This window comes from Bos indicus, chromosome 15 (genome assembly GCF_029378745.1).
Source record: "Bos indicus isolate NIAB-ARS_2022 breed Sahiwal x Tharparkar chromosome 15, NIAB-ARS_B.indTharparkar_mat_pri_1.0, whole genome shotgun sequence".
NCBI classification, from domain to species: domain Eukaryota; kingdom Metazoa; phylum Chordata; class Mammalia; order Artiodactyla; family Bovidae; genus Bos; species Bos indicus.
Window position 1 is genome coordinate 38,550,309 of NC_091774.1, and position 144,179 is coordinate 38,694,487.

Genomic DNA, 144,179 nt, shown 5'->3' on the forward strand with positions numbered 1-144,179 from the left:
GAATAATTTCTCCTACCCACCTATTTGGGCACAGCAGTCAGAGCACCCTCATGCTCAGTATAAGGCACTTTGGATCACTTTATATAAAAGTGAAGGGGAGGACTGGAGGGTCTCCAGTCAGGCTAGAGACCAGCACCTTAGTATGGGATTCATGAATCCCAGCACAAAGAGGATGGCTCAGGCCTGGCATCCAAGGGAGCTTACTCATTCTAGAATCAGAGAGCAGGGCACAGTGAGTAATGGCTGCTGAAAGCAGAATGATGGCCCCCAAAGACATCCACATGCTGTCTCTGGAACCTATGGATATGTAATATGACATGGCAAGTGGGAATTCTGGAATTAAGGCAAGGTTGCAAATGGAATTAAGGTTGCTAATTGGCTGACCTCAAAATAAGGAGAGTATCCTGTATTACTCAGGTGGGCCCAATGTAATCATAGGGTCTTGAGTGTGGAAGAGGAAGAATCAGAAGAACATGTGTTGATGGAAGCAGATGTGAAGACTCAACCTGCCATTGCTGGCTTTAAAGATGGAAGGGGGCCATAAACCAAGAACTGCAGGTGGTCTTTAGAAGCTGGAAAAGGTAAGGAAACATTGCCCCCTCTAAGGCCTCTACAAAGGAAGAAAACCCTGATGACACCTTGATTTTAGCCCAGTGAGATCCATTTTGGTTTTCTAAACTGCAGAACTCTAAGGTAATGAATTTGTGTTGTTTAAGCCACCAAGGTTGTAATAATTTGACACAGAAGCAGTTGAAAACTAATACAATGGGTGATGGGCAAACGCTGGGAGATTCCACAAGGCAGTGGTAGGAGGGATGCATCTGTGAGCCCAGCTGTGGGAAACAAGTATCACAGAAGCCGGGGAGGTGAAGCCCAGCGTGTCAAGGCTTACAAGAGCTTCATAGCCATCGCTCTGGGCCATTGGTTCATTTCTTGGGTAAGTTGGAGATGGCCACTCCTTACCCCTTCAAGCCTGCTGAAGTAGGGCAAGAGGAAATACGGGCATACTTTTCCAAAGTGAGCCTTCAGTGCCTTTTTTAATCAGTCACCAAATGATCTCAGGAATGAATGATCTCCAGAGGCCCCACTCTGGTTCCTGCTGGGCAATCCTGCGGGTGTCCTGACACTTCCACAGTCAGGATTGCTTCTCAGACTCAGGCTCACGTGTCCCTGTGAGTACCTGTCTTGCTCTTACAGATTCTTCAAAATTCTGTACATTTTGCTTTCATTCTCAGAGCTGAGAAGAAAAGGAAATATCTCACCAGGTGTAAGAAAATACCACAAGATGGTAGTATTATGAATAATAGCAATAGATAACATTTGAGTTTCCTAAGCACGCTTCACAAAAACATCACAGACCTCACTTCTTTTAATGATTGTGAGAATCATAATCCAATAGAGTGCATACCATTAATATCTGCATCTTATACATAAAAGAACTAAAATCCAGAGAGATTAAGGAGCCTGCCCCAAACCACAGACCTAGAACATGGTAACTCAGTTCAGTCTTATTCCAAAGCCCATGCCTTTAGGTACTTTATCACAGTCCCCCAAGGCCTTGAGTACCACACTGCTCCAGAACCCACTGCAGAGTGGGAAGCCCCAGCTTCCTGTGGTCCTCCCAATACCACGGCAGAGATTTTGACTGAAAACCACTTCCAATAATAAAATAATAAACCTGGTTCAGATATCTAATGTACTTTCAACTCTCCCATTCCACACTGGTGCACTGAGTGACTTTCCCTTCCTAGGCTCCCGGTCAAATATACCTATGTCTCCCCGGGCTAACTTCCTTTTCCCTATCTCCTCACAAACCACATCTGCTATGTGTAAGAGAAAGGAAACAGGAGCTGGGGAGAGGAAGATGAATTGGGCAGGTAGAGGGCTAAGAGTCCTGAGCCCTGTGTAAGAATGGGCAACACTGGTGCCCACAGACTAGAAGCTGAAGGCTGGAGTCCTTTCAGTTCAGTTCAGTTCAGTCACTCAGTCGTGTCCGACTCTTTGCAACCCCATGAACCACAGCGTGCTAGGCCTCCCTGTCCATCACCAACTCCCGGAGTTCACCCAAACCCATGTCCATCGAGTCGGTGATGCCATCAAGCCATCTCATCCTCTGTCGTCCCCTTCTCCTCCAGCCCCCAATCCCTCCCAGCATCAGGGTCTTTTCCAATGAGTCAACTCTTCGCATGAGGTGGCCAAAGTACTGGAGTTTCAGCTTTAGCATCATTCCTTCCAAAGAACACCCAGGGCTGATCTCCTTTAGAATGGACTGGTTGGATCTCCTTGCAGTCCAAGGGACTCTCAAGAGTCTTCTCCAACACTAGTTCAGAGTTAAGACGAGCTCCCAGGCAGCATACCCCATGCCTCCTCTTCCCTGTACGCCTTGACCCCATTCCTGCCTGGGTTTCTCAAATCCATCTTACCAGAGGTAAAGAGGTAATCCATAGGAGAGAACATGAAGAGAAATGAAGAAAAGAGGCAGAGAGATTCAGTCAAATGCTTCTCTATTCAGTTTCATGTACAGTTTCTTGACTGCTTACCCCCAAAACCTCCTCCTCAGCTGAAAAGCTCCACTCCTGCTATATTGGCCCCTGCTTCGTGCCAGTAAGGATTCCATTCTGTCACTGGCCCATGTCAGAGCTCATTCTCCCTAGGAAAAATAGATGGCAATCTAAGAGGCCAGGCATTCACTGAACAAAATCATGAGGAACATTTAGCCAAAAGTGTTCTAGGCACAGGTGATAGAAAGATGAACAAGAAGGCTGTTTCCATCAAAATGAATCTTTCAGGAACAGTCTTAACTATGTAAAGGAATCCAGAAAGCCTTTCCAAAGCAGAGTCAGCCAGACACTCAGAGCTACCTTAAGGGTCTAGGCTTTGAAACAGAGTGAAACTCAGTATAAACTCTAAAATTCCTTAAGCCTGGAGGCTTGGACCCTCTAAGTGTATGCTTTTTTTTTTTTGAGTATAATTGCTTTAAATGGTGTGGTAGTTTATGTATACATATATCCCCTCCCTCTTGAGCCTCCCTCCTACCTCCCTCATCGCACCCGTCTAGGTCATCGCAGAAGAGCAAGCTGAGCTCCCTGTGCTATACAGCAGCTTCCCACCAGCTATTCTACACATGGTAGTGTATACATATATGTCAGTCTTACTCTGTCAACTCATCCCACCCTCCCCTTCAAACCCCCATGTTCACAAATGTGTTCTCTATGTCTGCATCTCTATTCCTGCCCTGAAAATAGGTGATCAATACCATATTCCAGATTCCATATATATGTATTAATATATGATATTTGTTTTTCTCTTTCAGACTTAACTCTGTATGATGGATAGACTCTAGGTTCATTCACAACACTACAAGTGTATGCTTGATCTTATAAGAACACAGGTCATCATACAAGGAAGATAAAAGTTTCATCATAGATGCCAACTCTGATGGACTGGTAGTGATTGCCTGGAGTCTTGTGTTAAAAATCAGGAAACTCCATTTGGGCTCCAGCAGGAAAACGGGTTGTGATAGAGCAGCCATGTCAGCCACATATATTTAAGGAATGGTGATGGTAAATGTGCTATGATTATGATGTGTTTTTCACAGTTGTTTCATACCTGTTCATTTCCCACCTAGGCAACAAGGTGTAGGGAAAGCAATGTCATAGAGTAGAAGGAGCACCGGAAGCTGAGCAGAAGAGCTTTTCTTTCTCTTCTGAAAGGGTGGGATGAAATGAGCACAGGTGTCTAGAATCAGAGAAGCAAGACTTTGCAGCTGGGCTCTCCACGCTCCTGTAAGTTGTCGGATCCTACACATATCACAGTTGATTCTTGTTTTTCACGGTAGTTATGTTCTGTAAATCTCTGCAAACACTGAATTAGTAATATGAAACTATTACTCATAGGGGAAATATAGGGTTAGGTTCTCGCAAGTCTCCAGTGAAACATTTTCACAACCAATCAATATATAACTGTATAACTTTATTTTATGTACGCTTCTGCTTGCGTGTGTGAGAGCTCAGTTGCTCAGTCGTGTCTGAGTCTTTGCAACCCCACAGACTGCAGCCTGCCAAGCTCCTCTGTCGATGGAATTTTCCAGGCAAGAATACTGGAGTGAGCTGCCATGGCCTCCTCCAGGGGATCTTCACAACCCAGGGATTGCACCTGTGTCTTCTGTGTCTCCTGCATTGGCAGGTGGATTCTTTACTACTAGCACGTGGAAAGCCCTTGGAAAGCCCACGGGAAGCCCATGCTTCTGCTTAAAGGCACCTTATTAAACATGTATTATTGACTCATTAACATTGACCCCACAGCCAACAGCACTGTAATTCGTGCCTGAACAAAGCTCATCTAAAACGTTTCCTCTGTAAGGCATATCACAGCTGCTTGTACTTATGAACACTAGGTAGCACTTTAACAATATGATTAGAGGCCATTTTAAACAGTAAAATCACAAATAAACAGCACAAAAAAGTGAAAAATGTGGTGCTAACTAAATTACAAAAGGGAAACTTATTTACAGCATACGAGCTGACACAAGAAGGGAGAGCGTCGCCTTGCTTGCCTCAGCTGGGAATGTGCAAGTTGGAGAAATCAGTTTTTTCACTGCCCTGCGCTGTCTGGGAATGACTAAAGTGCCAAGAGGATTGATTTGGGCTTACAAATAAATTTTAGTGAGTAAGAAAATTTGCAAATATGGAACCCACAAATAATGAAGACAGACTGTACTTATCCTCTGTGAACCTCAGTGATGATAGTACCTCCTTCACACTGCAGATTAAATAAGAGAAGGTACATAAAGTGCTTCGCATGATTCCAGTTAGCTCTTCTTTATTCAAAATAGTCACATTCACCTTTTGTACCTTGTCTGCCATGCTCAATCTGCAGAGAATAGTAGATACTATGTGATTTCCTGACAATATGCCATCTTTATCCCTGGAGCATAAATCAAAAATTACTCGGTGTCTGTCAACAAATGAATGATAAGAAGATGTGGAATATGTATATACAATGTAATATGTCAGTCATTAAAAAGAATGAAAAGTTGCCATTTGCAATAATGTAGATGGACCTAGCGGAGAAGGCAATGGCACCCCACTCCAGCACTCTTGCCTGGAAAATCCCATGGATGGAGGAGCCTGGAAGGCTGCAGTCCATGGGGTCGCTGAGGGTCAGACACGACTGAGCGACTTCACTTTCACTTTTCACTTTCGTGAATTGGGGAAGGAAATGGCAACCCACTCCAGTGTTCTTGCCTGGAGAATCCCAGGGACGGGGGACCCTGATGGGCTGCCATCTATGGGGCCGCACAGAGTCGGACATGACTGAATCGACTTAGCAGCAGCAACAGCAGCAGATGGACCTAGAGGGTACTATGCTTAGTGATACGTCAAACACAAACTCTTTGTTGTCACTTATATGTAGAATCTAAAAAAAAATAAAAGAATGAATATAACAAAACAAAAACAAACTCACAGATATAGAAAATAAACTAGTGGTTACAAATGGGGAGGAGGGGGGGTTTAAGACAACGGTATGTGGTTAAGAGATACAAACTACTGTGTATAAAATAGATAAATAAGGATATACTGTACAGCACAAGGAATTACAGCCATTATTTTATAATAACTTTAAATAGAGTATAATGTATAAAAATACTGAATCACTAAGCTGTACACCTGTAACTAATGTAATATTGTAAATCAACTATACTTCAACTTAAAAAAAAAAAGAAAAGAGGATATTTTGAACATCTAAAGGAGGTATTCTGGGGACACTAAAATGCAGGGGTCAGCCTAGCCAGGACACCTGGGGATGGGACTGAAAAAGGAAAATTACATATAGTCCCAGCTCGAACACAGTGGCACCATCTGCCATCATCTGCTCCTCTCTGATCGTCTGCTATACTTCTCAGCTTCTCTCAGCAGACAGGTTTCCTCTGCTTTTTCTGGCTTCCTAACACCTTCATAGTTTTGGCTCATGTGTGGTTCTGGCTCCCATGAGTCGGTTCCTGCCTGACTTCATGTGGCTGGTGCACACACCTGTAGTCTTTGCCTGTCTAGCACCATCCTCCCACTTCTGGTAACAGAGTAGCTGACTGTACATGAGGTTCCAGGATTCGCATGTGACCCAGGCCTGGTCATTGACTCTGTCTCTCCTGAGAATTTGGTGCTTCCTCGGTTATCTTCTATTACGTCTGTCATTAGTCTGTGTATCTTTTGGCTGCCTCCTGGTTTTTGTTTGCTCAGAGCATTTGTTTATTCATGGTTTCTGCTTACTCATGAGGTCTGGATACTGCCTTCTCTCCATGTCTGCTCTCACTGAGGATGATGGTAATGATTATTTTTGTCTCCCCAATTCTGATTCCTGGAAGAAAAAAATCACTGGCACAGTTAATTGTCATTTATTTGGACAAAACTTTCATGCCAGGACACCCTAAAGGCTAATGCCCAGCTTACTGCTCAGCTGCTCCCAGGTAAGGCGCCTGTCATTGTCCAACAAGCTTGACAGTACTGTAGAGGTAAGAAGGGTGTATATGGTATTAAAAGTGGTCACCTATGTTTAAAAATTTATATCAAGCCGGTTATCCAGATACCTATCCTTTTCTGTCACCCCAAATCCAATCTATGAAGAAATTTTATTATCTGTACTTTCAAAATATGTTTAGAATCTGAACCCTTCTCACCTTTCCCACTTCAATCGCTTTGCTCCAAACTACACTGCCTCTCACTTGCATTGTTTCAGTAGTTACTTGCTTCTGTACATAACCCATTCCCAACATAGCAGCCAGAGTGATTCTTTTTTTTTTTTTTTTTGGCTGCGCTGGGCCTGAGTTGCAGCATGTGGGAGCTTTAGCTGTGGCACACAAACTCTTAGTTGCAGCATGAAGGATTGAGTTCCCTGATCAGGGATTGAACCTGGGCCCCCTGCATTGGGAGCATGGAGTCTTAGCTACTGGACCACCAGGGAAGTCGCCCAGGGTGATTCTTTTAAACCTAAATCAGTTCATGTCATTCCTTTGCTTCATATACGGCAACAGCCCCCCATCTAACCAGAGCAAGAGCTAAAGACCTAGCCCTCATTATACGCTGACCTCATTGCTACCACTTTCCCCCTTGCTCGTTCTGCTTCAGCCACACTTGCTTTTCCTCTTGCTTTTTTTCCTTTTTCCTGCTTGCTTTTCCTCTAATATTCCAAACATGCTCCCACCATAGGGCCTTTGCTCTAGCTGCCCCATCTGTCTGAGGCACACTTCCTACATTTACTGACTTGACTAACCCCTTTTGGTCTTTACTCAATCTCACTTTCTCCACAAGGCCTGTCTGACCAATCTATTCAATACTCTAACTATAGTATTAAATGCATTATGGTAAGTTCTGCAGTAGTAAATACTATGCGTGTTTGAGTGTGTACTCAGTCACTTCAGTCGTGTTCGACTCTTTGCAACCCCACGGACCATAGCCCACCAGGCTCCTCTGTCCATGGGGATTCTCCAGGCAAGAATACTACAGTGGGTTGCCATGCTTTCCTCCAGGGGATCTTCCTGATCCGGGGATCGAATACGTATCTCCTGCATCTCCTTCATGGCAGGCAGATTCTTTACCACTGAGCCACTGGGGAAGCCCGTAGTAAATATTATATATGAAAGTGAAAGTTGCTCAGTCATGTCGGACTCTTTGCGACCCCATGGACTATACAGTATATGTGTATATACCATATATAGTTCCCCACGTATCCATTCCCTCTTACTCGGCTGTACTTTTTGTTTCTGCACTTATCACTTTCTTAATGCGGGAGATGGAGAAGGCAATGGCACCCCACTCCAGTACTCTTGCCTAGAAAATCCCATGGACGGAGGAGCCTGGTAGGCTGCATTCCATGGGGTTGCTAAGAGTTGGACACGACTGAGCGACTTCACTTTCACGCATTGGAGAAGGAAATGGCAACCCACTCCAGTGTTCTTGCCTGGAGAATCCCAGGGACGGGGGAGCCTGGTGGGCTGCCGTCTCTGGGGTGGCACAGAGTCGGACACAACTGAAATGTAGTAGTAATAATGTGTGAGAACTGGGTTCAATCCCTGGGTTGGGAAGATCCCCTGGAGAAGGGATAGGCTACCCACTCCAGTATTCTAGTCTGGAGAATTCCATGGACTATATAGTCCATGGGGTCACAAAGAGTCGGGCACGACTGAGTGACTTTCACTTCACATATAAATTACACTCATTATTTATTAGCTGTCTCCTCCTGCTAAAATGTAAGCTCCACAAAAACAGAACTCTTTGTCTATTTTGTTCCCTTATGTACTAAGAATTTAGAACAGTGCCTGGCCCAAGCACTCCAAAAATATTTGCTGAATTGAATTGAATTCCTCAGGAGGGAGCTATAAATATGGTAGGCACACTAAGGCTTTTCTATGCAATATAAAATATCTCTTTCAGTGAAATTTATACATACATGTGTACATATCAGTAAAGAGAAATGTCTGTGTTCAATAATCTAAGCTCCCATTCAAGAATCTAGAAAAAGTGCAAAATAAACCCAAAGCAAAAAAGAAGGGAATAACAAAGAGAAGAAATCAATGAATTTGAAAGAAATACTATGAACAGCTCTATGCACATAACTTTGACAACTTAGATGAAATGAACCAGTTCCTTGAAAAACACAAACTAACACAACTCACCCCATATGAAGTAGGTCATTTGAATAGCACTATTAAAGAAAATAATACTATTAATGAAATTCATTACTTGCCTATCAGAATGGGTAAAATAAAAAGTAAGGATGCACAGAAACCAGACCACTCATACATCATGGGTGGGACTACAAAATGGAAAGGCCACTTTGGAAAACAGTTTTGAGAACTAAATATGCAACCACCTTACAATCAAGCAACTGCCCGCCTGGGTGTAAATGCCAGAGAAATTTTATATTCCCACAAAAATTTGTACATTAATGTTTATAGCAGCTTTATTTGAGTAGGCAAAGGCTGGAAACCCTGATGTACTTCAAGGGGTGAATGTTTAAACAAATTGGGTGTATCCATTCATGGAATATTCAACGATAACGAAAGAATGCATTATTGATACATGTAAAATCTGGATCAATCTCCAGAGAATTATGCTAAGTAAGAAAAGCAAAAATTACATAGTGTATGATTCCATTTGCAGAACATTCTTGAAATGATAGAATCATAGAGATGGAGAACAAACTGATGGCTGCCAGAGGTAATAGCCTGGGCTGGAGTGAGGAGAGTGACAGAAAGGTGAGTATGGTTATAACAGGGCAACATAGAGATCCACCTGGTGATGAAAATGTTCCATATCAATACAAATCTCCTAGTTGTGACACTGAACTATACTTTTGCATGATGTTAACAGTAGGGGAAAATGGGTGTTATTAGTCAGGGTTCTCTTGAAAAACAGAGCCAGTAAGATATATAGATATAGATTATAGATACAGATATAGAAATAGACACAGACATAGAAGCAGACATAGACACAGACAAAGATATATAGATATATAAGAAGAGATTTATTGTAGGAACTGGTTCACACGGTTGTGGAAACTGAAAGTCCCATGATCTGCTGTCAGCAAGACAGAGAACCAGGAAACCCAGTGGTATAATTCAGGCCAAGTACTAAGGCCTGAGAACCAGGAAGGTCAATAGTGCAAGTACAAGTTCAAAGGCCTGAGAATCAGGAGACCAATAGTGTAAGCCTCAATGTTAGTCCCAAGTGCCAAGAACCAGGAGCACCAAGGTCCGAGGGCAGGAGAAGACGCATGTCCCAGCTCAAGTAAACTAATTTACCCTTCCTCACCCTTCTTTCACCTTCTTTTTCTATTCAGGCTCTCAATGGATTGGATGATGCCCACCTGCATTGGTAAGGATGATCTTTTTTACTTAGTCAAATGATTCAAATGCTAATAGTTTCTGGAAATACACTCCTAGACACACCTAGAAATAATACCTTACCAACTATCGGGCATCCCTTAGCCCCATCAAGTTGATATATAAAATTAACTACACACTGGGTAAAAGATAAAAGGGATCATTCTGTATTATTTCTTACAACTGCATGTGAATTTATAATTATCTGAAATAAAAGATGAAATTTAAAAATATATTTTAAGATACCATGGACTGCATTTAATAATAGCTATTTGCGGGGTAAGGGAGAAAGAGAAATACTTTATTAAATTTAATCACTTATTGTAAAACTGTATCTCATTTTAGAAATGTCATAATGTGGAAAAAGATACATCTTAGAAACTAGGAAATATATTAAACGTGCATGTTTATTTGTATAATTAATTATATACTTCAGACATAGGAAACCACTTGGAAGTAAAAATAACCAAAATAACAGCAACCAACTGTAAATGGTAAGATTTTAGACATTCTCTCTCTTTTTTTAAGCTTATCTGCATTGTCTCATTTTTCTACAATGAACATGTATTACTTGTATAATTTTCAAAGCACAGTGTATTTTTTTCACAGCATATTTTTAGGACATGACTTAGCTCAGCCCTTAATCCATTGCTCAAAAACTTACAACCAATCCCCAAATAGTTTTTCAGTCTATTCACATCATAAAAATCAGTATCTCCCAAAGCTGCCCAGACAACTGTAATCATTGGAAATGGGTGCTGTTGAAAGCAAAGGTCTGTACTGCCTGTGCCTTCAGAGGGCTTAAGGACATGGATTTGGTTCCAGTACAGATCAATTAACCTGGCTTATTCATAGAGGAGAACGTAAAGGTACACCGCCCACATGATTCACAAGGGCCAGGCACTACTCAAACATCATCCACAAGAGACACAAACATGTGAAAGCAAACAGGCGATGCAAATCCATCTCTGCTAAGCAGCCCTTCTCACACTGGGCAATTCCTCATTTCCTCAAATGGCCAGCAGAAAACATAAGCAGATTTAAAAATAGTTGTCACAATCAACAGCCAGAAACTAAGGTGTAAAAAAGCAGTCACATTTGCAACCAAACACCAAATCCCCATTATTTACCTACAATACTCACACACACACAGACACCAAGAGCTGTAAAGAAAACTACACAATCCTAATAACACATTGAAAGAAAACCAGGCTAGATGGAGAGCTATTTCTGCTCATAATTGGAAAGACTAGACAAATGATATGGTCATACTTCCCATTCACAAATTTGATGCAATGCTAATTAATGAGGCATCTTCTGTGGTGGCTCAGTGGTAAAGAATCCACCTGCCAATTCAGGAGACGTGGGTTCAATCGCTGGGTCGGGAAGATCCCCTGGAGAAGGAAATGGCAACCCACTCCAGTATTCTTGCCTGGGAAATCCCATGGACAGAGAAACCTGGCAGGCTACAGTCCATGGGGTCACAAAGAGTTGGACACAATTGAGTGACTGAGCATGCAAATCACAAGTTGTTTCTCGCATGAGCAAGTATCCACCTCTGGTCCAAAAAACCATGTCCAGGGCATGGCTGTTATCAGCAGATGGTCTGTCACCCCAGACTTTCTGTTGCAGCTGAGACTAGAAAAACTCAGAAGCTGGTGGGCAGTTTGGGGGTCGAGAGGATTGACAGTTGAGGAAGGACTACAAAGAGATTTGAGCAGAGTCAACCCAAACACACAAAGAGCAAGAGCTGAAATCAGAAGTCCAGAAAGAAATCAGTGACAGGTAGTCAGCCGTGGGAACCAATGGCGTTGAAAGCCAAAGACAGTTGCAGTCACAGCGAGTAGATTCCAGAAACAGAACTGAGACAGACTGGGACAAAAGTGGGCATTTCAGAAATGTCAAGGGGTAGCTATGCAGAGATGTGCTTACAAAGAGGGCCGAACACTGTTATTACAGTCACATTAAAGGGCTTCCCAAGTGGTGCTAGTGGTAAAGGACCTGTCTGCCAATGCAGGAGATATAAAAGACTCATGTTCGATTTCTGGGTCGGGAAGATCCTCTGGAGGAGGGCATGGCAACCCTCTCCAGTATTCTTGCCTGGAGAATCCCATGGACAGAGAAGCTTGGCAGGCTATGGTCTAAGAGTCGGACATGACTGAAGCAACTTAGCACACACAAAGGACTGAGAGCAGTCGTTTATCTGAGTTTGCCCCTAATCTGCTCCTTTTTATTTTCTTAATAATTATCTTTTATCTTATGATTAATATTTTTCTTAATTTTATCTGCAGAGCTTCTCTTTTTTTTTAAGCATTGAAGTGATGTGTCCTTTGTAATATAACATATATTAGAATTTATTGATAAAAGGCAAGAAAAATATAAAGCTCATCTGTAATTCAATCATCCAAGGCTAACCATCCAGACCTTTTTTTAATGCCTCTGTATTCATATGCACATATCTATGTTCATATGCACATTTTAAAATTTTAATTGGAGGATAATTGCTGTATAATGTTGTATTAATTTCTGCTGTACAACAATATGAACCAGGTCTATGTATACATATATCTCTTCCCTCTAAAGCCTCCCTCCCACCTACCCACCATATGCACATATTTTAAAGCCAAAATTACTTCAGTTCTTAAAGGGATGTAAGAGGGAAGAATCTGATAATACTATATTTTTTTAAAAAGTAGACCTATTGATAAAATTGGAAATTTCAGAAATAAATTTGAACCTACCTACACAGCAAGTTAAAACATGAAAAATATGGTGAAATAAGTGACAAATAAATGAATCTCTGTTAAACAATACAGGAGAAACTAGATAACATTTAAAAGACTCTAATTACACTTGATTTCAGCTAAAAGGCCAAAAAACAATTATCATAATTTCTACTATGCCACAATAGATTTGGAGGTATTAAATAACTTAACAGAAATCTATTGTCATTTGAAGATAAAAAGTTTACAGATTATGATAACATACCTTTCCTAACAGAAATAATATATCAATTTTAAAATATCAGAACATTTAAAGAAATTATTAATGGGTTTTGTGCTATAAAACACAAAGCAAACTATTTAATTAAAAAGTGAATTTAAGATAAAGAGCAATGGAATGAGAAACTGCTGAAAATAAATGTCAAATAAAGTTTGCTGTCTATAATACATAAGGGACTGATAAAAATATGAAAGACCAGTCTCCTTTTTTAGAGAGATAAATAGCCAAAAGATATAAATAACAAAAAATACAAAAGGTAAAAAACATTTGAGAAAACTCTTTGCCTCACTAAATAATTAAGGAAACTGAATTTAAAACAATGATGAGGTAAAAATTCTTTCTACTACCAAAAGTAAGAAAAAAACAGTGTTAAGAGTTTAAGAATTGGTAAGCAGACACTTGAACATTGCTGCAGTATTGAAAATTAGGAAAATCTTTCTTAAAAGCAACCTTGGTAATAGAGCTTTTAATCCCATTATGGGAGTAAAAAAGGGAGATTTTTTAAGATATTTTTTATACTTGTACTACTTATTATTGTGAAAAACCAGATATAAGTCATATGCTCCAAACAGAGACATTAACTCATTATAACATTGATAAATTAATATGGTAGAATATTGAATTACTAATAAAAATAATAAATCTATGAACAAACTATATTAATGGAGATAAACATATATTTAAATAGAATGAAAATAACTTCTTGATATGAATATGTAAACATTATGTCTATACAACAATGAAGGTTTTTAAAGTAATCAGAATCTTATAAATGGTGGATATTTTAGAATAAAGGCATTCTTTGTACTTTTTGTTGATCCATTTAGAATTTTTTTGCTTGGATCAACTCAAAGTTTGGTTAGATATACATGAAACCACAATATATGCACTTTTCAATGAATTTTCCCAGATAAGCAACTACAACATCTGGCAAATGATATATCACAATTTTCTGCCCTCCTCCAACCTATCCCCATTCTAGAACACCTTGGAAAAGCTGAGATTTAGAATGGAAATGCCTACCAGTTAGTCAGTTATTCCTAGCTCTCTCTTCTGGGATGCCGGGGTCCTGCCCCGGCTGATCCAGGGTATTCGAAGCGGGGACAGCGTCGGCGAGGGTCAGGATACAATAGCTTCAATTAGATATTAATTAAAGATATAAAGAGTAATAGAATAAGGATAGCTCAGTAGGAAAATTCAGTGGAGAAAAGAGGCTGAGTAACTTGGTTTACGCGGGAGACCAATAAAACTTCAAGACAAGAAGTTTGCACTACTTACGTAGGCCGCAGGCGTCCTTCCGTTCTCCCGAAGGAGAGGAGACACTGAGGCCTCCCCGGTCGGATCTTAGAAGCCCAGGCATAATTAGTAAGCATGGTGGGTTCCGCGCTCCAGATGGAGACTCAGCCAGAGTGAAAGAGAGAGAGACATGGGGAGACCAGTATTTCAAGAAACTGATCCCAATTCTTTATTTTCCAGAGTCTGTATTTATACACTGAGATGTTATACAAAAGTCACGTGGGGACAGCAGTCCTGACTTTTATCAAAGTCAGGTGCTTCACACAAATGTATACAGAGGTCTTAGGGGTGTTACATCATCTTCTGGCCAGGGGGCGCCTGCTGACAATTTACGACCCTCTCCTTGTGACAACGGTCAGTCAACCAGGACACTTATTTCTCCAGGGGTGATTATTCTTAAAACAGACACCACCCAAATAAAGTTACATTCCTATAGGGTGACGGTGTAGTGGGTTTTAGTTAAGGAAAGAATTTACTTAGCCTAAGGTCTAACGTGATTAATATCAAAGGTTAATACTTATTTCTTCTATATATTCATTAATGTGGGTAAGGGCAGGGGATGTGGAGACTTAGCAACAAACATTGGCTCAACAAATGAAAAACCCTTCACCAATACAATTTCTAATCAGCCCATTATACTTATACTAATAGTTTTCTAACTTTTCTAAGGAACCTGTTTTTAGAAGGTTTAAAGCATCTCGTGCCTCTCACGGTTGGGAGGCTGTGAGCAATCACATGTGGCCGGACAAGCCTGTCAGGCAGGCTAGAGAACCTTCAGAGGAGTTTGTAGGTTAAAACACTCTTATCACGCCCAGGAATTATTATTAACTGGAGCTCTAGGTTAACTCCTTCTCCGAAAGAGGTGGTGGGGGACAGCCCCTCGTAAAGTCAGAGATGTAGGTGAGAGCACAAAGTAGTAAAGTAGGCAGGCTCTGGTTATGGGGGTAGATGCTCGAGGAGTTCCAGGGGGACTCCTGAGGCTCGATCCCGCCTTTGCGTATGTCGAGCCTCCTTCCTCATGACCTTTGTCACGGGCGGAGTACCTCACTCTGGCCCCCAACACCGGGACTCAGATACTCATTCTCCTACCTGCTGTGAGAGTTCATTGACAGCTCTCAGATGAATGTCTCTCTAGGTATTGCTCTCCCTCAACTGAAGAAAGCTACCTTGCCCAAGGTCATGCTCCTTTCTTTGGGTGCAGCCACTAATAATTACTGGCCAATGATGGAGGGGTGGATATTTATTTGGCCACACTCACTTGCCTCACAGATCGGCACCCTATGGGCTCCTATGGAAGCCTTTGATGCAACTGTATCTCTCTTATTTCTTCCTCTGTTCAACCCATTACTAAGAGAGACCAACACCGAGTTCTCGATATGGCGCCATTCTTCCAGGAGACCAACCAACAACTTGATGGCAAGTTGACTATACTGGAAGGGGCCATGATTAATTTTGACTGGAATGAATATATATTTAGGGTATAGGTATGCCTTTCCCATCCTCAGGGCCTCAGTCAGCACCACTATTTGAAGGCATAGGGATGGAGTGCTTGATCTACCAACACAGAATCCTGTAATATTTTGATTGAACCCAGGAACCCATTTCAAACAGAGAAGGTGCAACATGACCCATGACCTTGGAATCCATTCTTTCTGTTTCATACCACACTATACAGAAGTTGTCAACTTGACAGTGACAAAATGGCCTTTTAAAGGTGCAGCTGCAGTACCACTTTGGAGGTGATACCTTCCAATGATGGAGTGATATCTTCCAAGATGCAGCATATACCATAAATCAACAACTATTATATTAATATCTGACTGTATTCTCAATAGATATAATACATGGCTCTGAAATCCAAGGGAAGGAAATAGGAGAGGTTCTGGCTTCTGCTTATCACTCACAGTGACTAATTGTGGCATTTACACTTCCTGTCCCAGCAACACTGGAGTCTGTTGTTTGGAGGCCCTGGTGATTGACTGAGTAATTTTTTGCACAATTTTTATGGTAAATGGAGTAGCCACAGCCCGAGAAGGACATGGTAACCAGGGGCCACCACATAAGATGCTTATATGACAGTGCTGAAGGTGAGGGAAATGAAAATGGTTTGTATAGCAGGGAGACAATGAGTATAAATTGCAACCTTCAGATGAGATCGCGTGCATTCAGGGTGGTATGGCTGTAGACAAATTGCAACCTTCAGACCAGAAGCAGCACCAGGGGCTCCAGTTTATCCACTAACCTTCCTCTTGTAGATCTCCCCACGAACACAGACCAAGCAGAATCCTGGAGGAGCTGTTCCCACTGTTATCATAGTGAAAGTGAGTGGACACAGTGCAAATGGTTGGCTGTAATGGATGCTGTGGTATGTTACTCAGATCCTTCTTCCTGAATTGAGGCAATCATTCCCTCAGCTGCTAGTAATATTGGCAGCCGATGGCTCTCAGATGGGTCTCTCTTCCGGATACTGTCCTCAGTTGAAGAGAGTCACGTTGTCCAAGCTCATAGGCAGCCTACAACTAATGACTGGTCCATGCCCAAGTATGAATGCCAGTCCTCTTTGAGCCAAGGCAGGACAGAGTTCCTCAGAGGATTGGTGGGCTGACCTTTGTGGTGACCACTCTGCCATCCTTCTATGCAGTCCTACTTCCTGCACTCCTTTGCTGGTATTGAATCCCTGGGAACTCTCCAGAAAGCTTCCTGCATGTGAATATCTACCTCAGAGTCAGTTTCTAGGGGACCCAGTGTGCAACAGTTCATTGTTTTTTTGTTTTGTTTTGTTTTGTTTTAACAGAAAAGATTATCTATCCACAAGTCTTTGCGTGACCATCATATAGACGTTAAGAATCCCTGGGTGATCTGTATCTGGAAAGCACATTTGCCTCACCAGCAACACTGACACTATTTCCTCTCCTTTTGAGACTGTTTTCCTGGGGCTCCTTTGTATGTGCAGAATGCTAGACGCAATCAGGAAGACTTACAGTTCCGCTTCTATCTAAAGGTCATTTCCTTTCTTCTTCTGCTCTCTGGTTGTGTCAGTCTCTGAGCTTCTCTATCCCATCTTTCCAGGAAGCCACTGGTTCCACTATCTGGCACTTTCTCACTCCACTCACAGTCAAATAAGTTCTAGATGCTGACAGAGTTGTGGGAATCTCCACAGGGTCACCAGGAGGAGGGGAACTTAAGTTCTTCTAGCTGGCAGTCACCATCTTGATTTTCTGTTTCTTTCCTTTGCTCCCATAGCTTTTCTCTCTTGATCAGAGAGTTAAATCACTTACTTACTCCACTGTATCTTTTTTTTTTGTTAGGAATGATGTTTTATTTATTCCTTTAGCCTCCCCGAGTAACATGTGGGATATTAGTCCCTTGATCAGGGATCAAACCTTGCCCCCTGCATTGCAAGCACAGTCTAAACAGGACTGACAGGGAAGTCCCTTACTCCACTATATCTTCAAATCCCTCTGTCTGCTATGATTCAATACCTTTTTGTTGTAAATCTCTGCATCACACTTTAAAATTTTATTATTATTATTATTGTAGTATTACACCTTAAGGGCTTCCCCAGTGGCTCAGCAGGTGAAGAATCCACCTGCAATGCAGGAGACTCAAGAGACATGGGTTCCATCCCTGGGTCAGGAAGATCCCCTGGAGTAGGAAATGGCAACCCATTCCAGTATTCTTGCCTGGGAAATCCCATGGACAGAAGAGCTTGGGGTTGCAAAGTTGGACACGACTGAGCCACACATATATATACATATTACACTTTAAAAGTTCTGAAAGACAAAGCTACAAATGAAAATGAAGCTTTTTACTTCTTCGTTCTTTCTTTCTTTCCTTCTTCCTTTCAGGATATTTCAGCTTGTGTACCAACTCTGAGTCATCTCTTAAGGGAAGCTAGGCTATATATACTTAAACTTACTTAATGTTATTAATGTGACTGTAATCTAAAAAAAGATGCACAACATGAAAGTTGTGAATTATGTTTTATTTGGGGCAAAATGAGGACTGCTGCCTGGAAAATAGCACTTCAGATAGCTCTGAGTGCATGTGTGTGCGTGCTAAATCACTTCAGTCATGTCCAATTCTTTGTGACCCCTGGACTATAGCCACCAGGTTCCTCTGCCCATGGGATTCTCCAGGTAAGATACTGGAGTGGGTTGCTATACCCTCCTCCAAGGGATCTTCCCAACCCAGGGATCAAACCCGCATCTCCTAAGTCTCCCGCATTGGCTGGTGGGTTCTTTACCACTAGCACCACCTAGGAAGCCTGATAGCTCTGAGAGACTACTCCAAAGAGGTAGTAGAGGAAGGCCAATATGTAAGATTTTGGTGAAGAGGGGAGTTCAGTGCAATCAAGCACTTACTTTATCAGAGGTTTTCTGCTAGTCACAAAGAGCTGATGTCATCATGAAGGGATTTAGAGCTTTTCTAGATAGGGGGAGATGCAAAGACTGGGATCATGAACACAGTTCCTGAAACTATCTAACTATCTAAAGACCTGTTCCATGAGTTTCCCTGGAACACAGAGTGCCTCAGTCTCCACTCTGAACTCCCTTCAGGGTATATCTAAGGTCAACAACTGCAGTAGCACAGGGCTCAATCTCCACAGAGGCAGATGGCAAATGCCCTTGGCAAGTGCCAGTTTGTAGATGACACAACATTAGGGACACAACCATTTCTTCTTGAGAAGGCCCTAGGGGCCAAACTTGGCAGCAAATTACAGGTCTATCTGTAGTACATCCCACTGGGACAACAACCCAGAGCTCTTGCCCTGAGATGGAAAGTATATTAACAGCCTTCTCCTTGTGTAGGAAGGTCTCTAAGTTTTGTAAAGGCCCACTATGTTTACTTTAGTAAAGTGAAATGTCCCTAAACAGTAGATTTCTATCAACCAATCAGTCCTCAAAGGATGACTGGACAGGGAAGCTGGAAATCATAACTCAGCCCCCTTCCCAGTGACTCCTTTAAGACATCAGGGTGCACTTCTAAATTAAGAGTCACATAAAATTGAAACTTCTCCATCCTCACATTGCTGTTGACCTTAGTCCTAAAGCCTGGACACACTTCTTAACTTTTCTACAACCTCCAGATCTCTGACCTTGAAATCATTCTTCATATATAGCCTTGATTCTCCCTCAGGACATAGGTTGAGATCAACAGAGGGAACTACTGCTCCTCTTCATCATATTATTTCAAAGCACTGTCTTTTTAAGTGGAGAACCATGTAGAAAGTAGACAAAGATTGTGACTTTGGATATGATTATTCCCCTGGTTGCAGAGACTGTCTTGCTTTTGTTCATCTTCTGTATTCTACCATGGGCACCATCTCTCTGACTTTGCCTTCAAACTTTTGTTTTGGTCCTGAGTCAAAATTCAGGCTCCCTCATATGGGACAAATCAAATAAAGCTGAAAAAAGGAAGATAAATTGCACCACAGAACCCTGGAAACTTCTGAAATTGAAGGCACCAAGTGACTCTGAAGATGGGAATGTGGCGTGTGAATGGAAAGAAAAGACTATTTGAATGTCTTTATAACCATCCGTTAGATCCCTGAGTGAGTGAGTGAGTGAAGTCGATCAGTCGTGTCCGACTCTTTGTGACCCCATGGACTGTAGCCCGCCAGGCTCCTCTGTCCATGAGATCTTCCAGGCAAGGATACTGGAGTGGGTTGCCATTTCCTCCTCCAGGGGATCTATATAACTCAGGGATCAAACCCACACCTGCTGTGTCTTCTGCATTGCAGGTGGATTCTTCTCCACTGGGCCACCAGGAAAGCCCTTACAAAGGTTACCTGGAAGAAGTCAGGCAGTTTCTCTTGAGAGGCTGGGTCAAAGGTTCTTTGCCTGGTGCATGAGACCTAGCTGAAGACAGGGGGATTAGATGGAGGTCTCTGTAAGGAATGATGAGCTCCCTGCAGCCCCACTCTCCAGCCTTTTTCCCCTAATATTCTCTAGAAGCCAGGTTCATAAACTCCCATGTAAAAAGATTTCTTTGACTGGCTGACTAACCAGCCTAAGAGAAAATATCTATAAATAAGGACATTTGAAGGTACCTTCCACTGCCCCACCCCCAAACGTGACACTACTGCAAAGCTCAACAGTCCAATACACTCCGCACATTCACAGAAGGGGCATTTAAGTGCCTCACTCTTAAATATGAATAGGCAGCCATTTATGAAAAATCGCAAATGTAAATACAAACAAAAAGAGTTCAGAGGGAGACAATAATGGTGGAAATAAAAGAAAATGTCAAGCACTAAAATGAGCGCCCTTAGAGAAGTATGGGAAAATGAAATAAGAACAGTATGCCATTTAAAAACAAAGCAAAACAAAAACAGGGACAGGAAGGAAGGGGCAATCGGGGAACTAGAAAGAGCTCCAGAAAGTAAAAATATGATGGGACTTCCCTGGCAACCCAGTGATTAAGGCCCCATGCTCCCATTCCAGGGGGTGCAGGTTCCATCCTTGGTCAGGAAACTAAGACCCCCTATGCTGTGTGGCATGCCACACAACCCTCCAATAAAAAAGAAAAGAAAAAAATATGATAGCAGATTTAAAAATTCAATTGAAGAGTTAGAAGACAAAGAAAATCTCCAAGGCGGGGGAAAAGGAAAGATAAGAAGAAAATCAGATCAGTTTAAATGATTCAACAACTGAATCAAAAGTTCTAGGGTGAACAGAAAAAAATGGAGAGGAGGAAATTCCTAAAATAAAAATATACATGATAATTTCTCAAAACTGAAGGAAACATATTTTCAGATCAAAAGGGCCCACAGTGTTAAAGTTCATTTTGTACAGTGGGCAAGAAAAGACCCTAATCTAAGGTGGATCATCATGGAACTACAGAATGTTAGGAAGAAAAGGAAGATCTCAAAACCTTCCAGAGAGGAGAAAAATAATCTTCCAGTCCCACAGGAGGTACCTAGTGTCAAACTCTCAATAGCAATATGGAAAGCTAGAAGACAGAGAAGCAATGTATTTAAAATTCTGAGGGAAAATTATTTCCAACCTAGAATTCTATACCCAGACTATCCATTTAAATGTGCTGCTAAAATAAAAGCATTTCAAACATGCGGGTCCTAAAAAACAATTTACCTTTCATGAACTTTTTCTCAGGAATCCATTGCAGGATGTGTTCCACCAAACAAAGTGAGCAAAACCAAGAGGAAAATATGAGTTCCAGGAAACAAGAGACCCAGTGAAAGAGAGATGTAGAGAGAATTCTCAAAATGATGAAAAAGGGAAGTCACAGAATGACAACTGGGCAGCCAGCCTGGAGAGCAACAAGCCCAGACTGAAGCTGGACGATGAAAAGCTCCAGGATGACATCCAGAAGAGATGTCTGTGAGAAAACAAGCAAAACGGATAGAGTGAGAGATTTATAATTCTGTCGGAGGGCTTAGGCAGAAATTAGTGACTGCTCTATGGAAACAGAAGTTAAAAAAAAGACAATTATTAACCTAAGGGAAAACAAAATGACTATATAAGACACAAAGTGGACAGCAAGCAGTTCACCTGTGAGCAATATTTCCATAGGCATAATAATGTAAACACTGAAAATGGGTTTAATCAAAATTGTGATATTATTACAATGGAAGGATAGTTATAGGTGAAGGGTGTGTGTTACAGAGAGTACTGTAAGAAAACAAAATTCTACTCTCCATAATAAGTAATCAGGAAATAGTGCTTAAAGTGAAAAGCCAAGTGAAAAAAAAACACGAGCGCCAGATGAAAGAGGTAAAAGATGTGACCTTAGCTGGTCCACAGAGTGGGAATCAGAAGTGGGGAGGAGGGGGCAAAGGGACTGTCGTTTTGTTTTGTTGCTTTTGGTAAAAGCCTTGTGTTTGACTTTTTATGCTCTCTGATTTTTTAAAAAGACTAAAGCAAAAAGAAATAAGTTAGGGAGGAAATGAGGGAGAAGAGAAAATAAGGGTAGAAAAATAAGATGAAGTCAGAAGTACAACAACATTAGATCCAGTGCACATCACTGCTAAAGATAGGCTGAAAATTGGGTTCTGAGCTTTTTAGCAGCCAGCACAAAGTGGGAAATGTAATCACTTATACAGTTTCACAATGTCCAAGAGATAAAAACAAACCACTTAGTCAGGAGAAATATATCTATTCCTGGTACTGAGATCTGAGAGGCGGTTTTCCCATCTGTCCTCCTAAAGAGGACACCATGTGACGCAGTGAACCACATCCTCATAACTTGCCTACAGTAGATACAATAGGTTTATAGAGCTATTTCTTATCATATCTTTCAACATGGTTTCATGGTAAAATGCCAATGCAAAGTTCAGTAAAATCAACTCTGTGAGGAGATAAAAACTGGTTCACTTCAGAGAGACAATAAAGCACATTGGCTAGTGTGTGGGCCTGGGTTCCAAATGCATCTCTTAAAAAAGTTACTCAACTACTCTGTCAGTTTTCTCATCTATAAAATGGGGCATAAATCATCTCCCAGGAGTTTGTGAGGTTTAAATAAGTGTATCCTTGTGAAGTACTTAAAGCAATGCCTGGCATATATAAGCACTCAAAAAAAAAAAAAAAAAGAGCTATTATTCAGAGAGAAAAAATTTAATGGATCTTACATGTTAACACCATAGTAAAAAAAAAAGCAGTGTGGTATCGGTGAAGAGACAGATAGACAGAGCTTTTGGAGTAGTACAGGGAAATAGACTCACATAAGCAAGGCCAAGTGATCTTCAACAAAGCTGCAAAACAACTCGATGGGGGAAAGATAGCCTTTTCAACAAATGGTACTAGAGCAATTGGACATTCACAGGCAAAGAAATGAACTTCAACTGAAGTTCACCTTATCCAAAAATAACTCAAAATGAATCATCGATTTAAATGTAAAATGTCAAACTACAATACTATTAGATGAAAACAAAGCAGAAAGTTTTTGGAACCTAGGACTAGGTGAAGAGCTCTTCGACATGACACTGAAAGCATAAGCCATAAGAGAAAATTTGATAAGTTGGACTCATCAAACTTTAAAATGTTTTGCTCTGCAACACATCCTCCTAAGAGAATAAAAAGACAAGACACAGAATGGGAAAATGTGTTTGCAAACCAAAAAGCATTACAAAAGTATTGCAAACCAAATATCTTCAAAGGACCATGAAGTGAAGTCTCTCAGTCGTGTCCAACTCTGCGACCACACGGACTGCAGCCTGCCAGGCTCCTCCATCCTTAGGATTTTCCAGGCAAGAATACTAGAGTGTGTTGCCATTTCCTTCTCCAAAGGACCATAAAGAACTCTCAAAAATCAATAGTAAGAAAAAACAATCCAATTAGAAAAAGGGCAAAAGAGAAGAGGTATTTCTATAAAGGTGATATATAGGTAGTAAATAAAAATGTGTTCAATATTATTAGCCACTGCTGCTGCTGCTAAGTCGCTTCAGTCATGTCCGACTCTGTGCGACCCCATAGATGGCAGCCCACCAGACTCCCCAGTCCCTGGGATTCTCCAGGCAAGAACACTGGAGTGGGTTGCCATTTCCTTCTTCAATGCATGAGAGTGAAAAGTGAAAGTGAAGTCGCTCAGTCGTGTCTGACTCTTAGCGACCCCATGGACTGCAGCCTACTAGGCTCCTCCATTCATGGGATTTTCCAGGCAAGAGTACTGGAGTGGGGTGCCATCGCCTTCTCCAATTAGCCACTAGGGAAATGCAAAACTAAAATCACGATGAAACATCTTCATATATCTATAAAAATGGCTAAAATGAAAATAGTGACAAAACCAAATGCTGACAGAACTGGTTCTATTATATATCGCTGGTAGTAAAGCTAAATGGTTTAGCTAATCTGCAAAATAGTTCGGCAATTTCTTGAAAAACTAAACATATACTTACCACATGACCCAGCAATCACTCCCCTGGGCATTTATACAGAGAAGTGAGAATTTAAGTCCACGCAAAAACATACACAGAAATGTTTCCCGTATGTTTATTTGTAATAGGCTAAAATTGGAAACAACCCAAATATCCTTCAGTGGGTGACTAGTTAAGATAAATACCTCCAAATCATGGAATATTCCTCAGCAATAAGAAGAAACAAACTGTCGATACATGCAACAACCTGGATGGATCTTGAAAGAATTATACTGAGTAAAAAGAAGCCAGTCTCAAAAGGTTGCATAATGTATGATTCCATCTACATAGCATGCTAAAGATGATAAAATTATAGAGATGGAGGATAGATTAGTGGTTCTAGGAATTTGGATTGGGGGAGGGGAGGAGCATAGGAATGACAATAAAGGGAGTAGATGAGGGATCTCTGTGATGATAAAATAGTTCTATATCTTCATTGGTGATTGTGGTTACATTAATCTACTTTCTGAAATGTGAGGGGAAATATAGGGAGGACAAAATAACACTTACACTTTAGCAAATCACTCTGCCAAAACTACACTGAACGAGAAAAGCCACTTTATTAATTTGCAATGAACAATGAATGTCGCAACAACAGGTCACATCCATGTGGCTAGTCCTTTCTCCCCTCTTTAAAACAGACATTCAAGATTCTAATTAGACTGTTGTTTGGTGAACCTGGAAGCAGAACCAGAGGTATTAGAATAATTCAATGTTTAAAAGGGACATCCTGTCTTAGCCTGATGTAGCAATCCTACAACAGGGATACTCAGGTCATGCTAAGGGAGCTGGAAACACTGGAAATTCATTGGCTATAATTCCCTGGATACATGTTCACTTTGAGAATGTTCTTGCCAGTAGAACTGCAATAATCAGAGGCATTTGGCTGGGACCTTCTCTCCCAGGAGAGCACTTGCATGAACACCACCCCCATTTGTCCTAGAGACTGTCCTTTCTCTATGCTTCCACAACCTCTTCCATAAAATAACAAGTCAGTCCTCCTGGTGAATGACACATGTCTCCCCTGGATGATTTTGCATGGATTTGTTCCAATCAATTGTACTTAAGTGTGTGCTTAGTTGCTCAGTCATGTCGACTCTTTGGGACCCCATGAATTGTAGTCCACCAGTCTCCTCTGTCCATGGGGATTCTCCAGGCAAGAATATTGGAGAGGGTTGACATGTCTTTCTCCAGGGATCTTGCCAATCCAGGGATGGAACCCAGGTGTCTCACATTACAGGCAGATTTTTTACTGTCTAAGCCACCAAGGAAGCCCAAGAATACTAGAGAGGGTAGCCTATCCCTTCTCCAGGGGATCTTCCCAACCCAGGAATCGAACCGGGGTCTTCTGCATGACAGGTAGATTCTTTACCAGCTGAGCTATCAGGGAAGACCAATCAATTGCATAGGGGCTTTAAATTGAATTCTCAAAAAGTATTGGTTGCTCAGTCGTGTCTGACTCTTTGTGACCCCATGGACTGTAGCCTGCTAGGCTCCTCTGTCCATGGGATTCTCCAGGCAAGAATACTGGAGTGGGTTGCCGTTCCCTTCTTCAGGGGATCTTCCTGACCCAGGGATCGAACCTGGGTCTCCTGCACTGCAGGCAGATTCTTTGCTGTCTGAGCCACCCTCAGACGGTAATTTGAATTCTCAAAGAGTCATAAAATTTCTTTGTTCTTGGATTAACCTTCCTGTACCCATCACAGGAAGGTTCATCAGTGTCTGATGAACTATGGAATGAGGTTCGTGACATTGTACAAGAAACAGGGATCAAGACCATCCCCATGGAAAAGAAATGCAAAAAAAGCAAAATGGCTGTCTGGGGAGGCCTTACAAATAGCTGTGAAAAGAAAAGAAATGAAAAGCAAAGGAGAAAAAGAAAGATATAAGCATCTGAATGCAGAGTTCCAAAGAATAGCAAGAAGAGATAAGAAAGCCTTCTTCAGCCATCAATGCAAAGAAATAGAGGAAAACAACAGAATGGGAAAGACTAGAGATCTCTTCAAGAAAATTAGAGATACCAAGGGAACATTTCATGCAAAGATGGGCACAATAAAGGACAGAAATGGTATGGACCTAACAGAAGCAGAAGATATTAAGAAGAGATGGCAAGAATACACAGAAGAACTGTACAAAAAAGATCTTCACGACCCAGATAATCACGACGGTGTGATCACTGACCTAGAGCCAGACATCCCGGAATGTGAAGTCAAGTGGGCATTAGAAAGCATCACTATGAACAAAGCTAGTGGAGGTGATGGAATTCCAGTTGAGCTGTTTCAAATCCTAAAGGATGATGCTGTGAAAGTGCTTCACTCAGTATGCCAGCAAATTTGGAAAACTCAGCAGTGGCCACAGGACTGGAAAAGGTCAGTTTTCATTCCAACCCCAAAGAAAGGCAATGCCAAAGAATGCTCCAACTACTGCATAATTGCATTCATCTCACACGCTAGTAAAGTAATGCTCAAAATTCTCCAATCCAGGCTTCAGCAATATGTGAACCATGAACTTCCTGATGTTCAAGCTGGTTTTAGAAAAGGCAGAGGAACCAGAGATCAAATTGCCAACATCCGCTGGATCATGGAAAAAGCAAGAGAGTTCCAGAAAAACATCTATTTCTGCATTATTGACTATGCCAAAGCCTTTGACTGTGTGGATCACAATAAACTGTGGAAAATTCTGAAAGAGATGGGAATACCAGACCACCTGATCTGCCTCTTGAGAAATTTGTATGCAGGTCAGGAAGCAACAGTTAGAACTGGACATGGAACAACAGACTGGTTCCAAATAGGAAAAGGAGTACGTCAAGGCTGTATATTGTCACCCTGCTTATTTAACTTATATGCAGAGTACATCATGAGAAACACTGGACTGGAAGAAGCACAAGCTGGAATCAAGATTGCCGGGAGAAATATCAATAACCTCAGATATGCAGATGACACCACCCTTATGGCAGAAAGTGAAGAGGAACTAAAAAGCCTCTTGATGAAAGTGAAAGTGGAGAGTGAAAAAGTTGGCTTAAAGCTCAACATTCAGAAAACGAAGATCATGGGATCTGGTCCCATCGCTTCATGGGAAATAGATGGGGAAACAGTAGAAACAGTGTCAGACTTTAATTTTTGGGGCTCCAAAATCACTGCAGATGGTGACTGCAGCCATGAAATTAAAAGACGTTGACTCCTTGGAAGGAAAGTTATGACCAACCTAGATAGCATATTCAAAAGCAGAGACATGACTTTGCCAACAAAGATCCATCTAGTCAAGGCTATGGTTTTTCCTGTGGTCATGTATGGATGTGAGAGTTGGACTGTGAAGAAGGCTGAGTGCCGAAGAATTGATGCTTTTGAACTGTGGTGTTGGAGAAGACTCTTGAGAGTCCCTTGGACTGCAAGGAGATCCAACCAGTCCATTCTGAAGGAGATCAGCCCTGGGATTTCTTTGGAAGGAATGATGCTAAAGCTGAAACTCCAGTACTTTGGCCACCCCATGCGAAGACTTGACTCATTGGAAAATACTCTAATGCTGAGAGGGACTGGGGGCAGGAGGAGAAGGGGACGACAGAGGATGAGATGGTTGGATGGCATCACTGACTCAATGGACGTGAGTCTGAGTGAACTCCAGAAGTTGGTGATGGACAGGGAGGCCTGGTGTGCTGTGATTCATGGGGTGGAAAAGAGTCGGACATGACTGAGCGACTGAACTGAACTGAACCCATCACATCCCGATAGTGGTGTATATAAAACTAGTAAGACCTTCAATGTGAAATTCTAAATATCAGAAGCATCTAAGAACTTCCCTGGAAGTTCAGTGTAAGACTCTGCACTTCCAATACAGGGGGCACTGATTCAATACCTTGTCAGGGAATTAAGAACTCACAGGCTTTGGGTGTGGCAAAAAAAGTTAACATTGTATTCGATGAAAAAGAAATCTAAAAAAGAGAAATATCAGAAGCATCTAAACAAAGATATTATCTTAATGTAAAAATAAATATACATTTAAAATTACAAAATCATTGCCACTATTGAAGAATAGTTATTTGTTTCTCACAGCATGCTTGTTGATGGGTGAGATTTGCTGGATGCAAATGTTCCAATAATAATGTCACCGAAACCAGATTTTTAGGGTTGAGTGTACACTGTTCTGTATAGAGTGGTCTCACTCTAAAAGTTCCTTGAGTATTTATGTTTTGGTGGGTAATAATATCTTTCTGGATTATTGTATGTGTGCTGTGTTGAGATATGTAATCCTCAACATATCGTAATCTAGTTTGGGTTTCCCAGGTGGCAGTAGGGGTAGAGAACCCACCTGCCAATGCAGGAGACATAAGAGACTCAAGTTTGATCCCTAGGTTGGGAAGATCCCCTGGAAGAAGAAGTGTTAACTCACTCTAATATGCTCGTCTGGAGAATCCCATGGACAGAGGAGCTTGGTGGGCTATAGGCTATGGGGTTGAAAAAAGTCAGACATAACTGAAGCGACAGCGTGCACACAGGAAAAGACAGGCAAGTCCATGGCATTTCCTCCCACTCTGCAGAGAAATAATGGACATCCTAGTGAAAGTACTGTACTCTTAATTTGCAAAATGTTTAAAAGCAATTTTTCAGACTAATACAACACTGTAATGCAAATATACACCAATAAAAAAATTTTTTTAAGCAATCTTTTTGGTAATTCCTCACTTATATATCTATATTTACATCAAGAATTATTACAGTGTTACTATTTTAAAAGAGAATAAGAAAATATAATAATAATAATTAGATTTCAAGGTCATTTTTTTTCTATAAAAAGTTTAACAAATTACATAACCCATGGCAGCAAGAATAAAATTCAGACTGACTTGCTCCCTCAAACTTTGTTTGGTTACCTTGTATTCTCTAGTATCCTCTGCTTGTCTTATTTCTCTTTTCAATCTTTTTTTTCTTCTCTAGTTTTGTTTAAATGGTACAAGCAGGTTATTCATCATTACTAATAAGTTCTCCCCAGTCTTAATTCATTATGTTCGGGAAAGTCAGAGAAAACACTAGCCTCATGAATAATTTTGTAATATCTTTATCTATCAAGATAAATGCATATGCTTTAGTATCTTAGGACTTCCGGAGTAATTCCAGTATAATTTTAGGATTCCAAAGCAGTGTATGAGAAAATGAAATTAACAAAAAATTCACCTCAACTGGTTTGGAAATAAACTAGCATAATGTTTCTATCAAGTTGTGCTGTTTTATTTTTATTTGATTCCTTGACTATGTAGCACATGAATGTTTATGAAATACATGAATATATTTACTTTGAGTTTTGCTTTCCTCCAGCTTATGCATAACAACCCTTTTTTATTTATGTAAACTTGAAATAATAATAATAAGCTAGCTGTGTTCAGCTCTGTCCTTTAAGATGAACAGATGCAGTCACAGCCCCAGAGGGTGGTCATATGGTCTCCACTGCCTCTCAGCATTATAAAAAGTGAAGATTGTGCTCAGAATCTGTTCAGATGACCATTTCACCCAAGACACATATTTGTTAAAGACAGAATACCAGGCATTAGAGGACTGTGAGGCTTAGAATTAACATGTTTAGTTTTGCAAAGACAAAAAAAAAAAAAGATCCAGTCCCATGTATTATTGTCACCTACTGACTCCGTCCTCCTGCATGAGGACAGAATCTGTTCTTGTCTTCATGGCCAGACCTTCAGCCTTACACAACTCCATCACACTCATTTGGCAGGAAGGATCAAAGGACACGGATTATTGCCTACTCTTGCCTACATGTTGTATGAAGTGGCAAGAACACCTCTTTAGGTTTAGTTTTCACTTCTGGAAATGATCAGATCAGATTACTGCACATAATGGGGCTCATTCTAAGAAGCTCCAGTGAGATTTAGAAGCCTTTCAGTCCACTTATCCCAATGCTTACAGTTCCTGTTTCACTGTGGATGAAATAATAAATACTGAACAACGGAAGTTGATCCCCATTTGGAGGATTTTATTCAGTTAAACAAAAGTTGTGCAGATCCCAGGCAATGAATTTCATATTAAAATTCACAGCAACCCATAGGTACATTTCAATGAAAGCCATAGACATTATATCTTTTCCACTACTAATTCTGTGATGAGTCTAACTGAAAAACAGCAACCACAAACATCAACATTGGGGTTTTTTATAATCAGTATTTTTCTTTTAGCAACATAGTAGATCTAGGACTGATAGGGACCTATCACAGAGTAATACCGAAACATTTTTGGTATACTAAAATTTAACATTGTGTAGCAAATACCTTCTTTTTTTTTTTTTTTTAGCAAGTATCTTCTAAAGAAAACATTATATTTGATCTCTTAACCAATATAGGCTGTGTGAGGGGAAATAGTTCAACATAAGTTATTACAGTCTCTAACTTAGTATTTTTATACTTCATTTGATATTTGAGTATTTTTAACATATTTGTGGCTTATAATAGGCATTTGTTTATGTTTTTGGTTACTCATGTTATATATGCCTATCCATAAGATAATGTGTGTATCTATATGATACGTATACCCAGTGGTGCGGGGGTAAGTCAGCCCTTCAAATAAGACCTGGTTTATTGCCTTTGCCAATTTTCTTGCTGAAAATACTCCCACCATGGCCAATTTCAAGCTACCAATATGATGATATTGAATGTGGAGTTGGGAAGAGATGTGAACATTTGCTTCCAGCATACCACTGTATCTATATGTGTGTGTGCCTGTGTGTGTACACATGTAAATATACACATAGATATGTAAATATACACACTTGTGTGGATAAGTATGTATACACCACACAAACACATATACATCTACACACACAACTAACAGGGCTATGGAGTAGTAAGGAAGACTGAATCCAGGGCAATCCCACTTTTACCGCTCACTGGTTACTGGAACTTGGACAAATCACTTAACTTTCTGTGTCTGTTTTCTCTTTTTCATAAAGAACATAATAATAGGGAACCACTGACCAAAATTACCTGCCTTAGCCAGGCATGATAATAACAGCTAGTATGAGGGGATCCTGATAAGGAACACAGTGCTGCTGCCAGAAACTAACCAGGAGAATTACAGAGAGTCCAAAAGGAGGGAGAAGAGACCAGCCCATGATATGTCCGGCCAGCCTCTTAGAAACCTTGCCCTGGAAACCATCTTGACTGAGGAAGGACCTTGAATTGGACCATATATGGCCATGGGCAAGATGACTGACCAGAGACAGCCCAGAAAGCTAACCGCATTACTGGAAAACCTGAGACTGAGCCGCCCGGCAGTGCAGTTCTCCTGGGTTCCCTTACCCTGCTGGTCTCTGCCTACCTGGATGTCCCTTCCAATAAAGTCTTTTGCTTTGTCAGCAGATGTGTCTCCTCAGACAGTTCATTTCCAAATGTTAGACAAGAGCCCACCCACTCTGAGGCCCTGGCAGGAGTCCCCTCATGATGGTGGTGGTGGTTTAGTCACCAAGTCATGTCTGACTCTCGAGACACCGTGGACTGTAGCCCACCAGGCTCCTCTGTCCATGGGATTCCCCAAGCAAGAATACTGGAGTTGACATTTCCTTCTCCAGGGGATCTTCCAGACCCAGGGATCAAACGCTTCCTCTCCTGCATTGCATGTAGATTCTTTACCACTGAGCCAACTAGGGGGCAGCCCTTATTAGTGTCTTAAGCTGCATTAATTAATGTCTTTAGAGTGTATGCTGGTTAAATCACAACCTGAAAGTAGGCATGTTATAAAGGTTAAGTAAATTAACATATGTCAAGTGCTATTAACAGTAACACTTAAGTGCTCTATATCAGCTATAATTATGGTTGTTGCTATTTATATCTATAAATAACCATGTATACATATAGTGATGTTGCTGCTGCTAAGTCACTTCAGTCGTGTCCGACTCTGTGTGACCCCATAGATGTCAGCCCACCAGGCTCTGCCGTCCCTGGGATTCTCCAGGCAAGAACACTGGAGTGGGTTGCCATTTCCTTCTCCAATGAATGAAAGTGAAAAGTGAAAGTGAAGTCGCTCAGTCGTGTCCGACTCTTAGCGACCCCATGGACTGCAGCCTACCAGGCTCCTCCACCCATGGGATTTTCCGGGCAACAGTACTGGAGTGGGGTGCCATTGCCTTCTCCGTATAGTGATGTATAGTGATGTTAGGATTCACCAAAAGCAGCCGATACTCCACCTCCCTTTCCTTACTCCCCAACCTCTGCCCCATCTCCCCACACCTGCCAGTTGTAGGTTCAGGCTAGCCTTCCTTGTAGGAACTAAGTTCTGTCTCAATCAGAATCAGCATATCTTTAGACCTGAGGCAGGAGCTATTCTGTTACCAAGTCTCAAGTTGTCTGTCTTACCTACTTGTCCCTCTCTATCAGTCCCTGGAGAGCTCCGCTTAATGGACCATTACCCTGAGTATTTGGCTACCTACCTTTACTCCCCCGAGTCTTTGAGCTCATCGGGTTGCTTCTCTTCTATGGTTTCTGACTGGCAGCTTGCCCTGATTCTTGTTCTGGATGAGAATCTGAGTCTATGGACCTTGACTGCTGGTTCAAACCACATGACTTTGCTATGGAAAGTCATGGAATCCTGACCAGTGATCTTGTTCTGGACCTTCCCCAATCCCTATCCATTTTTACTGCACTTACGATTCACTTGATCTGGTGGCCATTCAACCTGGGTTTTCCAGATGGTGTCAGTTTTAGATATTCTGTTCCTCTGACTCTAGTGTTTTGGTATACAAAGTATATTGCCCAGAGAATTATTGATGCCAGAAAAAAAAAAAAAAAAAAAAACTATAAAACACCACAGTCAAAACATGTCCTTTTAAAAAATTCAGAAGATATGATTAGGGTTTGTCTAACTTTTTAATAAGTTCCAGTACTCAAGTGACCATCAGTCTTAATGCCCAATCCCAAACCATGGTCTAGGTTCTATGACTATTATCAGGCAGTGCTATATTGCATGGTGCAGGTGCTCTGGAAGGAAGATGCAGTTAAGAAGAGGGCCCAAAAACCTCCTTGTCCCCGGTTTCAAATAATAGCAGGCATGTCACATTCCTATTTTAAAAAATTATTTACTTGATCTGTGTGTAATCATCTGATATTTATTGTTGTTTGAATAGAATGAGGACAAACAACTTGTCTTTGTTTTCCTGCATTCTACCTCTTAGCAACCACATGTTCACCAGCAGCTATCTCTTAAGATGGCATGTCCTGGTAAGCATCCCTCTAAATTAAAAAGTGGCTAAATTTCTTTAAAATATAAAATTAGTGATTTTAGCTTAGTTACCTCACTCTACTTCCAGCAAATTCAATCTCTGCTGGCAGCTTTTCTGCCTCGCTAGGTTTTTAAAACCAAACTCTTAAAAATATTCCCTCTGAGAAAACGTCAAACTCCACTAAACAACAATTAGTTTTCTAAATCAATGTCTTCTATTGAAATATAATAATTACAATATCATTTGGTAGCAGTAGTGTATATAAGTTGTATGGACAGTGGTGGTGGTTGTGTGAGTGGGGCAGGAATGAAATGGGTAGGGAAGGGTTATAGTTAAAATCCTTTTTACTCTTTAGAAACTCCCATGCAAGCAACAATTGGGTCCCTCTCTTTTTAGAATTGACTCACTCTAGCAATTTAAGTCGGAGAAGGCAATGGCACCCCACTCCAGTACTCTTGCCTGGAAAATCCCATAGATGGAGGAGCCTGGTAGGCTGCAGTCCCTGGGGTCGCTAGGAGACGGACACAACTGAGCAACTTCACTTTCACTTTTCACTTTCATGCATTGGAGAAGGAAATGGCAACCCACTCCAGTGTTCTTGCCTGGAGAATCCCAGGGATCGGGGAGCTGGGTAGGCTGCCATCTATGGGGTCGCAGAGAGTCAGACACGACTGCAGCGACTTAGCAGCAGCAGCAGCAATTTAAGTAAAACTCATTCTTTTCTACTTAATCCTCTTCATTAAGGGGGTGGGGGATTGTAGCATTAGACAGAGAACTGGGCTAAGTCAGGAGAAACAGATTTTAAACCAGTTTTCTCACTAATTCTTTTGATGGATCCCCAGGAGGTCCATTCCATCCATAGACAGAATTCAGAGTGTCTGTGAATTTTAAAGGGGAAAAAATTACATCATTATTTTCATTGATGTCTAATTGAAATTCACCATTTCCTTCAAGAGTTCTCCCAATTCTGCCTACCATTCATATCCTACCATTTGTAGGCTTAAATTTGCCACATAGTCCTTTGATTATTAATGTAGACAAGAAACCACAGAGTATTAGCAGTACTTAAGGATTTTTGCCAAGAGAAGTCAGACATTTCTTACTGCTTTCACATTTGTTGCAGATATCTGAACCTACCATATCTATTCATCACTACATCAAAATTATGGTACTGAATAGATTTGCTGTTCCTCAGTGATCAGTGCAAAGAAATAGAGGGAAACAATAGAATTGGAAAGACTAGAGATCTCTTCAAGAAAATTAGAGATACCAAGGGAACATTTCATGCAAAGATGGGCACAATAAAGGACAGAAATGGTGTGGATCTAACAGAAGCAGAAGATATTAAGAAGAGGTGGCAAGAATACACAGAAGAACTATACAAAAAAGACCTTCATGACCTGGATAACCACAGTGGTGTGATCACTCACCTAGAGCCAGACATCCTGGAATGTGAAGTCAAGTGGACCTTAGGAAGCATCACTATGAACAAAGCTAGTGGAGGTGATGGAATTCCAGTTGAGCTATTTCAAATCCTAAAGGATGATGCTGTGAAAGTGCTTCACTCAATATGCCAGCAAATCTGGAAAACTCAGCAGTGGCCACAGGACTGGAAAAGGTCAGTTTTCATTCAATCCCAAAGAAGGGCAATGCCAAAGAATCAAACTATCGCACAATTGCATTCATCTCACACTTTAGTAAAGTAATGCTCAAAATTCTCCAAGCCAGACTTCAACAATATGTGAACTGTGAAATTCCAGATGTTCAAGCTGGTTTTAGAAAGGCAGAGGAACCAGAGATCAAATTGCCAACATCTGTTGGATCATCAAAAAAGCAAGAGAGTTCCAGAAAAGCATCTACTTCTGCTTTATTGACTATGCCAAAGCCTTTGACTGTGTGGATCACAACAAACTGGAAAATTCTGAAAGAGATGTGAATACCAGACCACCTGACCTACCTCTTGAGAAATCTGTATACAGGTCAAGAAGCAACAGTTAGAACTGGACATGGAACAACAGACTAGTTCCAAATTGGGGAAGGAGTGTGTCAAGCTGTATACTGTCACCCTGCTAATTTAACTTATATGCAGAGTACATCACACAAAATGCCAGGCTGGATGAAGCACAAGCTGGAATCAAGATTGAAGGAGAAATAGCAATAACCTGAGATATGCAGATGACACCACCCTTGTGGCAGAGAGTAAAGAAGAACTAAAGAGCCTTTGACGAAAGTGAAAGAGGAGAGTGAAAAAGTTGGCTTAAAGTTCAACATTCAGAAAACTAAGATCTGGCATCCAGTCCCATCACTTCATGGCAAATAAATGGGGAAAGTATGGAAACAGTGACAGACTTTATTTTTGGGGGCTCCAAAATCACTGCAGATGGTGACTGCAGCCATGAAATTAAAAGACGCTTGCTCCTTGGAAGAAAAGTTATGACCAACCTAGACAGCATATTAAAAAGCAGAGACATTACTTCATCAACAAAGGTCCGTCTAGTTAAGGCTATGGTTTTTCCAGTAGTCATGTATGGATGTGAGAGTTGGACTATAAAGAAAGCTAAGTGCAGAAGAATTGATGCTTTTGAGCTGTGGTGTTGGAGAAGACTCTTGAGAGTCCCTTGGACTGCAAGGAGATCCAACCAGTCCATCCTAAAGGAAATCAGTCCTGAATATTCACTGGAAGGACTGATGGTGAAGCTGAAACTCCAATACTTGGGCCACCTGATGGGAAGAACTGACACATTTGAAAAGACCCTGATGCTGGGAAAGATTGAAGGCGCGAGGAGAAGGGGACGACAGAGGATGAGATGGTTGGATGGCATCACTGATTCAATGGATATGAGTTTGAGTAAACTCCAGGAGTTGGTGATGGACCAGGAAGCCTGCGTGCTGCAGTCCATGGGGTCGCAAAGAGTCGGACATGACTGAGGCACTGAACCGACTGACTGACTCAACAGACTTGCTGTTAAACATCTTGTAATTTAGCATGTTAACAAAGAAGCACATATATTGCTACCATATCAGCTATTTATTTTTAATATTCTGATAACTGTATTTTGAAAGAATTGGCTTCCTTTGGATTCTTACATATATTATTTATTTTTAAAAATACTTGCTTTCTCTATCATCTCTCTCTCCTTTTATATAGGCAGGGGGCTGTACTGGTCTTCATTGCTGTGCACAGGCTTTTCTCTAGTTCTGGCTCGCGGGGATTTCTCTTGCTGTGCAGCACAGGCTCTAGGCAAATGGGCTTCAGCTTAGTTGTGGTACATGGGCTTGGTGGCTCCCTGGCATGTAGAATCTTCCCATACTAAGGATTGAACCTGTGTCCCTTACTGGCAGGTTCTTATCCACTGTACCACCAAGGAAATCACTGTATTTTATTTTTTTAGACATCTTTGTTGAGATAAAAATTATATAACATAAAATTCACCCATTTAAAGTGCATGTACAATTCAAAGGCTTTAATATAATCACAGACTTATGCAGCCATCACTATAATCTAAGTTTAGAATAGTTTCACCACAAGAAGAAACTCATACTCAGTAGCAGTCACCACCTACTCTTTTCCTCTCTGTTCCCCAGCCCTCGCAACCACCAATATACTTTGTCTTTATAAATTTCTCTATTCTGGACCTTTCATATAAATGGAATCATGCAATATGAGTCCTTTGTCACTGTTTTCTTTTACTTAGCATGTTTCTAAGGTTCACCTAAGTTGTATCATGTATCAGGACTCCAATTCCTTTTTATTGCCATCTAATATTTCACTGCATGGCTATACCATATTATGTTTATTCATATTGATGGACATTTAGGTTGTTTCTACTTTTCAATCAGCATGAATAATAGCTGAAATGCTATGAGCATTCACAAATGTTTGTGTAGATTATATGCTGTGTTTTCATTTTTAATGGGTTTATACCTGTGTTCTCAGTCACTAAGTTGTGTTCAATTCCTTGAGACCCCATAGACTGTAGCCCACCAGGCTCCTCTGTCTGTGGGATTTTCCAGGCAAGAATACTAGAGTATGTTGCCATTTCCTCTTCCAGGGGATCTTCCTGAACCCATGCCTGCACTGACAGGCAGATTCTTTACCACTTGAGCCACCTGGAAAGCCCAGGTTTATACCTAGGAGTGAAATTGCTTGGTCACATGTTCAGCCTTTTGAAGAATTGCCAAACTGTTTTCCAATGTGGTTGCACCATTCTAGCTCATCATTAGCAGTGTTTGAGGGTTCCAATTTCACAATATCCTCTCCAACTCATTATTGCATGCTTTTTGATTACAGCTATCCTAAGGGGTGTGAAGTGGTTTTGTTTTGAATTTCCCTAATAGTTAATGACGCTGAGCACTTTTTCACATGGTTAACAGGCCATGAGTCATAGTATGTCTTCTTTGGATAAATGCCCATTTATATCTTTTACCCATTCTTTAATTGGATTGTCTTTAATTATTGAGCTGCCAGAGTTCTTTATATATTCTGGCTATAAGTCCCTTATTAGATCTAATTTTTCTTAAGAGAAAAAAAAAGAAAAATGAGAGAATAAAAGAATAGACAGACTTAGAAAAATCTAGACCTTTGTGTCATTATTTGATAGTCTCTGTACATGAACCAATAAATCCTCCTTATTGTTTAAAAAATGAAACGTTATGTTCTAAAATTAGATTACAGTGATGGTTGTATAGTTCTGTAAATATGCCAAACCTGTGCATATCTTAAATAGACAAATTTTATGGGCTTCCCTGGTAGCTCAGATGGTAAAGAATCCGCCTGCCATGCAGGAGACCCACATTCTGTCCTTGGGTCAGGAAGATCCTCTGCTGGGGGAAATGGCAACCCACTCCAGTATTCTTGCCTGGAAAATCCCATGGACAGAGGAGCCTGAGAGGCTACAATCCATGGGGTTGTAAAGAGTCAGCAGACACATTGAGCAACTAACAAATACAAAAACAAAATGGCATGGGAATTAAATTTCAATAAAACTGCTAGTCCCTTGGACTGCAAGGAGATCCAACCAGGCCATCCTAAAGGAAATCAGTCCTGGGTGTTCATTGGGAGGACTGATGCTGAGACTGAAACTCCAATACTTTGGCCACCTCATGGGAAGAGTTGACTCATTGGCAAAGACCCTGATTGCTGGGAGGGATTGGGGGCAGGAGGAGAAGGGGATGACAGAGGATGAGATGGCTGGATGGCATCACCAACTCTATGCACATGAGTTTGGGCGAACTCCAGGAGTTGGTGATGGACAGGGAGGCCTGGCGTGCTGTGATTCATGGGGTTGCAAAGAGTTGGACACGACTGAGTGACTGAACTGAACTGAACTGAAAAAGACTAAAGAAACCGTTGCCCAATCTACATTCATAAGGTTTAATTTTATGTTTTCTTCTTAGAATTGCATTGTTTTAGCTCTTATGTTTATGTTTTTGATCCATTTTGAATTAATTTTTCTACATGATTTAAGAAAGGGGGTCCAACTTCATGTACATTATTTGACATGCTTAAAAAGATTCTGAAAGGGAATCACAGGCTTCACCAGACTGACAAGGTGGTCCATAGCACAGAAAAAGGGAGGCATCTTTGCTCTAAAATGGACTATACCCTTGTTTCTCTGGGTCTCAGTTTCTTCCCCTGTAAAACTCATGGATGGGGTTGAATTGGGAAGTCCCTTTCAGTTCTGTGGTGCTCTTAACTATGTACACCTTATGGAGATCAATGATTCTTTTCTCAAGAAAATACCTGTATATGACACCAGCTGCTTCTAAGTTTATTTAAAAGGAAGCCATTGTCTGGCAATCCAGGGAGGGCTCAGTCAGAGCTCTGGAAAGTGTTTTAAGGGGTAGAGGTGACACAATAGGGGAAGGAAATGTTTTCTATTGAAAAGCAGTCAATTGCCTTCAACAAGTTGCCAACAAACTGGGAAAAGGCTTTTTCTTTTTTTTTTTTTTGCTCTGGTTTCAGTTGAATGCCAACTTTCGGAAGGTAAAGGGGCTAGATTAAAGGGTCACAAACACGACCAAATGAGGGAGGAAGTTTTTTTCTAGGAAGTTAGCAGGAGAGATGCCATACATGCAAATAAGATGCCATAACTGAAGTCATTAAAGGAAAATCAGGAAAATACATTCAAATCTTTGCTTTCACAATTGTAAAGGGACTTCTACAGTTTTACAATCGTTCTTCCATATTCCTTACCTTAAAAAAAATGTTTTAAACATGGTATGAAGGGTCTTAAGTATATATTGGTTGGGGCTTTTTCAAAATTAGTTAATTAATTAATTGATTATGAGATAAATTATTGGAATTTTTTAAAGCTTTAACATCAGTTTTTTAAGCTCTTTGATCATTGTCTATACGCATTGCAGTTTTTCCTGGAATCTATGTCCACGCAATGGAACTACAGATCATAATAATTACAAAAAGTAAGAAAATGTTTTTAAAAATCCATTAAATATGGAATTTTAAAAAGATTATAGGACATTTGCAGAACAACTAGCATAGTCTCCTGAGATTTGTATGTTACCTACCCCAATGCATGCTGCTGCTGCTGCTAAGTCGCTTCAGTCGTGTCCGACTCTGTGCGACCCCATAGACGGCAGCCCACCAGGCTCCCCTGTCCCTGGGATTCTCCAGGCAAGAACACTGGAGTGGGTTGCCATTTCCTTCTCCAATGCATGAAAGTGAAAGTGAAATCGCTCAGTCGTGTCCGACTCTTAACGACCCCATGGACTTCAGCCTACCAGGCTCCTCCATCCATGGGATTTTCCAGGCAAGAGTACTGGAGTGGGGTGCCATCGCCTTCTCCGACCCCAATGCATAGAGCACACTAAATTCTCTATGTTTCCACTAATTTGCAAATCTTTTGTTGACATCCATTTAAATGAACAGTAACATTTATCAAGGATGGGGAAAATATCCTTAGGAGCTTGAATGTCAGGACTTACACTTTCCCTCTCCCCAGCACCTTTTCCTCAGGCTCTTCCCACTTCCAAGAAGGACCAACAATGTGGGGAAGAAGAGTGTGGCCAGAGAGGAAGTAGGGTCAGAGCTCCAGAGCCCTGCCAATTAGTCAAAGGTCAGCACAGAAGGGACTGTCTGTGAGAGGACAAGGAAGCTGGCGTCTCTCAAGCCAGCTGAACTGGTCGGCAGCCAGTCTCGGTCTCTTCGGCCAGAGTGGAGTCCCCACGGTTTTATGTGGCACCATAAGGAAAAAATGCTCTGTAGAATAGGGTCTAGCTTCACCTTTTTAGGTGAATAGAGGGTTTCAGCTAGGGGTCAAGAGACAGAGGACAGAGAAGACCTACTGATATTCGCTGCCTCAGAAACTTACAGACTTATTTGTAAAGACTGAAACTAGTAAAGACTGCTTATTAGCATAGAACAAAAATTATGAAATCTGGTCAAAGGGTTGTATGCGAAGATGCCATTTTTTTGTACATGTACTCTCATGGTGATGGGGGAAAATAGTGAAAAACACAGCATTCTAATTAGGGGAAAAAACTATTGTTTTTCATAAATTCATAACATTTCTCATGCCAACCATTTTCTTTTGGCACTAGAACACAGGAATGACGCTCCCAAGTTTTTGCCCCTCTCCTCAAAATGAAAAGGGAAGTAAAATTGTTTTCTCAGGAACAAAATGCACATTTCAAAAAAAGAGCATTAAACTAACATCAGATGACTTATTCTAAACTATGTCCCCCTTTAATTGGACTTTTCTTCAGATTTACTGTGGGCTCCCCTAGTGGCTTAGACGGTAAAGCGTCTGTCTGTAATGCAGGAGACCCGGGTTTGATTCAGATTTACTAAGAGAAAAAGTTGATCTCTAAACTCCATGTGTTTTTTTTTTCCTCACATATACTTTCTCATGCAAGTAGCATTTTACTGTTCTGTGAAAATCCCGTTGCAATCTGTCAGTTATCAGTATCAGTCATTAGACATTTATGTTCAGAAGTGATGGACCTTTTTGTTCTTTCTGCTTTTAGATGACCTCAGCCTATTTTCTGAGTAATGATATCCTATCCCCACTGGGGACAAATCTCTCCTAAATGCTTGTCTAGCTCACTACATTTTTCACAGAAAGAAGAGTCCTGAAGGCTCGATCCAATGGGGAGGAATTGCCCAAACTGGCCTGAGACAACATAGCTGGATGGCGAGTCCTTATTTTCATCATCTTAGTTGCAAAGAGACAAGGTCATGGCCTGCAAACACAATCTTGTGCATTTGAGAGCCAGGCAAATGCAGAGAAGCAAGTGGGATAGTTGAAACCAGGGGAATGAAGGTCTGAACAGAGCTGGGGAGATGGAGAGGGTCAAGGGAAAGGTTTCAGTTCTAAAGTCACAAATGCAAAGCCAGTGCCAGAGAGGTCTTTCATGTCAACTCTTGAGAGAGGTTCTGTTGCTCAGAGGAGCCACCCAGCACTCCAGGCTAAACAATGCAAAGCACCAGATAGATCAGATCTATTTTTATTCTCTCTTTTATATACTTTATTTTCATCTCAGTACTCTATGTTTTTTTTTAATCCTTTCATTCTTCCTTCTGTGAGTTCCTGTTTTTAATCTCTATCCTCTACAGCTCTAAGCTCTTTTTCGGACTTTTGCTGTTCTTTTTTACTTTTTTTCCTTTTTTCACATAGTCTCATGTGGAAACTGGGTCTTTATGTTGGCCTGGATTTCTCAGGTCTCTAATCAACTCTGTGGAAAGTGGAATAACTTGGCAACAGGCATAATAATAATAATTAAAAATAACAGTGAGCATAGAACCAAGAAATGAGATTCAAAAATAAGGAGACTCATATAGGCTTTCGGAAATAAGAAAATACCTATTCTTGCCAACAGAGAAGCACCCTTACAAATCAGTTAATAACATGTCTCTATGTGCAGGAAAGCAAAACCATAGGGAAAGTCTGCCTTCAGGTGTAACGTTTGCTTTGTGCATTACCTCCTGGTGAAATTCCCACGTATAAACAAACCTCTGAAAACCCAAGACGAGAACAATTGCTGCCACTAGTAAGACTTCCAAGGATACTTTTAAAACACAGAGTAGGTTTGTTTTTCTGGCACAACTGCTTCAGAGAACTTCTCTTAAATCCATTCATGGTCATGGTATATCTTCCATTTATGCACTCTTGTTTGCTGAACTTAAGTCTTGTGAACAAGTTATTTAACAAAAAATACTTTTCAAAATTACCCACACCTTGAACAGCAGGACTGCTGTGTGTCTACTCATGCTCTGGAGAGGCACAAGTCAGGTATTGGGTGTGGGCACAGGACAAACCGCATGGTCTGCTTTGGCAGCCCTGACCTCACCTGCAGGCTGCCCACACACACTCCCTTCCAAACGGTGCTCCTCTGATGCCAATTGGCTGACTGAGCTACTGTGGGCAGGAGCCTATGGGAGGGGAGGGAGGAGGGGATGTGGATAAAAATTTTATAAAGTAAACTTCAAGCTTAAAACTTGATTTACCCTTTCAGTCCAAATCACAGTGGAGGTCCCAACTCTTCTTAAACATCTTGGACACTGAAGAGTTAATAGGGTATGGAAGCTGGTGCAGCAGGGGGCTGTCATCCAAGGCCAGCAGCAGGAAGGGCTTGGTTCTGGCCAGGCTACAGACAGGCCATCTGGATGCAGGGAAGGCCTAGAATGCCAGGGGCAGCTTTTCTTTTTGGTGTTCGGCTTCATTAAGTTCAGCCTGGGGAGAGTCTGTCTGGTTTAAGACCTAAACCGAGAGTCTTCTTTGAACAAGGATTTGATATTTTGAATTTTATATAAAACCAACACCCACTACATATACTCTTGGTAAAGAAGGTCATGAAACACAACGTCTCTGGATAATAACTTTTTAAAAAGGATGTAGACGAGATTCAGTCGACTTACAAATAGAAACTACGTGTAGTCTTTAAATAATTTCGCTAAGAACAGATAAATCGGGGCAGGTTATCTAAAAAAAAATATTATTTTTTTGTATAATATCACTCTGTGAGTCTTATGAAAAATTCTTTCACTGTTTGTTCTGTAGTTCACTTGAAAAAAGCAATCTCACCACATTGAAATAAAAAATTATTTTATTTTTGTTTTATATTTAACTATACAACATTTGGCATAATGGTAGTGTGGTCCAGTTGTAATTCCTTTCACAGGAAATTTTTCTGTACTAAAATTGAGAAAAACAAACCTCTGCAGGGAAATTATAACAACTTCCTACTCTATATCACTCATGAACATACACTCTGTTTGGAAACCACCCTCTTTAAGAGATACGATCTATCCTTCTCGAGCTATGGCAGACTGTGTTGGCTTTGTCTGTGATATTCTTAACAATTAAAGGAAAAGGTGAATGTAAATTCACTCGGACAAAACAAAGCAGGAAAGAGAAAATTATCCTTAAGAAAATTCTTACCTTAAGGGAAAGAAAATGCACGTATCTTTCTGGGTGGGGAAAGATGAGGGGGAGGGCAGGGGATGGGTGGAGATTTTTTCTCTCCAAGGCATTAATTGCCACCTAGCAGCAGAGAAGGGAATTGCACACATAACTTTGGACTTCAATTCTAGAAAACATCGGTTTTCAAGGGTACGTTACTTTTATTGGAGCTTCTCTGGTGGCTCAGATGGTAAGGAATCTGCCTGCAATGAGGGAGGTCTGGGCTCGATCCCTGGGTCAGGAAGATCCCCTGGAAAGGGAATGGCTACCCACTCTAGTATTCTTGCTGGAGAATTCCATGGACAGAGGAGCCAGGGGGTTGCAGAGTCAGACTCAGTGACTAACACTTGCATTTACTTTTATTATGACCAGTATCTAAGAAATTATTAGCCTACTTACTGGTAGACTATGGATTGATTTTTTTTCTCTCTTGTAGGGAGGAAAGAAAAAGAGATGCAACTAGTGAAAAATTTTGCCTTATTTATAAGAATACACTTTTCATCCTAAAATGTCTCTATTCTTTTGTTTCTCAATGGTTACCCTTGCCACCTCAGCAATAGGTCAAAGGAAAAGAAATTCTGAAGCCATTCTGACACTAAAAAACTGCTAGTTTTGGCCCATTAAAGGAAGAAATGCCTGTTTTTAATATAGAAAGTGGCTTTCCAAACAATCTCAGGGTGATTTCTATGAAAATAAGATCAGAATGTATTTTATTTTGCTAGGGCAATAAGAGGTTATTTATTTTGAGAATTAAAAGACATTTTTAATGAAAGATGAAATAATTTTCAGATCAAATGATTATTCAAATGTGTTAAAGAAGAGCGTCCTTATTTCAAACTTCACTAACCATGTTTTTATTTTTAGAGCAGTCAGTCATACTGAATGCCAAAGCTTACAAGGAGAGCCTCTATAATTGTGTTTCATAGATCTTAGCAGCTAAATAAAAATACCTAAAAATTTTCAAATCAGATTGAAGCAAAATTAAACAGTTCAAAGGACTTAAAAAACAAGGTGAAAAAACTCAGCTTTACTCATGGCTAAAAGTACATCTTACTTAAGATATTAGATATGAGGGGAGGGAGTGGCTTACTATATACTTTCAATTTATCACTTTTTATGCAGATAAATAGCAGGCATTGCCACTATATTGATTATATGATCATATTATTACTAAGGTAGTCAGCAACATTTTAGAAGACAATGCTGGTTTAAAAAGTAATAATCATCATCACTAATATTTTCTGAGTATTTACCATGTGCCAGGCAGTGTACTAAACACTTTAGATGAGAAATTCACTTGGATGAGAAATTCACTTGGTCATCACAATAATCATAAAAGATACTGACCAATATTATCTCAATTTTGTAGCTTTAAGCAACAACAACAAAACAAAGGTTCAGAGAGGTAAAATAAGTCACTGAAGGTCTCAGAGCTTATAAGTAGCTAGGCTTAAATACAAACCTGTTTGCCTTAAAAATTGAAATGCTCCAGGCTTCAGTTTTTGGAATTCTTTTCTATCCACTCTCACTTCAATGTCACGGCTCTGAATACTTCTCTACGATGATCACTCACAATTTTGTATCTCCAGCCTGGACCTCTCCACTAAACTCCAACTCATGTGCCAACTAACAATTTCATGTCTCCATTAGAATGTCTAGTAGATATTCCAGACTTGAAATATGCAAAACTATAGTCATCATCTTTTCCCCGAAACCTACTCCTCCTATCTATTCTTTGTTGAATTTTTTTAAAGTATTTATTTACTTATTTATTTATTTGGCTGTGCCAGGTCTTAGTTGCGGCCTATGGGATCTTTAGTTGTAGCACGCTAACTCTTTAGCTGTGGCATGTGGGATCTAGTTCCCCGATCAGGGATGGAACCGGGGCCCCCAGCATTTCGAGGGCAGAGTATTAGTCACTGGACCACCAGGGAAGTCCCTTCTTTGTTGCATTTCATTGCAACTTCTTTATTCCATTTACTCAGGCCCAATACGTAAGCCATTTTGAAACTTCTTTTTCTTTTACATGTCACAGCCAGTCCATTAGCAAAGCACTGTTGGCTCTGTCTTCAGAATATACCCTGAATCCAGCTGCTTCCTACAATCTCACCATTACAACTTTGGTTCAAGCCATTGTCATCGCTTGCTTAGATTACTGTAGTAGCCTTGTTCTTGTTAACCTGCTTGGCCCCCTCTAGTCTGTTTTCAACACAAAAGTTGGGATAATTCTTTCAAAATGTCAATCCTGAAATATCTGTGTTCAAAATCTTCTAGTAGCTTTCTATCTCACTGAGAGTTAAAGTCCTCACCGTAGCCTACAGGCCCTATATCAGTAGCCCCTAGCCCATTTCCTCTTTGATTTCACCTCCTAACATTCTAACTCAGGGATGTTTGTCTGTTTTGTTTACTGAGGTATTCTTAGCACCATAGTAACAATGTTTGGCATATAGTAAGGTAAACAACAAATATCTATTGAACGAAAAAGAAATATCTGACTCTAGGACTTGTCCTTTCCGTAATTCCTTTCTATGAGTACATTGGTGGCTTTGCAAGTTGAAGGTCACTGTCCGGATCATCCCGAGTAGCTCTTGTAGCAGAGCAGCACTTGTGGACCAAGAGAAAAAACATTTTGGTCTCTTGGGGTTCCAATGACTTTTAGCTCCTTTAAGCGGGATTTAAGGATTTGGCTCAGGGTATATCCTGATTTTTAACCAGCAGGTACAAAATTGATCAGTAAGGGTATTTTGCAGAAAGAATAGGCCAGAAAAGCACATTACTTCTCTGTTTAAAAACCATTATTGGAAACTTCAGGATTTTTTAGAATTAAACAAAAGTAAATTTGAATATGAGCCAAGTTGAAACTTTCCTATGGACATGTAACATTCATCGTTACTCAACTGTCCAGATGACATTCTGTAACAATTGCTTAATTTCCGGAAAAAAAATGTTCTAAATAACTCAAGTATGCCAATGGCTTTTGTACAGGCCTCTCTTTTGGTCACACACACTGAGGAGGAAAATTGTATTATACACTTTAGACAGAATTCTAAAGTGTTATTCTTCTAAATTATATCTTTTAATTTCAATTTGCTATATTCCAAGTTTTAGCTATTATCAGAAGAGAGCTTTAACTTCTGAGCATCTATTTTTTAAAAAAATTAAAAAGTTGTAGTAGATACAGAGAAGGCTACCTTCAGAGAGAGCCATCTAAAAGTCTATCAAATGTTGGTTAAATAAATTATGATGCATTCATATGATGGAATACCTTATGGTTATACAGACATTTAAAAGCATGTGACATGAAGAAATGTTTGTGGTGTCATGTGCAAATTAAAAATAAGCATATATAATTGTATACAAATTTCTGTGGCAGTTAATTTTGTTGAGGTACTAATTCTATGTTTTCTCCTATCTCCTTACTTCTTTTCTTTTTTTTGGCAGCACAGTGTGGCATGTGGAACGTCCCCCACCAAGGATCGAACCCCTACTTCTTGACCACATCCAGGCAGCTATCCAGACCCCAGATTCCTGTAAGGCAAACAGCAAAAGCTGCATGGAGACAACAAAGGCTCACTCTGTCTTTTGAAATGAGAAGTTGGTGGGGGGTGGGGGGGGAATAAATGCCTTTGAGGGTGACATGGAAGACAGATTCCTCAAGATTTAGGAGATGGAAGCCTATAAGTTGAGTGACAAAACCTCAGAGAGGAAGACTGCACCCAGGCGCAGTGGATGGCAAATTCACTTACTTGTTTCCAGACTCTTGAGTTCTAAAGGTGGTAAAAAGAATATTGGAGTCAACAGACCTGAAGGGAAGATGGCACAAAAAGGAATCTCAGCAGTAAATCAATGTGGATGGATGACCAAATAATTTGAGGTAATTCCAGGTATTTCCACAATGATTAAGACCCTTGTACAATCCTGGATGGAGAGGAAATGCTCAATAATAATGGAGGTTGACTTTCCCACCAGCATGGTAGGACGAGAATTCAGTTAGCCTCATGTTGACCTAAAAAAAAAAAAAGCAGTATTTCTTTCTATGGAATGAGTCATACTCCACAACATGCATATGCATACAGAGACATTGTATGCATATTATAAATATTGGAAAATGTATCATCAGGACAATTTCCCTCCCTTCTTTTAGACATTTATATAGGGCAAAAAATGACTAAATTTCTAATAGTAATTTTCTCTACCTCGTGGATTAAATGGGGTTATCTCTCATACTGTTTGCATTTGAAAAAATAAATGTTTATTCCTCTTATTATTGGAAAAGTGTAAAACCAACTGTAAGCTGAGTTTTTCCCCTGTACTTTTGAGTAGGGAGCAAACAGGAAAGGGTATATGTCACAATTTTAGGTTCTATTTTCCAGCTATTTCAGAGTCACCAGTATTAATGTGCCTAGAAGTATAGTAAAAACTAAATGTCAAGAAAAAACAACAGATTTTTTTCTCACATTAAAAAAAGTGTTGTATACCTCCTGCACCCTGTAAAAACCAAAAATATTATTCTATCTGTCAGGTTCCAGCAAGAAACAAGATGACACACTTGAAAAGGGCAACTGAAGAGAATATAATCAGAACGTGAGCAAGAAAACAGCAAGAGATGACGCAGTACCACTGCCAACCTGTGGCCAATGTGGAAGGAGAAAGGGTAATAAATACACTGGCCTCTCTCCTACTGCCTTCTGATCTTTTGCTAGTGCTCTCCATCAGCTTCCCTCATAGCTCGGTTGGTCAAGAATCTGCCTGCAATGTAAGACCCGGTTCGATCCCTGGGTTGGGAAGATCCCCTGGAGAAGAGAAAGACTACTCACTCCAGTACTCTGGCCTGGAGAATTCCATGGACTGTATAGACCATGGCGTTGCAAAGAGTCAGACACGACTGAGCAATTTTCACTTACTTCACTCACTCACTCACTCCATCAGCTGAGCTCAACCAGAAGCCAGAAGGGAATAAAACTTGGGGAAGTAACCCATAAAGGGTAGGGGCAGCAGAGAATATCTAGCATGGTGACATTAAAGTGCAAGCAATTCTGTCATTTTGCTATTAATATTTGCAAATGCAAAGATTTCTGCTAGAAGAGTACTAGAAACAGAGTTTGGGACTTCAATCTTTGAACTTATGCAATATATGCAAGAGATATATGCATAGATAAGGAATATATGCAATAGATTTGAAATTATTATTACTGCTTTCCTGGTGGCTCAGACGGTAAAGAATCCACCTGCAGTGTGGGAGACCTGGGTTTGAACCCTGGGTCAGAAAGATCCCCTGGAGAAGGGAATGGCTACCCACTCCAGTATTCTTGCCTGGAGAATTCCATGGACAGAGGAGCATGGTGGGCTAAGTCCATGAGGTCACAAGGAGTCAGATGTGACTGAGCCACTAACACACTACTGCTAAAGTACTCTTATTCATCCATGAATTCTAAACTTTATTGAAATATAACACAGTTCCTGTCCTCTGCAGGCTTGATTTAATAGATGGAGACAAACTGTAAGTAAATAAACACTATTGTTAATGTGTGTAGCACGATGTTAAAATGGGATTCTTTCTGTTTCAGTTTTGGCTGAGGCTCTAAAGAAAGTAAACTATCCCCACATTCCGCAGTAAAGTGGAAGACCATGAAAATTAGAAATTTTAAAAAGGAGGGAGGCTGTTTTTGCCACTTTAAATTGTCTATTGACTTCCTTACTGCATGTCTAGGGAAAGAGGCTTTAGTGAAAATCAGATATATGACCCCTAAGCTGAGTGTCATAGTGGATTAGTGTCTGGCTCATATCTGAGGAACCCATTCATTCAATACTTATAGAATATTTGTTAAGTATTCTTAATGCTGCTGCTAAGTCGCTTCAGTCATGTCCGACTCTGTGCGACCCCACAGACGGCAGCCCACCAGGCTCCCCCGTCCCTGGGATTCTCCAGGCAAGAACACTGCAGTGGGTTGCCATTTCTTTCTCCAATGCATGGAAGTGAAAAGTGAAAGTGAAGTCTCTCTGTCGTGCCCGACTCTTAGCAACCCCATGGACTGCAGCCTTCCAGGCTCCTCCGTCCATGGGATTTTCTAGGCAGGAGTACTGGAGTGGGGTGCCATTGCCTTCTCCGCTTAACACTTAACAGTATTCACTATTCTAGGCACAGGTGACCTTAGAGGTGATTTGTTCACCTCTGTCATTTAAATCCTCTGCCTTCATGGAGGTAACATTGTAGGGGAATCTAGTCAAGGCTATGGTTTTTCCTGTGGTCATGTATGGATGTGAGAGTTGGACTGTGAAGAAAGCTGAGTGCCAAAGAATTGATGCTTTTGAACTGTGGTGTTGGAGAAGACTCTTGAGAGTCCCTTGGACTGCAAGATCCAACCAGTGCATTCTGAAGGAGATCAGCCCTGGGATTTCTTTGGAAGGAATGATGCTAAAGCTGAAACTCCAGTACTTTGGCCACCTCATGTGAAGAGTTGACTCACTGGAAAAGATTCTGATGCTGGGAGGGATTGGGGGCAGGAGGAGAAGGGGATAACAGAGGATGAGATGGCTGGATGGCATCACTGACTCTGGACGTGAGTCTGAGTGAACTCTGGGAGTTGGTGATGGACAGGGAGGCCTGGTGTGCTGCGATTCATGGGGTCGCAAAGAGTCGGACTGAGCAACTGAACTGAACTGAACTGAGGCAGAAAGAAATTTTGATTGGCTGTGAAGATGAGTTTTTAATTTGGAAATGTTTGTAGTCCCAGAAATGTGAGGCAAAGCCATTCTGTGGGTGTTTCTTTGAGTCAGATATGGGCTACCAGAGAGGGGTCAAGTGGAAGCATGAGGAATCCTCCAGAGAAAGAAGCTAGAGGTGTACACCTCAGATGCTTTAGACCAAATGACATGTATTTACCCAAGTGCAAGTAAGAGATTTGAGCATTTGCTCATTGGGGATGGAAATGTTTCCAAAGAACTCATAAAGTAAAGAGTCAAGTGCAAACACCTGCTAAGCTCAGAGAGCATCAACAGAACTGTACTAGTCTTGCTAAGAACTCTCTTGCCATTTCCTGTATTTCGTCTTGGAAGAAGTAAGGCAACTGAGTTGGTGGTGGTGGTCAGAGGGGCGTGAAGAGAGATTTTAGATTGGGACATAGGAAGTCAATCATTCCCCTTTAACCATGGCAAGCTCAAGCTGGCAGACGAGGAAAGGGGCATTCTAGAAAACATATTGATATAACTTTTCTTCTTTGCTATTTAGCAGTATTTATCACGATTGAAAATTTAGGTTGCCTTTGAACTGCAATTCTATTTCTATGAATTCATCATAAAGAGTTAATCAGGAAACTACACAAAATGTGTGCATGTACAAAAAACAACAGTTAGAACTGGACATGGAACAACAGACTGGTTCCAAATCAGGAAAGAAGTACGTCAAGGCTGTATATTGTCACCCTGCTTATTTAACTTCTATGCAGAGTACATCATGAGAAATGCTGGGCTGGATGAAGCACAAGCTGGAATCAAGATTGCCGGGAGAAATATCAATAACCTCAGATATGCAGATGACACCACCCTTATGGCAGAAAGTAAAGAAGAACTAAAGAGCCTTTGATGAAAGTGAAACAGGAGAGTGAAAAAGTTGGCTTAAAACTCAACATTCAGAAAACTAAGATCATGGCATCTGGTCCCATCACTTCATGGCAAATAGATGGGGAAACGATGGAAACAGTGACAGACTTTATTTTGGGGGGCTCCAAAATCACTGCAGATGGTGACTGCAGCCATGAAATTAAAAGACGCTTGCTCCTCAGAAGAAAAGTTATGACCAACCTAGACAACATATTAAAAAGCAGAGACATTACTTTGTCAACAAACGTCTGTCTAGTCAAAGCTATGGTTTTTCCAGTAGTCATGCATGGATGATCATGTATGGATGTGAGAGTTGGACTATAAAGAAAGCTGAGCAACAAAGAATTGATGCTTTTGAACTGTCGTGTTGGAGAAGACTCTGGAGAGTCCCTTGGAATTGCAAGGAAATCCAACCAGTCCATCCTAAAGGAAATCAGTCCTGAATATTCATTGGAAGGACTGATACTGAAGCTGAAACTCCAATACTTTGGCCACCTGATGGGAAGAACTGACTCATTTGAAAAAACCCTGATGCTGGGAAAGATTGAAGGCGGGAGGAGAAGGGGACGACAGAGGATGAGATGGTTGGATGGCATCACCAACTCGATGGACATGAGTTTGAGTAAACTCCAGGAGTTGGTGATGGACAGGAAGGCCTGGCGTGCTGCAGTCCATGGGGTCGCAAAGAATCGGACACGACTGAGTGACTGAACTGAACTGAACAAGAATATTCATTATAGTATTTTTACAGTAGCTAAAACTTGGAGATAATTTAATTTCCCACTCATGGTGGTGGTGGTTGGTGGTTTAGTCGCTAAGTCGTGTCTAACTCTTGTGACCCAGTGGACTGTAGCCCGCCAGACTCCTCTGTCCAGGGGATTTCCCAGGCAAGAACACTGGAGTGGGTTGACATTTCCTTCTCTAGGGACTCTTCCCCAAGCAGCTACTGAACTGGGTCTCCTGCATTGCAGCAGATTCTTTACCAGTAACTGAGCCACCAGGGAAGCCCAGAGTTATGTAAATTATTGTATTTCCACACAACCAAATACTACACAATTATTTTAAATTATGAATATGAAAGATGACCATACTTTTTTATATCTAGTATAGAAGTTTATCATTATTTTGCTTGTTAAAAAGTTATATAATACATACATGTGAGGCATGTCAATACACAGAGATATGTAGAAAAGAATTGTCAAAATTTTTATGTGCTAAATAATTTTAAGCACCCATTCAACATTCATTATTCACCCATTTAACATTATTTATTAAGCTCTTATGTGGTAGGCTTTATGCTAGGTACTGGGAAAACAAAAGAAAGCAATCTTTCAATTTAATCTACTAAATTTACAGTGACTTTGAAAAATGACAACAAGCAATATTGGTGAATTTAAGAAAGGGATCACTCATATACAGTGGTTGAGAATACATTTTGGTAAAACATTTCTCCAGAGCAATTTAGTACTTTTCATAAAAGCTTTAGAAATATCCATTTCATTTGACCCTACAATTCCATTTTCAGGAATTTATTCTATAAAAAGGAGTACAGATGTGTATACAAAAGATATGTCATAAATAAGCTGCTTGGGAGAGGGGTAACCTAAATATTAAACACTAGGAATTTGGGTAAATAAAATATCCAGAGCATAATACTAGGGAGTCATGTTTAACCTAGAAAATGTTTAACATGAAAAAATGTCCAAAATATATAAGTGGCAAGGTTTAAAAAAAGAGTCTGATACTAAATTGCTGGGAACTTGAGCAAATCACTTAAGTAAGCTGAGTCTCTTCTTCATCTGCAAAGCTTAGATACTTAAGGACCCTCTCAACTCTTCCCTTATATGACTCTAGGTATCCATCCTTTCTTTTTTATAAAGAAAGTGTCATCATTTGTGGTTCACTTGGTAAAGAATCCGCCTGCAATGCAGGAGACCTGGTTTCGATCCCTGGGTTGGAACGATCCCCTGGAGAAGGGAAAGGCTATCCACTCCAGTATTTCGGCCTAGAGAATCCCATGGTCTGTATAGTCCATGGGGTCGCAAAGAGTCGAACACGACTGAGCGACTTCACTTCACTTCAAGTCATCATTGGCAGTCAGTAAATGTTAGGTTGGCAGCTGATTGCACAACTGTCCTAAACTATTTCAGGATTTACTAAAAGATGCTCACAAAAGAGAAAATACGTGTTTTGGAAGAAAATGTCCACCTTTTCCCTTAGTTGCCTAATCTTTCAGCATCGTGCTTGGTTTTGAAGGTACAGAAAGACACTGGCGCCCTCAAAGAGTGTAAAGTCTCTTGGGGTGAAGCCAATAATAATGTTAAAAAGACTGATGATAACAAATCCTTGAAATATGAGTTCTCCAAGGAGTAGGAGAAAGGATTCCAAAGTAGAAAGAAAAGCACGTTCACAAACAAGATAGAGGGAGAGGATGGTTGGCACAAAAACGGACCATTATTTGTGGCCTTTCTTTCAGTATCGTTCTTCTCACGTTACACAACACCTCATATATCGCTTAAGGGGAGACTGAGCCACACACTCGATCACCTGTAGTCTCTGGTGCATCTGGTCAGGCCGGTGAGAAACTGACAGGAGTCAGCAACACGCAGGCAACTTCCCCAAGAACCCAAGAAGGGGTACTTGGTAGCTGCGGCCCAGCAGCTCCTAGCTCCCGCGGGCACTCCTGGCCCAAGGTTTCCAGCCAATCTCAGTTCCTCTAGCTTCCCAGGCCCCTCCCACTTCTGAGCCACCCGAGAGCTCTGAGGGCGGGGGAGCAAGGGAAGCCTATCGATATCTCTGGAATAAACTATTCTACCCTGCGCCGCCGCCGTCAAAATCCGCAGTCTTCTCTGTAGATCGCCGAGCGGAAGCTTCGGCAGTGCTGTTCCATCCGCAGGTTTGCAGGAGGCCGAAGCCGGGCTCGCGCCGGAACCATGGTGCGTTGGATTCCGAGCTTAGGCAGGGTTGGAGAAGAGGTCCGCGGCTGGGGGGTTAGGGGGAGCTTCTTCTCATGCCTTCCTTAGAGCGGTCCGGGGCCATGGGACTTGGGAACTGTAGCCGACGGGATGGTTCAGGCGGTGATTCAGCATCTCCGGCCTGGCCGGGAGAGTGGAGGTCGGTAGTCTGCTGCCGGTGCGACCTTTCCCTGGGGTTTGTTTCGCTTTCCACCGGGCCTTGAACAATATCTTCTCGGTCTACCAGCCAATTTCGCTCCTCAGGTTCCTTCAGTCGAGTAGATTCCGAGCAGTCCAGAGAGGGCCCTAGTGGTCTGTGTGGGAGAAAGGAAAAATAGGGACTTAACTTCAGACTTCCTTGTACTGCCAAGTGCGGACTTGATTCCAGGGTTTGGGTTGCTGCCGGGACCGCGTTCATTTTCTTGGCGGGTCCCTGTGCAGTCTTTTTCTTAGAGCTGTGTCAGAAAAAGCCCTTTTCAATCACTTTGTCTAGTCACCTGATATTACAAATGAGTGAACCGAAGCTGATATTAGTGATGAAATCAGGGTTATAGTATAGAGCTCAGGGATTCCAGGCCTGTGCCTGCCTTCCAGCGCTCAGCCTTCTCACCCCCATGATTAGTCTCCCAAGTACTGTGCTGGACTTGTTTTAATATCGTCTTTAAAGCAGTAATGGGTCTGTTTTTATGGCAATGTGTGTCCACTTCTGACTTCCTGGGGACATTCTTGTGTTCTCATTCAGTATGAATGAATGAAAGGCACGTTCAGTATGTGCCTTTACATATTCAGTATGAATGTTTTAAGTGCAGTGAAGGTTCAAAGATAAATCAGACATATCCCAAATCGTAGTATGAGGCAGAAAAGGAAGTGAAGATAAAGAACTGGTGGGAGTGTGTTTTGAGATTTGGGGAGAAAAGATGGAGAAGATTTCAAGAGATAGACATTTGAGCTGACTTAAGAAAAGGTAAAGTAGGGTCTGATATAAGGGAAGAATATTAGCAAAGATAGAAAGGAAAGTGGACACATAGGAACTTTAGTAATTGACTGAACCCAAAGCAAGTACTATGAACAGTGTTAGATCTGCAAGACTGGTTGGGAAGCTAGGTACCATCTAGATCCACCCAGCCCCACCCCCGACCCCCCCCCCCCATCTCCTTATAAATGTAAAATTGGCTTGCAGCTGATTACAGTAGTAATCTTCCAATGAGACTGCAACAACAGCTTTTCCTTAATGCTGGATGGAGGGAGATGAGAGAACATTTTTTAATGATAGAGCTTGTTAAGATTTTGAATTTGTAATATTCTTGTGTTAATAGGTCTTTTTTCATTTACTTTCAGTTTCGCAACCAGTATGACAATGATGTCACTGTTTGGAGCCCTCAGGTAAAATGTTTTATATTACTCCTGTGAAGTGACTTTTGGTGACTGCAGTGTGTTCAGAAGCTTATGGGATTATAGGAAGCGAGAAAATGGAATATAATCATTTTATACGTTCCTGAAACCTAAGTTTATTATTAAAGTCAGTCTTCTAGTTTTAAGAAACAGCATTTGAGGTGTAACTATGCCTACTTGAGATTTGGGATTGCTAAATTATTTTAAATACGTAAAAGGGTCTTATAATGACTAAGGTTTTTTGTTTTTGTTTTTTTTTCATTTTAGGGCAGAATTCATCAAATTGAATATGCAATGGAAGCTGTCAAACAAGGTTCAGCCACAGTTGGTCTGAAATCAAAAACTCATGCAGTGTTGGTTGCATTGAAGGTAAGTAAAGCAATAAATATATCTTCCTCCCTAGAAAACACTGTAAAATGTTAGTTTCACTATATAAATAATAAAATTATAAACTTACTCTTTTGTCTTAAATGATGTTTCTATTTAGAGAGCACAGTCAGAACTTGCAGCTCATCAGAAAAAAATTCTCCATGTTGATAACCATATTGGTATCTCAATTGCGGGACTTACTGCTGATGCTCGACTATTATGGTGAGTATGATCCTGGAAAACAAAAGAAACATCCCTTTTGATTCATAATTGATTACATATCTAGAAACAATCCAGATATTTTAGGAAGTTATCTGCTAGCGTGTTTATAAGTTAAGATTGTTAATACCTTAATGGATTCGGGCTCAGTTACTAAGTATTCCATTTCTTGATCACTGTAGCAGTAATTAATAGGATTAACCACATTAACATTAATGCTTTTTAGAAGTCATTGAATAATGTATTACTTGTTAACTCAGTATATATAGTTTGATGTTAGATCTGAGAAGAGCGTGACACTTCAGGTTTCTGAAGGATCAGCTGAACCACCCTTGCTGTCTTTAATATACCAGTATACATTTGACATTTATTTTTTGCAAAGCTCAATACTGGATACAAAGAGTATACAAAGGTGAATCAGATATAGATCTCATCTTTTAGGAGCTTAAAATCTAGTAGAATATCTGTAATACAAGGTAGAAAGTGGAGAGCAACAGGTATATTTCTTTGGAGGGGGTAGGGAATAAAGATTATTTCCAGTTGAGAGGCATAGATGAAGAGCTGGGGCTTTGGGATCACACAGTCTTTAATTCCCACTTTTAACACTCAATCTGATATTGCTCTAGTTACTCAAACTCTCAATTTTTGTAGTATTTTTTTCTAAGATTATTGATAAATAGCCTAACATGTAGAACACTTCATACAGCATCTTTCAGTGTATGTGTTGGTAAGTGGGAGGTAGTTAGCCACAAGTAATCTCTTGTCTGTGATTTAATTAAGAAAGGAGGAATATAAACACCAAGGACAGTTAATAATGCTGATGTTTAAAATTTTCAAGTTATTTGGTGAGTTCCCTGCTCTCTGAGGTCAGCAATATAGTGACTACATTAGTGTTTTCTGTTAGCTGTTGAAAATATATATTGCATTGTCAAACATTGTACTTAACCCAATCTTTCAAAAATATTGTCACATGTAATCATTTAAAAGCTTTATTAGATATTTTACATTGTTTATTGCACTAAATCTTTGAAATTTCATGTATATTTTGTACTGAAGATACATCTTAATTCGGACTAGCCACTTTTTCAGTGCTCAGTAGTCACATGTTATTAATACCTGCCATATTGAGCAATGCAGTGTTAGACAGCCTTGGGAAAGGAACTTAAGTGAAAGTAGTGAACAACTAGCTTGCTTATGGCAGCCAACATTTGATCATCGGATGTGACACACACATAAACTAGACAGAGCAATATGAAAGAAAAGTTTATCCTCTTGGCTTTAATAGTTAGGTCTGAATTTTCTTTTCCCCAGTGTTGCATTTGCTTGCATCTTGTTGGATTTAAGAGACTTAACAGTGTAGTGTCTCCTCTAGAGTACTGCTATGGATAGAAGTAACATTGACAGGAACATGTTAACAGCGCCCTAGTATGGATTCAGTTTCTTCTGTTTGTTCTATTGGGGAAATTTTTGTCAGCTTTCAAGGAAAAAAGCAAAGTTATTCTTTTTGCTAGCTCAAGACATGGAATTAAGACAGTCTTGTTGACAGTGGGAAGGGTAAGAGAAGAGAGATTGCTCTTTTCCTATTGTGCAGCCTTTTCTTCTCTGTTCTGTAAAGTGCTCTGAGGCAAAGGTTATCTAGAGCTAAGAAACGTATAGTCACAAACTTAGGTAAAATTGTGAAAACTTTAAGGTTAGTCACTTTCAATAATAGAACATTTAAAATATAGAGATTTGATAGAAAAATGCATCCTTGTCATTATATACTTATGGTTCCATTGTATGGTTGTAATTCATGTAAACATCTGGAAGAAAGCAAAAAGAAACCAAATTACTTCGTTTGATTAGAATGACTCTGTGATTTGAAATTACCAGTTCTTCTTGTTTCTTTTTCAGTAATTTTATGCGCCAGGAGTGTTTGGATTCCAGATTTGTATTTGACAGACCTCTTCCTGTGTCTCGTCTTGTATCTCTAATTGGAAGCAGTATCCTTTTTATTTATGCATTTATTGTAGCATTTATGGATGTAGACTTTAAAGGGTCTTGATACTTTATTGTTATGTTACTTATTAGGAATATGATATATAACATAGGTAAGATTGTGCAAACTTTGAGTCACTTTTCAGTAAAAGAATACTTAAAGTCTTTAGAAGGAGAGTTGTAGGGAGTTTTACTATGGAAGAATAGATTCTAAATGAGTTGGGTTGTTCTTTTTATCAACCTTTATAGATAAGCAATTAATATGTTCCAGATATAGATAAGCCTAATTTCATAAAAAACTGAGCATCAATTTTAGAAGAGATTTAATGTTTGTTTATTGGTGGTTATAGATGCTCCCCCTAAATCCTTGTCCCTTATATCCAAAATGAATGAAATTCTCTATACCAGAAAAGATCATCTTGCTAGCACTCACTTCGGGTTTGGTGGATAGTCAAACATCTTTTAACACTAAGCCAAAGAAATATTTGTTTTATTTTCTTCTTCTTGGGATAGTGGATTATGCAGCAATTAAAAAAACCAGAACTCTTTGTTGATAATGTTTAATTTGAAATTAAAGACAGTACTTTACTTCTTGTTAGAACAAACTCTTTGACTAGTTTAAGAAACCCAGATACCAACACAGCGATATGGCCGGAGACCATATGGTGTTGGGCTGCTCATTGCTGGTTATGATGTAAGTTCATAGAGTATTGTTATATTTTAATGATTTTTTTTTTTTTTTTTGAAACTAACAAATTTTCTAATTTTTAGCTCAATCAGAGTCAAGAATTATGCAATGTATTTTTCTTCTATTTGTAGGATATGGGTCCTCACATTTTCCAGACTTGTCCATCTGCTAACTATTTTGACTGCAGAGCTATGTCCATTGGAGCCCGATCTCAATCAGCTCGTACTTACTTGGAGAGACATATGTCAGAGTTTATGGAGTGTAAGTAGTTTTTCTTTTTTGCCCTCCTAGTCTTTATATAGTGAATAAACACAGTATCCTACATGAAAAAAAGCTCTACTTTTCTTAAAAAGATCAAGCCCATGAAGTGTATATTACTTCTGCCATATATACTAGCTTTTACTTTCTCTGTCTACCAGGGTAGTTTCAGTCACTGATCGAACTTTTTCAAAATATAACTATGTATTCCTTACCTTGAAGATTTTTTATTCAATTGGTCTGAAGTTTTGTCCCAGCCAGAGTTGAGAGCCACTGTACTAGTTACTACTTGTAAATTCTGTTTACAGCTTTTATTTTTCTGTGATTCTTATTTTTAGCCACATAGACATTTCTGCAATAAGTAGTCCATAAATAAATAAATCAGTTTAGTTGTGAGAAAGAAAAGAAAAAGATGTAACGTGATGATAGGGCAGGTTTTCAAATGGTTTGCTTATGCCAGGATCTTAGATTTTAACACATGCTTTTTATGCATCAAGGTAATTATGCATCCACTGCCCCGCCCCTCCCCCAGCATTCTGTTGTGATGTATTGCATTCATTGACTTTTTTTTTTAATTTATTTTTCTATTGATGGATAATTGCTTTACAGATTTTTGTTGTTTTCTGTCAAACCTCAACATGAATCAGCCATAGGTGTACATATATCCCTTCCCTTTTGAACCTCCCTCCCATCTCCCACCCCATCCCACCCCTCTAGATTGATGCAGAGCCCCTGTTTGAGTTTCCTGAGCCATACAGCAAATTCCCGTTGCCTATCTCTTTCACATATGGTAATGTAAGTTGCCATGTTACTCTTTCCATACATCTCACCCTCTCCTCCCTTCTCCCCATGTCCATAAGTCTGTTTCTTCATTGCTGCCCTGAAAATAAATTCTTCAGTACCATTTTTCTAGATTCTGTGTATATGCTTTAGAATAAAATATTTATCTTTCTCTTTCTTACTCACTTCACTCTGTATAATAGGTTCTAGGTTCATCCACCTCATTAGAATGAACTCAAATTTGTTCTTTTTTATGGCTGAGTAATATTCCATTGTGTATATATATCACAACTTCTTTATCCATTCATCTGTCAGTGGACATCTAGGTTGCTTCCATGTTCTAGCTATTGTGAATAGTGCTGCAGTGAACAGTGGGATACATGTGTCTTTTTCAATTTTGGTTTCCTCAGGGTATATGCCTAGGAGTGGGATTGCTGGGTCATATGGTGGTTTTATTCCTAGTTTTGTAAGGAATCTCCATACCGTCTTCCATAGTGGCTGTTTCAATTTACATTCCCACCAACAGTGCAAGAACATTCCCTTTTCTCCACACCCTCTCCAGCATTTATTGTTTGTAGACTTTTGATGATGGCCATTCTGACCAGCAGAAAAGACAATGGCACTCCACTCCAGTACTCTTGCCTGGCAAATCCCATAGACGGAGGAGCCTGGTAGGCTTTAGTCCATGGGGTCATGAAGAGTCAGACACGGCTGAGCGACTTCACTTTCACTTTTCACTTTCGTGCATTGGAGAAGGAAATGGCAACCCACTCCAGTGTTCTTGCCTGGAGAATCCTAGGGACAACGGAGCCTGGTGGGCTGCTGTCTATGGGGTCGCACAGAGTCGGATATGACTGAAGCGACTTAGCAGCAGCAGCAGCAGCAGCAGCAGCAGCATTCTGACCAGTGTGAGGTGATATCTCATTGTAGTTTTGATTTGCATTTCTTTAATAATGACTGATGTTGAGCATCTTTTCATATGTTTGTTAGCCATCTGTATGTCTTCTTTGGAGAAGTGTCTGTTTAAGTCTTTTTCCTACTTTTTGATTGGGTTGTTTGTTTTTCTGGCATTGAGTTGTATGAGCTGCTTGTATATTTTGGAAAATAATCCTTTGTCAGTTGTTTCATTTGCTATTATTTTCTCCCATTCTGAGGGTTGTCTTTTCACCTTGCTTATAGTTCTCTTTGCTATGCAAAAGCTTTTAAGTTTAATCAGGTCCCCCTTGTTTACTTTTGTTTTTATTTCTGTTACACTAGGAGGTGGGTCATAGAGGATCTTGCTTTGATTTATGTCATCGAGTGTTCTGCCTAGCATTCATTGACTTTTGAATGTTCAGCCAGCTTTGCATTCCTGGGACAAATCCTTCTTGGTCATGATGTATAACATAAATTATATATACGTAAAATGTTTATGGAAACATAAACATTGCTGGATTTAGTTTGCTGATACTTTGTTGAGGTTTTTGTGTGTTTGTTAATCAGGGGTACTGATCTGTAGTTTTACTTTCTTCTGGTAGCTCTGTATAGTTTTGGTATCAGGGCAATACTGACCACATACAAGCAATTGGAGACTCTTTTATAAAGAGCAAATACAGTGACAAACATTTCACAGAGTACATTTTACAAAACTTTGAGCTGTAAAATCCTGATTTGTATCTTAACTTAGCATAAGAAAAGGGTAACTTTAGTAACAAAAATCATGCATTCATTCTCTCATTAAACAATAGCAATCTAATTGCTATTAGGAGATTATATGGCCAAACATTAGACTTTTTTTTATTATGATATATTTAGTGTGTGACTAAAACCATGATTTCAGACTATAGACCTGACAAATAAATAAAGGAAGCCTAGCATGAAAACAGAATTAAGAAATAATTGTTAATTTATTATATTTAGGCAATTTGAATGAACTGGTTAAGCATGGTCTGCGTGCCTTACGGGAAACCCTTCCTGCAGAACAGGACCTGACTACAAAGGTAAGTATCACATTTTCCAATTGGGGATACTAACATTATAGTTTAATCATTTATTATACAAATGTAAGTAATAGAGGTGTGTATACTTACAGTTCTTTAATTTGTAAGATGGTTTCCTTGGCTCATTCTTTCTCTTTAAGGTATTCAGTAAATGACTGATTTTGAAATGATTTTTAAATATTTCTTTTTGGTATAAAGCAATAAAACATATAATTCTGTTGCAGAATGTCTTTCATCAAGAGATAGGAATATCTTTGTATTTTTAATATACATTGAGCACCAATCACATGCAGGCAGTAGGCATGGAGAAAATATAATGCATACAACAAACATCTTGGCATTCCTGGGACATACATCCAGTTGGGCAAAGAGAGACAGTGTACCCACAAGTAGATTATTTAGGATATTAGAATGTGATAAATACTTAGAAAAAATAAAACAGGTTTAAAAGGAGAAAGAATGGCCAATAGGGTATAAGAAGGAGACATGGTGGGTATAATTTAACATAGAGTGGTGAGAGATGGTCTCACTGAGAAAGTGAAATTTGAGGGAAAGATCTAAAAGAGTTGAGTGAGTGAGCTATGCATATGGGGCCTTGAGTTCAGAATGTTGCTAGTATTCAACATAAGGAGGCCAGTTGTGTTGGAGCCAGTAATCAAGAGAAGAAGGAATAGTCAGAGAGGTAATGGAGGCCACATAACATATGTCCTGTAAACATTGTAGGTACTTTGGATTTTACTCTTGAGTTTGAGCAGAGCAATACTGTGGCTTGATGTAGATTTTAAAAGTCACTCACGTTGCCATTTTGAGAGGGGGCATGGGTGGAAATAGTTTCAAGGCTGTTACAGTAATTCAAGTGATAGACTGTGGTAGATTAGAACAGAGTCATAGAGTTGGAGATGATGAGAAGTGGTTCGATTTTGCATATGTTTTGAAATTAGAACCAGAAAGGTTTGCTAGCGAATTGGTTGTGAGGTGTGAGTTTAAAAAATGCCTTTAGCATTTTTGCCTGATTAGAGGAAGGATAGACTTATGATTTACTGAGATGGATGAGACATTTGGAGGAACAGAAGATCAGGCAGTTAGTTTAGAACATACAAAATTTGAAATGCCTTTTGTTTGTCCATTTGGTGATACAGAATAAGTGATTATTGGATGTTCACCCCCTAGTGTTTGGTGGAGATTGGTTTATCCTAGAACTAAAGTTTTGAGGTCTTTGTGTAAAAATGGTATTTAGAGACTGGCCAGGATTTGATTTCTGAAAGATTAGAATAAGTTTGAAGACAAGTTTGAAGACTTGGTCAAGGGTACTCTATCCTTTAGAGATTAGAAGGTGAGAGTAGGAATCAGCAAAAAGGGACTGAGAAATATGCCAGGGAGGTAGGAGAAAAACATGGAAAATGAGGCATCTTTAAAAGGAAATGAAGAAACTTCAGTCATCCATTGGCATCAGTGGTGGGGGGTTAGTTCCAGAATCCCCTACCATGGATCCCTAAATCCAAGGGTGCTCAAGTCCCTTATGTAAAATGATGTCATACTTGCATATAGCCTATACACAATCCTCCTGTGTACCTGAAATTATCTCTCGATTACCTGTGTCACCTAATACAATGTAAATGCATGTAAATAGTTGTAATTGCAATATATGTGCTGTGTAAACAGTTGCCAGGGCACAGCAAATTTAAGTTTTGCTATTCAGAACTTTCTGGAATTTTTTTCCCCAAATATTTTTGATCCATGGTTGGTTGAACCCACAACTAACAAATGAAGAACCCACCAATAGAGAGGTGAACTGACTTTTAAGGAGAAGAGAGTGAAACATTGCCAATAGGCCATGAAAGATGTGGACTGAGAATTAACATTTCGATTAGCAGTGATGTTACTGAAACTTGACTAGACAGTCTTAATGGAATGGAGAGAAAAAGTGTGCTAGGAATAGAGTCAGGAGAAAAAGAGAGAAATTGGAGACAGCTCTTTGGAGGAGACTTTCTGTTACGGGTCCAGAGAAAGAGGGTGGTGGTTGGTAGAGAATGTAGTGGAAAAAAAAGGGGTTTTGTTTTGGTTTTTTAAGATGGGACAGATTGCAATAGTTGGCTGCATGGTTATAAAAATAATCCAATATCAAGAAAAAGGTTTATGGAACTTCCCTGGTGGTCCAGTGGTTAAGACTGCACTCCAATGCGGGGGGCATGGGTTCCATCTCTGGAGAACTAAAGTCCTGCATGCTACATAGTGCAGAAGTAAATAAATAAATAAACAAGTAAAGATGTGCACTAAGTAGATTAAACATCATTATTAAGGGAAAAAAAGATAAAAACATCTATATAGGATAAAAATGAGAATTGCTGGACCAATCACCAACAGCACCTAGCTGAAAAGGTAGGCTTCAGAGAGGACTGGGGCTCTTCATTCCCAGTAACACGAAGGGAGAGAATCTAGGGATATAGATATAGGAAAGATTGGATACTATGGGAGCTTATGAACATTCTCTTCTGATTGCTTCTGTTTTCTCAGTTGATTAGAAGCAAGGTTTTGAGCTGCAAGAGAAATGGAGAATGTTAGAAAGAGTTGTCCAGGGAAAGGGAGATTGAATGATCTAGAAACTTGTATCATACAACAACTAAAGGTCTCCTTGAGATTAATGATCACTAGAGAGATCAGTTACCATATTAAAAAATACGTTTTGTTATGATTGGGTAATTGTTAATATGTGTATGAAGACTTTATAACCTGTATAATCTTTTTAAACAGCATTTCCTATCATAAAAATAATTTTCTTTCAAAAAAATTAGGAAAGTACATTAAAGTGTATTATATTGTTTTTATTTGTTTGTTTTAAAAATACCTATAATGCCATCACTCCAAAATGACTGTCTTTTAAATTCGGGGTATACAGTTGACTGTTGGCATTTACAACTTGGAAAGTTTGCTCAGGTATCTGGCTTTCTGATTTTACATTTTTATTGAATCATAGAGAATGCCCTATATATCCTTAATGTCTCAAGTTCTCACTGAAATTTTAATCTTATGGGAGCTCTACTGTACTGGTTAGCATTCACTGAACATTTTAAGAGTTGCTTTTTAATTTTTCCATGTAGAACATGGTTCTAAGTCCCCTAAACTCAATATTTTAGAACCCAAAATTTATTTCCTTAAGAACCATTATGTCTTAACTTATAGAAGGAACAAATTTAATTATTTCTTATAATGTAGGCTTTACCTCTCAGATGGTAAAGAATGAAGGCTTACTTCCTAGCAAATGATTTGTTTCCTCACACTGGTCTTCACATTCTGACTGTGAGCCAAGTTGCAAATTTCTAGGTGACACAGACCTTCAGGATTGTTCGTGGTTATCAAAAGTGAATATTAAATCTGCAGATTACAAAAGTTTACTAGTTTTCTTCTTTTTTTCCCTGTTTTTTTTGTCTCATTCAAGTGCTGTACAAATTTTTATTCAACTTTTTTCTTTTTATCATAAGCATTTTTCCAACCTAAATTCTCTTGATTTTTAATTTTTACCTTTTTTTCCCCTTCAGAATGTTTCCATTGGAATTGTTGGTAAAGACTTGGAGTTTACGATTTATGATGATGATGATGTGTCTCCATTCCTGGAAGGTCTGGAAGAAAGACCACAGAGAAAGGCACAGGTATATAACTAATTATAACCAAGAGACTAATTCTATTGTAAATTGCTATTCCTACCACAACTGTGTAAATCTACTGTTTTTGTCTTTAATTTTTGAGATAGGCTCATAATTCATGTGGCAGTAGGAAAACTAAGAACTAATACTGAGGGGTTCAGTGATCTCTATAAAACACAAAAAGGCTGATTTGGTTCTCTTTTGTAGCTTCTCAGTTCTGTGTGTTGAGGGCTCAGCTAGATGGTTCTTTGGCTCATGTCACTTCGGGTATCTCAAACATTACAGTCAGTTGAGGAGGTAGGGCTGGAACATCCGAGATGGCTTTACTCATGTGTCTTCTTTACTCACATTTGCCAGGTATCTTGGAGGGACAGCTAGAAGGATGGCTGGGCCTCTGTCCATGTAGTCTCAGGGCCTCTCCTTCACCAGAGTATCTCTGGCAGGAAGCAGCTCAGAGGTTGCAAAAGTTCAAAAGCTCAGAAGCGCAAGCTGCCAGGCATTCTTAAGGCTGAGGCCCAGAACTGGCACAGCATTTCCTCTTTACATTCTGTTGGTTAAGGCAAGTCATAGGGCTAGCCGCGATTCTATCAGAGCTGGGACTGAGAGAAAACTCACTGGTGACCAGCTTGGGAAACTAAGTTGACTCTTCACAAATATTGAGAAAAGGATCAAGAAGTACTGGTGAATCTCAGGTTAAATACTGGCCCTTTTTGTCAAAATTTGAATACACATTTGCTTTTATAGGTGCTTATTTAATAGCTGTGTAATTGGGGAAAAAAGTACAGAAATTTCTTCTACAGCATGAATTCTTTTTTTAACTTGAAAAAGATGTTGGTATTTGGAGCAGTAAGATTTGCATTATTTAACTGCTGTTGGAAACAGTGCAGGATAGTACCTCACAGCTGCTTTGTTGGAAAATATTCTTGCTGTGTTTATTAGTGCTAAGGAGGAAAAGAATGTCTAAAGTGTGCTGGTTCTATTTTTAAGGCTAGTAGTGATAAGAAAAGCCTTTATTCTTAAGCACAACAAAGTATGATGAAATGCTGGAATTGTTCATTGCTTTTTATTATGTAATATTTGTGAGTAAAAGTGTATATTGGTTAAGTGTTCTTTTTACATACTTTCTTTTTTCTTCCTCTCTTAAGCCTACTCAACCTGCTGATGAACCTGCAGAAAAGGCTGATGAACCAATGGAACATTAAACAATAAACCAGTCTATATATGTATTGTCATACATGTAAGAATGCAGGAGCACATTCTGATGACAGTCATCTACACTTTGAACCAAAAGATGCAGAATGGTGGGATAGAATGGTATGTTTTAGGAATCAGTTCAGATGTGAGTTTTTCCTAAGCTGCCACCAAAACCATATAATTGGGTTCATTTTTCTTTAAGAGGGCCTCTATAATCATTTTCTAGAAAGTATAGTTCTCTCTACTAATGTTTTTATATGAAGAACATAGTGTCTTTGTGGTTTTAAAGACAACTGTGAAATAAAATTGTTTCACCTGCTGATGTATTGGGGTTTTGCTTTTTAAGTAGCTTCAACTGTAAATAGTAGTCTGTGATTACAGCTGTGTCATCATCATATGTGGTCACCATGTTTGCCAATTAAATTGCCTTGTTTTTAGTGACAGGAAAAATATTACCTCTTACATATAACAGCCTTATACTAACACCCCAGCGAATAGACTGGCTGCATGAGAAACCTCCATGGAGGTTTGGTCCAGAATACTGATTTTTAGAGTTTAACCTTGGAGATTCCTAGTAAAACCTAAGAAAAAACCACTTTCTAATAATAGTAGTGGGAAGATTATTAACATGGGAATGATTTTTCATTACAACCAGCAGATGGCAGTAGTAGTATCTGTGGTCTCAGTGTAGGGAATTTTTGCAAAAATCAGTTCAATTCAGTTCAGTTGCTCAGTCGTGTCCAACTCTTTTCGACCCCATGGACTGCAGCACACCAGGCCTCCCTGTCTATCACCAACTCCCAGAGCTTACTCAAACTCATGTCCATTGAGTTGGTAATACCATCCAACCAACCCATCTTCTGTCGTACCCTTCTCCCTCCTTCAATCTTGCTCAGCATCAGGGTCTTTTCCAATAAAAAGTCAGTTCTTCACATCAGGTGGCCAAAGTATTGGAGCTTCAGCATCAGTCCTTCCAATGAATATTCAGGACTGATTTCCTTTAGGATGGACTGGTTGGATCTCCTTGCAGTCCAAGGGACTCTGAAGAGTCTTCTCCAACACCACAGTTCAAAACCATCAATTTTTCGGTGCTCAGCTTTCTTTATAGTCCAACTCTCACATCCATACATGACTACTTGAAAAACCATAGCTTTGACTAGATGGACCTTTGTTAGCAAAGTAATGTCTCTGCTTTTTAATATGCTGTCTAGGTTGGTCATAGCTTTTCTTCCAAGGAGCAAGCATCTTTTAATTTCATGGCTGCAGTCACCATCTGCAGTGATTTTGGAGCCCCAAAAAACTGAAGTCTCTTACTGTTTCCCATCTACTTTCCATGAAGCGATGGGACTGGATGCCATGATCTTAGTTTTCTGAATATTGAGTTTTAAGCCAACTTTTTCACTCTCCTCTTTCACTTTGATCAAGAGACTCTTTAGTTCTTCTTCGCTTTCTGCCATAAGGGTGGTGTCATCTGCATATCTCAGGTTATTGATACTTCTCCCAGCAATCTTGATTCCAGATTGTGCTTCATCCAGCCTGGCATTTCGCATGATGTACTTTACATATAAGTTGAATAAGCAGGGTGATGATATACAGCCTTGACATACTCCTTTCCTGATTTGGAAACAGTTTGTTGTTCCATGGCTAGTTCTAACTGTTGCTTCTTGACTTGCATACAGATTTCTCAGGAGGCAGGTGAGGTGGTATAATATTCCCATCTCTAAGAATTTTCCACAGTTTGTTGTGATCCACACAGTCAAAGGCTTTCGCGTAGTCAATAAAAATAGCAAAACGGAAATTTTAATCTCAAACCATCATTTCCTCATATCCTGCCCGGCCCTACTTTAGCATAATCTTTAGCCTGCCTTCCATTATGCCTATGAACTGTGTATGTAAATACTGAGTACAATTTTTATCTTAGATCATACAAAATGAAATTAGAGGAAATCTGTTTTAAAAAAACAAAGCCAGGGACTTCTCTGGAGGTCCTCTGGTTAGGCCTCCACACTTCCCCTTAGGGGAGGCAAGTTCAATCTCTGGTCAGGAAACTAACATCCCACAAACCCTGTGGCATAGCCAAAAAATAAAAGACAAAGCCTGTAATCCAGAATTTTACTGCTCAGAAGCCCAAAGGAGTTATTTTCTGAGATTCATATCTTTCTAGAGAGGAACAGTTGATTCATAGATAGGCAACTTGGATTTTAGACTTAATTCTACTAATTAGCTGCTTTTGACTTTGAACAGTTGACTTAACCCTGCTTTAGGGAAATCCTTTGGAGAATTATTGCAAAGGTTAAGTGGGAAAATTTATGTGAATCTTAATAGGTTTAACTCTTTTGTGACTTCTTGAAGGGAGAGTGGTAAGAGAAACTCTGGCATCCTTGTTGAAGGAATGAAAAGTGAAAATGTTAATTGCTCAGTCATGTCTGACTCTTCGACCCCATGGACTGTAGTTCGCCAGGCTCCTCTGTCCATGGAATTCTCCAGGCAAGAATACCAGAGTAGGTAGCCATTCCCTTTTCCAGGGGAACTGCCTGACCCAGGGATCAAACCCAGGTCTCCTACATTGCAGACAGATTCTTTACCATCTGAGCCACCAGGGAAGTCTGCCTATAACTAAATACAGGAATGTGGAGATGTTGGTCTCCACTCTGGAATCAGCTTCAAGAGCCTGCCATTTGAGCTTGCAATGAGCCCACCAGTGCCATTTGACCTACAGTGAAGTTGTGTCAAGCTCATGAAACACACGAAACAGAAAGGGAGTCATTCCACCTGTCTCCAGACTTAGTGGGTGTACTCATCTGTATTGTACTTTGCGAGAAATTTTAGTAATTTTTTTCAGTATGTAATTTTAGTCTGGCACACTGACTTTAGAACTTAAAATCCTCCCCACCCCAATAAGATTCAGTTCTATTTGTACAGAGTTCACTTTGATGCCTTTTCATGTTTTATCCAGTGTGTGATACTCAGTCATTCCATTTAGTCTGTTAAATAATAAAATTCTTAATAATATCTTCATAAAACCTATCACTTTGATATAAAGATAACATTTAATTCACTTTGAATTTATTCAGTTCAGTTCAGTTCAGTCGCTCAGTCGTGTCCGACTCTTTGCAACCCCATGAATTTGCCCCAGGAGGCACTCCAGGCCTCCCTGTCCATCACCAACTCCCAGAGTTCACCCAAACTCATGTGCATAGAGTCGGTGATGCCATCCAGCCATCTCATCCTCTGTCGTCCCCTTCTCCTCCTGCCCCCCAATCCCTCCCAGCATCAGGGTCTTTTCCAATGAGTCAACTCTTTGCATGAGGTGGCCAAAGTATTGGAGTTTCAGTCTCAGCATCAGTCCTTCCAATGAACACCCAGGACTGGTCTCCTTTAGGATGGACTGCATATGTGCATCTTTGAAGAACTGGAATAGTTAAAAATAAGATGCAGTGAAGTAGGTAACATGATTCATCCCAGTTTTTTCAGTATTGAACCATTTTGTGATTTGGGGGACAAGTCCCTTTTCTCTAGGCCTTGATTTTCTAGACGTCTAAAATTTTCAATTCTTATATGACAGGTTCTTGCTCTCAATTTATAATTTAAAAAGCATTCAAAATGATATATGCTAGATAAAAAGAAGTCCCAAAACAAAGTGCATGTTATAACAAGTGAGGAAGAATTAGGCTCTATAAGATCCTGATACCTGTTAATAAACTCTGTATTTAATACACAATGGAATATTACTCAGCTATTAAAAAGAATGCATTTGAATCAGTTCTAGTGAGGTGGATGAAACTGGAGCCTATTATACAGAGTTAAGTAAGTCAGAAAGAAAAACACCAATACAGTATAATAATGCATATATGTGGAATTTAGAAAGATGGTAACGGTGACCCTATATGCGAGACAGCAAAAGTAACACAGATGCAAAGAACAGACTTTCGGACTCTGTGGGAGGTGAGGTTGGGATGATTTGAGAGAATAGCATTGAAACATGTATATTACCATATGTGAAACAGATCAGCAGTCCAGGTTGAATGCATGAGACAGGGCACTCAGGGCCGGTGCACTGGGATGACCCTGAGGGATGGGATGGGGAGGGAGGTGGGAGGGGGGTTCAGGATGGGGAACACATGTGCACTGCTGATTCATGTCAATGTATGGCAAAAACCACTACAATATTATAATTAGCCTCCAATTTAAGTTAATTTAAAAAATATATACAATAATGTATATACACTGGCAATGACAATTTTCAGTGCAGACTCAAACTGCTGAGCTTTTGTTACTGCTAAGTTTAGTTTTTAATGCCTTATGGGTCATTTCATGCTGATAGATTGCCACTTCTTGAGAAGTGGACTTGGAAACCAGATAACTGCATTTGTGAAAATTCCATATTAAAAATAAAGACAGAAATGGAATAACTTGTTGCACACATAGCTTGGGTTGATCTCAAGGGAATTAACCTTAAGTGAAAAACAAAGCCAAACTGTTACATTGTGAAATGACAAAATTACATACATGGGGACCAGGTTAGTAGTATCCAGGGGTTAAGGAGGGAAGGGATAGTGACAAAAAGATGGTAGGAGGGAGCTTTGTAATGGAATTATTAGTGGTGATCATATGAATCTTAGCATGATATAATTGCCCAGAACTAAATACAGAATGAGTACACGTAAAACTGGTAAAGTATGAATGAGGACTGAATTGTATCAGTGTCAGTTTCCTGGATTAGATATTGTACTATAGCTATACAAGATTTTTTTTTTTTTTTTTTTTACAATTGAAAGAATCTAGGTGAAGAATATATGGGATCTCAAGAAAAATAGTTTTAATAAAATGAATAATGGGTTTGAGGAGCACATGGCTTTTGTGATATTTTGGATTCTCAAAGAATTTACTTTTTGTCTGATGGTTCTAGAAAGAACAAACCTCAAAATATCTGGATTATGGATCAGATCAGATCAGTCGCTCAGTCGTGTCCGACTCTTTGCGACCCCATGAATCGCAGCACGCCAGGCCTCCCTGTCCATCACCAACTCCCGGAGTTCACTCAGACTCACGTCCATCGAGTCAGTGATGCCATCCAGCCATCTCATCCTCTGTCGTCCCCTTCTCCTCTTGCCCCCAATCCCTCCCAGCATCAGTCTTTTCCAATGAGTCAACTCTTCGCATGAGGTGGCCAAAGTACTAGAGTTTCAGCTTTAGCATCATTCCTTCCAAAGAAATCCCAGGGCTGATCTCCTTCAGAATGCACTGGTTGGATATCCTTGCAGTCCAAGGGACTCTCAAGAGTCTTCAACACCACAGTTCAAAAGCATCAATTCTTTGGCACTCAGCCTTCTTCACAGTCCAACTCTCACATCCATACATGACCACAGGAAAAACCATAGCCTTGACTAGACAAACCTTTGTTGGCAAAGTAATGTCTCTGCTTTTGAATATGCTATCTAGGTTGGTCATAACTTTCCTTCCAGGGAGTAAGTGTCTTAATTTCATGGCTGCAGTCACCATCTGCAGTGATTCAGGAGCCCAGAAAAATAAAGTCTGACACTGTTTCCACTGTTTCCCCATTTATTTCCCATGAAGTGATGGGACCAGATGCCATGATCTTTGTTTTCTGAATTTTGAGCTTTAAGCCAACTTTTTCACTCTCCACTTTCACTTTCATCAAGAGGCTTTTGAGTTCCTCTTCACTTTCTGCCATAAGGGTGGTGTCATCTGCATATCTGAGGTTATTAATATTTCTCCCGGCAATCTTGATTCCAGCTTGTGTTTCTTCCAGTCCATAGAGAGGCACTATTTGTGTTCTATCTCCCGGAGGTGAGCTTGTTTATGTCAGGTTCTGTCAGGTCTTTGTATTCACAGTATTTTGCGTAAGGCCTCAAAGAAGTTTTTATTATTAATGATTGGTCGGAAAATCCTCTTTGGGGGATGGGGGGAGGTGGGAAGGGTGAGGATGTGGAACCTTAAATGTGCAAAATCGGAGGTACTATGGCTGATTGTAGCTGTAACAATTAGGTCTTTGGAAACAGGTAAAATCCTTTAAAACAGTGACTGTCAATCTCCCTTTATGCATAAAAAAATTTAATCTAGATTCTTCTAAAGGATCATGAAAGGGACCTTTACTAAACAAAGACCAGAAATCATAACCAGTGCGACTTTGATGTTCAAGGAACTCCAGCCTAACTGCAGAGGCAGAGGCGTTAAGAACTGAAACGGATCTTCATACAATCTAGTGTCTCTTGGAAGAACTTAAGTTACTTCCTCAAATTGTATTTAGTTACTTTCCAAGTTTATTCGTGGGTGAGTTAGGGGATTCCAGCTCCCAGGATAGCATTCTTTCCCACTAGGCCGTCAGTCCTATAAAATGTTCTTGAGTCCAAGCACTCCCTGTCCTACACTGGCTGCTGTGGAGTTTCTGGCTGAAAATACAATTTCTAAGTAGTGTTTAAATGACCTCAACGCCTAATTCAGGCTTGCAGGGAAAACTTAGCTTGTGTTTCCAGTCTCCTCTTCCGCCTAAAGCAGCCGACACTAAGAAAACAGGAAGAGACTTTTGAAGTTCGGAACTAGAAATGCTTGCGACGCACTCGGAACGCGCAGGCGCAGGACGGAGAGGGCTTGTCCTCTCTGAGTTGCCGTAGGGGCTAGGTGGCTGCGGCCTGGGTCGGCTCCCCACCCCCTTCCACGTCAGCGGAGGACTCTGCGGATCCGCCGCCGCCGCTGCTGCGGGTTGGAGCCGGAGTCTACGGTTCCGCTGTTGCCCCAGCTGCTGCCCCTCGGAGTCAGGTAACGGCCTACAAGCCCCCTCATCTTGGAGGCGCTCCCTGGGCTGGGCAAAGTTGGAGGAACTGGACTCTAGCGGGGAGATTCGGAAGGGGAGCGACTAGGCCGCTAGCGTCCGGGCCTGGCGAAGTGGAGTGCAGGGCTGGGAAGCTCTGAGCGGGCCGCCCCATCCTGGCCTGCCTACTGGCCCGGGGTCTTCTCCCTCCCAGGCCCCTGGGGCTCGCCATTCCCGGCCGGGGCTTTCTTTGCTGGAGGGAAGGAACGGGGAAGGGACGTGGGGGTGCAGAGCACCAGTTGAGGGACTCCTGGTCCACAGAGTCGGGTCGCATGGGTGAACGTATCAAAGCGCTGTAAGGGTTTTAAGCAGAGTAGTTTTGCCCGGGCTCTTTTTAACTTGAGAAGTTCCGATTGTGTATTATGTTTAAAAATCACTTTTATATAGTGATGGGGTGGGGCTGGGGGACTTGTCACTGTATTGTGGGCTTTAATTCTGCAGTACAGCTTTCTAGACTCTGGGCGGGGTTGTGGGGTGGGAGATAATGTAACTTAGGCTAAGGCTGACAAGTGTGTATTTTAATACATCAGGATTTATTTCTATGCAAAGTAATATAGATTGACTCTCCTCTCTAATACTGTAAAATTCATAAGCTAAGCTGAATGAACTTTAGACAGAAAAGATCACGATAGTTACTGGTTTTGTTTTTATTTTGTTTTATCAGTTGTAATATATTTATATTTCTTTTTCTAGGTTTTTTTTTTGGCATCTGTTATCTTTAAATCCTGTATCGAGAGTAGGCTGTAACCGGCAACCATGACGGCTGCGGAGAACGTCTGCTATACGTTAATTAACGTGCCAATGGATTCAGAACCACCGTCTGAAATTAGCTTAAAAAATGATCTAGGTAAATGTTGGTAATATTTTGAAAATGAAAGTAAAAAGTTCACTTGCATTTCAAGTTCCTTTATAATTAGAAATACTTTTTTTTTTTTTTAAAGATCTCTTCAATAAAACTTTGTCTTGCTAAAAATGAAAATTTGTTACTTTAGGCGTGCAGTATTGGTTTTTGGAAATAAAAGAACATCTCAGCTTAGCTTATATCATGGTGCTGATACTGCTGCTGCTAAGCTGCTTCAGTTGGTCGTGTCCGATTATGTGCGACCCCATAGACGGCAGCCTACCAGCCTCCCCTGTCCCTGGGATTCTCCAGGCAAGAACACTGGAGTGGGTGCCATTGCCTTCTCCGTAGATCATGGTGGGCTATATCAGCTAAATACATGTAGTGGTTTAGTTTTTAGCTATTCCTTAAGATAACATAGTGGCTTGTTTAAATGTAGCCGACAGTTCTCTGTAGGTAACAGATTGAGAGTGTGTATTAGAATGTTTTAATTTCCATGTGCACTTAGCTTCATATTACGTGGCTTGTTCTTTTTGTTTTACTGCCTGTTGAACAAATGAAGTCAACACTGGAACATATATATGTTTTCTCAGAAACACTTAAGCTTTTGATTTTTAAAGCATTTATGCAAAGAAGAAAACAAAAACGTTATTTCTGAATGTTAAAAGTGTGTACTGTATCTCCTTTTTGTGAGTGAATTCTGTCAAAAATTTTTTAAAGTAATGCACATTCCAAGATAATAATTCTTGCTTAATTGAACTAATAAAAATAAGTTTTACTTAAACTGATAACTACCGTTTAAAACAGACTAGAGGGAAAATTATGCTTCAAATCTTGATAGTGTCTTTTAGAAGATAATTTACAGGTTGAAAGGAGATGATATTTTAGTTGCATGTTCCTGCTTTTAATCAGCAGTAATGGAATACCTTGTGATTTTAGGTTACATAATATTCGGTTTCTATTGAGGCCTATTTCTAGAGAAGGAAAAATAAATATTTTTTTATGGCATTTAAGCTGATCTTCGTTTACAAAAGCCACACATACTGTATTTCCTTTTTTCCCCTATATTCATGTAAGAGAGTAGAATGGAATAAAAATTGAATAAACTTTCATTACTTTTTTTTCTAATTTCAAAATCTTCTAATTTTCATAATTTAAAGGTTTTTCACTTTTAAACCCCCAAATACTTAAGTTAGGTAAAGGACAAACTTGTCCTTAACTGTAAAAATACTCTTTTCTTAACTATACTTCACCTACCAAGTAAATAAATAAGTAGTGTTGAATTTTACGTTTATTTTTTACTGAATTTCAATGGAGTTGAGATGAAAAGATTTAGAAATAGTTTTCAGTTTGAATAACAAATAGTTTTGTTTGGTGAAACACTGATATGCTTTAATTTCACTTTACCTTTGATCACTGGATATGAGCCCTGATGACTCTACATTTCCTGGAGTATATTTTGGTGAATTAAATTGATATTTAAAACTCTGTTTTTCATAAAAGAGAAGAAGCTTTGAAAATTTTGAGGATGTGAAAAGAAGCATTCTTCACCTCAATTTGAATTGTTATAATAAATGGAAATAAGGATTGGGGAACTTGAAATAAATGGTGTTGATTTTTTTCAAGTTTACTAATAAACTTACTTTTAAACCTTTAGTTACAAATGGATTTTTCAGGATTTTCCCTGGTAGTCCAGTGGCTAAGATTGCATGCTCACAATGCAGAGGGGGCTGGGTTTGATCCCTGATCAGGGGACTAGATCCCATCTTGCAACTAAGAGTTCACATGCTGCAACTAAGACTCAGAGCAGCCAAATGAATAAATACATAGTAAAAAAAAAAAAAAGAAAAAACTGAAGGTATGCCCAGATTAATGCTTAACTTCATCCTTTTACATTTGTTCATTTCTTGATTTGATATGGCACACAGTTTTTTGTGTTTTTTTTTCCATGTGTAGCAGGTGATATAATACTGTGAAGCATGGAGAGATGCATAAGAAGTTAGTCTGTTTTAAACAAAAATATTGACACTTACAAGGCTTCCCTGGTGGCTCAGATGGTGAAGAATCTGCCTGCAATATGGGAAACCTGGCTTTTAATTCCTGGATCAGGAAGATCCCCTAGAAAAGGGAATGGCAACCCATGCCAATATTCTTGCTTGGAGAATTCTATGGACACAGGAGCCTGGCAAGCTGCCATGCATGGGGCTGCAAAGAGTTGGGCAGTCGGGCACAACTGAGCATAACACTTTTTCACTTCACATTGACACTTACGGTATAACTTTGGCAGTAACCCTCACTGTGTTCGATTCTTTTAAAGACATTATTTGTTTATTTTTGGTTGCACTGGGTCTTCGTTGCTTAGGCTTTCTATGGCTGTGGGGAGGTTGGGATGGCGGCTGCTCTTGGTTGCTGTGTGCTGGCTTTTCCCTATAGTGGCTTCTCTTGACAAGCATGGACTCTAGCCACACTGGCTTCAGTAGTTGTGGCTCACAAGCCCTAGAACTTGGGCTCAGAAGTTGTGGCTCAGGCTTAGTTGCTCTGAGACTTGTGGAATCTTCCTGGACCAGGGTTCGAACCCGTGTCCCCTGCATTGGCAGGTGAATTCTTATCCATTATACCATGGGGGAGTCCTGTGTTGCATTTTTAATGCATACCTTAAATTCATCAGTATTCAGTATATTGTCTCTTACGTTTCTGCCTTCAAATTTTGGATCCAGAAGATTTTAACCATAAATTCTTCAGTATGCAATAATGATGTGAAATTATAGATTGTTTTGCATAACATAGAGCACTTATTTTTAGGTTAAGTAACAGTAAACTAACATCTTAAATGTGTCATCCTTAATAATAAATATTGGTTGCTGATCCAGTACATTTTAACTTTCCTCCAATTTTTTAGGTGATTTCTCAAAGATTCTGAAGTTTTATAATCTGTAGAAATATTATGAGATTTTGGAATTAATCTAGTGTGTTAATTCCCAACTTTTCCGAGTTTGAGGTTCTTCCTAATGTTAAAAAAGGTCATACTTTGGTTTAGAGAATAGGTACTGACTAAAAGCTACTTTGAATTCCAAAGCACATAATGTATCTGTTTACATTTTGAAAAATAGCTACAGGTGTGTTTGAGATACACATTTTTTGGTACACCTATAGATTCATGGCTTCCACATTAACTCCATTGGTTTGGGGTCAAAGATCTAATCCAGTGCTTTTCTATTATATGTAAAGAATCATGAGGTTCAGAGATAAATGACTATAAAATCATACAGCTTGTTTTTGGCAGAGCCAGGTGGAAAACCCTTGTCACTTGGGTTGGTACCTTTATTACTATTGCTGCTGATAAAGTGAGAACATATTTTATTTTGTTAATTGCTTTTAAAATTATCTGAGGAATTTTCTTTTAAAATAATTGTGCTTTTAAAAAAATATTGGTTTTTTTTTTTTTAATCAGAAAAAGGAGACGTGAAGTCAAAGACTGAAGCTTTGAAGAAAGTAATCATTATGATTCTGAATGGTGAAAAACTTCCTGGACTTCTGATGACCATCATTCGTTTTGTGCTACCTCTTCAGGATCATACCATCAAAAAATTACTTCTGGTATTTTGGGAAATTGTTCCTAAAACAACTCCAGATGGGAGGCTTTTACATGAAATGATCCTTGTTTGTGATGCATATAGAAAGGTAAACCAAACCGTAATTATTTCCAAATATTGCTTTAATTTTTAAATAATTGTAAAGTTGGTGGTGTGGGCTCTGTTTTAATTTTTAAAATTGAATCTCAGAAATGTAAGTTTTAGATTTGAAGCAGAAGTTGTAAAAAGTTATCGTGAAAAGTTTTATTGTTGCTTTTTTCCAGTTACTGTCCATGCATTTTTATGTGTTATTAATAAAAAACAGCGACACATAGAATATAAGACATTGATGTGATAAGTAAAAATTGCTTTAATCTATAGGAGTCTGATGGAAATTGTATAATAATCTAGGTGTTTGTCCTGAAACCTACTTCCTAATTTTTTTTTTATTGAAAAATTTTGTATTTAAACGTTGTGGTTTTTTGTAAAGTACTGGACTCAGCATTTCATATTTGATTTTTATATCAGGATCTTCAGCATCCTAATGAATTTATTCGAGGATCTACTCTTCGTTTTCTTTGCAAGTTGAAAGAGGCAGAATTACTGGAACCTTTAATGCCAGCTATCCGTGCTTGTTTGGAGCATCGACACAGCTATGTTAGAAGAAATGCTGTTTTGGCCATCTATACTATCTATAGGTAAACAAAGGTCCTCCTTTGGCTTACTTCTATATGGACTGTTTAGTCTTTCAGACCAGAAGAAGTTTCAGAGTGGTTCCTTACAGATTTTATGTACCTTGCAAATATGTTTTGATTAGCCTGAACATTTTTCCTTATTATCATTAAGTTGTTAACATTGAAAAGTCAAAAAGATCTGGCAACACCAGGTCCTGGTTTCTGCATGACAGTAATCTGCTGGAAGTGAATGGCAGGGGCCCCGTTTAAACAGGTTGTATGCTGTCCAGTTTACGTCTCTACCTGTCTTCTCAATTTTAGTACTCCAACCCAAGCTAATTAATTTATTGACTTGCTTAGCCCATAACTTTGAGGTTTTGACCTTATTTTAGAATTCTCTTTTTGTGGGATGTGGGTCTTGTCTTTTTATACTTAGAGGCCTTAAGGAGGAAACCTTTTAATAGGAAGTGTTGCAGTTCTCAGCTGATTCCTGTTCTTAGAAAACTGAAAATTTTGGACTTTAAAAAGCAGTTCTAAAAAGGCAGTTTTAAAGTTTGAACTTTAAAAGAGTGAGTTAGTAGGCTGGAATGCTTGGTTTTTACAGTCACTGGTGTCAGTCTATTTAGAATTAGGATGTAATTTATATAAACATCTTTGTACTTTAATAGTCAATAATTTAGTAATTTCACAGTTCTTTCACTGTTATATTGGACTTTGCTATCTGTTCAGGAAGGTGGTAGTCTGGTTAATAATGTAGAGTTCTTTGAAAGTTATCATTACAGATTACACAGATTTCAGAATTTAAACTTACAGTACACACACAAAAATTATAATGTTTATAGGACAACTGGAAATTTGAACAGTCTATATGATGATAGTAAGAAATTATTAGTTTTTACTACATGATAATGTTAGTTTAAAAAGAAAGTTCTTAATTTTAGAGAAGCATACTGATACATTTACAGAAGAAATGTTAAGTGGTCTGGGATTTGTTTCAGAATAATATGGGAGGAGAGGAAGTGAGACATAGGTGAAACCAAAATGATTATGAATTAATTATTGTTAAAGTTAAGGGGAAAAAAAAGCTAGGGGATGGTTTTTATTAAGCAGGTGTTCATTGTTCTGTATACTACAAACACTTCTAAGTTTTCAAAGTAAAAAGTAGATAAATACAGTGCATAAATAATAAAATAGAAGGGACTATTTCTTCTCCAATAATTCTTTTTTTTTTTTTAATATTTTAAAAAATTTGTATGGCTGCATGGGAGCTTAGCTGCAGCATGTGGAATCTTTAGTTGTAGCATGTGGGATCTAGCTCCCTGACCTGGGATTGAACACTGGCCCCCCTCCATTGCAAGCACAGAGTCTTAGCCACTGGGCCACCAGAGAAGTCCCTCCAATAATCCTTAATGTAGGATCTTTCAGTACCTCAAGGTTGTCATTATGAGCATCAATATTATAGCCCTAAAGTATATGAAAGAGAATTATTAGAGCTGTCCAGTTGATAGATAGCATGTTGAATAAATCAGCTTTCTCTAATTTGAACTAAAAAACAATTCGATAAATAGATGAAGATATAAATTTCTGATTCATCCTCACAATTTTCTAATTGATTTAAAGTTTAAAAAAGCAAAACAATTAATAGTGGTATAAGGTTTGATAAAGGTTAATTTTGGTAGAGTCCAGAGAGTTACTAAATATGAATATTACCTGTTTTATTTGAAGAAACTTTGAACATCTTATACCGGACGCTCCTGAATTGATCCATGATTTCCTGGTGAATGAGAAGGATGCAAGTTGCAAAAGAAATGCATTTATGATGCTAATTCATGCAGATCAGGTGAAGTACTTTTTAAAAAATACTTTTATGACTGTTTAAATGAGAATTAAAGATATTACAGACACAAGTTTTTAGTAATTTTGTTTGTAGTACATATGATTTGTATTATTTTGATTTTTTTAGATTTTTGAATTTAATTTATATAAAAACAGAGTTTAAAAATTTCGTTTTGTGGTATATTGCTTATGTATGTGTTCTTTTCTTTTTTTAAGTAAACACCAGACAGACATTTTTAATAACAGCCATTTTACAGTTCTTCCGGATTGAAATTATTGTTGCCATATGCTTTGGCACCCAGGTTTGGGGCTTTATTTTTCCTTCTGTTGGTAAAGATCTAAAATTGTTTAATAGAGAAAAACAGAAGTTCTTTATAGGGTCTGTCCTGAGCCATAGCTTTGAAAGAGGGTGGTCTTCAATGTAGATGTATGTTTTTGTTAGGCTTTTCAAACTTCGTAAGTAAATGTCAGCCCTATATCCAGCTCTGCTGGTAATTAAAGTTTATTCTTCTGCTGCTTAGCAGAGATTCTGCACACATTGGTGGCATTTAATCTTGGAACTTTTGCCATCCAGTATTTATTATCAAAATATGCATGAAGACTGAAAAATAATGGACTCTATCCATTCTTCTGAAATCTAGATGCTATCATTTTATCTTTGTAAACAAGATTATAAGAATGCTGCTTATTTGGGCCACAGAGTTTTGTCCTTTTGTACAGTGGTTTTATTGACCTGTGTGTTTGGTATTATGCTATTTACCTACATAATTAGAATTTGAATAAAATTTATTGATACTTTTACTGTAGAGATGTTGATGAGACCATAGGTATGTTCTCTATGTTACATAGTAAGGGTGTGAGAATCAGATTTTTATTTTAGGTCTCAGAAATAGGAATAACTGTACTCATAGGCAATTGGTTTGTTTAGGTTGTGTAGATACCCCGAATCAGGTAATACATAGTGTTTTTCTCCTTAGTTTTGCTGCTATAAAATTCTTGACGCTAGATTTGTGGCCCATTTCTATTAATAGAAAATATATTTGACTTTGTATCTTTTATTTATGTGTTAACCGTTATTTTTTTCCTTCAATTAATTTTTCTTTGCCCTGATTTCCTCATTTGTTTTAGGTTTAGTTGTGTATGTTTTTTAAAGTTCTTTAAGTCCTTTTATTGAATGAGGTTGAGTTTGATAAATATATTCTTAATTTTTCAGGATCGAGCTTTGGATTACCTAAGTACTTGTATTGATCAAGTTCAGACATTTGGAGATATTCTTCAGTTGGTTATTGTTGAACTAATTTATAAGGTAAAACTAATCTATAATGGGTAAAATTAAGAGTTTGAGATAAGGTTAAACAATCTTGAGGGCACAACTTAATTGATGGGGTAACATGTTTTAACAGTAGAAATATTTTGCAGCATGGCCTATTAAAGTCTTCCCTACCCCCTTTGGTTTGTCATATTTTCCAAATTCTTCCATTCTTTCTAAATCTCCATAAAGAATTCTGGAAAAATTCACGGTTTGACCCAATACATATGTGAAGAAATTGTGGTGTACTGCTCAGTCACTGAATTGACTGTGAATTAGGCTTTGAACTAAAAGTCAAGATCTTTTTTTGAATACATACCCAACTACTTTGGAAATCTAAAGACAAACGGAAAAAAATCTTAAATATATTTTTGTTCCTTGTTTGTAAAAGAGAATAGAAAGATTTTAAATATGTTAATATGACATTTTATGCCATTGACTCACAGGAATTTTAAAACTTGATCAGAGATTTGGGTTTTAAAATGAAGTACTTTATTGACAACATTTTAATTCAATATATCCTTCAAAAAATTGATTGTATCTTAATATTCTGAGAAAATAAAAGATGCAGTAACATCCAGTTTTACTATTAATACCATTGGAGGCCAACAAAAATATATGTTAGGAATGACTTTTATTGCATAGAATGGCATGGACATAATACATAGCGGACCCTGCTAACTCATTACATCCTCTTTGCTTCTGCAGGAAAGAGGCCTCTTTCAACACAGGGTATCCAGTCATTTTGAATTGACATTTAAGATGAAGCCAGAACTATGAATATTACATATGTAAATATATAAATGTAATTCATCTGTATGGTTTAGGGATGCCCCTGAGATTCTCAAAAGTAGGAGTTCTCTGCTGTCCAATGACTTCTTTGTCTAGTAGGGTCCAGGTTATAGTAAGAGGAAAGAGGTTTTGAGTCTTAGTGGAGTAATAGAGATTTGACTGTGTACATTTTAGAAAAATCTAACAAATGCTAACTTCAAAAGAGAAAAAATAAGAAATATTTACTTCACAGGTAAAAGTATTAAGATACATTTAGAATGGAATAGAAAATGTTAATTGTCTTTTTAACATTGAATATGGTCCCAAATAATAAGTGCGATAGTAGTACTTGAAAAAGAAGTGCTCTTGCTTTATTAAAAAGCTAGTATTTTTCTATTATTATCTATTGAAATTCATATAATACATCATGTTTACCTTTTTGATGTGACATCCAGAATAGAAATGTAGGACCAAATTTAATACCTGTTACAGTATGCATGTTAGTTACTTGGTTAATGTCTTGTGTATAGTGTGCATGTCTTTAATTATAAGCCATCTGAAAATCTCTTATGAAAAAGTGGAAATATAAATTATTATTGAATGAATGAGTAGCTGTAACAGTTGGTTATTTGAAGTAAAATCTATTTCTTCCTGAAATTACCAGTGTTGTATCACGGTGTCTCATCCTGCATTGGCGGACATCTCTTAGCTTTCAAATGAAGAAAACTATGGCAACCCACTCCAGTGTTCCTGCCTGGAAAATCCCAGGGACGGGGAAGTCTGGTGAGCTGCTGTCTATGGGGTCGCACAGAGTCGGACACGACTGAAGCGACTTAGCAGCAGCAGCATATCCCATAAGCTGACATCTGTCTTTAAGAATGTGTTTGAAAGCACGTGTTCCTGAATTCAGTTGAAACCTGTGTTTTCTTCTCCAGGTCTGTCATGCTAATCCATCAGAAAGGGCTCGTTTCATTCGCTGCATCTATAACTTACTACAGTCATCTAGTCCTGCTGTGAAATACGAAGCTGCTGGAACATTAGTAACACTCTCTAGTGCACCTACTGCCATCAAGGTCCTGTCCTTTTTTGTGTCTGTGTGCCAGTTAGACGATAGATATGCTGTCTTCTCACTTTTGATTTAGCGACGTTACAATCAACTACAAATTTTAGAAAATTCTTTGATTTCCAATGTAGTCCAACCTTCTTTTCTTAGTTTTTGCTTTCGTATGTATATAAAAAGTAAAAGTGACAGAATAGCAATATTTTTAGTTTCTGGAGCCTGAAACTGGTATTTTAAGATCTCCACCCTATACTTCAGTCACATTAAGAACTAGATCTGGGGAAATCAATGCTGAATCCTACATGACGGACCCTAAAAAGGTTCCAGTGAATGTTTTCAATAATGAAATATTTTAATGTACTCTCTCAAGACTATGTGAGGAACCCTACTCTATTCATAGAATGAATTATTGTAAAAACCCAGATTGTACAAATAGGGGAATTTAGTGCTTTTACCACCAATACTTAAAAAATTCTTTTTAATGTATTATTTTGAAATAATTTTAAACTTACAGAAAAGTTGCAAAAATAGGTCAAAGTTCCTGTTACCCTTCACCCAGCTTCCCATGATGTTCATGTCTTGCATAACAATTGTGTAGTTGTCAAAATTAAAATTACCATTGGAACAATATTGTTAACTAAACTATAGACTTTATTCAAATTTCACCAGTTATCCTACTAAAGTTCATTCTGTGTCCCAGAATTCAGTCCAGGATCCCATGTAACACTAAGTTATCATGTGTTACTGTCCTCCAGTCTGTGACAGTTCCTCAGCCTTTCCTTGTTTTTCATGACATTGATACTTTTGAAGAGTACTGGGTCAGTTTGTTTGTAAAATATCTCTTAATTTTGGTTTGTCTGGCATTTTCTCCTCATTAGTTTAATGTGCAAATATTTTAGGGAAATACCACAGAAGTGGTACACCATTCTCAGTGTATCCTATCCTACATGATACTGATATACCTTATTACTGGTGATGTTAACCTTGATCATTCGATTAAGGTGGTCTCTGTCAGGTTTCTCTACTGTTGACTTATGATTTTTCCTTTTGTAATCAATAAATATCTTGAGAACATACTTAGAAACTGTGCAAATATCCTATTTCTCCTCAGACTTATACCCAACTAGTTTTAGCACGTATCAGTAGATCTTTTCTACAGCAGTTTCTATTATATTCTAATGGTGATTTTTTGTTAGCCTCATTCTACACTTATTATTTGGAGTTCTGCAGGGAGGAGCTGTCCATTCTCCTTCATCCCTTCTTCCCTCCCTCGCTGTCTCCTTTCCTTCTTTCCTTCCTTTTCTTCTTTATATCAGTATGGATGTTTTATTCTATGGATTATAATCTAATATTATTATTTTGTTGATCAAATTGTCCTAGCTTTAGTCATTAGGAGCTCTTTCAGATTTCTTTGTCCTTTGCTTTTAATGACTCAGAGCCATCTTTATATTCTTGATTTTTTCTGTTCTATAATGCAAGTGGGTTAGAGTTTGTACCTAAACTAAAAGTTGCTCAGTAGCTAAACTGTTTGGGATTCTCTATCTGCTTTTTTCTGCCTTATTCCTTAGGTTCAGCCCTTAATTTTTGGCTGTTAATGAGGGTTCCTACCTGTAACAGCCTCTTCTCATCCTTTTAATTTGTGATGCTTCCAATTTTTTGTAATTTAAAAAAATAATGAAATTTGTTAGAACTTGGGTAGTAGAGGGACACATTCCTCTGAGAAAAATGCATAAATTTTCAGTGCAGGATAGTGAATGTATTTTGGCTTCTTGGAGGCTTTACTTATTTTCAGATTCTATGTTTAAGATAGATGAATGTGTTCTTAAAATGTATTTCTTTTTTTTACATAGGCTGCTGCTCAGTGTTACATTGATTTAATTATTAAGGAGAGTGACAACAATGTAAAGCTTATAGTTCTAGATCGATTGATAGAATTAAAAGAACATCCTGCTCATGAACGAGTACTACAGGTAAATATTTTTGAAACAGAGAAATCCTAAATAGAATCTTCTTACAAATTGAAATAATTCCCAATACTTTTCATCTTGGTTAGCTTAAATGCTTGGAGATTTTGGCAGTTTAAATTTTGGTCAACTAAGGTATAACTCTTGAAGCAGCGTAGCCTTTTGTGGTATTGTCTTTGTTATTAAAAGGAATTTCTAACATGAATTAATGTGTTACCTTTTATCTTTTCTATTTGTACTGCACTCGGTGTTCTTACCAGTAGAGATATATTTGTTTTAGTTTTAATTTACGTTTTTTGCAAAGTAATTAACACCAACTGAGAATGAAAGATGATTAGATTCTAGAAAATTATCAATATACCTGTTTAATCTGTGACAATGATTATTGTAAAACTAAAGCCCCATGATAAAAATAAAGCTACATTCAATGCTGATCCTGGATCAGAGTAACAACAAAAACATTTTCTAAAAGGACATTATTGGGACAGTTGGAGAAATGTGAATGCAAACTCTGTATTAGTTAATAGTATCGTTAATCAGTGTTAAGTTCTCTAAATTTTATAATTGTGTTATATACGAAATTTTTCTTATTCTTGGGTATACAGTGAAACGTTTAGGAGTATAGAGAATAAGACACAGCAAATGTGAGCTATTAACAACTGGTATGTATAAGTGAAGGTTATAGAGGAGTTTATCCTTAAAAATTTTAGAACATTTTTATCAGAATTTTTTAAAAATATAAAGTTTTAAAGAAGTGAAATATTTTGTTTTGCTATATTTAAAAATATTTGCTATAGAATTTTAAGTATCCTTCTTTAAAATATTAGTTTCCTACAGAGCCAAAATAACATTACCGCACTTAACAAAATTGTTAATGAATCATCCAATTTTCCCAGATATTCTTAAAACACCCTTTTCGTTTGATTTTTCCTATTTATAGCCATACATCACACTTGGTTGTGATGTATGTAATTGTCATGTGTGGTTCCTTAAGTCTCTTAATTTGAGCAGTATCGTTTTTTCAGAACACTGACTTGTTCGAGAGACTCCTTCTGGATGTATCTGGTTACTTTTTTCGGTGTCATTTAGCTGGTTGCTCTGACTTCTGTATTTCCTATAAACTGCACGTTTGAGCTAAAGCTTGACAGAGTCAGAGTAAACGTGTTCAGTTTGAATGCATCATATGTGATATTACATACTTCATGTTGCCTTACATCAGGCAACTCAAATTATCTGTTTTGTCCAACAGTAGTGGTTTTATTATTGATCATAGAATTAAGGTCATGATAGAACCCTCTATTCTACAGTTAAGATTTTCTTCTTGTGACCAGAAATACTGATATTAATTCTAGATTATTTCTGTTCTTTTTTAGGATCTGGTTATGGACATCCTAAGAGTTTTGAGCACACCAGACTTAGAAGTACGCAAGAAGACCCTGCAGTTAGCACTGGATCTTGTCTCCTCTAGGAATGTTGAAGAGGTAAAACAAAATTCTGACAGCACTTTGTAAGCCATGAAGCCAAACATGATGTCATTCTCACTTATTTTTGCTTTGTTCTACAGCTGGTTATTGTCCTCAAGAAGGAAGTAATTAAAACAAATAATGTGTCAGAGCATGAAGATACTGACAAATACAGACAACTCCTTGTGCGAACATTGCATTCCTGTTCTGTCCGATTTCCAGATATGGCTGCAAATGTTATTCCTGTGGTATGTAATTTCAGTGATCTCAATTTTGAAATTCTCTAAAAATAAGAATTAGGAAATTTTAGTTATTTGACAGTTAAATTCTAGAAATCTCAGCTTTTTATAATCACTAAATCTCATGGTCAGAAGAGATCTTTATGTCTGCTACTAAGCTCAAAAGGATAAGAACTCTGACTTCTTTCTTTCACATCTTCACTGAAAAAACAACAATAAAAAATAATGACAAATATACCTCCATATACTATTATAACTAATGTTTGTTGGTGGTGGTTTAGTTGGTAAGTCGTGTCCGACTCTTGTGACCCCATGGACTGTCTGCCAGGTTCCTTTGTCTATGGGATTCTCCGGGCAAGAGTACTGAAGTGGGTTGCTGTTTCCTTCTCAGGGGATCTTCCCAATCCAGGGATCGCACCCAGGTCTCCTGCCTTGTAGGCAGATTCTTTACCAACTGAGCTATGAGTGAAGCCCTTAATGTTTGTTACTATTACCTATAGTAAAATATTCTGTGTATATAAATCAATCAGTAGGGCAAATAAGTTTCTTTCAGATAATCAATTAAGATAATCTCTTAAATTTGAAGGATTTAGAGGAAAAATTAGCATACCAAGAATGTTTTTCTTTCTGTCATTGTCAGACAAATGAGGTATGTTATTGTAATTTGAAATTTTGACTTTGAGTTCTGAATTTTCTCTAAAGTGATTTTACTTTTAGTTACAACTTTGTGTGTCTGCAGTTAATTTATTTTGAATTGTGGATTTCCAGCTTCAGTTTTTGTTTTTTTGGTTATGCTGGGCCTTCGTTGCTGCACATGGGCTTTCTCTAGTTGCAGCGAGCAGGGGCTACTCTAGTCGTCGTGTGTGGGCTTCTCATTGCAGTGGCTTCTCTTGTCGCAGCACAGACTCTAGGGTGATGGGCCTCAGTAGTTTCGGTGCACGGGCTTGGTTGCTCCAAGGCATGTGGATCTTCCTGGACCCCTGGACCAGGAATCAAACCTGTGTCTCCTGTGCTGGCAGGTGGATTCTTATCCACTGGACTAGCAGGGAAGTCCTCTAGCTTCAGTTTTATCATGTGTTTTGTAATAAACTTCGCTGCAGGTAAACTGAAGAGTCATCATGCCTTTGTTTACATAATGGGACTTGTCTCTCAACTTACATTTTGCTGTGTATTTGAGAAGTATTGTTTATTTTCTTTGTAAACTTGTTCAGTTTACTTATTAACCTTAGGTAATAGGTAATTTTCTTTCTGAAAATGTGTAATTGCTATCCCTTTTTATTATTCTTTTAGCTAATGGAATTTCTCAGTGACAGTAATGAAGCAGCAGCTGCAGATGTTTTGGAGTTTGTTCGTGAAGCCATTCAGCGCTTTGATAACCTGAGAATGCTTATTGTTGAGAAGATGCTTGAAGTCTTTCATGCTATCAAATCTGTCAAGTAGGTTTAAAATCTGTTTAAATGTAAAGTTAAGCATTTTACCAATTTCTGTCTTTAAGGGTAAGTTGATAGAAAATATAAGACAGGAGAGCTGTCTTAAAACAGTTAAGACAAAATGAGACAAAATAAATGTCAGAAACATGTCACCCCTACTCTCACTCTTAGTGAATCCATAATCTATCAGCAAAAAAATTTTTGGTAGGTAGGTATGATTTAGATAGGTTTCTCCATTTTCATTTCCTCTAAAGCATCATAAATTCTAAAGTGACTAAGAAACATATTTTTATTTATTTGTTTTGTTATGTACCTTGACCAAGTGGGCTTATTACAGGGATGCAAGACTAGTTAAAAAAATTCAATCTATGTAATCCACCATATTAACAAGGGAAAGAATTACCCCCACCCTCCACCGCAGCACATACAAGCAAAACTATTAGAGCTAATAAATGAGCTCAAGATTGCAGCTTACAAGATCAGTATTAAGTATCAATTGCATTTTATACACTTGCAAGGAATAATCTGATAAGGCAAATATTTTTAAAAGGTATTATTTTAGGGATACCATTATTATTTATATTCCCTCTTTAGCATTTACTGAAGTGGAGGTTTGAAAATAACAGCCTAAATCTGTTATGTTTCCCTTCAGATAGCCTTTGCTAATGAGAAAGGACTATTGCAGCTGAGTTTGCTTCATTTAAATCACCTGATGGATTGTAGTAGCCTTGCCTTATATCTGCCTGTATAGAAAAGAAGGGAGTACAATGTTGGTTTTATGATATGAAAATGTATTGAGATTTATGGAAGTGAGAAAGATTTGTTTCCTTTCTGGAAAAAAAAAATCATGTCAAAGTTTAGCTTTTGGCAGCCATAACCTCTTAGGGTTTCAGTTTCTAGAATTTTTTTGGAATAAATTTAATGAAAATCTTAGGGAAAAGATGACTGAAGACTTAATTCACTTCAACATTTTTAACTAGAAAATTGTTGCTTGCTTTTATTTGAGGTTTTTTTTGTTGTTGTTTTGATTCTCTGCATTCCTTCCTTTTTCATTGGTCTATTTGGCATCCCTGCCTCTTCAGTGAATTACTTTTTATATAAAAATAATACATACTTTTAATAGTGGTAGGTTATAAAATCAAAGTTACCTTAAATTCTGTCTGAAATGAAAGACAACACATGTCTGGGAAACATTAGGGTATTTTATTTTTTAAACTCCTGGGTTTACCAGTTGTAGAATGTTCCTAAATAAAAACACTTACTTTCCTTTTAATTCTTGTGACTTCAGGAGAAAATCAAAGAAACTTAGTGTCTTGTTATATTCTTTCTTAACGTTTCATCCATAGTCCCTTGGAACTGCAGAATATTTTTTTCTTCCTTAAGCTTAAACTCACAAAAAAAGATCACTGCTTCAAAATTTGTTAGCCGAGTCAGTTCTTCGTAACTTGCATTCTTGCCTTAGGATTTACCGAGGAGCATTGTGGATCCTGGGAGAATACTGTAGTACCAAGGAAGACATTCAGAGTGTGATGACTGAGGTCCGCAGGTCCCTTGGGGAGGTATGTTTTACTTTAATAAATGCTAGTTTATGTGGTGATTTTTATTTTAGTAAATCTGACTTTTATGTGGTGATTTACTTTTGTGTTTTTATTTACTAGTGTTTGGGCTAAAGAACATTGAAAAAATTTTAATTACCTAGATAATTAAGCCTCTGGTCAATGGGAAATTAGGGGAGTTGTCCTCCCCTGCATTGATAACACATGTTCTTTTATCTGTAGTATTTACCATTCTGGATAAAATTTTATTTGAACAAAAGGTTATATATTTTAAAAAAGGAAAAAGAATTGTAAAACTCTGCTTAATCCTCTGTGTTATAAAAAAAAGAATTCTTGTAAGAACAGGGCTGACTTTAGAATACCTATTTATGTACTAAAACTGGCAGCATTTTCCTCATCTAAACAAGCCCATATAGTAGAATAGAAAGGACAGTGCTTGTTAGGAACCTGGATTCCAGTCTTGCTTCTGCCAGTAATAACTCTGGGACTTTGGATATAATTTCCTTAACCTGACTGGACATCAAGTTTTTCATCTATATAATAAGGTCGGTAGATAATGATTGACGACTCTTGGAGCTCATAAATTAGATGATAGACTGGTATTATCGAGAAGGCAGTGGCAACCCACTACAGTACTCTTGCCTGGAAAATCCCATGGATGGAGGAGCCTGGTAGGCTGCAGCCCATGGGGTTGCTAAGAGTCGGACACAACTGAACGACTTCACTTTCACTTTTCATTTTCATGCATTGGAGAAGGAAATGGCAACCCACTCCAGTGTTCTTGCCTGGAGAATCCCAGAAACGGCGGAGCCTGGTGGGCTGCCATCTATGGGGTCACACAGAGTAGGACACGACTGAAGTGACTTAGCAGCAGCAGACTGGTATTAAGAAATAAATGCATAGTATCTACTTGGTTTAAAAGAGAGGAAGTTGGGTGACTTCCCTGGCATTCCAGTGGTTAAGACTCCACACTTCCTATGCAGGGAGTGCAGGTTCGATCCCTGATTGGGGAAGAATTATTGGATATTTAAATATGTTTGGCTTCCTACTGATATTTGATGTTTCCTTTTGATTTTTAGATCCCAATTGTAGAGTCAGAGATTAAAAAAGAAGCTGGTGAATTAAAACCTGAAGAAGAAATAACTGTGGGTCCAGTTCAGAAATTGGTAACTGAGATGGGCACCTATGCAACTCAGAGTGCCCTTAGCAGTTCTAGACCAACCAAGAAAGAGGAAGAAAGGTAATTTGCAGCACCTGGGACCTGCGAGCTATACTTCTGTGTATAAAACAGTCAGAGGACTTCTTTCTCTTATTAGTTTACTCTTTTGATCCAAGTAGAAATCTTCACTATTTAAGATACTTGGAAGGAAAAGGATGTTTAAGTTCTTTCTTCCAGAAATTGTGTTAATAGTTTTAATTCTCTGCTCCTAATAAATATTCTCATTGAACTGTGTTCTATTTAAACTAAGATTACTTTACTCACATAGAAAATACTAAGTGGAGGTAACTAATGATATTTGAGTTTTATTTCCAAATAACATTTGGAAAACATATTTTCAAGATTTTGCACTTCTGATTGATGGAAAAAAAATTTGATGTTTTCCTCCATATTTGCTCTCCAATTATATAGTGAAGATGATGAAAATTTTGACGATGTCTAAAATTTTAATGGTTACTATGTATTAGGCATTGTACTAAATAAATAGCTTGTCTCTGATAGTCTTTGACAGTATTCTGTTGATTAGCCACATTTCATAGAGGAGGAATTTGAGGCTTAAAGAGGTTTGGAACTACCCAAAGGGACGCAATAAATGAATATACACCTTTAACAGTTTTCTGTTTATTTATTTAGCTCTTTTAACATTGCAGATGTGTTAAAGCCATGTATTTTTTAAAATCTTTTTCCTTTTTTATTCTGAGAGGTAAAGAGGGAGCTAGTGGAGATTTTTATCATCGAAGGGTGGCAGTGAGAGTATGAAATAGGCTTCCTTGAGTCATTTGTACAAAAGCTGCATGCTGCTTAAGAAGTTGGTGGGTTTCATTTGCCTTGATTGCTTTGCAGACCTCCCCTAAGAGGATTCCTTCTGGATGGAGATTTCTTTGTTGCTGCCTCCCTTGCCACAACTCTGACCAAGATTGCCTTGCGCTATGTGGCTTTGGTTCAGGAGAAGAAAAAGCAAAATGTAAGTTCATTTATTCTACATTTACCTAAAATGAGTATTGAGTGCCTGCTATATGCATTGAACAGTGAGGACCCAAAAGTGAATGAATGCTTAATTCCTGTCATAAAAGAGCTTATGCTTTAAATGGGGAAATGGACACAGTAATATAATGAAATATAGATATATAGTATAATGATTGTAAAATTGACATAGTAATGTAATAACAACACAGTATGATTAGTCCAGTGGAAGTGATACACGGGTTTATGAAGTTATTTCTGATTGCTGGGATTAGTCAGAGCCCAGTGAAGGAAATGCCTGTCTCTCCAGCATCTTCATCCTGCCAGTCATAGTCTGTTTTATCCTAGAAATGCCTCTTAAATATATTCCCATTTTTGCAGTTCATACCTTCTTCGTGGCTTCTGACCATTCTGACTATATACTCATTTACAATAATGTACTGTCGTTCTACCCAACCGCTACTGCCATCCTTTATGTTATTGTCCTATATTTTATTTCTGCGTGTCATTTAATCAACACTGTGATGCGTTATTATTATTTTTCCTTTAAATAGTCAGTTATCTTTTATGTATATATGTACCATTTCTTTCCCTTTTCTTATTTACCTAGTGACCAGACTCATGTTGGGAAGGGATATACTTGCAAGTTTTAAGTAATTGAGAGTTGGAAACAGGACACAGTTCAAGTACCTTTTTGGGTTTTGTGTTTTTTTTTTTCATTTTTGCTTTGTTTATTTTCATATTTTTCTTCATGGTAAAATACATGTAACATAAAGTTTACCATTTAAACTATTTTTAAGTGTACTGTTCAGTGTTGTGAGTACATTCAAATTGTTAGCCATTACCACTATCCCTCTCCAGAACTTTTTCATCATCCCAAACTGGAAATAACCAGCAAACAATAACCCCATATTCCCTCCCCTAGTCCTTGGCCACCACCATTCTGCTTTTCTGCCTCTATAAATTTGCCTGTTCTACACACCTATTATAAATGGAATTATACAATATTTGTCCTTCAGTGACAGGCTTATTTCATTTAGCATAATGTTTTCAAGGTTCATTTGAATGATAGTGTTGTCAGAACTTCTTTCTTTTTTCAGGCCGTCTAATATTCTGCTCTTACTGTTTATCCATTCATCCATATAAATAGTCAGTTTTCTTCTAAATATTTTTTAATGAGAAAAAAGTTATACTTACAGTGTTTTTAATTTTTTTGTATACATGCAGATTTCTATCTGATATTTTCTTCCTGCCTGAAGAAGTTGATTATTCTTATAATGCAGGTCTGCTGAAGATGAATTCTCTCAGCTTTCATTTGCCTGAAAAAAATCTTTGCTTTCATTAAAAAAAAAATCACTTTGTGGTAAAACTGAGTGTTTTTTATTTTATTTTTATTCATATCTTTTTCACATTGTTAAAATAAGGAGTGATGTAATGAAAATTAATGAGAAAAAAATCAGTCATGGTTAAAACACTGAAGTACAAATCTTGTTAATATTGTAGTGGAGATAGAAACATCAAAAATAGGATTCCATTCAGTTCAGTTCAGGTCAACAAAAACCTTTCCTCAGAAAGAGTTTATTATGACTTTTATCTTTGAAACACTTTTTCCCTAGTAGTGATCATTTTGTGTTTTACCATATTGTAGTTTCACTTAACTTTATAACATTTTCCCTATGCTCTTCTAAACCCTTCCTAATCATAATAATATTTAATAGTTCCATAATAATCCATTAGATTCTTTCATGTAGTCAAACCTCCATATAATAAGACACTTTATTTTTAGATAGGGATTTTTGAAGGATTTTTTTTTTTTCCTCATTTCAAGTAAGAGTTTTCTGAAGTATATTTCTTTTTTTTTTCTTCTAATTTTATTTTATTTTTAAACTTTACAATATTGTATTGGTTTTGCCAAATATCAAAATGAATCCGCCACAGGTATACATGTGTTCCCCATCCTGAACCCTCCTCCCTCCCCATACCATCCCTCTGGGTCGTCCCAGTGCGCCAGCCCCAAGCATCCTGTATCATGCATCGAACCTGGACTGGTGACTCGTTTCATATATGATATTATACATATTTCAATGCCATTCTCCCAAATCATCCCACCCTCTCCCTCTCCCACAGAGTCCAAAAGACTGTTCCATACATCAGTGTCTCTTTTGCTGTCTCGTATACAGGGTTATTGTTACCATCTGTCTAAATTCCATATATATGTGTTAGTATACTGTATTGGTGTTTTTCTTTCTGGCTTACTTCACTCTGTATAATAGGCTCCAGTTTCATCCACCTCATTAGAACTGATTCAAATGTATTCTTTTTAATGGCTGAGTAATACTCCATTGTGTATATGTACCACAGCTTTCTTATCCATTCATCTATGCAAACTAGTACAGCCACTATGGAGAACAGTGTGGAGATTCCTTTAAAAACTGGAAATAGAACTGCCTTATGATCCAGCAATCCCACTGCTGGGCGTACACACTGAGGAAACCAGAATTGAAAGAGACACGTATGGGGAGGGGGGAGAGAGGAGGGTTCAAAAAAAAAAAGTAAATAAAAAAATATATATATATATAAAAAAAAAAAAGAAAGACACATGTGTACCCCAATGTTCATCACAGCACTGTTTATAATAGCAAGGATTTTTTTAAAAAATTTCCATCGTATAGCTTTCCTCCTAAATCCATAAATAAGATTCAGAGGATCAGGTAAATTATAAGATGTGTTATCTCTTTTAATCATTTACTTTTATTTATGAGGAGTAACTTACTTTGTAATTCTCTGAGGGCCCTTATTTATTTATTTAGGTCTTGTCTGTTCTTTAAATTATGCTTCTTAAAAATCTCCAACATTTTATGCCTTGGTTCTGCAAGTTGGGAGAGCGTTTCCTGGAATCTGTTTAAGAGAACCAGCTTACTGGTAACATACTAGTTCAAGAAATTTGCCACCTTTGATACAAGGCAGAAGGAGGTTTGGTTGTTCATCACCATGCTGTCTTGGCTTTCCTTCATTTATGGCTTTTCCAACACTTTTCATTTCTTAATGTAGATCTGACTTTCTCTCTGGTATCGTACACCTTTTGCCTAAAGAATTTGCTTTAACTTCTCTTGTAGTGCAGATCTGTTGACAGTTAATTCTTTAGGTTTTTGATTGTCTGAAAAAGCCTTTATTTCTCCTTCAGTTTTGAAAGATATCTTTGAGGTATAGCGTTCTCGGTTGACAGTTTTTTCTTTTAGCACTGTAAAGATGTTGCTTCACTGTTCTCTGGCTTTCAGTACTATCAAGATGTTGCTCTTGTGCCTCTTTGTGGAGTGTGTCCTGTTTTCCTTCAGCTGGTTTTGGATTTTCTCCTTATCACTATAATTATAATTTCAGGTTTCAGTCATTTGATTAGGATATGCTTTAGTGTGATTTTCTTTATGTTTCCTTTGGTTATGGTTCATTGAGCTTCTTGAATATGTGGTTTTATAGTTTTTATCAAATATGAGAAATTTTTGGTTATTATTTCTTTAGCTACCTTTTTCTGTCTCCCCTTCTCTTTCTTTCTAGAGACCATATCTGGACACAAAGGATTATTACATTTATCCTTCCCAGGCTTCTGATAATTTTTTCATATCTGTATGCTGATCACAATGTGTAGATACATGTACATCACAATGGTGGAAAACAGTACAGAAAACCAAGGGACCGGTCTAGGTTACAAGGGGCTCAAGAGAATAATAATCAAATAAAATGTATGAACCTGGTCTTGGATTTAAAAAAAAAAAATTTTTGTGACAATTAGGAAGATTTAATTGAATTTGGAGTGTAGTAGATATAGTTGGGAATTGTTACATTTCTTAGGTGAGATAATGATACTGTGATTATCCAGGAAACTGTCCTGAATCAAGAGATGTTTGCTAAAGCACTTATGAAGTAAAGATTCTTGCTTTCATACGTTAAGCCAAAAAAATTGTTGTTGTTGTTTAGTTGCTAAGTCAGAAGTCTGACTCTTTGTGACACCATGGACTGTAGACCACCAGGCTCTTCTGTCCGTGGGATTTCCTAGGCTAAAATACTGGAATGGGTTGCCATTTCCTTCTCCAAGGGAACTTCCCAACCCAGAGATTGAATCCCCACCTCCTGCATTGCAGGCAGATTCTTTACCATTGAGCCACCTCAGAAGCCCAAGTCAAAAAAATAAATGTACATATGTGGTTAGAATAAGAACACAGTTTTGGCAGAATATTAACAATTGGTGAAGTATATCATTCTTGGGCTCCAAAATCAATGCAGACAGTGACTGCAGCTACAAGATTAGAAAGACACTTGCTCCTGAAGAATAGCTATGACACACCTAGACAGTGTATTAAAAAGCAAAGACATCACTTTGCCAACAAAGGTTGGCAAAGCAGTTCATGGGGTCACACAGAGTCAGACATGACTTGGAGACTGAACAGTAACAAAAAATCATTCTTTTAACTTTCCGAAGTTGGAAAGTGTGAGAGAAAATAGTTTTAAAATCTCTACTCAATCAGTTGGGGGTTAATGAAGGTTTTAGAGGATGGCAGGAAGGAGAAGGGTGTAAAAAAATAAAATCTAAAATATTCAGGTTAAGTGATATTAGGTTTAATTTCTTGGATTTTGAGTTATATTAAAGTGACATTATTGCATTTGGAGAAGCCTGACAATAAATAAACCATTTCTTTCCTTGTCTAGTCTTTTGTTGCTGAAGCAATGTTGCTCATGGCCACTATCCTACATTTGGGAAAATCCTCTCTTCCTAAGAAGCCGATTACAGACGATGATGTAGATCGAATCTCCTTGTGCCTCAAGGTCTTATCTGAATGTTCACCTTTAATGAATGACATTTTCAATAAGGAATGCAGACAGTCCCTTTCTCACATGTTATCTGCTAAACTTGAAGAAGAAAAATTATCCCAAAAGGTAAGGTATATACATGATAAAGGCATAAAAGTGCTTTGTGTTCTTTGTTGTTGATTTTTCAGTTCTCATGTGTGAGGAGTGTCTATGTTGAAGGCCTCCAAAAAGCTATCTTTTTTTTCCAAATTAATGAGAGTTGGTATATTGTTTTTGCAACACAGAAAGAATCTGAAAAGAGGAATGTGACAGTACAGCCTGATGACCCCATTTCCTTCATGCAACTAACTGCAAAGAATGAAATGAACTGCAAGGAAGATCAGTTTCAGCTGAGTTTGCTGGCAGCAATGGGTAACACACAGAGAAAAGAAGCTGCAGATCCCTTAGCATCTAAACTTAACAAGGTAACGATATATCAAATACACCAGTGGATTATTTAAATTGGCTGCTTAAGAAAGTACTAATCAAGAATTTGTTTGTCCTGCTGTTTATTGTAAAAGAAAAATAACTAGTACAGGATATTTTTTTGTCCTTACTGTGATTGATAGGTTCATTAAATGTGAATTGAAACTCAGTGGAACCTGATACTTTTCTATATGCTAGTACTATTAGTCCTGTGGCTGATTTCATAACTTGTTCCAGTTGTGTGTCAAATTACCGTAAACTAAAACATTGAGCCAAGGGATCCTGAGAGGTTAACTAGAGCTTTTAAAACGTAGAACACTAGCCTCCTCCTCCACACCCTGCCCTCAGTTTCTCCTGTCCCCTGCTACTTTAAACAGTGCAACTCCACTTTTATATTCTTAATGTATTGAGTTCCATATAAGATTTCATTAGGAAAATTATTCTTATATCTCTCTTTTCTCAAATATTAAATTTACACATCCATGACCTAGTTTAATCCTTCCTCTGTTAGATAAGTAAACAGTCTCAAATTGATTTTTTTGCCCAAGGTAAGATTAGTGGCAGAATAGGAACTACTAAAACACTTTCTCCCTTAAAATTGGTAATTGATATTGACAGTATTACAGTTATAAATTTTTTTCACTTTGTTTTTTGAAATTGTGGTAAAATTTACATAAAATCAAATTTACTCTCTTAACTTACTTAAATATATATATATATCAGTTGATTTGGCTGCATCAGGTCTCAGTTATGACACTTGCTTAGTTGCCCTGCAACATAAGAGATCTTAGTTGCCTGACCGGGGATCAAACCTTCATCTCCTGCATTGCAAGGTAGATTCTTGACCACTGGACTCCCAGAGAAATCCCCTCTTAACTGTTTTTAAGTGTCCAGTTCAGTGGCATTAAGTACATTGACATTATTATGTAACTATCAGCACCATCTATCCCCTGAACTATTTTCATTTTTCAAAACTGAAACTCTATGCCCATGAAACAATATTTCCCCATTCCCATCTTGCCTCAGCCCTTGGTAGTCACATTCTACTTTTTATCCCAGTAAATTTGACTATGCCGGGTACCTTACATTAGTGTAATCATACAATTTCATCCTTTTGTGACTGGTTTCTTAGTTCATTTAGCCTAATGTCTTCAAGGTTCATCCAGTTTGTAACGTGTCAGAATTTCCTTTCCTTTCAAGGCTAAATATATACCACATTTTGTTTATCTGTTCATCTGTTGATGGACACTTGGGTTGCTTCAAACTTTTGGTTGTTGTGAGTAATGCTGCCATGAAGGTGGATGTTTGGATATCTCTTTGAGGTCTACTTTCGTTTGTGTTAAACCCAGAAATGGAATTGCTGGATAGTATAGTGATTCTGCTTTAGTATTTTGAGGACCGCTGTACTGTTCCATGTAGCAAGCTGCACTGTTTTACATTCCAACCTTCAATGCAGAAGGGGTTCTGATTTCTCCATCTTCTTGCCAACACTTACTTTTCATTTCTGTTATAGTAACGATCCTAATGGGTATGAAGTGACATTTTGTTTTACTTTTGATTTGCATTTCCCTAGTGATTAGTAATGTTGGATGTAATGTCTACTCACGTCCTTTGAGAGTGATTTTAATCTGGTTGATTGTTTTCTATATGTTGAGTTGTAGGATTTCTTTATGTATTCTGGATACAAGTCGCTTATCAGATGTATGATTTACAAATATTTTCTTCCATTCTCTGGGTTGCCTTTTCACTGTGTTAATAATGTTCTTGGATGCACAAAAGTTTGTGATTTTTGATGTAGTCTAATTTACCTATTTTTTTCTTTTGCTGCCTATGTTTTTGGTGAAATGTTATGTTTTACATTTTTAAAATATTATATATACTCTGGATTTTTCTTTTCTTTATTTTTTTTTTATGGAGTCGCAAAGAGTCGAACACGACTGAGCAACTGAACTGAACTGGATGTTCTTTTAAAAGTTTTGGTGGGGGTACATCTAAAAATTTATCTTCATGGAATTACAAGAATTTCTTGCTTGTAATTATTTTTCCCGAGTTTAAGTAACAACCAGTGAGTGTATGTGCTGAGGGATTTAACTGAAAATCTGTTCAAATCTATTCAGTTCCTAAGTTGAGATAATGTTTAATGTATTTGCTGAACATATTTAACATAGTAATGTGTAAGTTTCAATTACCATGTCTAAATTATAAAAGAATTTTATTATACCCATTTCGAATGACTGGTTTAATCTAAGTACATCTGTTAATCACCTAACATCCCTAGTCATTTGGCTAGGATATATTTGATTGTCTCAGTCATTTGATTGTTTTTGCCTGACAGGTTACCCAGTTGACAGGTTTTTCAGACCCTGTGTATGCAGAAGCCTATGTTCATGTCAACCAGTATGACATCGTCCTGGATGTACTTGTTGTGAACCAAACCAGTGACACCTTGCAGAACTGCACGTTAGAATTAGCTACTCTGGGTAAGGAAAGTTACCATAAAGGGAAAGTTTTATTATATGGTAAATCTTTATAACAGGTTACTAAGAGACATGTACAAGTTTTAGTATAAGAATTCTCTTGAGCTCTTTGTGACATTTTGAATCAAGTCTTAGTTTCTGAGCCTCTGTGATACTTTCTTATGCTTTTGTTCTTTGGTACTCCTAGATAGGTTCATTCAGTGAGCTTGATCTAACATATGTCAGTTTTTTTAAATATACATAAGAACTGCTTATATTACAGATTCACCAGATAGCTTAGTTAGTTTCAATTGCCTTAGTGCAGAACAAGGTATTTTCTGAGTTCATAACTAAATACATACCCCATGTGTGGCCAAAGTAATACATCATCACATTTAGCAATGTGAGTTTTTTTCCTTCTTCTTAATAAAGACACATTTACGCATCTGGCTTTGAAGTTGGAAAATACAAATTGTAAATAGGAACAGTGCACTTTCCCTACAAAGTTCTATATGACTTAAGCAAGAGTTAAGAGGCTTTAAGAAATCAAGGGAGAACATAGTTCTGCCCTGTCTTCGTCAGCATAGCTTGAGTCCTACATAAAGAACTGATTCTTTCTTCAGGTTGGTTTATCTTTCTTTGTAATGGAGTGTACAGTTTAAGACTTAAGCTTTTTGAAAAGTTTGTATCCATTCACTGAAATAAAATGGTATGCCCCAAATACAACCCCCCCCCACACACATAAACGAATTTAAATATACGATTATTCTGAGAAGCCTATTACCTTTTAAAAGAAAATGTGCATATTGATGTGAATAATAGTGTTAAATGATTTTTTTTTATCCTCATATTTGAATCATAATCCTTCTTTTATTCCTTGTTTTACCAGAAACTATTGAGCTGTATTTTAAGGTTTTATGATTGGAGAGGTTAATATGTATGTCTTTTTAGCCACATCTAAATTTTTTTTCAGGGGACTTGAAACTTGTGGAAAAGCCGTCTCCTTTGACTCTTGCTCCTCATGATTTTGCAAATATTAAAGCTAATGTCAAAGTAGCATCAACAGAAAATGGAATAATTTTTGGTAATATAGGTAAGGAATTGTTTTATAGCCTGTGATGTTTGGATGTTTTTATTAAGGAATTTCTGTAATGAGCAGCTGTGTGACATTTCTTGAGGATAGGACTTGAATCCATTCATTTATTGATTTATGGGACATCTGCTGTGCTATTCAGGGTTGTACTATGTTCTGGATGTACAGAAATGAGAGTCACTGTCCTCAAACTGTCAAGCAAGAGGAGAAGAATAAGTAATATAAAGTTACAATACAGTATGCTAAGAGCTAGGGTATATACTATGTGCTTTGGGATCATAGGGGGAAAATGCTAACTATGGAAGGCTTTATAAAGGAGGAAGGAATGTTATCAACCGTTGAACTAAGTCTAGAACTGTGCACAGGTGTTTGTTTCCAAGCCACCTAGGGATTAGCGTGCACAAAGATATTTAGTCAATAAGCTCTCTTTTTTAAAAAAGCAGTTTCTGTGGTAGGAACAAAAAAATCTCTGTCCTCAATAGCTTCTAGTTCAGTAAGGGAAATAGATAATGTACAGTACACAATGTTAAGCGCTGTGACAGAAGCCTGTGCTGGTGAAGTGGAAGTCTATGCAGAGATTCGGTTATTTCTCGCAGAGTGGTGGGGGGTTGGGAGGAGAGGCTTTGTGGAGGAGCTGAAGCTCAAGTGGGGTTTTGAAAGATCAGTACTTGGTCTACAGACAGAGATTCAGTTGAATCAAATGCAAGTAGTTTGATATACCTGGAGTTGAGAGTGGCCTAGAGCCTGATGGTAGAAAAGAGTGAGGTTGAGAAGGTTAGTGGCAGCTGTACTATACTTGTCATGCTAAGAATTTCAGACTTGATCCTGGATATAAAGAGGAGCCATTAAGGAACTATTGGTGAATCACATGATTAAATATTTCTATGGCAGCCCTAAAGAAGACTGGAAGAGGCAGGAAGGTTAGCTAGTAGACTTGCAGTAGCCCAGGTGAGAGATGACAGAGAGTTTGAACCAGCACAGTAATGGCCAGGATGAAGAGAAGGGCTGAATATAATAGATATTAAGGGGGTAGAATGTCCAGGACATGGTTATTGATTTAACAGTAAGTGGCTAGAGCAACCCTCAGATTTCCTTCTTGGGTGTATTGGGTTGGTGTTTATGTTAATCACTGAAATGGAATACAGGAGAGAAGGACTGAGAGATGTAATAAATTAAACGGTCTTTAAGTTACTGAAGGGCAGTTTGAGATGAGCCTGGAACTTAACAGAAGGTCTAAAGTAGAGATGAATATTTGTTTTTAAACCATAGAAATGGAAGAAATTAACTAAAGAGGGCATAAAGAGTTAGAGAGGGGAGATTTGAAAACTGAATCCAAGAGAACAAGAATATTAAAAGCTGTTCAGAGTTTTTTATTCAGAGCAATATTAAAAGAAGGAGAAGCCTGTAAAGGAAGTGTGGTTAGAGAAGTAAGGAAAAATCTTGAAGATGTGTCCAAAGCTGCAGAAGATCTACAAGAAAGGTCCTTTAGGTTACCTATCAGTGATAGTAAAACATTGCTTACGGTGTGTCTTGGGCAGTAGTGGTAGGTTCAGGGCTACATTGGACTTGGAGAAATAAAGACAGTGAGTGTAGATCACTCTGAGTGTAGGACCTTGGTTTTGATAAGATTGAGAGGGGGCAGTAGCCAGACAAGAAGTAAAGGATGAGAGATTTTTTTTTGAAGATGAGAGAGCCTTGACTATGTTCATAAACTCTAGTGGAAGAAAATCAGTATGAAGGTAAAGACATTAAGAGTAAAAGAGGTGATGACTGATGGAGTGAGGTCCTAAACCAAAGCAGGCATCACGGATGGCAGCAAGTATTAACCTTGAAGAGAAGAGGCAGCAAAAGTGAGGTGGTGAAAGTTGATAAGTTGATTCAGAGAAAAATACATTTATTTTTAGACGTGGGGCTGAAAATTAAAGGAACTTATTCTTGGTAAGCTTGCTGCTGCTGCTGCTGCTCAGTCGCTTCGGTCGTGTCTGACTCTGTGCGACCCCATAGACGGCAGCCCACCAGGCTCCCCCGTCCCTGGGATTCTCCAGGCAAGAACACTGGAGTGGGTTGCCATTTCCTTCTCCAATGCATGAAGGTGAAAAGTGAAAGTGAAGTCTCTCAGTCGTGTCCAACCCTTAGCAACCCCATGGACTGCAGCCCACCAGGCTCCTGCGTCCATGGGATCTTCCAGGCAAGAGTACTGGAGTGGGGTGCCATTGCCTTATACTGTGGGAACACTATTACCTGTATATCTTTCCACAGTGTCTATAACACATTGCAACTGCTATGTAAGCACTCATTGACTGAATCCTGGCCTCTGCCACTTAACCAGTTTTGTGACCTTGAGCAACCTAACTTTTCTGTTTTTGTTTCTCTATAAGATGGAAAGTAATAATACTGTAACTTGGGATTAATGGGAATATTAAATAAGTAATTAATTTGTAAAACATACACAATAGAGCTCAGTATTGAGTAAGCAGAACTATTTGCTAATATCATAGTTGTTATTTGGAAATATGAAAACTTTTAAATTAAAATTTGCCTTTGGTGATTGGGAATCTTTTTAAATTGCAGTTTATGATGTCTCTGGAGCAGCAAGTGACAGAAATTGTGTGGTCCTCAGTGATATTCACATTGACATCATGGACTATATCCAGCCTGCAACTTGTACTGATGCCGAATTCCGTCAGATGTGGGCTGAATTTGAATGGGAAAACAAAGTTAGTCCTTAAACTCCTTATCTTTCTTTTTGGCTAGTGTTGAGGGATTCTTTGATAAAATTAATCCCAGATGTGAAAAGCAAAGTCTTTCAGTATCTATGCTTACAAATTAGCCTTAACTGGAAAGCATGCAACTGGTTTGGTTAATTTACTGTTGTAAATTGGTGAGAGTAACAGTTCTATAATTAATCTAATTGTTCAAGACATTATAAACAATGTTCCATCCCTGTGTGTATGAATAGAAACTTACCATTGAATCAGTATCTGATAGAAGCTTTGCAAAGTCAGTGGCTTGCTAGCGAACTTTGTTCCTATGAGCCTTGATTTTTATTAGAACTATTTTATGTACAGCATGTTGACGGTCTATGAAGTTATCTGTACTCGAAAGTTCTGATACCAGCCTACAGTTTGTTGGATTTTGTAGATGTCATTTACTTTTCATTGCCCACCCTTTCCCCTTAAGTACTTGGAAGGAGGTTTTAATAGGACACATAAGTGATTGTTTTATCAGCCCCAAGATAAGAAATTCATAGCTTTCTCTCTGTTAAAAGTATAATCTCTTGACTTTTTTTCCTCTTCCTCTGTACAGGTGACAGTTAACACAAATATAGTTGATTTAAATGACTATTTACAGCACATATTAAAGTCAACCAACATGAAATGCCTCACTCCAGAGAAGGTAAGATTTGCCTGGGTACTTCTTAAATCTGATACAGAGTAATGGTAGATTCTTGGCTTTCTTGTATTTTCTGTAGTATATTGTGTTTTTACTTAGCCTGAGAAAAGCAGTGTCATTCTGGACTAGTTAGAAAAAACTATACCGTAGAATGTGTGAATCTGCTTACTGCTTTCTACTGAAATAGGAGCAGTATCTGCTTGTCCCTAGAGCAGTGACCCAACTAAATAGTCAGATTGACTTTTCTTTTCAGTCTTCTCCCTTTTAACTAAAAACTTTATTCCAGAGTGTACTAGATTAGAAAATGTCCATGACCTCTTCTTTTGATTCTGATTGTGGGTCAGAATATATCTGATCAAGTATGGAATTGTTAATGTATTCTGATTTTTTGCTATGTTTGTGTATGTATGAAAAAAAGACTAGAGAAAAAGACCAAAAACTGAAGCTGAGAATGTAAGGAAGTTTTCTTTATAAAATTTCTGCTAATGTTGTGGTAGTGATTTAATCAGTGAAAGAATACTGCCAGACCAAGTCAAGTAGGCTTTAATTCATGTTAGTCTATTCAACAGATAGTGAGTCTGATAAATACTGTATGCCCGATACTCTGTGAGCTGCTGGATATACAATAATGAAGAAAATAAAAATAGTCTCTTTCTTCATAGAGCTTAAGGTCTGGTGTAGGAGGCAGTCAAACAACTCTAAACAAAGAATATAGAAATGCAAATTAGGATAAGTGCTGTTTCTTTAAGATCAAGTTTATCGAGATACAGACAACACTAAAGCTCACACATTTTACATGTATAGTTCTGCGAGTATCAACAGGTTCATACAGTCATGTATGAATAAGTGGTGAATAAGCTGCTTTAAGTGGTGATAATTTACCTGTGCTGTTTAGTCTTGCTTATGTGTAGTTCTCTAGTATTAAGTTTATCCCAAATTTCTTGCAGGCACTTTCTGGTTACTGTGGCTTTATGGCAGCCAACCTCTATGCTCGTTCCATATTTGGAGAAGATGCACTTGCAAACGTTAGCATTGAAAAGCCGATACAACAGGGACCAGAGGCCCCTGTTACTGGCCACATAAGAATCCGTGCAAAGAGTCAGGTAACGGTTGCTTTTTTTGAGATGGTCTCTGAACTGAATACAAAGAGAAAGAATCTGTGTCTCTCTCATTTCTATATATAGTGTCCTCTGGCATACTAGTGTTTTGTGCATTGCTAGTGCTCAGTTGCTCACTTGTGTCTGACTCTTTGCAACCCCGTGGACTGTAGCCTGCCAGGCTCCTCTGTCCGTGTGATTTTCCAGGCAAGAATACTGGAGTGAGTTGCCTTTCCCTTCTCTGGGGGTCTTCCCGACCCAAAGATTGAACCCACATTTCCTTCATTGGCAGGTGGATTCTTTACCACTGAGCTACGTGGGATGCCAACCATCTTATGTAAAGTCCATTTAAATATACAGTTTTATATACTTTCATCTCAATTCTGTAAATTTTTATCCCTTTAACCTTTGTTTTCATTTGGGATCCAATCAACAAGCTTGGTCTTAGAGAGAGGAGTTTTATAAGTTTTTTTTTTTTCTTTTTCCCTGTCCATTTTAGTGACCTTTGTATAAAAAGTTCTGGCATCTCCAGAGTGAGATTGAGCTGAGGAGTTCTTGCCCTTTGGTCTAACTGTTGCCCCAATAATTACTGGTCAAATATCTCAGTGCAAATTTTTGTAGCCTCTTAAATGCATATTTTAAAACTGGGTAAATAGAACAGATGTGTTTGGCTGTTAATGTTGGGGACCAGTGGGGGTCCCTTTTGGCCCATTTAACCTCAGGTAGGGTATAATATCAAATCTTGCTTTAATCACATAAATGCCCATTTTATTTATCCCATTTTAAATAACCACTAAAGATTTCTTTATTCTTGTGAAATAACTCTTCCTAAGAAAAAACCTCTACCTTGTTGGAAATTATAGCCAGTCTTTACTTACAGACTTTTATTGTTGACATTAGATGCTTATATGTATGTATATATATACAATTCTTGTATTTATAATATATATTATTCATATCTATAATATATATTTATAATATAATTATATATTTGTTTTAATATTTATAATGATATATTATTTTATATCTATAATATATACTATTTTAATATTTCTAATAATATAATTATATATCATATATATGATCTAATACAACCTCATTCTGGCTCAGATGGTAAAGAATCTGCCTGCAATGCAGGAGACCTGGGTTTGATCCCTGGGTCAGGAAGATCCCCTAGAGGAGGGCATGGCAGCCCACTCCATTATTCTTGCCTGGAGAATCCCCATGGACAGAAGAGCCTGGCGGGCCACAATCCATGGGGTCTCAAAGAGTCGGACACAACTAAGCGACTAAGCACACACACATATTTATAATAACCATACTTGGTAAAGAATACACCTGCAGTGCAGGAAACCCCAGTTTGATTCCTGGGTCGAGAAGATCTGCTAGAGAAGGGATAGGCTACCCACTTTAGTATTCTTGGGCTTCCCTGGGGCTCTTGGGCTTCCCTGGGGCTCAGCTGGTAAAGAAGCTGCCTGCAGTGCAGGAGACCTGGATTTGATCCCTGGGTTGGGAAGATGAGAAGGGAAAGGCTACCCACTCCCATATTCTGGCCTGGAGAATTCCATGGACTGTATAGTCCATGGGGTCACAAAGAGTCAGACATGACTAAGCAACTTTCGCTTTCACTTTTCACTCTTGAAATATAACTGCTTCCTTTAATAAATGGCCCACCTTTTGGGTCTGTCATTCTGGTTTATTTGCAGTCAGATTAATTCCTGTGGAGTGTTTGTGAATGTATTCTTTAGTTTTTTGAAATCTAGTGACTCTGTCAATCTAGCACTACAAGTACTTAACCAAGTGAAGCTTTGTTGAGTCTTTTTGTACATCCTAGTTTCAGTGTTGGTTGGTATCATTGAGTGGGGGCTTGGTAAGATGGAATAACCTACTGATTACATACGGTTTTAATAATTATGTATAAACATCTTCATTCTTTCTTACAGGGAATGGCCTTAAGTCTTGGAGATAAAATCAACTTGTCTCAGAAGAAAAATAGTATATAAGAATAAACAAAAAAGTCTTTGCAGCTTTACAGTTAAAATCTAGGTATGGGCTTACTGGACTCCAACATCTTTTGTACTCTTTTTGTGCTTTGTGTTATATAGAATCTGAGTTCATGCTGAATGCATTCCAGCCAATAATTTATAGCCTTTCCCTTAAATCAAGATTGATTTTAAAATTATAGTTTGTCTTTTGTCTTAACAGTTTTGAATGCTGTCCTCAAAGTATATAATGTTTCTCACATGTATCAAGACCATTTTCACAGTACAATAAACAGATCTATTCCTAAGTCTTTTGTTGTTTTATGAATAAATGTGTAATTACATAATTTTAGTTATGTAACAATGAATTTCTTTTAGTTGCATTATAGATTTCTATTATAAATTTAAATTGCTGTTTGAGTTGTGAATATATGAACTTTTTAAGAGAATTTAAAGATACAGTGATATGAAATGAGATAGGCCTTGATTTATTTGATTAATGGTTGCTGCTGCTGCTGCTGCTGCTGCTAAGTCGCTTCAGTCATGTCCGACTCTGTGCGACCCCATAGACGGCAGCCCACCAGGCTCCCCCGTCCCTGGGATTCTCCAGGGAAGAACAATGGAGTGGGTTGCCATTTCCTTCTCCAGATTAATGGTTACTGACTTAATATTCTGACATCAGTTTATCTAAAAATGCCTCATCGTGTTCTAAAGGGCTTTTCTCTGAAATTTAGGTTCTAGAAGAAAGTATCAAATACCTTGAGAAAACAGATCCATGTTCATTTTATCTTTTAATTAATTTTTATTGGCGTGTAATTGATTTACAATGTTGTGTTAGTTTCTGTTGTACAACAAAGTGAATCAGCTGTATGTGTACATATATCCCCTTTTTTTTAAGATTTCCTTCCCATTTAAGTCACCACAGAGCATTGAATAGAGTTTCCTGTGCTATACAGTAGGTGCTCATTAGTTGTCTATTTTATACATAGTAGTCTATAGATATATATATTCCAGTCTCTCCATACTCCCACTCCCCTCTTCCCCTTTGGTATCCATATGTTTGTTCTTTACGTCTGTGTGTCTATTTCTGCTTTGCAAATAAGTTCATCTGTAAAAATTTTTCTAGACTCCACATATAAGTGACGTTGTATGATATTTATTTTTCTGACTTCACTCTACATGACAGTCTCTGGGTCCATCCATGTCTCTGAAAGTGGCACAGTTTTGTTCCTTTTTATGGCTCATATTCCATTATATATGTGTATCACATACTTTTTATCCATTCCTCTGTTGATGAACGTTTAGGTTGCTTCCATGTCCTGGCTATTGTAGACAGTGCTGCAGTGAACATTAGGGTACATATATAGTTCTAAATTACTGTTTTCTCCAGGTATATGTCCAGGAGTGGGATTGCTGGGTCATGTAGTAGTTCTGTTTTTAGCTTTTTAAGGAATGTCCACACTGTTCTCCGAAGTAGCTGTACCAACTTACACTCCCACCAACAGTGTAGGAAGGTTCCCTTTTCGACATACCCTCTGCAGCATTTATCGTTTGTAGATTTTTTGATAATGGCCATTCTGAGCAGTGTGAGGTGATGACCTCATTGTAGTTTTGATTTGCATTTCTTTAATAATTGGTAATGTTGAGTGAACATTTTTTTCATGTGTTTGTTGGCCATCTGTATCCATCTTCATTTTAAAAAGAGGATTATAAACTGCCTAAAATAAACATACTATTCTTAATTATTCTGAATCATAGTGAAAAGCAGATAATCCAAAATAGATTTTTAATCTTCACATTTAGCTTTGGGTGTTCCTTTATGTTTGTCAGGAATTAAGTTGCTTCCAGCCAGCCAGTTACTGAAGCTGCACTGGGAGCATTCAACTCCAGAGGATTCAGAGAGCTGTCCTATTTCCATGTTGCCTCTGTGCCTCACCTTCTCCTCCCTTTTCTCTCATTTTATGCCAGGGCTGGGCACCATCCCCAGGATGATTCTAAATGCCTTTGTGAGCTGAGTTCAGTTCCCTCAGGTCAGATTGTGTTGTTCTTTTGGCCCTTGCTTTCCTTGGGGATGACTGAGATAGTCTGCTCTTTTACCTAAGTCTGAACATTAAACTATTACACTTTGCCTTCCAGCTAAGATTCAGGCTACATTCAGGATGAGTCCATAGATCAGGTCTGTGAAAGAGTGAAAGCGGCATCTCCTATTTCAGCACTTGAGTGAGAATGAAATGATTTGTTTGAAGTGTGAAGGAGACGGATACATCGTATGATGTCAGAAACTTTGAAGCCACTTGCTTTTTTAATCAAATGAACCAGGGGATCATAGGGCATTTGAGATTCCAGAACACCAAGATCTCAAAGCAGAGTCAGTGGCTACCAAATAGGAAAGATACTGGGAATGCTAAAAAGGGATCGGGTGGGTGCAGTGTCCAGCGTTAGAGATTTGTGATGAGAGCAGAACAACTGATGCAGTTTCGGATTAAATCATTTCCCAGGCTCTGTTCCCATGAATATTAGTTTCCTTGATGCCATTAGATATTATGAGAGAAAAGGGATTCCACAGTCAAGTCAGTTTGGAAAAGCTTTATATTGTTCTGTATTGGTGTTTCACCACCCACATTAGCATACTGAAAATGTTGAGAGGTCCTTCAGTAAAGTTTGGTTTAACCCATCATATCTTAATCTTATATAACCAGGGAATCCTTTTTCTATAGAACACCTATTGATGATAACACAGGACAGGAAAAGTGGCTTAGCACATTAAAGATTTTGGTTTTGTGTTCACAAGCATGATTTCATGTTAAATCTCAAGGGTTTATCTTTCTGTATGTCCAAAAATATATCTCTGTTGATATGCTCAGAAAATTGTCTAACACTCTGGTCAATTTTCTTGGGCTAAAATTGGTTCACATGGCCATTTTCTTAAATTCATAAATAAGGAGAACAAAAGAGAAAAAAGTTAAAACAGTTGTCAGATATCGATACTACATTTAGATATTTATACTTTATTAGCATTTTATTGGTTTTGTGCCTTTACTAAATGTAAATTGAGTGGGATAGCACTGTTTAGAAAAGCTGTTTACATTGTGCTCTCAGTTGGGATTTAAAATACACTTTATATGCTCACATTTCTTTGCATTGTTCATGTAAGAAGGCTTTTTCAATAGAACAGGAAAGACTAGAGATCTCTTCAAGAAAACTGGAGATATCAAGGGAACTTTTCATGCAAAGATGGACAAAATAAAGGACAGAAATGGTAAGGACCTAGCAGAAACAGAAGATCTTACAAAGAGATGGCAGGAATGTGCAGAACTAGACCAAAAAAAGGCCTTAATGATAACCACAATGGTGTGGTCAGTCACCTACAGTAAACATCCTGAGAGAAACAGAAGATCTTACAAAGAGATGGCAGGAATGCACAGAAGAACTATACAAAAAAAGGCCTTAATGATAACCACGATACTGTGGTCAGTCACCTACAGTAAACATCCTGAAATGTGAAGTCAAATGGGCCTTAGGAAGCATCACTACAAACAAAGCTAGTGGAGGTGATGGAATTCCAGTTGAGCTATTTCAAATCCTAAAAGATGATGCTGTTAAATTGCTGGATTTAATTAATGTGTCAGCAAATTTGGAAAACTCAGCAAATAGCCCAGAGGTAAAGAATCTGCCTGCAATGCAGAAGATGCAGGAGGTGTGGGTTCGATTCCTGGGTGGGGAAGATCCCCTGGAGGAGGAGGCAACCCACTCCAGTATTCTTTCCTGGAGAATCCCAAGGAAAGAGGAGCCTGGCATTCTACAGTCCAAGGGGTTGCAAAGAATCAGACGTGACTAAGTAACTGAGCATGTACCTTAGTGGCTATAGGACTGGAAAAGGTCAGTTTTCATTCCAGTCCCAAAGGGCACTTCCAAAGAATGTTCAAACTACCATATAATTCGCTCATTTCACATACTAGCAAAGTAATATTCAAAGTCCTTCAAGCTAGGCTTTTCAATAGTACATAAACCAAGAACTCCTAGATATATAAGCTGGGTTTAGAAAAGATAGGAACCAGAGATCAAATTGACAACATCCATTGGATCATAGAAGAAGCTAGAGAATTCCAGAAAAACATCTGCTTGATTGACTGTGCTCAAGCCTTTGACTGTGTGGATCACAACAAACTGGAAAACTCTTCAAGAGATGGGAGTACCAGACCACCTTACCTGTCTCCTGAGAATCCTGTATGCAAGACAAGAAGCAACAGAACCAGAAATGGACAATGGACTTGTTCAAGATTGGGAAAGGAGTATGTCAAGACTGTATATTGTCACCCTGTTTATTATCTGACATGCAGAGTACATCATCCAGCCGGGTTGGATGAGGTACAATCTAGAATCAGGATTTCCGGGAGAAACATCAACCTGAGATATGCAGATGATACCACCAATGGCAGAAAGCAAAGCGGAACTGAAGAGCCTCTTGAGGGTGAAAGAAGAGTGAAAAAGCTGGCTTAAAACTCAAATACAAAAACCTAAGATCATGGCATCCACTTGCATCACTTGATGACAAGGAGATGGGGGAAAAGTGGGAACAGTGACAGATTTTCTTAACTTGGGCTCAAAAATCACTGTGGACAGTGCCCGCATCCACAAAATTAAAAGGTGCTCCTTGGAAGGAAAGCTATAACAAACCTAGATAGCATATTAAAAAGCGGAGACATCACTTTGCTGACAAAGGTCCATATGGTTTTTCCAGTAGTCTTGTACAGATGTGAGAGTTGGACCATAAAGAAGGCTGAGGGCCAAAGAATTGTTGTTTTTGAACTGTGGTGTTGGAGAAGACTCTTGAGAGTCCCTTGGACAGCAAGGAGATCCAACCAGTCCATCCTAAAGGAAATCAGTCCTGAATATTCACTGGAAGGACTGATGCTGAAGCTGAATCTCCAGTACTTTGGCCCCCTGATGAGAAGAGCCAGCTCATTAGAAAAGACATTTATGCTGGGAAGATTGAGGGCAGGAGGAGAAGGGAGCAACAGAGGGTGAGATGGTTAGATAGCATTATCTACTCAATGGACATGAGCTTAAGGAAACTCCAGGAGATGGTGACGGACAAGGAAGCCTGGCGTGCTGCAGTCCATGGGGTCTCAGAGTGGGGCAAGACTTAAATAACAGCAATGCTCACATTATAAAATATCATATAATTAGGACCATAATATCTAGTAAGAGGATAAGCAAAGTATCTGATACCAGGTAAGAGCTTAATATATAAATGTATTGAGTAAGTGTGTAAATCTTACAAGAAAATTAAATGGCCTTGATATTTTGCTGTCTTGACACTAGAGGGAGCCATGTGCAGTTACTTTCATTTTGGGATTAGAAGAGATTGGAGTTTAGAGTTTCTTATACAAAGAAAAACCAATATAATTTTTTTTTTATTAGCAAGGAGATTGATATTTGTGATATTTTGCTAGCTGTGAAGAAATTTTCCACTTGATTTGTAAATAATATAGAAAACAAAGGAATTTGTTTTAGGATACCTAAAGTGACAGACGGAGAAGGCAACGGCAAGCCACTCCAGTACTCTTGCCTAGAAAATCCCATGGATAGAGGAGCCTGGTGGGCTGCAGTCCATGGGGTCCCTAGGAGTCGGATGCAACTGAGCGACTTCACTTTCACTTTTCACTTTCACACAATGGAGAAGGCAATGGCAACCCACTCCAGTGTTCTTGCCTGGAGAATCCCAGGGACAGCGGAGCCTGGTGGGTTGCTGCCTAGGGGGTCGCACAGAGTCGGACATGACTGAAGCGACTTAGCAGCAGTAGCAGCAGCAGCAAAGTGACAGAACCAAAATTATTTTTTAAATATGTATTTATTTATTTGGCTGTAATGGGTCTTAATTGCAGCAAATAGGATGTAGTTCTCTGAAAGGAAGAAGTGGAAGTGATAATCGCTCAGTTGTGTCCAACTCTGCGACTCCATGAATTGTAGCCCATCAAACCCAGGCCCCTAGGCCTGGGAGCGCAGAGTCCCGGCCACTGGACCACCAGGGAAGTCCCCAAAATATTTTTGAAAACTCAAATAACATCAAGTATGAAGTATCTGTGTTATATATTGGATAAAGTAAGTAGTTCTACTGGTGACCTTTTTCTTCCACACTGGAGAATGTCCCTTAGCTTATAATTTATATCCTTTCCCTCAAACCAAGATCAAGTTTACAATTACAGTCTTTTGTCCTAATAGTTCTGAGTGCTGTCCTCAAAGTAGGGTCAGGCATATCATCTCCCTGCCTTACAGTCCTCTCCAGACTCTGTTATCTTTTCCCATCCTTGAACATCACTCTCTACCCTCAGGAATCTCAGGAGCCTGACGTGGTAACCAGCTACAGTGCAGAAGTTCAGTTTAGAATCAGAAGAAGTGTAGAATCCTATCTGAATGTACTTGTTTTGTGGTCTTAGACAATCGTGAATAGCTAATTTATTGAGTGCTTACATGTGTCAGGCATAGCACTGAGTGCTTTTTCAGTGGCATATATAACCCCTCAGTGACCCTTATCAGGCACATATTATTAAAATCATCATTTACAGATGATGATTACAGTCATAAGAGAGGGTGTTACTTCCTATCAAGGTTTAATTTTAAGAGTCAACTCAGGTATAAAGCCTTCTGACACAAGAACCTTGCAACTAGTCATACATTGACACTACTGCCTCATCTCTTTGTGCTTCAGTGTCCTCATTTGTGAGATGCTTATAATATCTGGAGCTTCCCTGGTGGCTCAGACGGTAAAGAATCTGCCTGCAATGCAAGGGACCTGGGTTTGATCCCTGAATCTGGAAGATTGCCTAGGAAAGGGAACGGCTACCCACTCCAGTATTCTTGCCTAGAGAATTTCATGGACAGGAGCCTGGCAGGCTACGAATAGGAGCCTGGCAGTTCACAAAGACTCGGACACAACAGAACGACTAAAACTTTCACACTTTAACTAAAATGTCTATTTCATAGAATTGATGTGAGGGATGAAATCATAGATTGTATTATACATTAGCACATAGTAGATGTTAATAAGTATTCACTCATTTCTTTCCCCATTCACATTCCTTACACTACAGAAAAGACTGAAACCTATTCTTCAAACTATCTTCATACCTCCCTCAGAATTTAAATACTAATTATGTACTCTGTTTGAATGCTTTTTTTTTTCTTTTCTTAACATCAGAAACTTACTTAGAAGAAGCTTCATTTCTCAAGAATTCTTTATAATAGTATTCATCATGTCAGTTTTTTAATTAGCTTTAGCACTTTTGCATATAAACTGTTGTTTTCACACTTAAATGAAACTGTCACAACCCATACACCTCATGTGATAGATGGTCTTTGATGAACATACTGGTTTTATTTGCTTTCAGGATGATAGTAGAATGATTAACAACTGAGTACAGAAATATGTGCAGCTAGATCACAGTAACAATTATTTAGAATTGCTCGCTTGATCAAAAGTCACTTCTGATAATTGACCACTTTCTCTTGTTTTCTCTATCTAGCATGACAGAATCTCTTTGATTAAGAAGTTAGTTATACAGTGACAAAAGCAGGCAAGTGGGATTGTGCCTTTTATCTGATTCTGTATATAATTGTGGGATTCTGAGAAAACTATGTATTTTTGATTATAAACCCAACAAAATACACAAAGTAAATGCAGCATGGTGGGCTGAAACACCCCTAAATGAGATTCTTCCTAAATTGAATCTCAGTTCTCTAACTTTCTGAAAATTGATGTATCTATTTGGGTCTATCTCTTTATCTGTAAAATGAAATAATGAAATAATAACTGACTCCAGAGTTTCTAGTTCAAAAAATTCATACTAAGAAGCCTTGTGTTTTTACATATACTTGTCAACAAACCTTGTAAATCAACTGGGATATCAGTTCTGTTCAGTTCAGTCGCTCAGTCGTGTCCGACTCTTTGCAACCCCATGAATCGCAGCACACCAGGCCTCCCTGTCCATCACCAACTCCTGGAGTCTACCCAAACCCATGTCCATTGAGTCGGTGATGCCATCCAGCCATCTCATCCTCTGTCATCCCCTTCTCCTCCTGCCCCCAATCCTTCCCAGCATTAGGGTCTTTTCCACTGAGTCAACTCTTCACATGAGGTGGCCAAATTATTGGAGTTTCAGCTTCAACATCAGTCCTTCCAATGAACACCCAGGACTGATCTCCTTTAGGATGGACTGGTTGGATCTCCTTGCAGTCCAAGGGACTCTCAAGAATCTTTTCCAACACCACAGTTTAAAAAGCATCAATTCTTCAGCTCTTAGCTTTCTTTATAGTCCAACTACATCCATACATGAGTACTGGAAAAACCATAGCTTTGACTAGATGAACCTGTGTTGGCAAAGTAATGTCTCTGCTGTTTAATATGCTGTCTAGGTTGGTCATAAATTTTCTTCCAAGGAGCAAGTGTTGTTTAATTTCATGTCACATTTCATCTGCAGTGATTTTGGAGCCCAAAAGCATAAAGTCTGTCACTGTTTCCACTGTTTCCCCATCTATTTCCCATGAAGTGATGGGACCAGAAGCCATGATCTTAGTTTTCTGAATGTTGAGTTTTAAACCAACTTTTTCACTCTCCTCTTTCACTTTTATCAAGAGGCTCTTTAGTTCTTCTTCGCTTTCTGCCATAAGGGTGGTGTCATCTGCATGTCTGAGGTTACTGAGATTTCTCTCAGCAATCTTGATTCCAGCTTGTGCTTCATCCAGCCCAGCATTTCTCATGATGTACTCTGCATATAAGTTAAATAAGCAGGGTGACAATATACAGCCTTGACGTACTCCTTTTCCTATGTGGAACCAGTCTGTTGTTCCATGTCCAGTTCTAACTGTTGCTTCCTGACCTGCATACAGATTTCTCAAGAGGCAGGTCAGGTCATCTGGTATTCCCATCTCTTAAGAATTATCCACAGTTTGCTGTGATCCACACAGTCAGAGGCTTTAGCATATTCTATAAAGCAGAAATAGATGTTTTTCTGGAACTTTCTTGCTTTTTCAGTGATCCAATGGATGTTGGCAATTTGATCTCTGGTTCCTCTGCCTTTTCTAAATCCAGCTTGAACATCTGGAAGTTCACGGTTCACATACTGTTGAAACCTGACTTGGAGAATTTTGCGCATTACTTTAATAGCATGTGAGATGAGTGCAATTGTGCAGTAGTTTGAGCATTCTTTGGCATTGGCTTTCTTTGGGATTGAAATGAAAACTAAACTTTTCCAGTCCTGTGGCCACTGGTAAATTTTCCAAATTTGCTGGCATATTGAATGCAGCACTTTCACAGCATCATCTTTTAGGATTTGAAATAGCTCCACTGGAATTCCATCACCTCCACTAGCTTTGTTTGTAGTGATGCTTCCTAAGGCCCATTTGACTTCACATTTTAGGACGTCTGCCTCTAGGTAAGTGATCATACCGTCATGACTATCTGGGTCATGAAGATCTTTTTCGTGTAGTTCTGTATATTCTTACCACCTCTTCTTAATATCTTCTGCTTCTGTTAGGTCCATACCATTTCTGTCCTTTATTGTGCCCATCTTTGCATGAAATGTTCCCTTGGTATCTCTAATTTTCTTGAAGAGATCTCTCGTCTTTCCCATTTTATTGTTTTCTTCTATTTTTTTGCACTGATCGCTGAGGAAGGCTTTCTTATCTCTCCTTGCTATCTTTGGAACTCTGCATTCAAATGGGTATATCTTTCCTTTTCTCCTTTGCTTTTCGATCCTCTTCTTTTCTCAGCTATTTTTAAGGCCTCCTTGGACAGCTGTTTTGCTTTTTTGTATTTCTTTTTCTTGGGGATGGCCTTGATCCCTGTCTCCTGTACAGTGTCAGGAACCTCTGTCCATAGTTCTTCAGGCACTCTGTCTATCAGATCTAATGCCTTGAATCCATTTCTCTCCTCCACTGTATAATTGTAAGGGATTTGGTTTAGGTCACACCTGAACGGTCTAGTGGTTTTCCCTACTTTCTTCAATTTAAGTCTGAATTTGGCAATAAGGAGTTCATGATCTGAACCACAGTATAGAGCTTCTCCATCTTTGGCTGCAAAGAATATATAATCAATCTGATTTCAGTGTTGAGTATCTCTTGATGTCCATGTGTAAAGTCTTCTCTTGTGTTGTTGGAAGAAGGTGTTTGCTATGACCAATGCATTTTCTTGGCAAAACACTATTAGCCTTTGCCCTGCTTTATTCTGTACTCTAAGGCCAAATTTGCCTGTTACACAAGGTGTTTCTTGACTTCCTACTTTTACATTCCAGTCCCCTATAATGAAAAGGACATCTTTTTTGGGTGTTAGTTCTAGAAAGTCTTGTAGATCTTTATAGAACTGTTCAGCTTCTTCAGCGTTACTGGTCGGGGCATAGACTTGGATTACTGTGACATTGAATGGTTTGCCTTGGAAATGAACAGAGATCATTCTTTCGTTTTTGAAATTGCATCCAAGTACTGCATTTCAGACTCTCTTGTTGACTCTGATGGCTACTCCATTTCTTCTAAGGAATTCTTGCCCACAGTAGTAGATATAATGGTCATCTGAGTTAAATTCACCTATTTAAGTGAATGGGTGAATCCATTTAAGTTCACTGATTCCTAAAATGTCGACGTTCACTCTTGCCATCTCCTGTTTGACCACTTCCAGTTTGCCCCGATTCATGGACCTAACATTGCAGGTTCCTATGCTCTTAACAGCATCAGACTTTGCTTCTATCACCAGTCACATCTGCATCAGGGTTTTGTTTTTGCCTTGGCTTCTCTTCATTCTTTCCGGAGTTATTTCTCCACTGATCTCCAGTAGCATATTGGGTACCTAACGACCTGGGGAGTTCATCTTTCATTGTCCTATCTTTTTGCCTTTTCCTACTGTTCATAGGGTTCTCAAGGCAAGAATACTGAATTGGTTTGCCGTTCCCTTCTCCAGTGGACCACATTTTGTTAGAACTCTCCACCATGACCTGTCCATCTTAGGTGGCCGTACAGGGCATGTCTCATAGTTTCATGAGACAAGGGTATGGTCCATGTGATCAGATTGATTAGTTTTCTGTGATTGTGGTGTTCAGTCTGTCTGCATGATGGTGAAGGATGAAGAAAACAAAACAACCAATGGGATGACAGCCATGAGGTTTGTATGTCAAGGAGACCCAAGCCTCTCTGTTCTCTTGAATCTGGGGTCTCTTCTGAGTTGTGGGGCTTCACATGAAGAAACTTCACGTTCTGCTTGTCTCTTGCTAGGATGCTCTCTCCTAGAATATCAGGAGCATTGGTGTCAGAACACATTTCCCAGGGAAGTGAGAGGCATAGACTCAAAACCAAGTCTTTTGGCTTGCTTTCTCATGTGGTACTCAAAGATGACCCTGTATCTATGAACGCCCTCTGTGCTCTGCCACATAAATTGCTTCTGCTGCATGCTATCCACTTATCTTGCTCCTAAGAAAATAATTGAATACTTTCCTGTCTGTGATCACCAGAGAGAAATTTAGAAGTAAGCAAATAACCCTCCCTTCATTACTGGTAGTTGAACATCTCTTATAGTTACTGTGTTTTTAAAGTAAAGTTTAAGATAAACATATACAAGCATCATGGTTTAGTAAAGTTAACATACTTGGATTCAAAAGACTTGGTTTTGAATCTAGATGAAGCTGAAGGTCTTTTTAGGCACCATGATGGAGATGGAGCCCTGAAGAGGTCACCCGCTCACTGGGGCAGGAATCTGACATGATAATAGATGCATGTGTCTGTGGCCATCAATATTAGATGGTTGCTATAGAGAACAGCATTTTAGAGGAGAACTTTTAATGAAAACTTGAATGTCACTGAAGGCTGGAACAGTCATATTAATCTGCTTTTACATATGCTTCAGGGAGAAGGCAATGGCAACCCACTCCAGTACTCTTGCCTGGAAAATCCCATGGACGGAGGAGCCTGGTGGGCTGCAGTCCATGGGGTCACTTAAGAGTCAGACATGACTGAGTGACTTCACTTTCACTTTTCACTTTCATGCATTGGAGAAGGAAATGGCAACCCACTCCTGTGTTCTTGCCTGGAGAATCCCAGGGACAGGGGAGCCTGGTGGGCTGCCATCTATGGGGTCGCACAGAGTCAGACACTGAAACGACTTAGCAGCAACAGCAGCAGCCCTCTAATGGAGAAGGATAAGAGGCTTATGGAAGCTTTCTGATGGGAGAGACTGACTAAGAGGGAAACTGGGTCTTGTTCTGATGGGAGGGGCCGTGCTCAGTAAATCTTTAATCCAATTTTCTGTTGATGGGTGGAGCTGTGTTCCCTCCCTGTTATTTACCTGGGGCCAAACTATGGTGGAGGTAATGAAGATAATGGCGACCTCCTTCAAAAGGTCCCATGCAGGCACTGCTACACTCAGTGCCCCCAACCCTGCAGCAGGCCACCACTGACCCACACCTCTGCTGGAGACTCCTGGGCAAGTCTGGGTCAGTCTCTTGTGGGGTCACTGCTCCTTTCTGCTGGGTCCTGGTGCACACGAGTTTCTCTTTGTGCCCTCCAAGAGTCTGTTTCCCCAGTCCTGTGTACGTTCCGGCAGCTCTATGGTGGGGTTAATGGTGACCTCCTCCAAGAGGGCTTATGCCATACCCAAGTCTGCTGCCCCCAGAGCCCCTGCCCCTGCAGTAGTCCACTGCTGACCCATCCCTCCACAGGAGACACTCAAACACAGTTCTGTCTCAGTCTCTGTGGGGTCTCTGGGTCCTGGAGCACACAAGGTTTGTTTGAGCCCTCTGAGCCTCTCTGGCAGGAATGGGGTTTGATTCTAAATGCGAATTTGCCCCTCCTACCATCTTGCTGGGGCTTCTCCTTTGCCCTTGGACATGGCATATCTCCTCGCAGCTGCTCCAGCGATGCACAGCCACCACTCCAGCGCCTACCGCTTGCTGGCTATTACCCAGAGATGCCTCAAAATCCACATTATGAAGTGAAACTTATGTTACCGCTCAGACTTGTTCCTCTGCTGAGTCTCTGGTTAGTTATGCTAGAAACCCAGTAGTCACTGTTAGCTCTATCGCCACCCCTTATATCCCATCAGACATCAAGCCCAGTGTTCTCCCTTCCTCAGTATTTTTCTCATCTTTTTTCCCCACTCCTATTGCCATTGCTCTGGTTTAGACTTTCATCATCTTTATTGTGTTCTGTTACAGTGGCCCAACTATAAACTTCACAAATGATTCTAAATTGAAAGCTGACACTGCAGTCCTGACCATACACAACAGTAGCTATGTGATTCTTTGACCTGGTCAGACCTTTCCCTGGTAATAACATTTTGGAAGACATAACTTAAAAAAGAAAAAAACATGTCCAAAAACTTTGACATGATAAAAAAACATTATAAATAATGAAAATTTAAAATGTTGAGACACCCTAAAATGAATATTGATAAGCAAATGGTGTTAAGTATATGATGTGTACCAGAGTCCCCAGTAGATAAGTAGATAAATATTTATTGAGTAACCAAATGAGTGAAGCCTGTAGCTATAGAGATAACAGTAGCCATAAGAGATAACAGGTTGTGGATATGAAGTGTTAGGTGGGAAAGGAAGGGGTAAATTATGAGTTTGGGATTAACGTATACACCCTATTATGTATAAAATAGATAATCAACAGGTACCTACTGTATAGCACAGAGAATTCTACTCAGTATTTTGTAATAACTTGAAAGGGAAAAGACTCTGAAAAAGAATTCTTAATATATATTCATATCTTCCCTTCCCAGGGATCGAACCCAGGTTTCCCGCATTGTAGGCAGATGCTTCCTGGCTATTATATATAGGGAAGCCTATATATATATAGGGAAGCCTATATATTCATGTATTTATGTATAACTGAATTATTGTATTATTACCTGAAACTAACACAATGTAGTAAGTCAACTATGCTTCAGTTAAAAAAAAGAGTGTTAGATGAGAAAAAAGACCCCACTCTCTAAGAATGTCTCCTATATTGAGACGAATCAGGGTGTGTCATGGATATACTGCCTGTCTCTCTCTGAAGGTGAATAAAAAATCAAAATATCACATCAGTCATGTCAGTGGTACCTCTTGAAAATAAATGCTGTTTACTGCCTCAAATCACTGGGTGTGCCTAAGATATTTCATTAGCTGGGGTCCCTTATTCTAGCTCTTGTGATTTTTAGATCTGTAATCTTGATGTCTTAAAACCCACCTGGAGAGCTAGCATCTCCTTGTAAGTGAACACTGCATTCTCCTATAAAGAGGGTGGGGACTGAATCTTACCACATGGGGCTTCACCAGCCAGAATGTGGGGGAAATGCTATGTGGTTCAAAAAGTCTGTCCAGAAAATTTTCTGAACTCTGCTAAGCTATGCATATAGTTTCTTAAAGCCCAACAACATAAAGTGAATTTAATTAGTTGTAATCAAAATGTTCTTTCTATGAGGTTATTTAAGGTCATACTTTTTTTTTCCTAATGACCCCGTGCTTTGAGTAAAAGTATGATTATTACTCATGCTTTGAGTAAAGGTATGACTGTTAAGAGCTTATTTTCAAACATATCTGCTAGTACACTATAATTCACAAGCTGGACCAGTGTATTCCCACAGCTAATATCAAATAATGGTAGTCTTTTTTTTCCAGGCCCAAGAAAATTTGATAGAAGTTTGTCAATTTTATGTTTCTTCTCCATAAATGTTAAAACCAGCTCCCAAATTTTAAAAGTAATAAGCATTAGAGGAGTGTTTGAGCTTCCCTGGTGGCTCAGATAGTAAAGAATCTGCCTGCAACATGGGAGACCTGGGTTCGATCCCTGGGTTGGGAAGATCCCCTAGAGAAGGGAAAGGCTATCTACTCCAGGATTCTGGCCTACAGCATTCCATGGACTGTATAGTCTGCGGGCTTGCAGAGTCAGACACAACTGAGTGACTTTCACTTTCACTTTTCACTTTCAGGGGAGTGTTTGGCTAGCTGAATGTTCTTGATCTAATAACTTGTCTTTGTGACCGTTTGTGCTCACGGTGGCTTTTTATTTTCTGCTAGTAAATTGTTTCTTGTTCATCAAATTGAATTAAATGTGTCACCGTCATGGTGGCAACAAAGGACAACTTGATTTCTAGATGCTCCACCACTGGCCTAGGTGTCTGTGTGAAATGTAACTTATAAACTCAAGATGTTATTATGTAACTCATGCAGATTGTATACTCACAGGCGCTATTCAATGAAAATAAGTCTTGGTAAATGGAAGAATAAACCCAAGTTCAAGTAGTCCCTGGCTTATGCCTTTACCATAAAGAACTTTGGAAAAGCCATGGAAGAATGTGCCCTGGTCTGGGGCACTCAACCTGAAGTAAGATTTTCCTCTTATTTCCCCAGCCTAAGCCATAAGGCAGGGCATTACCAAGACCCTTGGGTTCTGACTGTAATACCTGTTGTAAGTGCTGTTCATTATCTTGAAGTTACGGAGGATGAGATACAATTTGGTGAGTATTTTAAGAATACCCAATCAAGGACTATTTGACAAGCTATGAGAACACAGAAAACTATCAGAGGAAAGTCAAGAAAATTTTCACAGAGATGACATTTGAACTAAGCCTTGGAAAGCATAAATTTGCCTGCTGAATGTCAGGTAAGGAATGGGAAGAAAGTATGGGGAAACTATCCAGCCACAGAACAACTGGATAAGTCACAGACATGCATAGCACAGAAAGGCAACTCCTATTCAACGTAAAGTGTGTTGGGGGCAGGTGGTGAGACTGGAAATGGTAAATAAGGATCCAGTTGTGAAGGCTGAGGCCTTTGAATTTCATCTTGCAGGGAATGAAGTACTGAGAATTTTAAGAAAGCAAGTGAAACGATCAGATTTGCATTTAGGAAGACCTCTGGCTACTGTTTGGAGAATAGTTTGGGGGTGTGGGAGACCAGTTAGGAGCCTGTCATATGAGTCAAATTACAAAATTATTATGACAGAATGAGAGGTGGAGAGTGGGATAGTGGTGGGGGCAGGTAGAAGCCTTTTTTTAAAAAAAATTATAGGTTTGCCTAAGGGCAAAAGTTGCTCTGGTAAGTTAGGTTGGGTTGCCAAACCTGCTTTTCCTCATATATAAAGTGAAAATGATTATCATTACCCTTCCCATTCAAAAGGGTTACTGAAATTGCAATGAAATAAAATATATAAAGGTGTGGACAAATGAGTGGTGGAGTGGTTATCAGTAGTGTTTTATCTCTTAAAAAAGTATTTCTTTTTGGCTGCATCAGGTCTTAGTTGTTGCATGCAGGCTCCAGAGCTGCAGCATATGGGCTCAGAAGTTGCAGTGCATGGGCTTAGTCACCCCACGGCGTTGGGGATCTTAGTTCGCCAACCAGGGATTGAACCTGTGTCACCTGCATTGGAAGTCAAATTCTTAACCACTAGACCACCAGGGAAGTCCCCGTTAAATAGTATTTTCGTTGTGATCTTCATCCACAGCGCATATACCATGGGGCTGGGTGATGTGAAATTGCCTCTTTTATGGGCTTAAAAAAAAAACTACTAATAGCAATGTCATGTGATTCAACCTAATAGTTTGTGGATTACTTAGTTTTTCCTGTTACTTCCTGCCTGCTTTTAGGCCATATTATTGCCTTCTCTCTCTGTCTGTCTCTCTCTCTTTTTTTTTTTTAAAGATGAGCAATACATTTCATCAAGGGGATTTCCAGGAATGCTAGGGAGGCAAGTGTGGTAGAAAGAGTGCAGCCTTTGGAGTCAAGTAAACCTGGAATCAGATTTTCCTCTGTAATTTATTAACTGTGGTCTTGGGCAAGTCAGTCTGCTTCAGCCTAATTTTTTTTCTTCTGGAAATGGAAATAAATAATGCCTGCCTTGCAGGGTTATTAAATGAGAAAATTCATTCCTTGTTTGTGGCATGTAAAAAGTGTTGAATAAAAGTCTCAGCTCTTCCCTCCGTACCCTCTCTTCCTTGGTCCTACTTGTTCACAGAGAGTGTGGCATAGAACTCTAGGTACCTGCTTCTTTGTGTCCCAGAAAAGCTGTTACAGCTGTCTACCAGGAATTTTGGTGTGTGCGAAAATTTTTCAGTTGTCATAACTTCAGGCCAAAACCTTTTAAATGAAGTGACCATTTAAACTATCAAACATCATTCCATGGGATTACTTTAGTGCATGATTTGTGTCAAATTTTTCCGGAATGCCACAAGCCTCATCATTTTTCACATCATTCAGGAAATTACTCATTTAGCCCACAGTTCCAATAAACTCATACATACAGGCTGTGTCATATTCCCCCGGAAGTGTCACCTTTTTTTTCTTTTAATATGATAACTGCTGTGCAAAGGAAGTAGTATTTATTTCCTTATATTCCTGACTCTGAATCCAACCCAAAACGTAAACTCGCAATTGCTGACCCTCCTTATTTCTAGGTTCCAGTAGCACAACTAGATTTCTGCCTCAGTTTCCTTGCTTAATATTTTTGTTCCCTGATGAGTTTTGCTTTTGCATTAATTGAGTTTTTTTTTTAGTTGAGCTTCTTCTTTATGCAAGACTATTCTTGTGACAGCTTGTATATGGTGAACAAGACAGAAAAATCTTTGCATTCATGAGTTTACATTTTTGTGCCAAAAATCAAATAAGATGTTTTCAGAGTGGATGAGTGTTACCAAGGAAGTAAATAGGCTAATGGGGTTGATAGAGCCTGGTAGATGGAGAATAACTTAGAAAGGTTGTCAGAGAAGTAAGGAGGTAAGAAGACCCTGAGGTGGAAATGAATTTGGCATATTTTGAGGAACCAAATGGCTGCTTTTGTTTTTGCTTTTTTGCATTAGAAGGATGACATGGCAGAAGATGCAGTAGGAGAAATAGACAGGGAAGAGACAAAAATTATTTTTTGAGCTCTGGCCTCAAGTCCCCTGGAGGGTTGAATTCTGCATCTAGACACTCCCAAGACCTTCCTTTAAACCAGAAGTGTGCTATCTGGGAGTATGCTGTGACTGCCAACCTGGGTCCATCTCTATTGCATAGATTCTGGCTGCCTTGCCCGACTCCCTTAAATTTGCCCCTGGCTTAAATCAAGCCAGTGTCCTTGATTCTCTACTATGTGATGGCCTTTTTTGAACTTAAAAATTAACTGCTGTTAAACAATGTCTGCTCACTGAAGACAGAAAATGAATAAAGGCAAAATTTTTAAAAATTGTCCACAATCTCACTACCCAGAGATAAATACTGGTTAGCACTTTGAGACATAACATTTCAGATATGTATTTATTTTTATATATTTATTCAAAAAATGGTCATAATGTGATCTTTTTATATGAATGATATAAATTTCTATATCAGCAAGTCAATGTCTGCATCTGCATCACTTTAATTTCAGTCACTACTGTGATGATCAACCACAATTGATTCAACTCATTCACTGTTTTAAGAACTAATTGTTATAATTATGACAATCATAGTAGTTAATACACATTAGGAATGCTGGTAAATTTTACACACATCATTTTTGAGTTAAAGAATGTGAAGTGGCTTGTCTCACACCACACAGATGAAAAGTGGCAGTGCTGAAGAAGAGGTGACATCTGCTAAGCAGGTACTGCTGGCTAGGCGTGGTGCTAGTCTCAGCAGGAAGACAGCTTCTGCTATTTTCCTTCAGCCTCACAAGGTAGAACTCTGTAACCCTTCAGCAACCATAGTGGGGGATAGGCACCTGGATGCCCATTCCCACCAAGACTGCACATAATCAAGGTGTTGTTAGGAGGATGGATGCTAGACAGCCAAAATTTGGCAGTCCTTATTCCCATGCCTTATGATGCAGTCCAGTCCCATGTTCTGCTGCCCCTCCAAGAGGACTCCCCCACCCTAAGGCCCTCATCTCTTACCTTCTCTGAGGCTCTTACCTTCTCTATAAAATAGATAGACCATGGTTTTTATTACGGTTGACTATTAAACAGGAATAGGACCCATGTTTCCAAGAATGAGGCTGGTCATCTTCAGTGCCCTTTGAAGAAGTGAGAAGGGGACCAGCAGTGTTTGGGAACTAAAAGACTGAGGAGGAAGGGAACCAGGCAAGATCTGGTTTTTCCTCAAGGTTATTGAAGGAAACAGTGAAGGGAGAAGGGATGTGCTTGACAAGTCATGATTGCTTTAATGCCCTGCTGGTTTCCTGGGGAAACTACTCAAGATTTGACCTCCTGGCCTCTCATTGGTTCCCACATCAGGGCAGGGCAGTCAGCCAGTAACAGGCATCATCAGGCAATTGAGAAGAGGCTAGGAGGTGGAAACAAGCAGGATGCCTCATGTCTGGAGGATCTGAGCTGTACCTTTGCACCCTAACAGCACATTGCAAAGGGACTAAGCAAAGACGGTGTTGTTCCCATGGCAGCCAGGCCCTTAGCAAAACAGAGAATAAGCTCCTGGGTGGAACAAAAGAGGCTTTTTTCTCTGGGAGGTAGCACAGAACTGCTTGTTTGTGGCCCTGGGTTCTAGTGGGGTCTCCATCACTAACTTACTGGGCATGGCATATCCTCTTCCCTAGCTTAATCTTCAAGACCCAGCTCACATGCCACTTCTACTATAAAGCTCTCTCAGGCTGTCCCTAGTTCTTTTTTTTTTTTTTTCTGTGCTCACACTATACTCTCTATTCCACTATTATACCAGGTAGCACAACTTAACATGTTACTGTGTCTGTCTTCTTCATTAGTCTGTGAACTCCAGCAGTATGGATTGTGTCTGATTCACCTTACTATCCCTTTTCCAGCTCAGTAACTGACATAGGATTAGTGCTCAGTGAGGTTTCTTGAATAAATGAACCTGTAAAATGGAGATAGCCTTTGTCCTGCCTTCCTCCCATGATGTTCTAAAAGTTAAGAATTACAAACTTTTGTCCACATGCTACCATTAACTCACTGGGCAATAATGATAATAACAGCTCATAAGTGGACAGCGCTTTACAGGTTACAGTGCGGTTTTGCATCCAATCATGTATTCAATCCTCACAGTAAGCCAGTTATGACACTATCATTTCACAAATGGAAAAACTGAGCTCCAGGAGGTGAAATAACTAGCTAAGGCTGATTAACTAGCAAGCAGTGGGGCCATAAATGGAACTCTGATCTCTAATCCAGAGCTTTCCCTCTCATTATTACACGTTGCTGCTTTTACTTTCACTGTTGGAAGAACCCTTGATCCATTGTAAAACAAACAGACAAAAAGCTGTCCTGTAAACTGTAAGTTCATGGCAGTTTACTTGGCTCTCAAGACCATGCCTCCCCAATGTCCTCTTCCAATCTCTTGATTAAAAACTGCCTATTTTCTCATATTCCACTGGAGCCTCCACTCCCCATTGATACTAACCTACCACCACGCTTCTGTCACATGCAAAATTATTTCCTTTGAGACTTATGCCATCCAGTTCAGCCCATCAGACACTCTGTCTTGGGACCTCCAGTCTTGAATGAATGATCCAAGAATGGAAGGAATGAGGGGAGGACCTGTCTTTGAGACTCATGCCATTTATGCTATCTTTGCAGTGGTTATCTTTTGACCACTTCTGTCCCTAAATTCTCTACTTCAAGTCCTGCCATCACCCAGGTGATTTCACTATGTGAAGATATTTAACACTCTAGCCTCTTTCTTTCTTAATATTGGCAACAATAACCACCACTTCACAGCCACAGTTATATCTTGGGCCTTCTCTGGACCTGGAGCCACTCCACTTAAGCTATCTTAAGGTCTAGTATATTATCATCTCCTGGCTCCCCAGCTCTCTCACTTTCACTCCCACCGTACCTCCCCCTTGACATCCAGAATACCACCAGGCTTTTGTCCTCACAATCTTCTCCCTAGTCCCTCACTCCCCTTAATATTTCCTTTTCTTCCCTACGCTGCCTAGATCTGATAATGCTGCATGAAAACCAGCCTTATTTCCCTCCTGTCAACACACCGATTCTGAAAACCCTAAACTTGTGTCAGTCCAATCATCCACCCCTATATGTGGGCTGCTGAGTTCAACCAGGCAGATTGGCTCTAAAACAATTCTGTGCTCTTTACCCCTGATGGGGCATTCAGAGGTATTGTAATCGTGGTTATCTCTTCAAAGTTGTTGTTGTCTCTTATGCACCAGGCAATGTGCTGCATGTGAAACACATAACAGTAGCTAGAAACAACAGACGCAGTGTCTGCCTTCATGGAATTACAGTGTAGAGGAGAGACACTTTGTCCTCTATATATAAACGTATAATTATGGTTGCAAAGAGTGCTGCAAAGGAAAAAACTCCAAACAAGAATGTACTACAGGAAGAGCTACCCTAGTCTGAAGGGTCAGGAAAGACCTTCCTGAGAAAGGAACATTTAATTTCAGACCTAAAGGAAGGGCTCAACTGAGCATAGTGGAAGCAGCGGAAGCAGAATGGAAGGGGTTTCCAGGTAGAAGGAGGGGAATCTGTGAAGGACCTGAGACAAGAAAGAGGAAGCGAATGAAAGGTGACCTTGTAAGGATGTACGGAGGGAATTGAGGGCAAGGTTGGAAAAGTCAAGGTGAGCCATATCTTTGGGCCATTTTAAGGATTTTTGAAACAGTGGGGTTTTGTGGGTTTTTAGGGCCTTATGCAGAAGATGGCACTATCTGATTTCCCTTGTCTTTTAAAAAAGGTCAACCCACTAGTAGTATGTTAAAAGGGTTGAGTGCAGGTAAGAAACCAGATAAGAAGCTATCATAGTTGTCCAGTCGAGGGCTGATGGCTTATTGGAGATAGATTTGAGAACACTCTCCAGACTCCAGAATGCTCACAACCTGCCTTTATTCCTCCCGCCAGCACCACTGCTAGTACCACTTTTATCAGTTGACTTGCCTCCTACTTCTTCAGTTCAGTTCAGTTCAGTCACTCACTTAGGAAACTAAAAATATCAGGTGTGAGCTTCCTCAGTTTCCTGCCTGTACACCCACATATTAGCTCTCTACACTTCCTTCTCTTCCTTCCTGCCAATCTCAAAGAAAGAGGGCCACGTGTTCTTTCTGAAGCCCATCATTCCCTCTTCCACCTTATCCAGGACCAATAACAGGCTCCATTGTTTATCTACACCTGTCCTGTAAACAAACTCAATTCTCTGGAAATCAGAAGAACAAAAATACACACATTGCCTACCACCCAAGCTACTACCTTATCTCCTTCCTTCCCTTTATAACACATTTTATATAGTCTACACTGCCTATATCAGGGATAGTGGTGCTCACCCCATATTCCAGCTCCTTTGACTGGGACTAGTATCTCATTCTGGACCAAAGCAGAGAGCAGCTGACATGTGACCTTCCAATTCACTCTTCAATGACTGGGACAATTGTGGAGGGGGTTCTGTCTTCTAAAAGTTAAAACTTCAAGCTCCTAAGTGACCATGTGGAGCATTCCACCCAGGACATGGAGCATAAGAAAGAAGCAAAGTAAGGCACTGAAATTTGAGGGTAGTTTCTTGCTACCGCAGAGCCTAGCCTAACAAATACATTTACTGCCTCTACCTCCTCATTTCCCATGTGTTTTTTTAAAATTATGTTATTTGTTATACTTTCAGCTCTCAGACTCCTCCTATCCATTGATATTTTACTCAGATGAATGCCACAACAATTCTTTTATTGCTTAATTGTGTAATTTGATTTCTCTGTTATCATATGACCTAGTTGGCTATACCCTTCTTGAAGCTTCTACTCTTCTGGCTATGGTAGTAGCATCCCTTGGTTTTCCTCCAATTTCTCTAGAACATAGGTTTTGGAAGTCAGCTTTTTTCTAACATTATCAAAGGGAGTAGAATGGCTCTTATCAAGTCAAAACCCCACTTAAAAGGCTTCTATGGCTTTCCAAATCTACATTTATTAAGCTGACAGTTGAGACCCTCAGTGATTTAGCCACAGTCTTGTCTTTCCAGCCTTAGCTTCAAGTCTTCTTTGCATAACTTATACTTTATCCAATACAAGCTTAATGAGCTCTCCTCCTCTTTGACTTTCATCATGCGTCTGTCATATGTCTCAGTCCTGGTTTCTTCTATCAAACAACCTAGATATGTATGCAAAGATACTGGTACAAGGATTGCTTATAATAACAAAATATTGGAAATGACCTAAATGTCTGTCTCTAAGCAACTGCGTAAACAGGTTATAGTAAATTCATGCAGTGTATACTATGATGTTAGTAATGATATACAGTCATGGAAATTGTTCACAATTTATTAAATACATAAAAGCAATGAAGTATACATCATCTGATATTTATTCAAATACATAGAAAATATCTGGGAAAGTATCTGGAAGTGTCAAAATGTTAATGATCACAAGTGACAAGAAAATCAATAAATTAGGCTTCTTTCAAATGTTAAAACTTTTGATTTCCATAGTCACCATGAAGAAAGTGAAAAGAAAAACCACAGAATGTGAGAAAATGTTTGCAAATCATTTATCTGATAGGGGACTTGTAAGTAAAATATATAAAGAACTCTTACAACTCAGCAATAAAAAGACAACCCAATTAAAAGTGGACAAAGGATCCAAATCAGCATTGCTCCAAAAAAGATATAGGAATGGCTGATAAGCACATGAAAATATGGTCAATATCATTAGACATCAGGGAAATGCAAAACAAAACTACATGAGACACCACATTACACCCACGAGAAAAAAATCAAAGGACAGATTATAACAAGTGTTAACAAGGATTTGGAGAAACTGGAATCCTCATATACCACTGGTAGGAGTGTAAATGGTGCTGCTGCTTTGGAGAACAGTCTGGCAGATCCTCAATAAGTTAAACATCAAGTTACTATATGACCCAGTGATTCCATTTGTAAGTGTAAATCCAAGAGAAATGAACACATATCCACACAAAAGCTTGTATATGGATGTTCACAGCAATATTATTCATAATAGCCAAAAAGTAGAAACAACCTAAATGTCCATCAACATAGATAAGCAAAATATGGCATATCCACACAATAGAATATCATTCAGTAATAAAAAGAAATGAATTCATGATACAGAGTATAGCTTGGATGAACCTTGAAAACATTATGCAAAATAAAAGAAGTCAGTCACAAAAGACCACATGTTGTAAGATTCCATTTATATGAAAGGTCCAAACTAGGCAAATCTGTAGAGATAGGAAGTACATTCACGGTGTTCTAAGGCTGAGTGTGGAGGACCACTGAGGGTCAGCAGGAAGTGACTGCTAATGGGTACAGAGTTTCTTCTGGGAGATGAAAATGTTCTAAATCCGTGATGATGATTGCACAACTCTGAATACACTAAAAACCATTGAACTGTACAGTTTACATGGGCAAACTATATGGAATATGAATTCATCTCAGTAAAGCTGTTTTAACTTAAAGATGTTAATGGTATTGCTTTTATAAAGTTTGGAAAAGGGTAGCAGCATCAGTAGCGAAAAGGAGAGAAAAGTTAATAAAAAAAAACTAACATACAGCTCTGGCTTAAGCAAAAGCAAAAGTGTGCGAGTAAGGAATTTACTGGAAGGCTACTGGGATAATTCATTCACAGAATTTAATGAATTACCGAATAACCAAATCTTGGTAGGAGAAGAATGAGGGCAGCTCTGATCATTTTGACGGTCCAAGTTTCAAATTCCCAGAAGAGTATTTGATTGTCTCAGCTTGGATTAGGTGTCTATCCCTGGATCAGTCAACTTCGGGTGAAGGGAAAAGGATCAAATAGCAAGGACCTGATTACAAGAGGCCTTCACTTGTGTACCTGATCATTTGCACAGTAAGAGGACAACAGCTGTAAGTGGGGCAGATAAACAGACAGAAAGTGGTGCTTAATAAAAGTAAGTTAAAAAGCAGGGTCCAGAACCGTTTGTATAGTGAGACTCATTTTGTTTGACTAAAAATTCATAAACTGTGAAAACAGGACCCAGGCAGGTGACATATATGAGTGTTACAAACAAGCCTAAGACATGCGAGGACTGTAGCAAACTATAAAGAGGGTCCCACACCTAAAAGGACCGAACACGACTCCGTTCCAGCTGGTTTTGTCCTGCTGGAATGCAAGTCCAGCGTTGCCAGATCTTTGGATTTTTCAAGTAAAGCCAAACACTTGATTTTTGTGTGAAATTTCCTGAGTTTAAAAATACTCTGGGAGCCAAAACCAAAAATCTCTACTGGCTCTGTCTGTCTGCAGGTTTCCAGTTTGCAACTTCTATTCTACACATTTGTGTATAAACAGAAAGTGTTTAAGACAGATCTGAGTATGTACATGCTGTGTGATCTTGAATAAGTTATTTTCCCTCAACAAGTAAAATGGGGGAAATAATTGCAACCTTCATGGCAAATAAATGGGGAAACAATGGAAACAGTGACAGACTTTATTTTGGGAGGCTCCAGAATCACTGCAGATGGTGACTGCAGCCATGAAATGAAAAGACACTTGCTCCTTGGAAGAAAAGCTATGACTAACCTAGATAGCATATTAAAAAGCAGAGACATTACTTTGCTGACACTGGTCCATCTAGTCAAGGCTATGATTTTTCCAGTAGTCATGTATGGATGTGACAGTTGGATGTAAAGAAAGCTGAGTGCCAAAGAATTGACACTTTTGAACTTTGGTGTCGGAGAAGACTCTTGAGAGTTCTTTGGACTGCAAAAAGATCCAACCAGTCCATCCTAAAGAAAATCAGTCCTGAATATTCACTGGAAGGACTGATGCTGAAGCTGAAACTCCAATACTTTGGCCACCTGATGGGAAGAACTGACTCATTGGAAAAGACTCTGATGCTGGGAAAAGTTGAAGACAGGAGGAGAAGGGGATAACAGAGGAAGAGATGGTTGGATGGCATCACTGACTCAATGGTCATGAGTTTGAGCAAGTTCCAGGAGTTAGTGAAGGACAGGGAAACCTGGTGTGCTGCAATCCATGGGATTGCAGAGTCAGATATGACAGTGACTGAACTGAACTGAATTCCAACCTTCAGAGTTGCATCCATGAGTTAATATAAAATGTTTAAGAGTTTTCAATTAAAGGTTGTGGTTTGAATGTACACACATAATTTTGCTCCCTCCTGAGCATGAGCGTGTGTGTGCTCAGTAATGTCTGACCCCATGGACTGTAGCCTGCCAGGCTCCTCTGTCCACTAAAACCACAGTAAAGAGATTTAGAGTAACAGAGATTCTCAAGGATAGTGGCGAAAGGAGAGGAGACAGCAGCAATAAAAATTTGGAGTCTGGAAAGCAGATGGACAAGTAGTAAACTAACTTGGCAGATTTAAGAAGCAGAATCATACACATAAAGAGGGAAAAACAGAGAACCAGCTGGCTCTATACCACAGACTCTTCTGAAGCTCAGGAACTGAGGAGAAATAAAGTGGGAAATAAATTTAGGAAAATTGATTGAATATTGCCTATGAAATGGATTTTTAGAGTCTCCTGCATATTTTATCCCCCTGAGTAACTGTCTTTATCCAGTCTAGTGGAAGACTGAAGAGTTATTGTCCAGAAAGGATTTTTTAAAAAGAAGAGGAGTCCCCGTATTAAGGGATGTGTGGGGTAGTGTGGCCTGATACGTGTTTACTGAAGGCTGAATGCTGAGACTTCCCAGCTCTCTTTCCCTTCCTGGCTCCTAGAAGGCAAGCAGCCAGGTTATCTACCCTCTGAACAGATTATTAAAACATTTTTTGAAGGATCTGATCCGTCAAAGGAGAAACAAATAGAGCTACTGACATTGGGGGCTCCCCGACAAATGACCGAGTCAGATCATCCCACAGTGAAACTTCAACAAGTCTCACCCATGTGCTCAAAGCTTCAGATCTATTTTATGTCCTGTCTTCAACAAAAGCAGATAATCAATGATTAACAAACATCTGAGTAAAACCTCTAACAGGAATGATAAAGACCAAAGCCAACAAGCAGATGAAAGTGAAAGGAAAGAAAAGTAACGCAGGAAAAGGAAAACTTCTAAATCACTATCAATATGCTCAAAGAGATAAGAGATGGACTTTCCTTGCAGGTTTTCAATAAAGCAATATTCAAAGAACAACACAGGGCCTGTGAAAACTAAAACCATGATAGCAGAAATGAAAAATTCAATAGGAAGATGAGAAGTTAAAATTGAAAAATATCTCTGAGGAAGTAAAGGGAAATTTCAGAGAGATGGAAGGTGGGAGATGGAAGATAAGAAATTTAAAGGACAAGTCCACAATTCTGACATTCCAACAACAGGCAGTCAAAGAACAGGAATAATTGAGGCAAGGAATCAAAAGAAATAATTTAAGGGATTTTCCCAGAACTTAAGGACTTATTTAACTTATATGCAGAATACATCATGAGAAACACTGGGCTGGATGAAGCACAAGCTGGAATGAAGACTGCCAGGAGAAATATCAATAACCTCAGATACGCAGATGACACCACCCTAATGGCAGAAAGCAAAGAACTAAAGAGCCTCTTGAAGAAAGTGAAAGAGGAGAGTGAAAAAGTTGGCTTAAAATTCAACATTCAGAAAACTAAGATCATGGCATCTGCATCACTTCATGGCAAATAAATGGGGAAACAGTGGAAACAGTGACAGACTTTATTTTGGGGGGCTCCAAAATCACTGCAGATGGTGACTGCAGCCATGAAATTAAAAGATGCTTGCTCCTTGGAAGAAAAGCTATGACCAACATAGACAGCATTTTAAAAAGCAGAGACATTACTTTTCCAACAGAGGTGTGTCTAGTCAAGGCTATGGTTTTTCCAGTAGTCATGTATGGATGAGAGAGTTGGACTCTAAAGAAAGCTAAGCACTGAAGAATTGATGCTTTTGAACTGTGGTGTTGTAGAAGACTTGAGAGCCCTTTGGACTGCAAGGAGATCCAACCAGTCCATCCTAAAGGAAATCAGTCCTGAATATTCATTGGATGCTGAATGATGCTGATGCTGAAGCTGAAACTCCAATACTTTGGCCATCTGATGCGAAGAACTGACTCATTTGAAAAGACCCTGATGCTGGGGAAGATTGAAGGCAGGAGGAGAAGGGGATGACAGAGGATGAGATGGTTGGATGGCATCACTGACTCAGTGGACATGAGTTTGAGTAAACTCCGGGAGTTGGTGATAGACAGGGAGGCCTGGTGTGCTGCAGTCCATGGGGTCACCAAGAGTTGGGCATGACTGAGTGACTGAACTGAACTGAAGGACTCATTTTCCCAGAATGAAGGGACTCACAGAGTACTCAGCACATTGACTGAAAATACATTCATGTGTGGCAGTTGGTGAAATTCAGAACATCGTTGTGTAATTTCAGATTCTAAAAGCTTCCAGAAAGTAAAAATAGGTTATACACACTCAGGAATCAGAATGGCTTCAGAATTCATAGCAGCAACATTGGAAGCCAGAGTGGAATGAAGAACTGCTTTAAAAATTCTGTAGGCCAATAGTTTCTGACTGAGAATTCTATACCTTATCAAACTATAATCAAGTGTGAGGATAGAATAAAGACATTTTAAATGCACCCTTTCTCATCAAAATAAGAAATACTAAACCAATAAAACAGAAGTTCCAACAAGAAGAGATGAAGAGCACATGAAAGGTGACAGGAGAAGTCCTAGGAGGACAGCTTTGCACCAGCTGTAGAGTACAAGCAGTCCTGATGAGAGCAAGGTGATTCAAAAGGGGAACATTGTGGGCTCTCACTGGGCTAAAACAAGTGAAACCACTGCTACGTGTGATCTCCCAAATAAGGGTGTAAACCAAAAAAGAGGAAGAATTGTAACCCAATTCTAGGCAGCAGGGACTCCAACTCAGGAAAAGTTAACAGCAAAAATAAAAAGAATTCCCAGGATGACAGAAAAGGATAGTCCAGGGAGATCTGAGCATGAGGACTAGAGTGCAAACAGTTACCATGGGAAAAGGATGGTTTCCAGGAGTGTCTTCAAGAGAAAAATTCAAACTGATAGTTTTCCTGATGCCATTGACCATGAGGAATACTATAGTGAAAGATTTTTGGAAGTTTTCAGAAGAGTTGTTGTTGTTCAGTCGCTCAGTCGTATCCGACTCTTTGTGACCCCATGGACTGCAGCACGCCAGGCCTCCTTGTCCATCACCAACCCGGAGTTTACTCAAACTCATGTCCATGAGTCAGTGATGCCATCCAAGCATCTCATCCTCTGTTGTCCCTTCTCCTCCTGCTTCTATCTTTCCCAGCATCAGGATCTGTTCCAATAAGTCAGCTCTTTGCATCAGGTAGACAAAGTATTGGAGCTTCACCTTCAGTATCAGTCCTTCCGATGAATATTCAGGACTGATTTCCTTTAGGATGGACTGGTTGGAACTCCTTGCAGTCCAAAGGGCTCTCAAGAGTCTTCTCCAACACCACAGTTTAAAAGCATCAATTCTTTGGTGCTCAGCCTTCTTTAAGGTCCAATGCTTACATTTATAAGTGACTACTGGAAAAACCATAGCTTTGACTAGACAGACCTCTATTGGCAAAGTAAATGTCTCTGCTTTTTAATACACTGTCTACGTTTGTCATAACTTTTCTTCAGAAGAATTAGCTGTAGGTAATAATTACAAAGAAACTTAAGCAAATGAAAAAATCAAGGCAATTGTTAAGTTTAGGAAAAGCAAAAGTAAGAAAAAGTATATAATTTTGGTGTACTTCAATGATCAGTAGTAAATTGTATTTGCATAGGCATAATAATATATCAATGACTTCTGATTGGGAGTCATACAATGGGAGTCTCCCATTGTATTGGGAGAATGAGAGAGAAAAAACAGAAGGGATAGAGGTGTAGACAGCTAAATCCTGATAAAAGGGAGTCACTACACTATGTCTAAAATTGATTAATCAAAAGATAGCAATAAGGACATATTTAGGAAAACAGATTTATACATACCAGAAGAAACAGCTAAGAGCCTAAAATGGTTGTTTCTGGAGAAGGAGGGGTAGAGGAATGGGGAGGGGAGAGGCAGGCAAGGGATTATTATTCTACATTAGGTGTTTCCGAAGCGTGGGATTGGCAGGGAAAGGATTTTGTTTACCACTTTATATTCTCTGTACTATTCAAATTTTTTATGTTAAGTATATATTACTTTTATAAACATAATAGAAAATAATAAAACCAACATGCCATCCTTGTTTTCTGCCTTCTTGGGAATATCACCTCCAGGCTTTTGAGATACCAAGGAAGTTCTCACCATCAGCAGTGTCAAGACCTTTCCATGGGCTGTCATCTTTAAGCCTGAATGACAGTAAGGTGGTGACTCTGTGGGTGCCACACTGTGGATTCTCTTCTCAAGAGCCCATCTCAGCTTTTAGCATACTCCTATCTTCATGCCATCTCCGAGGGGCAGGAAGCTCTCGCCGGCCCCTTGGTCTCTCTCACAACCAAGTTAGCCACAGTGCTGCATACCAAAGAGCCTTTATCAGGCCATGTCCTGCTATGCAGTGTGTTTCTCTACTTTGAAGTTCTCTCCTCCTACCCTCATCATGTCTCCACTGGACAATCTTTTCAATTTTTGTACTCCCGCCCTCCCCCAGATCCTGGGATAGATATTTCCTGGAGCATAGTAATGTAATAGTCACTAGTTAAGTTTGTGTTTGGACCACGCAGAGAAAACACCCTGAAGTCAGCTTTGACATTTACAGTGTATGATTAAAAGCTGGAGGATGTCAGCAAACCTACTCAACCTTTGTCCAAGACAAAGACATTTTCCTATTAGAACAAGAAACAACTCTGCCCTCCACCATGGAGGAAGTGTGTGTTAGTTGCTCAGTCATGTGTCCGACCATTTGCGACCCATGGACTGTAACCTGCTAGGCTTCTCTGTCAATGGGATTTTCCAGGCAAGAATACTGGAGTGGGTTGCCATTTCCTTCTCCAGGGGATCTTCCCGATCCGGGGATCCAACCTGGGTCTCTGACACAGCAGGCAGACTCCTTACGGCTTGAGCCACGAGGGAAGACTCTGTCTACCTAGGCTCTTTACTATACAAATAGTCTTGAAAAGATAGTCTGGAACAAAATGGATACAAGATGTTGCAGAAATGCAAAGGAGAATTGTCTCCTAAAACTGACCCGTAGAGACAGTGAGACACATATTTGTTGTTTCAAGCCATTAAGGTTTGGAGTAATTTGTTTCATGGAAATAGATTTGTTGTTCAGTCACTAAATTATGTCTGACTCTTTGTGACCCTATGGACTGCAGCATGCCAGGCTTCCCTGTCCATCACTATCTCCCAGTTTGCTCAAACTCATGTCCACTGAGTCAATGATGCCATCCAACTATCTCATCATCTGTCAATCTGTTGCCCCCTTCTCCTCCTGCCTCAATCTTTCCCAGCATCAGGGTCTTTTCCAATGAATTGGCTCTTAGCATCAGGTGGTTAAAGTATTGGAGTTTCAGCTTCAGCATCAGTCCTTCTAGCGAATATTCAGAGTTGATTTCCTTTAGGATTGACTGGTTTGATCTCCCTGCAGTCCAAAGGACTCTCAAGAGTCCTATCCAATGCCACAGTTCAAAAGCATCAATTCTTTGGCACTCAACTTCTTTATGGTCCAGCTCTCACATCTGTACTTGACTACTAGAAAAAACATAGCTTTGACTATACAGATCTTTGTTGGCAAAGTGATATCTCTGCTTTTTAATACACTCATATATTTTTATTTCTAGTACTCTTTATTCCCTTCTGTAGATCTAGATTTCCATCTGGTATGATGTACCTTTTGCCGGAATATTTCCTTTAACCTTTTTCCTAGTGCTAGTTTGCCAGTAATGACTTTTTTCCAACTTTTTTATGTCCACAAGTTTTTATTTCTTCTTTGTTCTCTTTGAAGCAGCTTTCAGTTCAGTTCAGTTCAGTCGCTCAGTCATGTCCGACTCTCTGTGACCCCATGGACTGCAGCATGCCAGGCCTCTCTGTCCATCACCAACTCCCCGAGTTTACTCAAACTCATGTCCATTGAGTCGGTAATGCCATCCAACCTTCTCATCCTCTGTTGTCCCCTTCTCCTCCCACCTTTACTCTTTCCCAGCATCAGGGTCTTTTCAAATAAGTCAGTTCTTTGCATCAGATGGCCAAAGTATTGGAGTTTCAGCTTCAGCATCAGTCCTTCCAATGAATATTCAGGACTGATTTCCTTTAGGATGGACTGGTTGGATCTCCTTGCAGTCCAAGGGACTCTCAAGCATCTTCTCCAACACCACAGTTCAAAAGCATCAATTCTTTGGTGCTCAGCTTTCTTTAGAGTCCAACTCTCACATTCATACATGACTACTGGAAAAACCAAAGCTTTGACTAGATGGACCTCTGTTGGAAAAGTAATGTCTCTGCTTTTTAAAATGCTGTCTATGTTGGTCATAGTTTTTCTTCCAAGGAGCAAGCATCTTTTAATTTCATGGCTGCAGTCACCATCTGCAGTGATTTTGGAGCCCCCCAAAATAAAGTCTGTCACTTTTTCCATTGTTTCCCCATTTACTTGCCATGAAGTGATGGGACTGGACACCATGATCTTAGTTTTCTGAATGTTGAATTTTAAGCCAACTTTTTCACTCTCCTCTTTCACTTTCATCAAGAGGCTCTTTAGTTCTTCTTTGCTTTCTGCCATAAAGGTGGTGTCATCTGCATATCTGAGGTTATTGATATTTCTCCTGGCGATCTTGATTCCAGCTTGTGCTTCATCCAGTCTAGCATTTCTCATGATGTACTCTGCATATAAGTTAAATAAACAGGGTGACAAATAAGCAGGGTGAAACAGCTTTACTGAGGTATAATTTACATACTTCAAAATCCATCTATTGGAAATGTAAAATTTTAATGATTTGATATATCAGTAGACTTGTGCAACCATAACCATAATCTAATTTTAGAACATTTCCCATCACTTTAAGAAGTTCCTCAATGTCCATTTAATCATTAATCTCCACTTCCACCTCAGACCTAGGCAACCACTTAATCTACTTTCTATCCCTTCAAGTTTGTTCTTTCTAGATATTGCAGATGTAGGGAATCATATCTGTAGTTTTTGCTTCTGGCTTCTTTCACTTAGCATGTTTTTGAGGTTCGTCCATGTTGTGGCATGTGTCAATAGTTTATTCCTTGCAAATATTAAGATTCCATTACACGGATATGCAATATCCATGTAATAAATAATGTATGGATACATTTTATTTATTGACCAATTGGTGAACATTTTGATTGTTTCCTTTTGGGGCATTATGAATAATATTGCTATGAAAATTTGCATACATGTCTTTGTGTGGACATAAGTTTTCATCTATCTTGGGTAGCTTTATAGAAGTGGATTTTCTGTGTCATGTGGGTAAGTTTGTGCTACACTTTTAAGAAACTGACAAATTATTTTCCACAGCGCTTGTACCATTTTGCATTCCCACCAGCAATGCCGAGCGTGTCAATTTCTGTGTGTCCTCACCAACACTTGGTGTTGTATGCATTTTTTATTATTGCCCTTCTGATAAGTATTTCATTGGCATCTCACTGTGGTTTTAATTTACACACCGTTGACAAATGATACTAAGCATCTTTTCATGTGCTCATCAGCCATTTGTTTGTCTTCTTTGGTAAAACGTCTTAAAATTTTTGCCAATTTTAAAATTGGCTTGTTTTTCTTTTTATTATTGATTGTAAGAGTTCTTCATATATTTTAGATACAGGCTCTTTATCAGGTGTATTATTTGCAATGTTTTATCCCAACCTATGGCTGTCTCTTCATTTTCTTAATGGCTGCTTTGAGGCACGAAAGGGTTTTTTTTGTTTTTTTGTTTTTTTTGATGAAGTCAAATTTATTAATTTTTCTTTTAGGTTCAAGATTTTAGTGTCATGTCTAAAAACTTTATCTAATCCAAGGTCATGAAGATTTTCTCTTTACATTTGCTTTTAGAGGTCTTACAATGTTAGCTCTTATATCTAGGTATATGATCCATTTGAAATTAATTTTGTATACTGTGTAAAGTAAGCATCTGAGTAATTTTTTTGTATGTTGATAGTCAGTTGTCTTGGTTCCCATGGTGGTTCAGTGATAAAGAATCTGTTTGGCAATGCAGGAGACACAGGTTCCATTCCTGTTGGAAAGTTCCCTTGGAGAAGGAAATGGCAACCCACTCCAGTATTCTTGGCTGAAAAGTTCCATGGACAAAGGAGCCTGGAGGATTACAGTCCACAGGGTCTCAAAAGAGTCCAACATGACTTAGCCACCATGGAAGCCTAGACGACTGAATATAGTCTATACTTAGGAGACTGCAGGAGTGTAAACATAACTTTTATATGTACTGGGATACCAAAAAGTATATATGACTTGCTTTATTGAGATACTCATTTTATTGTGGTGATGTGGAACTGAACTTGCAGTATTTCTGAGGTATGTCTGTATTTTCTTACTCAAAATTTCATATATTTTGTCTTGTTTATAATTGTTTTAGGCAAGAGGTTAAGTCCAATGCCTGTTACTCCATCTTGGCTGGAAAGTTGTCTATTCCAATAGCCTCCTAAATTTTCCCCAGGTCTTCTCTCTCATTGTTCGAATTTGGTACACAGTCATTAGATTTGTCCTGGACTATTTAGATAACACACATAAAAAATATATTAAAAACTCCCATAATTCCCCTATAGTAATAACTCTGGTTAGTGTTTTGTGTATTTCATATTTCCTTCCAGTTTTCTATCTTCTGTTTTCGCATGGTTTTACATCAATCTTTCCTTTACTTGACTTCTTTCTAGCCCTTGACTTAATGATCAATCCCTCATTTAAAAATTTTTGTTCATTATTAGCTTCTAGAGTATCCCTTTCTCTAGGCTCTTTTTCAACACTTCAAAACCCTAAGAATACTCCCTCCCTCTCTCCTTACAAATTCTTCCTCCTCTATGTACCCTTAACTACTGACTTCTTTCTCTTTTCTCTTCTCGCTCAATATCCACATTCTCCTTGAGTGATCTCATCTCTTACCCTTGACTTCAGTTGTCAATCATCTGCTTATGACTCACAAATTTATTAATGTATTTCCAGATCTCTCTCTGCAGTACTCCAGACCTATATAGCCAATGGCCTAATGTACATCTCTAGTCAATGTCCCAAACAGAACTCATTATCTTCCTCCACAACCGAATCTGCCTCTTGGTTCCATCCCAGTGAATGGTACTGATGTCCGCCTTTCTTCCCATGTTAGAACCAGAGAAGCCATGCTTGACTGTCCTTTCTTTTTCTTAACCCCATACATTTAATGGAGGCACTTAATTCTTGACTAGTTTATCTCCTAAATATCTCCTTTCTTCACACCTGTGGCCTGGTTTTCCCACATTTCTGTTATTCACATCTTCGTTGTCTCTCACCTGAGCTACTGCGGCATCCTTTTTATCTGGTCTCTGGAGAAGCTCTGTATGCACTGTGATCTTTCTGTGCACCAATTACACCATGTCACTCTCTTGTTTAAAGAACACCAGTGGTTCCCCATCATTTATAGGATAAAACCTTTAGCTTAGTATTGAATATGTACAGGCTCTTCACAGTCTGCCTCCAGATTCCTTTTTAGCCTCCTGCTCCTCCCAGACACATTTTTCCCAAATGCAGCATCCCTTCTACCTCTTTACATGCTCTTCTTTCTGTCTGGAAAGTTCTTCCCAGTTTTCTCTGTTTGACAAATGCCTTCTGATATTTCAAGATATAGCTTAAGTGCCCACTTCTTCAGTGAATCTTTCCTGGAACCATTCAAAAAACCCATCCTGTCGCGCCCTGGCAGTTCCTTCACTCAGCTATCACTGCACTGGTCACAGTGGCCTGAGGTCATGCATTTACATCTATTTCTCCTACTAGACTGTGTTCTTCAAAAGCAGTGGCCATCTTACTCCCTATTATGTACTTATCTCTCTAGCAAGGGCTCAGTATAATAGTACAGATAAGTATTCAGTAAAGTAAGTGCACACACCGAACACGCAAGAGCACTCAGTAAATGTTTGTATCATACTGTTTCCTAACTGAGATCCACAACAGGCTTTGGAGGGCCCCTTGAGCTTTCTATATTGTATGTGAAATTAAGTATTTTGAGGATATTTTCCTAAAAAGAAGATCCATTCTAGTCAAGAGATTTTCAGAGGGCGTCTGGATTCACCCGAATTTAAGTACTTCTACCAGGAAGTTGTTTTCAGAAACCTGAATCTCAGTTCAGAGCTTCAACTTCACCTTGGGAATGAGGTGACTTGTACAGCTACTCACGTCACTCCGTTCTGGAGTGAGGAGAGAGCTGGAGCTGGGTGTTTGCAGAAAGTCTGTGTCCCCATCGCAGACCAGGACATGCAGAAAGTTGACTTCTCAAGGCACTGTACTCTCCTCTCTCATGTTCTTGAGCACACATACCAGAATGAATGCAAACTCAAAATTCAAATGCGAATGCATCGCACACACCCACAAACATGCAGCCAGGCACACACAAACACATTCATCTGCA

General features: G+C 39.1%; 2 protein-coding genes across 2 annotated transcripts; both read left to right on the forward strand.

Annotated features, from left to right (window-relative positions):
* The first annotated feature begins 54,075 nt into the window (after positions 1-54,075).
* Positions 54,076-67,059, forward strand: PSMA1 (proteasome 20S subunit alpha 1). The gene is made up of 10 exons (XM_019975611.2): positions 54,076-54,222; positions 55,579-55,623; positions 55,900-56,001; positions 56,120-56,223; positions 58,114-58,202; positions 58,821-58,891; positions 59,017-59,146; positions 61,823-61,902; positions 65,439-65,549; positions 66,689-67,059. The coding sequence occupies exons 1-10, from the start codon at positions 54,220-54,222 to the stop codon at positions 66,743-66,745; spliced, it is 792 nt and encodes a 263-aa protein (XP_019831170.1). The 5' UTR covers positions 54,076-54,219; the 3' UTR covers positions 66,746-67,059.
* Positions 67,060-73,361: 6,302 nt separating this feature from the next.
* COPB1 (COPI coat complex subunit beta 1) lies at positions 73,362-108,066 on the forward strand. Its single transcript, XM_070803633.1, has 22 exons — positions 73,362-73,517; positions 74,263-74,416; positions 77,862-78,091; positions 78,511-78,680; positions 80,382-80,496; positions 81,706-81,798; positions 83,508-83,645; positions 85,483-85,602; positions 86,970-87,077; positions 87,161-87,307; positions 88,589-88,734; positions 90,191-90,287; positions 91,364-91,524; positions 92,347-92,467; positions 97,168-97,395; positions 97,554-97,733; positions 100,070-100,214; positions 101,164-101,283; positions 103,855-104,000; positions 104,590-104,679; positions 105,624-105,779; positions 107,717-108,066. Exons 2-22 carry the CDS (start codon positions 74,326-74,328, stop codon positions 107,774-107,776), a joined length of 2,862 nt encoding a protein of 953 aa, XP_070659734.1. The 5' UTR covers positions 73,362-73,517; positions 74,263-74,325; the 3' UTR covers positions 107,777-108,066.
* The last annotated feature ends 36,113 nt before the right edge of the window (positions 108,067-144,179 follow it).

Bases quoted from the DNA above. Each gene is read 5' to 3' on its own strand.
- PSMA1 (XM_019975611.2), top strand. The intron at 56,002-56,119 runs GTAAGTAAAGCA...GTTTCTATTTAG, and splicing joins CAGTGTTGGTTGCATTGAAG to AGAGCACAGTCAGAACTTGC. The intron at 58,892-59,016 runs GTAAGTTCATAG...TTCTATTTGTAG, and splicing joins TGCTCATTGCTGGTTATGAT to GATATGGGTCCTCACATTTT.
- COPB1 (XM_070803633.1), top strand. From the start codon at position 74,326: ATGACGGCTGCGGAGAACGTCTGCTATACGTTAATTAACGTGCCAATG. The intron at 97,734-100,069 runs GTAACGATATAT...TTTGCCTGACAG, and splicing joins TAGCATCTAAACTTAACAAG to GTTACCCAGTTGACAGGTTT. The intron at 101,284-103,854 runs GTAAGGAATTGT...TTTAAATTGCAG, and splicing joins AATAATTTTTGGTAATATAG to TTTATGATGTCTCTGGAGCA.